This window comes from Bufo bufo, chromosome 3, assembly GCF_905171765.1.
Source record: "Bufo bufo chromosome 3, aBufBuf1.1, whole genome shotgun sequence".
In the NCBI taxonomy this organism is placed as follows: Eukaryota; Metazoa; Chordata; class Amphibia; order Anura; family Bufonidae; genus Bufo; species Bufo bufo.
Window position 1 is genome coordinate 43,434,109 of NC_053391.1, and position 102,333 is coordinate 43,536,441.

General features: G+C 43.1%; 1 protein-coding gene across 1 annotated transcript; it reads left to right on the top strand.

Moving 5' to 3' along the window:
• Positions 1-490: 490 nt before the first annotated feature.
• Positions 491-78,614, top strand: LOC120994514 (NACHT, LRR and PYD domains-containing protein 3-like). Its single transcript, XM_040423148.1, has 13 exons — positions 491-554; positions 6,616-6,668; positions 14,357-14,520; positions 20,170-20,341; positions 23,631-23,696; positions 26,935-28,633; positions 30,607-30,777; positions 32,377-32,547; positions 43,924-44,094; positions 49,370-49,540; positions 68,040-68,210; positions 73,806-73,976; positions 78,332-78,614. Exons 2-13 carry the CDS (start codon positions 6,644-6,646, stop codon positions 78,417-78,419), a joined length of 3,240 nt encoding a protein of 1,079 aa, XP_040279082.1. The 5' UTR covers positions 491-554; positions 6,616-6,643; the 3' UTR covers positions 78,420-78,614.
• Positions 78,615-102,333: the final 23,719 nt, after the last annotated feature.

Below are 102,333 nucleotides of genomic sequence, written 5' to 3' on the forward strand. Positions count from 1 at the left end.
ATACAGGAGATGCCCAGGTTATACCAGCATGGTCCATATCACTATATACAAGAAGATGTATAACTTATACCAGCTGTACATATATAATTATATACAGGAGATGCCCAGGTTATACCAGCATGCTCCATATCACTATATACAAGAAGATGTATAACTTATACCAGTTGTACATATATAATTATATACAGGAGATACCCAGGTTATACCAGCCTGGTCCATATCACTATATACAAGAAGATGTATATCTTATACCAGCTGTACATATATAATTATATACAGAAGATGCCCAGGTTATACCAGCATGGTCCATATCACTATATACAAGAAGATGTATAACTTATACCAGCTGTACATATATAATTATATACAGGAGATACCCAGGTTATACCAGCATAACGGCAGACAATAATCTGTAAAAAAAAAACTAAATATCTCTCATACTTTATAGGGGTAATATGACCAGAACTGAAAGTAAAAGTAACTTTCCTTCCTCTGTACTGCCCTTCCTCTTCTCCGGAGATCTTGTATTTCTACATGCTGCGTACGGCTTTCAGGTAAGAAGTTTATCTCTTATATACTATATATACAGGGTTTCTTGTGTTATGGCGGGAGGTCTTACACTGCTCCGTGATATGAGGGGGTCACAGACTTTCCAGGAATGAATGAAGAAAATCCTGAACAAGCTGCAGTTATATACTGTAACTATACAGCCAGTCATATACCTGACCACATGCCGTCCACACATAGGACACGCTGCAGTTATATATTGTAACTATACAGCCAGTCATATACCTGACCACATACCGTCCACACATAGGACACGCTGCAGTTATATACTGTAACTATACAGCCAGTCATATACCTGACCACATACCGTCCACACATAGGACAAGCTGCAGTTATATACTGTAACTATACAGCCAGTCATATACCTGACCACATACCGTCCACACATAGGACGAGCTGCGGTTATATACTGTAACTATACAGCCAGTCATATACCTGACCACATACCGTCCACACATAGGACACGCTGCAGTTATATACTGTAACTATACAGCCAGTCATATACCTGACCACATACCGTCCACACATAGGATACGCTGCAGTTATATACTGTAACTATACAGCCAGTCATATACCTGACCACATACAGTCCACACATAGGATACGCTGCAGTTATATACTGTAACTATACAGCCAGTCACATTCCTGACCACATACCGTCCACACATAGGACACGCTGCAGTTATATACTGTAACTATACAGCCAGTCACATACCTGACCACATGCCGTCCACACATAGGACACGCTGCAGTTATATATTGTAACTATACAGCCAGTCACATTCCTGACCACATACCGTCCACACATAGGACACGCTGCAGTTATATACTGTAACTATACAGCCAGTCATATACCTGACCACATACCGTCCACACATAGGACACGCTGCGGTTATATACTGTAACTATACAGCCAGTCACATACCTGACCACATACCGTCCACACATATGACACGCTGCAGTTATATACTGTAACTATACAGCCAGTCATATACCTGACCACATACCGTCCACACATAGGACAAGCTGCGGTTATATACTGTAACTATACAGCCAGTCATATACCTGACCACATGCCGTCCACACATAGGACGAGCTGCGGTTATATACTGTAACTATACAGCCAGTCACATACCTGACCACATACCGTCCACACATATGACACGCTGCAGTTATATACTGTAACTATACAGCCAGTCATATACCTGACCACATACCGTCCACACATAGGACACACTGCGGTTATATACTGTAACTATACAGCCAGTCATATACCTGACCACATGCCGTCCACACATAGGACAAGCTGCAGTTATATACTGTAACTATACAGCCAGTCATATACCTGACCACATACCGTCCACACATAGGACACACTGCGGTTATATACTGTAACTATACAGCCAGTCATATACCTGACCACATACCGTCCACACATAGGACACGCTGCAGTTATATACTGTAACTATACAGCCAGTCATATACCTGACCACATACCATCCACACATAGGACACGCTGCAGTTATATACTGTAACTATACAGCCAGTCATATACCTGACCACATACCATCCACACATAGGACACGCTGCAGTTATATACTGTAACTATACAGCCAGTCATATACCTGACCACATACCGTCCACACATAGGACACGCTGCAGTTATATATACTATATATACTGTAACTATACAGCCAGTCATATACCTGACCATATACCGTCCACACATAGGACAAGCTGCGGTTATATACTGTAACTATACAGCCAGTCATATACCTGACCACATACCGTCCACACATAGGATACGCTGCAGTTATATACTGTAACTATACAGCCAGTCATATACCTGACCACATACCGTCCACACATAGGACACACTGCAGTTATATACTGTAACTATACAGCCAGTCATATACCTGACCACATGCCGTCCACACATAGGACACACTGCAGTTATATACTGTAACTATACAGCCAGTCATATACCTGACCACATGCCGTCCACACATAGGACGAGCTGCGGTTATATACTGTAACTATACAGCCAGTCATATACCTGACCACATACCGTCCACACATAGGACACACTGCAGTTATATACTGTAACTATACAGCCAGTCATATACCTGACCACATACCGTCCACACATAGGACACGCTGCAGTTATATACTGTAACTATACAGCCAGTCATATACCTGACCACATACCATCCACACATAGGACACGCTGCAGTTATATACTGTAACTATACAGCCAGTCATATACCTGACCACATACCATCCACACATAGGACACGCTGCAGTTATATACTGTAACTATACAGCCAGTCATATACCTGACCACATGCCGTCCACACATAGGACGAGCTGCGGTTATATACTGTAACTATACAGCCAGTCACATACCTGACCACATACCGTCCACACATATGACACGCTGCAGTTATATACTGTAACTATACAGCCAGTCATATACCTGACCACATACCGTCCACACATAGGACACACTGCGGTTATATACTGTAACTATACAGCCAGTCATATACCTGACCACATGCCGTCCACACATAGGACAAGCTGCAGTTATATACTGTAACTATACAGCCAGTCATATACCTGACCACATACCGTCCACACATAGGACACACTGCGGTTATATACTGTAACTATACAGCCAGTCATATACCTGACCACATACCGTCCACACATAGGACACGCTGCAGTTATATACTGTAACTATACAGCCAGTCATATACCTGACCACATACCATCCACACATAGGACACGCTGCAGTTATATACTGTAACTATACAGCCAGTCATATACCTGACCACATACCATCCACACATAGGACACGCTGCAGTTATATACTGTAACTATACAGCCAGTCATATACCTGACCACATACCGTCCACACATAGGACACGCTGCAGTTATATATACTATATATACTGTAACTATACAGCCAGTCATATACCTGACCATATACCGTCCACACATAGGACAAGCTGCGGTTATATACTGTAACTATACAGCCAGTCATATACCTGACCACATACCGTCCACACATAGGATACGCTGCAGTTATATACTGTAACTATACAGCCAGTCATATACCTGACCACATACCGTCCACACATAGGACACACTGCAGTTATATACTGTAACTATACAGCCAGTCATATACCTGACCACATGCCGTCCACACATAGGACACACTGCAGTTATATACTGTAACTATACAGCCAGTCATATACCTGACCACATGCCGTCCACACATAGGACGAGCTGCGGTTATATACTGTAACTATACAGCCAGTCATATACCTGACCACATACCGTCCACACATAGGACACACTGCAGTTATATACTGTAACTATACAGCCAGTCATATACCTGACCACATACCATCCACACATAGGACACACTGCAGTTATATACTGTAACTATACAGCCAGTCATATACCTGACCACATACCGTCCACACATAGGACACACTGCAGTGATATACTGTAACTATACAGCCAGTCATATTATATACTGTAGTCATATTATATACTGTAACTATACAGCCAGGCTTGTTTTTTGTGGGACAGTTTGTAATTTTTTATTACTCAATTTTTGGGGTACAGAAAACTTGCCGTTTAGGTTTGATTAACTTGTTTTGGGAAGGGGGTGTTAAAAAACAGCAGCACGGACACTGAGTTTTTATATGATAAATTTAGCTGTGTTCATAAATAACATTAGTACCTGACCACATACCGTCCACACATAGGACACGCTGCAGTTATATACTGTAACTATACAGCCAGTCATATACCTGACCACATACCGTCCACACATAGGACTAGCTGCGGTTATATACTGTAACTATACAGACAGTCATATACCTGACCACATACCGTCCACACATAGGGCAATCTGCAGTTATATACTGTAACTATACAGCCAGTCATATACCTGACCACATACCGTCCACACATAGGACAAGCTGCGGTGATATACTGTAACTATACAGCCATATACTTGACCACATACCGTCCACACATAGGACAAGCTGCGGTTATATACTGTAACTATACAGCCAGTCATATACCTGACCACATACCGTCCACACATAGGACACGCTGCAGTTATATACTGTAACTATACAGCCATATACCTGACCACATACCGTCCACACATAGGACAAGCTGCAGTTATATGCTGTAACTATACAGCCAGTCATATACCTGACCACATACCGTCCACACATAAGACACACTGCAGTTATATACTGTAACTATACAGCCAGTCATATACCTGACCATATACCGTCCACACATAGGATACACTGCAGTTATATACTGTAACTATACAGCCAGTCATATACCTGACCACATACCGTCCACACATAGGACAAGCTGCGGTGATATACTGTAACTATACAGCCAGCCATATACCTGACCACATACCGTCCACACATAGGACAAGCTGCGGTGATATACTGTAACTATACAGCCAGCCATATACCTGACCACATACCGTCCACACATAGGACAAGCTGCGGTTATATACTGTAACTATACAGCCAGTCATATACCTCTTTAACCAATACCTCTTTTCTATAACCTGTTTTCCAAAAGCTAGAACTTTTTTAGTTTTCCTTTGGGGCAGCCGTACGGGGGCTTGTTTTTTGTGGGACAGTTTGTAATTTTTTATTACTCAATTTTTGGGGTACAGAAAACTTGCCGTTTAGGTTTGATTAACTTGTTTTGGGAAGGGGGTGTTAAAAAACAGCAGCACGGACACTGAGTTTTTATATGATAAATTTAGCTGTGTTCATAAATAACATTAGAACTTAATGTTTTAGGGCAGGGATCAGCAACCTTCCGCACTCCAGCTGTTGTGAAACTACAATTCCCAGCATGCTCCATTCATTTCTATGAAAATTCTTAGAAGAACAGAGCAAGTATGCATACTGGGAGTTGTAGTTTCACAACAGCGGGAGTGCAGCAGGTTGCCTACCCCTGTTTTAGGGCTTGATTTTTGCTGGTAGCGGCAATTCTAGATTTTTTTATGTTTTTTTCTCCATACAGAATAAATAACATGATTATTGGGGAGTGCAGATTTTTACGGATCTGATTATACCAAATATGTGGTGGGTATTTTAATTTTTCCGTTGAAATGTATTTTTTTTCAATGGAAAAGTTTTCTTTTAACTTATTTATTTTACTTTATAAAAGTATTATTATTATTTTTAACCATTTAATAGTCCCACTCGGGGACTTTAATAGGCAATCTTTTAATTGCTTCTATAATTATCTTTAATGCTTATGCACTACAGAGAATTATACTGTCAGGGCTATGTTGCCAGTCACCAGCATGCCTCCTAGGATACACTGACGGCAAGGCCTGGGGCCTTCATCAGTCATGTGGAGGCATCGGCACCCCGAGGTCTCATTTGCACTGTGCTGATGTCTGAGAAAGGGAGCCCCCTCCCTCTAAACCATTTAGTTACCACAGTCACTACTGACCACAGGATCTAAGGGGTTAAACAGTCCAGATCAGCTCTTCTGCTGGTCTGGGCCATTGGAGCAGGAGCCTGGCTCTTTGCTGCACTGGGGACCTGTAGACCGTAATGTAATACTTGACCAAAATAAGAAATTCTAATAATAACATCAGAAACCATGCCAAAAAAAGGTGTATTTTTCATAAAATACTGTGTGAAGCCGGCCTCACGCTGATAAATATCTCATAACAGGAAAAGAACAAAACGTGATTGACATCCTATAACTACAACCCCCTATGGGGATCGCTGAGTGACAGAAAGTAACAGTAAAAGCAAATAAGAAATTGTCTACTTCCTGCATTTCCACAAAATATATTTTTTAAATTAAAACTGCAAATTATTCTGCTTGACCCTAAACCTCATCAACAGCATCAAGGTGAAGATAAAAACCTTACGTCAGAATGTGAGGAGGAAAATCTGCCAATGCTTAGGGGTTTAAGTAAATTCTGAGATTTTTTTTTGTTCCTAAATATAATAAATGTTTTTTATGTTGCAGGATATTTTGATATTGTCCCAGGTCCAGGATGAGCATTATAACCCCCAGCGATGGTAAGGATTTCTTCTCTTCTCTCTTATTACTGGATGTGGTGACTGATCTACGACATCTGTACGATTCTCACCTTCCAATGTCCTGATGAGGAATAGACTTAATAGGAAATGAGGTCACACAGCAGATATGTACTGTGATATGGCTGCTGCAGGGCCAGACTGCGATTAGAGGGGTTCTCTGAGATTTTGATGGTGATGGCTTATCCTCAGGATAGGTCATCAATATCTGATCAGTCAGGGTTCAAATACCAGCACCCCCACGATCAGTTATTTGAAGAGATTGTGGCGTTCCAGTGAGCCCTGCACCCTCTTTCTAGTTTAGTGATGTCACATTTATTGGTCACGTGGGCTGGGCGTCAGATTTAGCTGAATAAGGCTGAGATGCAATACCAAGCACAGCCAGTATACAATTGATGTCTTTGTGCTTAGTAAGCTGTGACGAGGCCGTGGAGCTCTACTCAGCTATGCTGCCTCCTCAAGTAGCTGATCAGCTGGGGTGATGTGAGTTGAAATACCCAGACAATACCTCTAAAAATCAGCCCTGGTACCCAAACCTCTTCAGTCCACATAAAATACCACCTCCCATATCACAGAAAAGTAGTGTCACGTGATGCATGATTTGGTGAATTTTATTTCACTTAGTCTCCCATCACCACTTCCCTCAAGGTGTCCCATCTCACCGTTTCCTTGGCATGTTGTGACTAAGCGTTGGCCCCAGTCAAGTGGGTAGGAGCGCCACTATTTCTCTTCCTCCTATTGGAATGATTTGGAGCTATGCACACTGTGCAGCAGAACAAGCAGAATCATAGAAACACCTAATCACACATTCATGGATAGACAATAGCAGCACAAAATACCTCCCCAGCAGACAGCAGAACTAAATGAGAATCATGGTGCAGCATAAAATAATGCCCCAGTAGTGCGAAATACCATACTGCAGAACAAAATTCTTCACTAGCATTGCCAAACACCAAAGCTCACCAGCATTGACAATAGCATTTTCTTAAGCCCACCCATCCTACAGTGGCCACAGCATTGTCTCCCTTCCCATCTCTTCCCAATTGGCAGAACCAATGTCCCCCTTAACACCCTTCCTCCTATGTAGCAGCATTACCGACCCCCTTCCCCACTGGCTGCAGCATTGTCCCCTTTCCCACTCCTTTCCCAGTGGCAGCATAATTGTCCCCTCTGCCACCTCTCCCTCATTGGTAGCAGCACAGGTGTTCTATTTCCCTCTCCAAGCAATATTCAGTCCTTGTTAGGCAGGATCACAGCAAGCCATTGGCTGCAGTATTGTCCCCTTTCCCACTCCTTTCCCAGTGGAAGTAGCATTGTCCCCTCTGCCACCTCTCCCTCATTGGTAGCAGTGTTGGTGTTCTATTCCCCTCTCCAAGCAATATTCAGTCCATGTTCGGCAGGATCGCAGCAAGTGGGAGAGAAAATGTTAAAAGAGCTGTCCCATCTCTGGCCTCCTCTGCAGTGCTAGTCTCCCAGGAGGCTGTAAACTCAAGTCATTACTCTAGACTACCGCTGAACCACAGGGTGAGGGACCTGCGCAGTCATTGTCATATCACCATGTTGTCATCACAGGTTATTTGGCCCTTTCTGCCATAGTTGTGCCTCAAATGTATGGGCTTCTAAGTGAGTGTAACCCTGCTCCACATCATCCTCAGAACTCATGTCCAGCATAAACCAACCCTTAACCTGTACCTAATCCTAACCCACACAAGAGATCCCACAAGATACCTAGGGGAAAAGTCCCAGTGCCACCAAAACACAACAGTTTCCTAAGTGTTACTGCTCCCCAATCAATGCTGACCGCAGCTTCTAAGTTGTTAAAAAGAGAATGGGAGTTCCCTCTCTTAGCTCATTGAATTCTCCATTATACGGTTACTGGGTGCTGAGGGGTTGCAAAGGCAGCCAGGGCCTAACAGTCTTCTCTAGGCCTGCCATGTACAGATGACTAGTCATAGGATCGTTGACTGTTCATTGACTATTTAAATAACAACCCTTATCATTTACAATTTACTTCTTATCATCATTATAATATAATCATTTTTTGGATCTGACATAACGGGGGTCTGTGGGGAAACCTATTATTTCCTCCATGTACAAGACTGCAGGTAACACAGTTCACATCCACGCCACACTCCGGTCCATTCCAATAGGGGGACCTTTCCCACATCAATCCATGAAAAGGAAGCAGATGACACCATTAGAAGATTGCAACAAGGGGACATGAAGAACACATGTTAAAAAGATCTAGAAGCATTGTAGCTCCTAAATCACGTTCTGACTTATTAACCGAAAAGTCCAAAGTAATGATTGTGTCAAACGGGTTATAGTACTAGGGTACGGCAAACAAGTCACACAAAATACAAATCTCACTTACTGGGACTTCTAGCGGACAATGATTTATGTGGTGTCCTCGATAACGGATGCCATGTGGTGTACATCCATCCCTGGGACAAATACTGTCCACTAATAATTCTAACAGGAATATATCCAAGACTTCAAGGAATTTCATTGAGATACTTAGTCGTTCAGCTTAATATTTTCAAGTCAGGGGTGTGGAAAAAATTCCAGAACAAGTAATTGGAAGGGGGGGGGGGGGGAAGACGCAACACGCTTCACAACCTTGAGGCATTCCGCAGATTTTATGGTTACGGTCCCTTCGACTTTAATCCAAAACAGGAAGTTCTCTTACACTATTAAAAGAAATGTTAATTTTTCCCCTTTTTTCTTAAATCTCTGGGATATATGATTCTTTTTGGTTACTTTTTCACACAGATGTGCAACAGTGTGCGTTACAGCACCAATTTAATCTATAAGTTATTGGCACTATGGTTTTTAGCTCTCATTTGGTGATTTGTGGGCTAGCATGATCTCTTTAAGTGATGGGTACTTTCTGTGGGGAGGACAATGGTTTATGGACAGCTTGTTCATGTGATTTCTTATGTGCCTCATTCCATCTTTCTCTTGACAATGCTCAAACACGAGGACGTTACCTGGACTGCTTCCGCATACAGTTGGGTGTAGTGAGGTAATTATCCCGCAAGCTATGTACGTGCACTGTCCAGTGTAATACAGTCGTTCTATGGGTATATGGTAGCATATTAGCTTATTCTATTGTACTGTAGTCGTGCTTTCATAAATATATCTATAGTGACCTGCCCTGCAACTCTAATTCTAAGATTCGATTGTCATAAATGCAAACCTTGAGTACTTCACATGAGCATGTGCATGTTTTTTTTCAATTAGAAATGTTTAAGTTATAAGTAACAAATATCCGTTGATTACCCAAGCTAGAAGTGGTTTTAGGATTATCCTTAATATTTGCCATACCTTTAGATTCCCTCTTTTTAGGAGGGATCTGTTTTTTTCCACCATTATTGCTACAGTACAAAGATGAATTAATTCTGGAAGATTTGTGTTTTTGGACACTTCCTGATTTGGTTTGCTAAGTAGTTGTCCTGATCTTTATTAAAATTGAACGCTTTCTTTTTGATGAGATCAATTTCAAACTTCTCAAAATGCAAGTTAGTAGCATTGTTCTTCTCAGTAAAGTAGTTAATACATGAGTTTTCAATACAGGTTTGCATAATAGCTACAGACTAGTTCTCTGTACAATCATAATTGTGAAGGAATAGTTATGTTAGGACTTCCCTAAAGTCTATTTCAGCCATGTTATTCCCTGCTTCAGCTGCACAGCTAATGCATTTCAAGCCGTGGGTGTCTCCCTTCTCTTGAATGTACCAATACTCTTTGCAGTGACCTCACTTCCCTTATTTCCCTTTATGTTTGTTTTCTTCTAGGGAGCTCCGAAAGCTGAAAAAGGGAGGGATAAATTACACTTAGGCTTGTTTCACATTTGTGTTTGACCGATTCGGCAGGCTGTTCAGACGGAGAACAGCCTGCTGGATCCATCACTGCCAGAATGCCCTTTGGCCCCATTAACTGTAATGTCCCATTCCTGTCATTCTACGCTGGAAAAGCCTGCCGGAAGACTGTGCCGACACTGTGAAACTAGCCTTACAGAAAAGCAATCTACAAAAGTAGTCCAACTCGCCACTGTATTGCAGATGTGCTAGCGGCCATCTAGCAACCCATGTCCTCAGCTCTATACCCAAAATCACGGTGATAGGTTCCCTTTAATAAGTTATCTCCCCCAGCGTGTTCTGTCAGTTTTGAGACGGCAGTGTCTAACAGTGGACAATAGCGTACAGCACATGTGACATGAAACTGACCTCATCCTTAGACACAGAGTAATGGTACTATCACATCTTTATTATATAGTGTATAAAACATACAGTACAAGAACAGATACAAGCAGATGTCCACCTACAACACTAGGGTCTAGTGATGAGGAATCACCCGCTATATTAAAGGGTCACATGGGGCCTAAATAGGGATTGAAGTAGCTGGCTTAATAAAGGGCGATTATTACTGTGGTAGGCCTAAGTGGAGTCTGCACAGTAAGTAGTACTAGTAAAATTCACTCCGGCCTGCTGTGCAGACTCTACATATCCAATCCTTATTTAGGCCCCATGCCCCGACAAGCCCCACTAAAAGTCCCACTGGGAATTTTAATTGTGCTACTGCTAGTAGCGCTTGTGGGGGGCATGGAGCTAATGGTCAATGTGGTGTAATATTCAGTCGCCATGAGGTGGTAATACGTCTTCATGGTCAGGGCAGTATTATTTGTCTGCTACAGTTGCAAGAAAAAGTATGTGAACCCTTTGGAATGATATGGATTTTTGCACAAATTGGTCATAAAATGTGATCTGATCTTCATCTAAGTCATAAGAATAGACAATCACAGTCTGCTTAAACTAATAACACACAAATAATTAAATGTTACCATGTTTCTATTGAACGCACCATGTAAACATTCACAATGCAGGTGGAAAAAGTATGTGAACCCTTGGATTTAATAACTGGTTGAACCTCCTTTGGCAGCAATAACTTCAACCAAACGTTTCCTGTAGTTGCAGATCAGACGTGCACAACGGTCAGGAGTAATTCTTGACCATTCCTCTTTACAGAACTTTTTCAGTTCAGCAATATTCTTGGGATGTCTGGTGTGAATCGCTTTCTTGAGGTCATGCCACAGCATCTCAATCGGGTTGAGGTCAGGACTCTGACTTGGCCACTCCAGAAGGTGGATTTTCTTCTGTTTAAGCCATTCTGTTGTTGATTTACTTCTATGCTTTGGGTCGTTGTCCTGTTGCAACACCCATCTTCTGTTGAGCTTCAGCTGGTGGACAGATGGCCTTAAGTTCTCCTGCAAAATGTCTTGATAAACTTGGGAATTCATTTTTCCTTCGATGATAGCAATCCATTCAGGGCCTGACGCAGCAAAGCAGCCCCAAACCATGATGCCCCCACCACCATACTTCACAGTTGGGATGAGGTTTTGATGTTGGTGTGCTGTGCCTCTTTTTCTCCACACATAGTGTTGTGCGTTTCTTCCAAACAACTCAACTTTGGTTTCATCTGTCCACAGAATATTTTGCCAGTACTGCTGTGGAACATCCAGGTGCTCTTGTGCAAACTGTAAACGTGCAGCAATGTTTTTTTTGGACAGCAGTGGCTTCCTCTGTGGTATCCTCCCATGAAATACATTCTTGTTTAGTGTTTTACGTATCGTATATTCGCTAACAGGGATGTTAGCATATGCCAGAGACTTTTGTAAGTCTTTAGCTGACACTCTAGGATTCTTCTTCACCTCATTGAGCAGTCTGCGCTGTGCTCTTGCAGTCATCCTTACAAGACAGCCACTCCTAGGGAGAGTAGCAGCAGTGCTGAACTTTCTCCATTTATAGACTATTTGTCTTACCGTGGACTGATGAACAGCAAGGCTTTTGGAGATACTTTTATAACTCTTTCCAGCTTTATGCAAGTCAACAATTCTTAATCGTAGGTCTTCTGAGAGCTCTTTTGTGCGATGCATCATTCACATCAGGCAATGATTCTTGTGAAAAGCAAACCCAGAACTGGTGTGTGTTTTTTATTATGCAGGGCAGCTGTAACCAACACCTCCAATCTCATCTCATTCATTGGACTCCAGTTGGATGACACCTCACTCCAATTAGTTCTTGGAGATGTCATTAGTCTAGGGGTTCACATACTTTTTCCACCTGCATTGTGAATGTTTACATGGTGTGTTCAATAAAAACATGGTAACATTTAATTCTTTGTGTGTTATTAATTTAGGCAGACTGTGATTGTCTATTGTTGTGACTTAGATGAAGATCAGATCACATTTTATGACCAATTTGTGCAGAAATCCATATCATTCCAAAGGGTTCACATACTTTTTCTTGCAACTGTATATAGTGTTGTTATTGGTAATGTTGGTACTGTGGTGGGTGGTTCTATAAAAAGGGGTGTATTCACAAGTTAGGAGGAGCAATACTGTACTTGCCTCATGCTTCACCACTTAAAGCGCTATAGGCACTTGATCTTAAGGTGCCTATTTCACAGGGGAAATGTAAAAAAAAAAAAATAAATGAATTTTACAAATATTCATATGAAATAAAGTTTATTCAAAGATTTAGGCACATTTTAAGGGCAGCCTATTGTTCTGAATAGGCTGAACTTTCCACTCGCCTCTCTCACCAGTGACTGACATCTGCCATGCATTTATATGTACTGTATGTATGCAATGATCGGGTTTGTGGTGACCCCAACACTACTCTGGATCCTCCAGACACCATCGAGGTGTCACCACGTGTTGCTGCTCTCTAGATGGGGTGGTAAATTGTGCCTACCCCAATGAGAAAAATATCCAGAGTCAGGGTCTGCAGTAAACCAGTGTATTTCTTTACTAAAAGAACTCAAGTGCAAAACAATACAAGCAATGCACTGAGCCGGCTTCTCCAGAAGAAGGTTCCATGTTTAGGAAAGGCCTGTGCAAGCTGGCTGGTTACCGAGGATTTGCAGTTCAGTCATCAGGCAGGATATTCCCGTCTCACAGTTTTCTTGTAACTCATGCAGAGTTTGGCAGAGTCTCTCTTACTAAACATTGGTCCATATCTGCAGACCACTAGGGTCTATGACTCTGACAGTTTGTAACTTATCCAGAACCTTCTAGTGGGAGGGGTGCAGTTGGAGAAGCAAAGCCTAACAGAAAAAATGTTGCAGTTCACAACTGCCATAGAAATTGTATTGAGCAGTTTCCTGATGTAAACAACCATCTTGCGGAGATAAACCAGATGGTCAAAAGTTCACCGTGTCTGTTTTTTCCCTGCAAAAGCTAGCTCTTATGGTAACTGGAAAATTACTAGCTTCTCAGTTCACAGGCTGGAATATCCCAAAGTCTCTCAGTATTAGCTGGCTGTGAATTAACCCTTTCCACAGTGCAGTGCAAAAACTGTGTAAATAAAAAGGATATATTACAATAAACATGTGAGTATAAGCATAAACAGCATAATTCATAAATTTGCTGGCTTTTCTTAGGGGCAAATGTCCACAAACATGGACTCCAGGGCACTACATATAATTACAAATATGTCTCCTGTGAATGTATCCTGCGGTAATTGTGCTGGTGAATTACGGGGGGGTTGTGGATTTCTCATTAGTGGAAACCTTTAAAATGCTCCAGGACAGGAATATTCCACATAAACTGCCATCAGTCTCCTTCATGTTCTAGACGACTTCATTTTTGTGTCTCCTTCATTTCCTAGATGATGAGACCCGGCAGTTTCTCCAGCAGCTTTGTCAGTATGAATATCACGTCCTGAAGATGACATATGAATATTTCCGAGATGACCTGCTCTACATTGTGGAGAATATGAGTCTTCCACTACTTCTGAATGAACTGTGTTCCCGAAATTTCCATGATGTTGAGGTGAGAGGACATGAGCTGCTGGTGTATACAATTCCCCGGTGTGATACCATGTGTTATAGGCACAGGTTACCCCACGTCACCATACTGCTGTCTACAAGAGGATGAATTCCAATTGTGCTTCATATCACAGAGGAAAATGTAGGAGAATTTCCAGTTTAGTAACAGAGAGCAGCTCATATCTAATGGAGAACCCCCCCAGAAGTGTATAATCCAGTATTGTGGAGGATTTATCCCCTCCCCCGCACACGTACATTAGGGATCACTACATCCTGGAAGTAATCTGATTGTTACTTGTGGATTCAGGAAGGATTTTCTCCACGACTGTTCCATAGATTTCTCAGAGAAGTCTGACATGTAATAGCTGTACAGCGTGTAGAAAAGGAATCCGTATTGATAAATAGGGGATTTCTGTATCTCTCTGTATTCCATCCCATTATTCTAGGCTGTTGTCTTTGTTTGCTATACATCCACCCCAGTCCTTCATATACCCCATACTGTGTAGCATACAACCTTCACAATATAGGAAAAAGTGAATATAAATTACAAGAAAAAACAACAACACGTAGAGTAGGGATGAGCAAATCAGGTTCCACTTGGAACCAAATTTTTTTTTACAGTACAAATTAATTTATGAAGTTATTGCGCGAAGTCTCGCGAGACTTCGCGAAGCAATAACTTTGGCTCATCAGAGCCAATACATTCTAATACTGTACGGAACTCCTGCTCCGTACAGTATTAGAACAAAGTTTTATGCGAATCGACTTTGGATGTTTCATCCAAAGTCGATTCGCTCATCCCTAGTAGAGAGGACACTGCCACACACAGCTGTCTCCATTCTTGCCCTTCCTGGATTCCAGGCAAATATGTCCAGTATATATATCCGACCCATCACTACACCATCTACTGGATCCAAACTTGATGACGATGACAACCATTTGAAATGCGCTTTTCACACAGTGTGTGTCTGGGGCTACTCCCTGGGAAGTCAGTGGCTGCCATATAGTCACTCAAGCCCAACACACAAAGCACATGGACTGCAGGAAAGATGCGCCTTGTTATAAATTAGGTGCATCCTCCGGCAGCGCAGAGGATAATAAGGCTGGCGCAGAAAGCTACAGTCTTGATAAATCTCCCCCACAATGTCTACTGTGATATTATACACAGTTAAAGGCTATGTACAACTTTGAAGACATTTTTTATTTTATTTTTTATGATTTCTTTTTGGGCTAAAAATAAATTTTTTCAATTGGTCTTTATTAAAAATATTGAGCTGTTCTGTGACAAAGGGTTAACTGTTTTTCTAGCTGTGTGAATGGTACTTTCACTTTCATTCAGTCCTGGTTATCTAATAACCCTTATCTGTAAACTACTTAAAGGTTATAAACACTTATTTAAGCCCCTCTCATCATTAAAACAAGAACTGAGCTATAATGAGTGTTTATAAGGTCAGAGATAAGGAGCTGTCAGCTCCCTGCCTGATGGTTCAAGTCTGGGAAATTAGGTGAACTGGGTAGTTCTTGGAAGTGATGACCATTCTCTTCCAACCGATGTTTGACATTTTCTGTCCGTGTCAGTATTTTAATGTCCCGTAGTGATGTGGGAGGGAACACCAGACCGACAACAGGAGGGAAGGGAAAAGGAACAAGGCCTCAAAGCTAGAGAAAGAGAAACAATCACCACCTATAGAAACCCCAATTCTAGCCCTGACTCCTATCCGTATGAATGGACCTTGAGGGTAGAAACGTTCATACACTGGAACCTAAGACCCTGGAAACCCTGAATAGCCCTGGAGTAGTGTCTGGGCTTGAGACGGCCTGTTCCTTCCAAGATGAAAGAACCAGCGTCTCCCTGAGGCCTAGTAACAAAAGACAGAGGGGAAACAACCAAATATGAAAGGGAATTGATATTTAACTTCTGAAGTAAATGGACGAGCAGGAACTCAGGAGAGGACCACACACCAGCACATCCAATACAAAATTGAAGTATCAACCGCATAGCATGATGGGTGAAGCCAGACAAAATAGAGGAGTTGTAACGACCACTAAGCTACACCTGAGACAAGAGGTGTGGTCATACCAGCAACAACACTGAAACCCAGTGAAACCAAAGAGACTGTCAGAACACATCACGTGCAGCCAGTCGCTTAAATCTTCTGACACCTGTCACGTTAGAGACCGTGACAGTACCCCTCTTTCTAAGGGTGGCCTCCGGACACCCAGGACCGACTTTATCCGTATGAGCTTTGTGAAATGCTTTCACCAGCTGACTAGCATTAACGTCGGCCACTGGAACCCACATCCTCGCCTCTGGTCCGTAACTATTCCAGTCAACGATGTACTGAAGGGATCTACGGAGAACTCTGGAGTCCACTATCCTGGCGACATATCTCTTCAACAACGACTTATGGAACACATTATGAATCTTCAAAGCCTGAGGAAGTTCAAGACGAAAGGCTACCTGGTTAATAATGGCAGTGATCTTATATGGACCAATAAACTTCCAAGAAGGTACTTTCAACTTAATGTTTCTTGTGAACAGCCACACAGAATAACCCACTCTCAGGTCCGGACCATTCATACATCTCTTGTCAGCCATAAGTTTATACTTGTTGCCCATCTTTTTCAGATTATTTTGAATTTTCCTCCAAATAGATGACAAAGTAGAGGAAAATCGTTCCTCTTCAGGTATACCAGAAGTCTCCGTACCAGAAAATGTGCCAAATTGCGGGTGCAACCCATATGCCCCACAAAACGACGACTTATCAGTGGACTCCTGTCTACGGGTATTTATGGCAAACTCGGCTAAAGACAAAAATGAAGACCACTATTCTCCGTGACAAAACATCTCAAGTAAGTCTCTAGATTCTGATTAGTGCGTTCAGTCTGTCTGTTCGACTGAGGGTGAAAGGCCGAAGAGAAGGACAATTGTACCCCCAGACAAGTACAGAACGCCTTCCAGAATTTGGAAACAAACAGGGTCCCCCTATCAGACACCACATCAGAAGGAATACCAAGTAATTTCACGATGTTATCGACAAACACCAGTTTTAGCATTAGGTAGACCTGGCAATGCTATAAATTGTGCCATTTTACTAAAGCAATCAACAACCACCAGAATCACAATTTTCCCTGAAGAAGTCGGTAACTCTGTGATACAATCCATGGATAAATGAGTCCAAGGTCGGGACCGGATGGGCAACGGATGTAAAGATCCGGAAGGCCGAGTATGTGTCACCTTAGCACGTGCACAAGTACTTCAAGCTGACAGTCCTCAACACACTTATGCAACCCCGGCCACCAGAATCTATGAGAGATGAGATCAACGGTGGATCTGCTCTGAGGATGTCCTGTGAGAACCGTACAGTGATGTTCCTCGAACATCTTGTGACGTAATTCAGGAGGAACAAACAACTTCCCTGGAGGGCAAGAATCCGGGATTTCAGTGTGACAAGCTCTGAAGGGCAGGCAGAAGAGAACCTTAAACATAAGAGAAGCAATCCAGCACCACATTGTAGGGATCACAGCACGGATTCACGGCTTGTTCACGTCCTTGATCATGCAGAACCTGAAAAAGGGGGAGAATCCATTGTGCAGAATAATATTCAATAAACAAATGCAAGCACATATCTTGCTTACATGAGGAAAGCCAGCCCGACTATAAAGTGTAAGCAATCGGCACAAGTGAGGGTTGGGCAACCCCATATACTGCATCAAAAATAGTTACTACATAAAAGTAAAAAAGTTAAATATGACCAAACAGCAGAAAAAGGTAATCCTACTACATCACATACCCAACGTCTCAGGATATAAATTATAACTAGAAAAATTTTATCATGTCTCTACCATAATTTAACCTGCATTCAGTGTTAACATACAGAAAGCCTCACATTCCAGGAGGCGTCACTTCACATCACCACCTTTAGTTGTATATTTAACGTTTTCAATACCAGTGATACGGAATTTAGCTAGCTAACCTGTTTGACATTCCCGGAAATGTTTAGATGTTTCTGAGATATTGCTCTGGCTATTAGTGGTAATGTAATTCATATGTTCAAGCACACATACAGGGGCGGATTGGCCATAGACCCTACAGGGAAATTTCCCAGTTGGCCGATGCCCCAGAGGGCTACCCAGCCCTCCTCTCTGCCACTGACCAGGTACATAATGAGCTCTCAACAGTAATTAACACTGTGAGAATCAGGTACTCATGTACCTGGCCAGCGACCGCACATGCCCTCCTGAATTCAACTGCTGTGGCCCGCACCTCACCTCCTTAGTCCCCTGTTCCATAGACAATTGGAGGAGAAGGACAGAAGATGGCAGCTATTGCTGGCCACCACAGAAGCCCAGCTTTTTGGGACAGTATATTGTGCTACACTGTGTTATTTGGTTGTGCTGGGATGGTATTTTGCACCATGGTATTGTTGCCCCACGGGTTTATTTGGACCTGCATACAAAATGGGGCCACTTTAGGTTCCCATTCTGCCCCTGCACACATACTTTTGCACACACACGTCTGAAATTGGGGACTATACTGTAATACTACCACAGTTGAATCCAATGGTGAAGCAGGGAGCCATCTCCTTTTACTATACAGTCAGCAGGCACAATGTGTGCATCGTGCCCACTGGGGAATGCAGGGTGAGTTTCGATCATCGAAGGAATGGGGCTAACTTTTTTATTTTATTAAAAGTATGGGGGCTCTACTATAAGGGGGGACATAACTGTGAAGGTGGCACATTGTGGGCATACCTACTCTGAAGGGGGCATGTATAAATAGGCATTGGGACAGAGTTAGAGGCCGAGGCGCACTACATGCATCTCTGTTATTGCCCCTCTTTGGGCTTTCCAAAAGTTGAGAGGTGTGTTAAGCCTATCCTGCAACCTATAGGCAATTGTCGGGAGGGAAGCGTTCCTTCCCAGCAATCGCCTGCTCGTGAGCGGAGGAGACTGCTGCTATTACATGCAGCGATCTCCTCCTAAGTATGGCGAGGGAGGAGCGATCGCTAATGCCATTGCTCGTCACTATTTGCTGCCTGCAGATTATGGTTAGACAGCACGATCTGGCTGAAAGATTCCAATTGCCTGATGAACAAGTGTAAGCTCATTCATCGAATAATCGGCGGCAGTATTACACTGCCAGATCATGACTAGCGACTTCTTCCAGCAGTGGTTGCAGAGTGTTTGTTCTCGTCTGACATGCCAACGTTTACCTGTTTTTTCGAAGCTGGAAATGTGACTCATCGGAAAAGGCAACCGTCTGCCGGTCAATCAGTGGAGCAAAAACCCTCAAGCTTCACATGGACTTTATGTTACTAAGTCTCAGCCCCCTCCATGAACTCCACCTTGTGTCCACACAAATACCTTCAGTATTGCCAAGCTGCTTTCCACCTGCTTAACAGTGTGTCCTTACTATACCGAGGATCCTTAAAATGCTAACAATGGACGCAATGACCAAACGGCATCAGGTCATACTAATAACTCAATGGGTGACTATAACTGAATAGCATCTATATATACTACATCCATTTCCCAAGTATATTTTATGCGGTCATAGTGTCTGAAATAGTCTCCTGTAACAGTATGTTAACCCTTTGTATTATTTACCTTTATATAATGACTCTTATGTGTGATATTTCTTGTCTTCTAGAAATACTGGAGTCTAGAAAATGATAAAAAAACATTTGCCCGGACTTTACTACAGGATATATATAACCTAGGAAGAGAAATTGTGATAGGACTGTGGGTCAGTCTATATGTATTACGGAAGGATCATGGTACCCCCGGCCTGGAGGCTGTACTGGAGGAACTCCATCATAGAGGTAACATCGTGTATAATAAGTGTCCGACATGAAATAGAGGTCTTCATGACTTACATTGTGCACAAAAATAAAGATCTACAGCTGGATTTCCAGCAGTGTCTGCACGTAGAGGCTTCTACCAGGATCTGAAGAATGGATTTAGATTGTAGATCTACATAGTAACATAGTAACATAGTACATAAGGCCGAAAAAAGACATTTGTCCATCCAGTTCGGCCTGTTATCCTGCAAGTTGATCCAGAGGAAGGCCAAAAACCCTGTGAGGTAGAAGCCAATTTTCTCCACTTTAGGGGAATAAAAAATTCCTTCCCGACTCCAATCAGGCAATCAGAATAACTCCCTGGATCAACGACCCCTCTCTAGTAGCTATAGCCTGTAATATTATTAAGCTCCAGAAATACGTCCAGGCCCCTCTTGAATTCCTTTATTGTACTCACCATCACCACCTCCTCAGGCAGAGAGTTCCATAGTCTCACTGCTCTTACCGTAAAGAATCCTCTTCTATGTTTGTGTACAAACCTTCTTTCCTCCAGACGCAGAGGATGTCCCCTCGTCACAGTCACAGTCCTGGGGATAAATAGCTGATGGGATAGATCTCTGTACTGACCCCTGATATATTTATACATATTAATTAGATCTCCCCTCAGTCGTCTTTTTTCTAAAGTGAATAACCCTAATTTTGATAATCTTTCAGGGTACTGTAGTTGCCCCATTCCAGTTATTACTTTAGTTGCCCTCCTCTGAACCCTCTCCAGCTCTGCTATGTCTGCCTTGTTTACAGGAGCCCAGAACTGTACACAGTACTCCATGTGTGGTCTGACTAGCGATTTGTAAAGTGGTAGGACTATGTTCCTATCACGGGAATCTATGCCCCTTCTGATGCAACCCATTATCTTGTTGGCCTTGGCAGCAGCTGCCTGACACTGGTTTTTGCTGCTTAGTTTGCTGTTTATTAAAATTCCTAGATCCTTTTCCATGTCAGTGTTACCGAGTGTTTTACCATTTAGTATGTACGGGTGACTTGCATTTTTCCTTCCCATGTGCATAACTTTACATTTATCAGTGTTAAACCTCATCTGCCACGTATCTGCCCAAGCCTCCAATCTATCCAGATCCCTCTGTAGTAGTATACTGTCCTCTTCAGTGTTAATTACTTTACACAGTTTAGTGTCATCTGCGAAAATTGATACTTTACTATGCAAGCCTTCTACAAGATCATTAATAAATATATTGAAGAGAATAGGGCCCAAGACTGACCCCTGAGGTACTCCACTAGTGACAGTGACCCAATCTGAGTGTGTACAGTTAATAACCACCCTCTGTTTTCTATCACTCAGCCAGTTACTTACCCACATACAGATGTTTTCTCCCAGTCCGAGCATTCTCATTTTATATACTAACCTTTTATGTGGTACAGTGTCAAATGCTTTGGAGAAGTCCAGATATACGACATCCATTGATTCGCCGCTGTCAAGTCTAGAACTTACCTCCTCATAGAAACTGATTAAATTAGTCTGACATGACCGATCCCTCACGAAGCCATGCTGATATGGCGTTATTTGCTTATTTCCGTTGAGATGCTCTAATATAGCATCTCTCAGAAAACCTTCAAACAGTTTACCCACAACAGATGTTAAACTTACCGGCCTATAGTTTCCAGGCTCTGTTTTTGGCCCCTTTTTGAATATTGGCACCACATATGCCACGCGCCAATCCTGTGGGACATTCCCTGTCAGTATAGAGTCTGCAAATATCAGAAATAAGGGTCTGGCTATGACATTACTTAATTCCTTTAGGATACGGGGGTGTATGTCATCCGGTCCTGGCGATTTGTCTATTTTAATCTTTTTAAGTCGCTGATGTACTTCTTCCTGGGTCAGACAGGACACTTTTAATGGGGAATTTATTTTTACATTCTGCATTTCATCTGACAGTTTATTTTCCTCAGTGAATACATTGGAGAAAAAAATATTTAACAGCTTTGCTTTCTCCTCGTCGCTCTCTGCGACTCCCCCCTCATTACTCTTTAAAGGGCCAACACCTTCAGATTTATACTTTTTAACATTTATATAATTGAAGAAAATTTTAGGGTTAGTTTTACTCTCTTTGGCAATTAATCTCTCGGTCTCTAGTTTGGCCACTTTTATTTGTTTTTTACATGTTCTATTTTTTTCCTTATAGTTTTTCAGTGCTTCCGTGCTACCCTCCTGTTTTAGTGTTTTATATGCTTTCTTTTTGTCATTTATTGCTTTCTTTACAGTTCTATCTTACATTCTTCTCATCAGAGGTGACCAGATAATTGTCATTTACAGGCTGCAAAGAAACATTTAATAAATCTGATGAAGTTATTGACCAATGCTCCAGTTTCTGCTAGATAAATCCGTTACGTAGCCATAGATGTGGCAGTGGCAGCAGTTGTCATCGGCCCCAAATCCTGGGCAGGTCATAGTCTTTTCTGTTGAATAAAACCCTTTAAGGCCTGGGGTACAAGCTCCTGTGACTGATATTAGGAGCTAGTCTAGAGCCTTGCCAAGAGGGTAAGTAAATACAGGATCAGGTGTATGAGCCAATCTTAGAGCCTCGACTGGGCCTTACACTTGGGGGGGGGGGGGGTACATAGTCTGGGGTTTGATGCCCACTAATTTCAAAACCAGCCACATGTGATTTTAAAAAATAGCCCAAAACTTAATTACTCAGTATGAAAAATCACATATCACTAAAAGGATATGAATTACCAGAACTAAGGACCAAAATTCCTCCAGAACAATGTTGACTGATTGTCATACAGAAGACCATTACTTCAAGTTATTGCTGCTAAAGGTGGTTCTAGAAGCTTAGTGATTCATGGGGTGCACTTAGTTTTTTTTTCATGACTGTTTATAATTTATGGCAACATAAAAAAAAACAGAAAGCTCCATTACCTAGTACAGGTTAGGTTCCATACAATGAAGACCACTTAGTCAAAGCACCCTCATAGTGACCACCTAAATATACCCCTACATAAAATAACCACCACTTACAGTCACAACACCCTCATAGTGACCAGCTAAATGCCCCTACATACAATCACCACCACTTACAGCCAGAACGCCCTCATAGGGACCTCCACAGTGCCAGGACATACAATGACCACCACAATGTGACCGTACACAGTGACTGGTACACTGTGGGTAACATGGGATATTTAGGACTATTAGACCAGCCCCTGTATAATCTGTTATTTCCCGTACATTATATTACTGTATATGCGTACATCCAGCACTGATGACGTCTGTATCATTTCTTATTAGGTGACACTCTGGTGGGTGATATCCTACTGGATGAACATGGACACCTACTTCTCCCACAACTCAAGGGTAAGTGTACATTATATAAACCTTATATAGTAAAACTGCTTATAATTAAAGATAAGTGAATCGATTCTAAACAAATCAAATTCTTTCCAAGGTTCCCGAAAATTCTACTTTCAAATGAAGTCGATGTTGTGGCAATTTAATGTGGTCAAATCACCAAAAATGGTGCCTGCCCTTTTATATATCACATTCAGTAGTGTAGTGAGGGAAGCTAGGCAAAGGAGATGAAGTTGGAAGAACACAGGACACTTGGTGGGGCCCGGTTAACAGCCTTCCCCATTACAACCTGCATTCTGCCTCAAAGCCAATCAAGAAGGACAGTATAGATGTGCATTAGGCACCATCTAAGGTTCCAAGCAGAGACACCATTGTGAGCTTAGACACTGTTGGGATAGGACGTGGCACAGGCACAGAAATGAGACAAAGAAGAAAGCCAGTTTATGGTGTTAGGGATTGGGGAGATATATTTAGAAAGACAGGTTTTATCATTAGGGATGGGATAGGGTGAGTCAGTTTATTTTGTTGTTCACATGTATACATACGGCACATCAGCATTTAAAGAGACAGAACTTTTTTTTTTATGTGCAGGTGTCAGCTAGCAGCCCAAATAATATGATTTTTCAAGCATCAAAGTTGCACAGGACACTTTGCAAATGTTCATTTAAAAAAAAAAAAATCTGTTAACTACGGTCAACAAGTGTACAAATAGGTGTACTTTCCAGCGGCAGGGTATGTTTTGGTCTCAGATGTTGTGCAATTGCGTATTTTTTAACCAAAAAACCTGTGGCAAACTTTCCTCATTTGGGCCTCTGCTCCTCTCTCGTGTGTGTGGATAAGCATCGGCAGGCATCTGCCCCTGATAAGGGGCGAGCAGCTGTCCTTTACTATGTCAGCTTTTTTAATAACAATCTTTCTGATGACAGAAGCCCTCTAAAAATAAAATACTTACTGTATATAGCAGTTTACACATCGATATAAAGCTCCTAAATGGTAGGAAGACTAATGTCAGCTTACAACCTGCTGCAGGGTAATCTCATTACAATAGTAGGTGGAGGATTGGAATGACAGGATGAAAGCTCTAATCTGGTGTTTTCTTGATAGACCTAGGCAGCGTTTTTCTGTCCGGCATAGGAACGCATCTAAACAGAATGGAATACATTCTGGTGCACTCCGTTCCATTCAGTTTTGTGCCCATGGACAATGAATGGGGACAAAACTGAAGCATTTTCCTTCAGTATTGAGATCCTATGACGGATCTTAATACCGGAAAGGAAAAACGCTGATGTGAAAGTAGCATTAGTCATTTCCATTGGCTTGTATTGAGGCTCAATACAAGTCTATGGCAGGCTGAAATTGCAACAATGATTCTATTAGGCTGCATTCACATCTGTGTTACAGATGATCCTTCAGCCTAATCCGTCATAAATGCTGACTGTTGGCCGGACAAAAAACTGTGCATGCCGCAGTAATTGCCCGAAACACAGAATTTTTGCCGGAATGTCCCCGTAGTGATCTGTTGAATGTGGCAATGCCTGATCCCATGCAAGCCAGCAGCTTGTTCTCTGTCAGAACAGCCTGCTGGAAACATTCAATGACTTCTCCACCCCTCACACCAGAAGTTTCAAGTTAGTTAGAAATGGTAAATAAGTGGAGCAGTCAGAGTCCCTGGTTGTCTGCAGATAAGGAGCAGTATTTAGTAGAAGAGACTCTGCCAGACTTCATGAGTAATCAGAAGAAGATGATGAGATGGGGATACTGAGCCGCAGACCCTGGGCCAACAGCCCTGTGGCCAGGGTAACAGCCTTCTGAGAGAGAGATGGACAGCTAGCTCAGACCTTTCCTCAGCATCAAAACCTTCTTCTGTTAGGGAGGAGACTGAGACTGAGTGTTTTGCTCTTGAGTTCCTCCAGTAAAGAATCATGCTGGTCTACTGCATACCATAACTCTCTGGACTTATTTCCTATTGGGGTGCACCACGCCATCCTATTCAGAGAGCAGCAACACGTGGTGGCACCTCGATGGTGTCCAGGGATCCAACGTAGCATTGTGGCTACTCCAGACCCAATCACTGCAAGCACAGAAAGATTTTTCTGTTCAGGAATCCCAGTCACAGTGGATCATGATAAGGGTATACGTTGAGAATTAACCCCTTAAAGACTGGGCCCATTTTTGTTTTTGCATTTTTGATCTTTCCAACACACATTCCAATAGCCATAACCTTATAAATTTTCTGTTCACATAGCCATATGAGGGCTTATTTTTTGCGGGACAACATGCATTTTTAATGGTACCATTTAATTTACCATCTCTTATGCTGGAAAATAGGAAGATCATTCTGTGTGGGGTAAAATTAAAAAAGAAAATTCCACCAAGGATTTGTTTTGTTATTATCACATTCACTGTGCCATAAAAAGGCATGACGTCCTTATTCTACAGGTCAATGCCAAAATCTTCTTGTAAGGGAGGCCTGAATGGCTGTTCCGGAATGACCAAGTGTGGGGCAGGTCCAGTGAGCTCAACAACTGAGGGCAAGTCAGCCGGTGATCGCAAGGTGTAGGTTGACCATTATTTGCACACATGGAGCTGGAAGGGGTATCCCCAGAAATAAAGGAGGTTGCACTCATGAAGAGAATCCAATAAAGGGGGAAGAGCTCTTCTTTTAGCCAGGGTGGTGCTGAGAAAATCTGTGAGAAGCTGCACTTTGAAGCCATTGAACTCAATGTCTCTTGATCAGGTCCTGGTGCATTATCTCTTCCTTGGTCAGATAATAGTGGATGGGACATATCAAACCCTTATGTATTATGTATTTCTAGGTCGGTGCTACGGGGAACCTAATCTTTGTTTTACATATTGTTTCTAGCCGGGGTCACATAGCCCTTCATGTCAGACTTAGTTGGCAGTGAGTCTCTCTGAGCCCATAGTGCAGCGATTTTGGGAGCATGAAAACTGCCTGCATTGGTGAGGAAGGCATTGACTGTGCTGCATGCCATGTAGATGCCAGCTCCTGTTGCTGTGCACCATCAGGAAACCTCTCCAATGATTTAATGATTATTAAACACTATAGTGTTAGACCTTCTGGCCTTAGCTTATACTGTCTAACGTTCAGACAGTATTAGTAAATCTGTCCCAATGTGTTTACAAAGTAGTGTGGCCAAGAGGAGCTGGAAAATGCAGCAATGTACAGATATCTGCCATTTCTTCATATATCTGCTTCTTATCTTTATTTTTCTATTTTCTATAGAATTCCAGATCCGTCACAAGAATAATTTATATGAAAAAACTGAGAAACTTATAGAGAACAAACCTCCAAGATGTGACCAGCAAGAGGAAAGTTTTGCATTCTCCACACGTTATGTCAACCTCATCATTGTCTCCACACAACAATTTAGAGAACGCTCTGAGAATGAGCTCATAAAGACCGGTGTAAAACATGAGGAATACTTAAAGAAAAAACAAAATGAATTACAGCGCATTTCTTCCAACAAACTGTTCCGCTGGTGCCACAGATCCAGACTTGTGCCACGTATGGTAATGGTGAGCGGAGTGCCCGGTGTAGGGAAGACCACACTGATGCAGAAGGTTGTCTATGACTGGGTGAAGAGGGATCTTTATCAAAGATTCTCCTTTGTCTTCTTCTTCAAATTCCGAGAACTCAACAGACTAGATAAGGTTAGTCTGGAGGACATGATCCTTCATCAGTACCCATATCTGGAGGAGCAGCTTGAGAACATCTTACAGGATCCAGAAAAACTTCTCTTTATATTTGATGGTTTAGATGAAAGCATTCATAACATGGATTTCACATCACGCCACTTGTGCTCTAATCCTAAACAGCCCGAACTTTGTGGTAAGATTTTTGTCAGTTTGGTGAGAAAGTCTCTTCTTGATGGTTGTTCTGTACTAATGACCAGTCGCCCAACCAGACTGGCATCAATTGATTGTAGAGTTTTCCAGAGAATAGTAGAAATCATTGGGTTTTTACCAGAAGAACGACGGATGTACTTTGAAAATTTCTTCCCCAACCAAGAACTGGCCGAAAAGGCTTTTAATTATGTGAAGCAGAATGACACCCTGTACACCTTCTGTTATATCCCGTCCTACTGCTGGATCATCTGTACTGTATTATCCAAGAGCTTCCAGCCAACAAGTAGTGATCAGCCGGCGTCATTATTACCCAAAACCGTCACCCAGCTCTTTGCGATATTTGTCGCCAACATCCTGTTCAATCACACCCTGCACAAAAGTGACGCCCAGAAGATCCTGCAGTCCATCGGATGGATGGCAGAACATGGAGTTATGAATCACAGGCTTATCTTTGAGGAACGAGATCTGGACTGTTTCCATGTGGACAATAGGTCAAAACTCTTATCAAGTTTTCTGATGGAATCAGAGGAACCTGTGTCCTATTCCTTCTTACATCTCACTGTTCAGGAATTCTTGTCTGCCTTGGTGCATTATGTGGATTATTCTCCTGAGAAGTTACAGAAATCACTAAATAAAGCCAAATCCTATCCTGATGGACGAGGTGAAATATCCCTCCGTTTCCTGTGTGGTCTATCAGATGGCTCCACCAGGTCAATGCTAACTGGATACCTGGACAGACAAGCAGTTCAGGCCTCCACAGATGTAATCACTTGGCTGAAGGACTTCATTCTAGAAGAACATAGACTGATGGAAAGTGAGGATAACAAGCGAAGTCTTCTAAGTACATTCTTCTATCTGTTTGAAACCCGGAATAAGGCTCTGGTGCTGGAATCATTAAAATCACACGGAAGTCTTGACCTTTCTGGTATTCACATGTCAGCTCTAGACTGCACAGTGTTAACATTTATTCTGGACACCTGCAAAAACATAGAGGAACTCAAACTACATAACTGTTTCTTAAAGACAGAAGGATTAGAAAGACTTGCTCCAGTTTTACATAACCTGCAGAATTTAAGGTAAAATACTAATTACGGTTTTTAGCTGTCTTTGGAATTCAGGGTCTGGCAAATTGACTATATATATAAATATATATATTTATATATTTTTTTTATTTTATTTTATGGCCAGGGTTGTATTTACAATTAGGCACCTGAGAGCGCATGCCTAGGGAGCCACCCAGTGGGCAGCTACAAATTTTTGGCCAGACGGACTCTGTTGAAATTAATGGGGAAAAATTGCATTTCAGGAGTTAAACGAAAAACAATATTCACCTCAAACACTCTCACGCATAGCAACACTCGCTCCTCACTAGATGCGGCAGGATCTATGTTCCTAGCATGATGACATCACACGATCACGTTGGGAGCACAGGTTCTGCTGCCTCTAGTGAAAAGCAGGTGTCCCTGCGTGTGTATGTGCTTGAGGTATTTTTTTTGTCAGCGGTCAAATAAAATGCTGGGTGCCACTATGGGGGACATTATTGGACCCTGGATAATAATGTAAAGTACAACACTGCTGTATGAACAAGGCCTTCAAGGCCAACAGGTCAGAGGTTAAGTTTGATGGATCGAGAAAACAAACTGACAGGACAGGAGAGACAGACTAGTGATGTATTAGGAAGAAAGGGAAGGGTGTTGGGGAACTTTGAGCTTTGTTACCTTTCTCATAATAACTCTGGATTACAAAAAAAAGCGTTCATCTTTGTAAACAGTAAGAGCTTTCAAGTGAGTACATGCTGAGACCAACTCCTGAAGGAGAGAGAACTGGGATTAACAAGCAACCTAGACTGCAGAGATGCAATTTTCACCTTCTGTTCACAAGTACTAAATTCTCGATTTCTTTTAAGATGCGATATAATGACCCCATAAAACAGCTTTATGGGCTTCCCACAATATTGCTGTAAAGAGAACCGATTGGGCAGACAAATATTAGTATCAATTGCATCTTTAGTGTCAGGGGCCTTAAGCAATGCCAATGACAAGTACGGTCGGAAGATGGGGCGGGTGGAGAGAGAGCAAGAATAACAGGACCATGGTCTGACCACGATATGGGCTCTATTGAAGCATTACATAAGATCTGAAGGGTCGGGGTATTACCAAAATAAAATCCTAGCATGGGTATTATGAGGAAGCGAGAAAAAAGTAAACAGTCTATACGTAGAATTATTTACACCCCAAAGGTTATACAAAGTGTACTGCCGAATAAGACTACGAGAGTCCCTGGACAACTGCATCTGAGTAGCCGAGGGAGGAGTAGGGACAATCTGTCCATACCTTCTAAAAAAAATTGTATTAAAATCACCCCCTGACAATCCATTCCGGAGGCTGGAGAGTCTGGAATCTACTGAGTACTCCGTCAAGGAGAGCTAGGAGGTTTTGGGTACATAACCGACAATGGGACATCCATGTAGGTCCCCTTCGAGGATGATATATTGACTGTAATGTAACCGTTATGGGGCATGATCTGGACAATATGATAGCAACACCCGCCTTTCGGTGGTGGTTATGAAAGGTCAAATAAACCTGGGGGAAGTGATGTTGAGAAAAGAGGAAAGTCTCAGCCTGGTCGTAGTGAGTCTCCTTCGAGAAATCTATGTCCATCCGCAGGGCACGAAGTTCACGAACCATCAGGTGCATAACAGCACTGCCTCCACTTGAAATGTCCAGAGGTGCATCCTACATTCCTGGCCTCTAGTATCTATTTCCTACTCCTTATAGATTGTCTAGTACTCCTACCTAATGTACACTTACTATATCTCTACCCCAATTGTCTTCTGCAGTGACTACAATGTGTTACCCCAAAATTGTGCTGGGTACACAGCTGCTGAAGGGGATGTCACCAAAACAGCATAGGGCAGCGCTATACACCACACGTTTGTCCAGGTGATGTCACCGGGCTCACTGCTAGGATCTCCACATCCACAATCTACAGATTTTATACTAACGCTCTGTGGACGCCTCAACCACATCTCCTCTTCTTATTCTTTCAGTTTGGTTAATAATGATCTACCAGACACTTCCTGCATCCAGTTGGCATCTGTAATAAGGAATAACCAGTCCCTGAAGATACTTGTCCTATCTAGTAACCATCTGTATGGTCCTAACTTCAGTGACTTGATGGAGGCTCTGTCCAGTCCAGCCTGCAGGATAGAGCATTTAGAGTGAGTATAAGAGATGAGTACAGGACTGAAACAAGTTATACATGGATTTTATTCTATTTTATGCTCCTCACCATTGTTATGTCTATGAGGTAAACTGCTGACTGCTCCTTGATATGTGCCGGAAAATTCTGTGGAGAAAAATGCACATGGCTGCATGACCTCGGACATAATACAACACCCACTCCTACCTCAGAAGCCTCCACCTAAACAATGAAGGGTTTGGTATCATCTGGCTGAATGAGTACAGGTGCACGAATGAAGCTTCCTTTAAAGTGGTTCTCTCACTTCAGCAAATGGCATGTATCATGTAGATAAAGTTAATACAAAGCACTTTCTATTCTCCATATTGCCTCCTTTGCTGGCTTGATTCAATCTTCCATCGCATTATACACTACTCGTTTCTATGGTTACGACCACCCTGCAATCCAGCAGAGGTGGTTGTGCTTGCACACTGTAGGAAAAAGCACTGCTCTATTCTCACTCCCGTGGTTCCGGCCACCAGAGAGGCCAGAACTTTTTCCTATAGTGTGCAAGCACAACCACCGCTGCTGGATTACAGGGTGGTTGTAACCATAGTTACCTATACTACCTGCATTTTATGGTTTAACTGTATTGGTCCAATTGTGTTATTTTTGACTCTAGTACGTGTCTTGTCATGTGGTGTTATCAGTCTTTACCAAATATGTGTGATTTTTATTTATGATGTATAATAAGGTTGATATTGTTAACCATATAGTGTACGCAGAGTGCATCTTTCGGTTTCGGTGTTCTTCTGTAGGCCGTAGCTTACGCTCCTCTGCCTGACTGTCTTGCCTGCCAATGGGGTGCGCACTTATGGTTCTGAAAGGGCCAGTGTGTTCATACCCTAATTCCTTCCCAGTCTACGACTGACTGTCTTGGGGAATTTAAGGCACCTTCCCTATTGGGAGGGTGTCTGAGCTTTAGGTTGTCTAGCTTGCTAGGTCCTAGTTGAAGGTGTGCTGTTTAGTATATCTGTGCATGTACGAATCTCTGCCTGTTTACTGATTCTGACATTCCACTGCCTGACCTGACCATTGCATGTTAACTGTATTGACCTTTTGCTGCTTGCCCTAACCTTGGATTAGTTTCACAGATTTGATCATACTCTGCTTGCCATGACCCTTGGCCTGTTTCCTGACTACAAGTATTGCCAACCACACAATAATCCATTCCCTCCAAATAATTGTGTCTCTCTAAATCACTGACTGAGAAAGGACTGGGCAGAGCCACATGTAATGTGTAATATTGTGAAGAGTGGAGGAGAATGGAGGCCACAGGGGCGACAGACTGAGAGCCACAATAGATGGTGGAGGAAGGAGAGTTCTCAGCAGCTGGTGACTGCTGACATCCAGCTTTATAAATGTTGTACATTCATGTACAATTCATCACTGATTTATGACATGCCATAAAGTGAGAACATTCCTCAGGGATTCCTCTTGATTTCTAGGACAATGACATATCATATAGCTTCCGCCTTTCCTGACATCCACCACACACAATAGGGGACTTCTAGTGATGACATTTATGGATTTTACTAACAGTCAGGGTCACCCACATCTCATCTTCTTATTTTTACAGTTTGGGTCTTAATGGTCTACCAGACACTTCCTGCATCCAATTGGCATCTGTAATAAGGAACAACCAGTCCCTAAAGAGACTTGACCTGTCTGGTAACTCTCTATCTGGTCCTCACTTCAGTGACTTGATGAAAGCTCTGTCCAGTCCAGGCTGCAGGATAGAGGCATTACAGTGAGTATAAGAGATGTGTACAGGACTGAGACATGTGAGGCACAATTTATACATGGATTTTATTCATTTTATGCTCTACACCATTGTTATGTCTATGAGATAAACTGCTAACTGCACCTTGATATGTGCCGACTCCACTAATGTCTGACTAATGCACCAGGTCCAGTTCAGACGGCCATATTTGTTTTGCGGTCTGCAAATTGCAGATCCACAAAACACTGATACCGGCCAGTATCAGATAGAAATGGCTATTTTTGTCAACAATTGCGGACAAGAATAGGACATACTCTATCTTTTTTTCCGGGGTCCTGGAACAGAAGCATGGATGTGGACAGCACACCACCAGGAACAAGCCCATTACATAAATACAGCATCAGGAACAAGCTCATTACATAAATACAGCATTAGGACCAAGCTCATTACATAAATACAGCATTAGTACCAAGCTCATTATATAAATACAGCACCAGAACCAAGCCCATTACATAAATACAGCACCAGAACCAATCTCATAGTAGCTGGCCAGCTAAGACCTGTCCTAGGTGGCTAGTATAGCTTATATGTGTATACAGCTAGACCTGCCAATAGCCTTAATACAGTTCCTATGTTTTATGTGTTAAAGACAAAAGCAGAGTTATTTACTGTGACATCATGTTTTGGATGTCATATAACTGTTATATTTTGTGTTCACAGAGGCAGAAAAAGATAATATGCCTTTAAGATTCATTTTGTAATGTAAGGTAAGCTCAGTGACACAGCAGAAACAACAGAAAGCATAGTGTTAATCTGTTGTTGCTGGGCAAAAGTCTAGACCAATCACAGCCAGCTTCTCACACAGCAAGAGTTTTAACCAATCACAGCCAGCCTCACACATAGCCTGTCTGGGAATTCCCCCAGCTCCTGCTTCTAGAATCATTATTCACCAGAGACAAGAGCTGAAGTGACATTCACTCCACGGAGAGCTGAGTTTTAAGGGAACAAGAGGCCAATATAGGTATTTAAAACAGTTATATAATGTTCAAGAAAGACGAGACAGAGGGGATATGATAGAAACTTTTAAATACATAAAGGGAATCAACAAGGTAAAAGAGGAGAGAATATTTAAAAGAAGAAAAACTGCTACAAGAGGACATAGTTTTAAATTAGAGGGGCAAAGGTTTAAAAGTAATATCAGGAAGTATTACTTTACTGAGAGAGTAGTGGATGCATGGAATAGCCTTCCTGCAGAAGTGGTAGCTGAAAATACAGTGAAGGAGTTTAAGCGTGCATGGGATAGGCATAAGGCCATCCTTCATATAAGATAGGGCCAGGGACTATTCATAGTATTCAGTATATTGGGCAGACTAGATGGGCCAAATGGTTCTTATCTGCCGACACAGTCTATGTTTCTATATTGTTAGTTTTCTGTTTAGAACTGTATACTGAACTAGATATATATATATATATATATATATATATATTTACTTACAGTTCCACCAATTGCAAATTCAATTGCAAATCCAAATTGCAAGCTACAAATTGCAAGCATTCAGATTCCATATTGCAATCCAAATTGCATACAACCATACCAGATCATACTCAACCAATCTGCAAATAGTCACTGCTAACTGCATACTGCAAGTGAACTATAGTTAGACCTCAGATATTCCTCTCAGAGAGATCATAAAGTGCTTAAATAACTTAAAGTGAGAGTACAGATACTGAAGAGAGCAATATATCCACCATTTTATGTTGAATGACAAGATTGAACAGTTGAACCACCATCTTATGCATACCGCCATTTTGTGATATCTTTTAAACACGTGTTTTGTACATGGACTATCTGCTGCGGAGGCGGCAGTGTGTTATATATGAAGAAAAGTTGAAGTTATTAAAGAAGTTATTTTAAGCATTTGGTGTGCTCTTTAAACCTACTGTTTCCATAGAACGGCACTAGAGGAATTGCAGAGTAATAGAAAGTCTGGTTAGACTTAAAGTCAGAGATATCAAAATTCTTCTAATGCCACAGCGCAAAAGGCACTTCATAGTGCTGCGCCTGCCACACTCATTACATAAATACAGCACCAGGACCAAGCCCACTACATGAATACAGCACCAGAACCAAGCTCATTACATAAATACAGCACTATGACCAAGCACATTACATACGTACAGCACCAGAACCAAGCACATTACATAAATACAGCACCAGAACCAAGGTCATTACATAAATACAGCACCAGAACCAAGCTGATTACATACAGTATATACAGCACCAGAACTAAGCACATTACATAAATACAGCACCAGAACGAAGCACATTACATAAATACAGCACCAGAACCAAGGTCATTACATAAATACAGCACCAGAACCAAGCTCATTACAAAAATACAGCACCAGAGCCAAGCTGATTACATACAGTATATACAGCACCAGAACCAAGCGCATTACATAAAAACAGCGCCAAAACCAAGCACATTACATAAATACAGCACCAGAACTAAGCACATTACATAAATACAGCACCAGAACCAAGCTCCAGGCATAAATACAGCATCAGAATCAAACCCATTACATAAATACAGCACCAGAACCACGTGAAGTACATACAGTTGCAAGAAAAAGTATGTGAACCCTTTGGAATAATATGGATTTTGCACAAATTGGTCATAAAATGTCATCTGATCTTCATCTAAGTCACAACAATAGACAATCACAGTCTGCTTAAACTAATAACACACAAAGAATTAAATGTTACCATGTTTTTATTGAACACACCATGTAAACATTCACAGTGCAGGTGGAAAAAGTATGTGAACCCCTAGACTAATGACATCTCCAAGAGCTAATTGGAATGAGGTTTCAGCCAACTGGAGTCCAATCAATGAGATGAGATTGGAGGTGTTGGTTACAGCTGCCCTGCCCTATAAAAAACACACACCAGTTCTAGGTTTGCTTTTCACAAGAAGCATTGCCTGATGTGAATGATGCCTTGCACAAAAGAGCTCTCAGAAGACCTACGATTAAGAATTGTTGATTTGAATAAAGCTGGAAAGGGTTATAAAAGCATCTGCAAAAGTCTTGCTGTTCATCAGTCCACGGTAAGACAAATTGTCTATAAATGGAGAAAGTTCAGCACTGCTGCTACTCTCCCTAGGAGTGGCCGTCCTGTAAAGATGACTGCAAGAGCACAGCGCAGACTGCTCAATGAGGTGAAGAAGAATCCTAGAGTGTCAGCTAAAGACATACAAAAGTCTCTGGCATATGCTAACATCCCTGTTAGCGAATCTACGATACGTAAAACACTAAACAAGAATGGATTTCATGGGAGGATACCACAGAGGAAGCCACTGCTGTCCAAAAAAACCATTGCTGCACGTTTACAGTTTGCACAAGAGCACCTGGATGTTCCACAGCAGTACTGGCAAAATATTCTGTGGACAGATGAAACCAAAGTTGAGTTGTTTGGAAGAAACGCACAACACTATGTGTGGAGAAAAAGAGGCACAGCACACCAACATCAAAACCTCATCCCAACTGTGAAGTATGGTGGTGGGGGCATCATGGTTTGGGGCTGCTTTGCTGTGTCAGGGCCTGGACGGATTGCTATCATCGAAGCAAAAATGTATTCCCAAATTTATCAAGACATTTTGCAGGAGAACTTAAAGGGCTTCTATCACCCCACTAAACAAATTTTTTTTTTTTTTGTGCGTACTTATAATCCCTATCCTGCGATATATCTATACATTATGTTATTAATCATTTTCGTTCAGTAGATATGTCAAAAAACTTACTTTTATAATATGCAAATTACCTGTCTACCAGCAAGTAGGGCGTCTACTTGCTGGTAGCAGCCGCAAAAAACCGCCCCCTCCTCCTGTTGATTGACAGGGCCAGCCGCGACGTCACCGAAAGAGAAGACGTCATCCGCGCAGGCGCACTGAGGGAGTGCTGAGGAGGCGAGCCTCCTTATCTCAGAGCGCCTGCGCCGAATCAACACAGGCGCACGATTTTTGAAATGCTGACAGGGCCAGTCGGAGGAGGAGATCGCGGCTGGCCCTGTCAATCAACAGGAGGAGGGGGCGGTTTTTTGTGGCTGCTACCAGCAAGTAGACGCCCTACTTGCTGGTAGACAGGTAATTAGCATATTATAAAAGTATGTTTTTTGACATATCTACTGAACGAAAATGATTAATAACATAATGTATAGATATATCGCAGGATAGGGATTATAAGTACACAAAAAAAATATGAGTTTAGTGGGGTGACAGAAGCCCTTTAAGGCCATCTGTCCACCAGCTGAAGCTCAACAGAAGATGGGTGTTGCAACAGGACAACGACCCAAAGCATAGAAGTAAATCAACAACAGAATGGCTTAAACAAAAGAAAATACGCCTTTTGGAGTGGCCCAGTCAGAGTCCTGACCTCAACCCGATTGAGATGCTGTGGCATGACCTCAAGAAAGCGATTCACACCAGACATCCCAAGAATATTGATGAACTGAAACAGTTCTGTAAAGAGGAATGGTCAAGAATTACTCCTGACCGTTGTGCACGTCTGATCTGCAACTACAGGAAATGTTTGGTTGAAGTTATTGCTGCCAAAGGAGGTTCAACCAGTTATTAAATCCAAGGGTTCACATACTTTTTCCACCTGCACTGTGAATGTTTACATGGTGTGTTCAATAAAAACATGGTAACATTTAATTCTTTGTGTTATTAGTTTAAGCAGACTGTGATTGTCTATTGTTGTGACTTAGATGAAGATCAGATCACATTTTATGACCAATTTGTGAAGAAATCCATATCATTCCAAAGGGTTCACATACTTTTTCTTGCAACTGAGTACACATCACCAGATTTTAAAAGTTCAATAAAGATAACATTTGTGCATTTGTGTAGTCAGGTCGGTCCTCGTCATATAAGCCTGTACGGTGTGAAACTACAGCTCCCAGTATAACCTGAACAGTAGGAAAGGTATGCTGGGAGTTGTTTCAAAAAAACAGCATGCTACCACCCATAATCAGCTGTAGATCATCCAGGTATTATACCTCGTACCTCACGTATCAGTACACTACTGTATATACTATATATCTGTACACACTGCAACTATTATACCTTGTACCTAACATATCAGTACACCGCTGTATATACTATATATCTGTACACACTGCATTTATTATACCTTGTACCTCACATATTAGTACAATGCTGTATATACTATATATCTGTACACACTGCATTTATTATACCTTGTACCTAACATATCTGTGCACTGCTGTATATACTATATATCTGTACACACTGCAACTATTATACCTTGTACCTAACATATCAGTACACCGCTGTATATACTATATATCTGTACACACTGCATTTATTATACCTTGTACCTCACATATTAGTACAATGCTGTATATACTATATATCTGTACACACTGCATTTATTATACCTTGTACCTAACATATCTGTGCACTGCTGTATATACTATACATCTGTACATGCTGCATCTATTATACCTCATACCTCACCTATCAGTACACTGCTGTATATACTATATACCTGTACACACTGCATCTATTATACCTCGTACCTCACGTATCAGTACACTGCTGTATATACTATACATCTGTACACACTGCATCTATTATACCTCGTACCTCACGTATCAGTACACTGCTGTGTATACTATACATCTGTACACACTATATCTATTATACCTCATACTTCATATATCAGGACACTGCTAGATAGTCTATATACCTGTACACACCGCATGTATTATACCTCTTACCTCATATATCAGTACACTGCTGTATATACAATATATTTGTACACACTGCATCTATTATACCTCATACCTTACATATCAGTACACTGCTCGATATAATATATATCTGTACACACTGCATCTATTATACCTCATACCTCACATATCAGTACAATGCTGTGTATAATATATATCTGTACACACTGCATATAATATACCTCATACCTCACATATCAGTACACTGCTGTATATACTATATATCTGTACACACTGCATCTATTATACCTCGTACCTCACCTATCAGTACCCTGCTGTATATACTATATACCTGTACACACTGCATCTATTATACCTCGTACCTCACATATCAGTACACTGCTATATATATTACATACCTATACACACTGCCTCTATTATACCGTATAATAGATGCAGTGTGTACAGATATATAGAATATACAGCAGTGTACTGATATGTGAAGTACGAGGTATAATAGATGCAGTGTGTACAGGATTAGGGTCCCTATTAGTATTAGGGTCAGTGTTATCGTTAAAGGTCAGTATTATGGCTAAGGGTCAGTATTAGGGTTGGGGTAAGTATTAGGGTTAGGAGCCAGTATCAGGGTCAGTGTTATGGTTAACCACCTCCCGTCCGCACGTTGCCTATAAACGTCCGGGAGGTGGTTCTCTATCTCTGAATGGACGTTTCTGAACGTCCATTCAGAGATCGCAGCTGCACGCTAATCGTGCAGCTGCAGATCGGGTTGCCCGCTGTCACTGACAGCAGGGCAACCCTTAGAGAAGGCAGGGACAGTTCCCAGGTGTCCCTGCCTTCTAGATCGCTGTGTACACAGTGCTCGCCGAGCTCTTTGTATACAGTGCAGGAAGCGCTATGCGCTTCCTGTTTCGGCCCGGCGGTCATGTGATCGCCGGGACCGGAGAGTGCAGGAGCTGTTGGGTCTTTCACAGACCTCGATCAGCCCTGCACTGAGGCTGTACAGCACAGTATACCGCTGTACAGCCTCTCTGGGGATGTATTTCCCCTGTAACTGGGGCTACTATGGCAGCCCCAGTTACAGGAGAAATCAATAGTGAAAAAAAAAAAAAGTGAAGTTAAATGTCCCCCAGAGGTCTTGTATGACCTTATGGGGGACGAAAAGTCTAAAAATAAATAAATAAAATAAAGTGTTAAAATAGAAAAATTCAAAGAAGTTTCACATGTAAAAAAAAATTTAAATTCCCCAAGTAAGAAATTTTATAAAATAGACATATTTGGGATTGCCGTGTCCGTGACGGCCGGATCTATAAATATATTATATCAGGGGTGTCAAACTCAAATTCATCGGGGGCCGCATCAGCAGTTTGGTCACCCTCAAAGGGCCGGTTGTATCTGTAGGACTATGTGTCCACTCTTTATTATCATAAATTATTGTCACTGCATTCAATTATTACTGTTTTTTGTAATAATGTAAGTAATAACTAGCTCTGAAAGCAGAAACATAGTCAGAATAATGGCAAGTAGATATTCAAATGTACAATTATTGTATAATTTATTGAAAAATGATTTTTGGTAACAGACAGTAATTTTTTTTTTTTTAAACATCTGTGGATGACGGACACTGTTATGGGGGGATCTGTGGATTACGGACACTGTTATGGGGGGATCTGTGGATAACGGACACTGTTATGGGGGGATCTGTGGATAACGGACACTGTTATGGGGGGATCTGTGGATGACGGACACTGTTATGGGGGGGATCTGTGGATGACGGACACTGTTATGGGGGGATCTGTGGATGACGGACACTGTTATGGGGGGATCTGTGGATGACGGACACTGTTATGGGGGGATCTGTGGATGACGGACACTGTTATGGGGGGATCTGTGCATGACGGACACTTATGGGGGGATCTGTGGATGACGGACACTTATGGGGGGATCTGTGGATGACAGACACTGTTACAGGGGGGGGTGGATCTGTGGCTGGCACTGTTACAGGGGGGGGATCTGTGGATGGCAGTGTAATATATGTGCCATCCACAGACCCCCCCACCCCATAACAGTGCCATCCACAGACCCCCCACCCCATAACAGTGCCATCCACAGACCCCCCACCCCATAACAGTGCCATCCACAGACCCCCACCCCTTAACTGTGCCATCCACAGATTCCGTGTAAAAAAAAAACGCCGCCCCCCCCCCAGTATACAAATATAAAATGTATTATTGAATTAAAAGTTATTAAACATGCCCCCCTCACTCCTAATTGTACCATATATCCTAATTGCTTGTGTATAATGCCGGCAGGCAGGACGGGCGGCCGGCGCGTCACTCACTGACGTCACTTGCCTGCGCCGCCTGCTTCATTCATAAAGGAGGCGGTGCAGGCACGTGACATCAGGGAGTTACGCTGCCGCCCGCCCGGCCTGCCTGCATTCTACACAAGCAATTAGGATATACGGTACAATTATTTCCTGTGTAGAACGGCCGGCGCCGCTAGAGGGCAGACGTTCTCTGGCATGTAGGCTGCCGCGCATGCGCTGAAGAGGCGGCTTTCTTGTGTCAAAAAAATAAAAAAGCGAGAATAAAAGGTGAAGGCTGGCGGCGGCTGCGCGGGCCACATGACGAGGTCTGGCGGGCCGGATTCGGCCCGCGGGCCTTGTGTTTGACACCCGTGTATTATATGATCCACCCAGTCCGATAAACACCATAAAAAATAAAAACCGTGTAAAAAAAAGCCATTTGTCACCTAACATCACAAAAAGTGCAACACCAAGTGATCAAAAAGGAGTATGTCCCACAAAATGGTACCAATAAAACCGTCACCTCATTCCGCAAAAAATGAGCCCCTACATAAGAAAATCTCTCAAAAAATTTAAAAACTATAGCTCTCAGAACTGGACACTTTAAAACATAATTTTTTTGTTTCAAAAATGCTATTATTGTGTAAAACTTAAATAAATAAGAAAAAGTATACATATTAGGTATCGCCACGTGCGTAACAATCTGCTCTTTAAAAATGTCACATGACCTAACCCCTCAGGTAAACGCTGTAAAAATAACTAAATAAAGACTGTGCTAAAACAACCAATTTTTTGGACACCTTGCCCCATAAAGTGTTATAATGAATGATCAAAAAATCATATGTGCCCAAAAATAGTTCCAATAAAACTGGCACCTTATCCCCTAGTTTCCAAAATGGGGTCAATTTTTGTGAGTTTCTACTGTAAGGGTGCATCAGGGGGGCTTCAAATGGGACCTGGCATCTAAAAACCAGTTCAGCAAAATCTGACTTCCAAAAACCATGTGGTGCTCCTTTTCTTCTGCGCCCTGCCGTGTGCCCTTACATCAGTTTACGACCACATGTGGGGTGTTTCTGTTAACCGCAGAATCAGGGTAATAAATATTGAGTTTTGTTTGGCTGTTAGCCCTCGATGTGTTAAAGAAAAAATTTGATTAAAATGGAAAATCTGCCAAAAAAGGGAAATTTAAAAATTTGATCTCCATTTTCCTTTAATTCTTGTGGAACGCCTAAAGGGTTAACAAAGTTTGTAAAATCAATTTTAAGTAACTTGAGGGGTGTAGTTTTTACAATGGAGTCATTTATGGGGGTATCCCCTATGAAAGCCCCACAAGCTGACTTCAGACCTGAACTGGTCCTTAAAAAGCGGGTTTTGGCAATTTTCTTAAAAATATTAAGAATTGCTTCTAAAATTCTAAGCCTTCTAACGTCCTAAAAAACTAAAATGACAAAATGATGCCAACATAAAGTAGACATATGGGGAATGTTAAGTAATAAATATTTTATGAGGTATCACTTTCTTTTTTAAAAGCAGAGAAATTTAAATTTTTAAAATTGCTAATTTTTCTAAATTTTTGGTAAATTTGGGATTTTTTCATAAATGAAGGTGAAATATATTGACTCAAATTTATGACTATCATGAAGTACAATGTGTCACGAGAAAACAATCTCTGAATGGCTTGGATAAGTAAAAGTGTTCCAAAGTTATTACCACATAAAGTGAGATATGTCAGATTTTCTAAATTAGGCCTGGCCTTGCTGAGTGACCGTGACGTGGTGCAATGATGGGCTCCGATATTTTCCTGACAGGAATATATTGGCGAAAGTCTCAGCTTTTAATATCTGCATTTATGACTAGCCAGTATAGTCAGTGGCATATCCGTTTGGTGCATTTTTTCTGTGATTTATATGATTGTATTTACATCCGCACAATGCTCCGTTTTGTGTAGGATGCCCTTGTGGTGCATGTGGACCGCGCCGACATCCTCCACCGTATGCATTTTTTGCTGGGGATAGTCGTTCGCTGCGGTCCACATGCGGTGGGGCTGCTCCCCCAATGTAAAACACGCTACAGTGTTAGGGGTTGAGCCGCTCCTCCAGTATTGCCACTATATTTCTGTGTTTTTGTCTTGTTTTATATGTAGTGTATGTGCCGTTACCTGGCATTCAAACATTCTTTTGCACCTGGTGACCTCCATCACAGGGTCTGATATGGGCGTGGCTTGCAGTCTTGGCTTTGTTCACATTGCACTAGTTGTCCTGCTAGGCGTTTGTGTGGAAGCCTGGCTGCGAGCTGGATTACATCACCTTCTGACCGTGTTCACACCATAGGTAGCGTAGTGGTAGGACCCTTTGCCATGCTGAGTGACCATGACGTGGTGCAATGATGGGCTCCGATATTTTCCTGACAGGAATATATTGGCGAAAGTCTCAGCTTTTAATATCTGCATTTATGACTATCCAGTATAGTCAGTGGCATATCCGTTTGGTGCATTTTTTCTGTGATTTATATGATTGTATTTACATCCGCACAATGCTCCGTTTTGTGTAGGATGCCCTTGTGGTGCATGTGGACCGCGCCGACATCCTCCACCGTATGCATTTTTTGCTGGGGATAGTCGTTTGCTGCGGTCCACATGCGGTGGGGCTGCTCCCCCAATGTAAAACACGCTACAGTGTTAGGGGTTGAGCCGCTCCTCCAGTATTGCCACTATATTTCTGTGTTTTTGTCTGGTCAGGAAGGGGGCAAATTGCCCGGATGTGAAGTAAGATAAGATAAGATGCCTTTATTGTCACTGTACAATACAATGAAATGTTGTGGTTAGTGGTTAAGGGTCAGTGTTAGGGGTCAGTATTAAGGGTCAGTGTTAGGGGTCAGTATTACAGGTCAGTATTCGGGTCGGTATAAGGGTTGAGTGCGAGTATTAGGGTTAGGGTCAAGCATAGAATTAGGGGGTCAGTATTACGGTCAGGAGCCAGTATTGGGGTTAGGGCACATGGAGAGAAGGGGAGGGAAGTTTCTACTCACCTGTCCCGGTGCGATCCCACGATGCATACCTGGCTCTTCTGGCGGGTCTGCTCCTGTGGAACATTGCAGGTGCTGAAATGACGTCATGGCACCGGTAATGGCAGGGCAGGGAACCAGTGGTTCCCTTGTTCCACCGGCGCTGTTTCTAGAGAGGTCCAGACCCGTTGGACCGCCCTGTGGGTGAGACCCTGTTACTAACAGCCAGGGACATTTTCTTTTTACATCCACAATCTACAGATTTTATACGAACGCTCTGTGGACTCCTCGCCCACATCTCATCTTTTTATTCTTACAGTTTGGGTGATAATAAACTACCAGACACTTCCTGCATCCCGTTAGCATCTGTAATAAAGAATAACCAGTCCCTGAAGATTCTTACTCTGTCTGGTAACCTTTTGTCTGGTCCTCACTTCAGTGACTTGATGGAAGCTCTGTCTAGTCCAGCCTGCAGGATAGAGGAATTACAGTAAGTATAAGAGAGACAAGTTATACATGGATTTTATTATATTTTATGCTCCGCACCATTGTTATGTCTATGAGGTAAACTGCTGACTGCTCCTTGATATGTGATGTCTCTACTAATGTCTGTCTAATGCACCAGGTCGAGTTCAGCCTGCAGGATAGAGGAATTGCAGTGAGTATAAGAGCTGTGTACAGGGACTGAGACATGTGGGGCAGAAGTTATACATGGATTTTATTCTATTTTATGCTGCACACCATTGTTATGTCTATGAGATAAACTGCTGACTGCTGCTTGATATGTGACGTCTCTACTAATAACATAATAACATAGTTTATAAGGCTGAAAAAAGCCCTCTGTCCATCCAGTTCAGCCTGTTAGCTTGTAAGTTGATCCAGAGGAAGGCAAAAAAAATAAAAATGTGATGTAGAAGCCAATTTTCCTTCCCGACTCCAATCAGGCAATAATAATAACTCCCTGGTTCAACAACCCATCTCTAGTAACTATAGCCTGTAATATTATTACACTCCAGAAATACATCCAGGCCCCTCCTGAACTCTTTTAGTGAGCTCACCATCACCACCTCCTCAGGCAGAGTTCCATAACAAAATCAGAGTCTTGCAGGTTTGATACCTTTTTAATGGCTAAAAAAATAGAAGTAATGATGTTAGATAGCTAGCTTTCGAGACATCACCAGTCCCTTCATCAGGCGTACTACAAGAATATGTGAAGAAACAGCAGTACATATACAATAAAAACAGAGACATGGGGGAATGAATAGACTTTTGAAAAATAACAACATATCAAAGATCTTGAGAACGAGTCCTTAACCTCTTTAGGACACAGGGCATACAGGTACGCCCTGATGTCCTGGTACTTAAGGACACAGGGCGTACCTGTACGCCCTGTGTATTTCCAATCACCGCCGCACGGCGGGCGGTGATCGGAAGCCAGTGCCTGATCAAATCATTGAGCAGGCACCTCGGCTAAATGCGCGGGGGGGTCCTGTGACCCCCCCATGTCGGCGATCGCCGCAAAGCGCAGGTCAATTCAGACCTGCGGTTTGCGGTCTTTTATTGTGCGGGCGGCAGCGGCGGCGGTGCCATCGGGTCCCCATGGAGCTGTAGGGGGGACCCGATGGCATGGAAAGGCAGCGCGATGCCTTCCTGAGGCATCGCCGCTGCCTTCCTGTGACGTGCGTGTGAGATCCAGCCCCCTGGATCTCACAGGCTGGAAGCTGTATGAGTAATACACACAGTATTACTCATACAGCCAATGCATTCCAATACAGAAGTATTGGAATGCATTGTAAAGGATTAGACCCCCAAAAGTTTAAGTCCCAAAGTGGGACAAAAAATAAAGTAAAAAAAGTTGAAAAAATAAAGTTTCCCCCCCAAAAATTAAAAGTTTCAAGTAAAAATAAACAAATTTTATTTTCCCCAAATAAAGTAAAAAAAAATTGGTAAAAAATAGGGGAAAAAAAAATTGACATATTAGGTATTGCCGCGTGCGTATCGACCGGCTCTATAAACATATCACATGACCTAACCCCTCAGATGAACACCGTAAAAAATAAAAACTGTGCTAAATAAACAATTTTTTTGTCACCTTACAACACAATAAGTACAACAGCAAGCAATCAAAAAGGCGTACGCCCACCAAAATAGTACAAATCTAACCGTCACCCCATCCCGCAAAAAATGAGCCCCTACCTGAGACAATCGCCCAAAAAAAAAAAAAAAACTATGGCTCAGAATATGGAGACACTCAAACATAATTTTTTGGGTTTTAAAAAAGCTGTTATTGTGTAAAACTTACATAAATAAAAAAAAAAGTATACATATTAGGTATTGCCGCGTCCGTATCGACCGGCTCTATAAAAATATCACATGACCTAACCCCTCAGATGAACACCGCAAAAAATAAAAACTGTGCTAAATAAACAATTTTTTGTCACCTCACATCACAAAAAGTGTAGTAGCAAGCGATCAAAAAGTCATATGCACCCCAAAATAGTGCCAATCAAACTGTCATCTCATCCCGCAAAAATCATACCCTACCCAAGATAATGGCCCAAAAACTGAAAAAACTATGTCTCTCAGAATATGGAGACACTAAAACATGATTTTTTTTGTTTCGAAAATGATATTATTGTGTAAAACTTACATAAATAAAAAAAAAGTATACCGTATATACTCGAGTATAAGACGAGTTTTTTGGCACATATTTTTGTGCTCAAAAAGCCCCCTCGTCTTATACTCGAGTCTAGGTCTGTATTATGGCAACTTACATTGCCATAATACAGACCATGACATGTTGGGGGCCGGAGAAGCTGTTACTTACCTTTACAGCTGCTCTTGTCAGCTGCCAGCAAGTCCGCGCGGCACCTCTGTTAAGCTCCCAGTGTAAATCTCGCGAGACACGCGGGCCGCGAGATTTACACTGGGAGCAGACCGCGAGATTTACACCGGCAGTAAGTACCGGCCCCTGCACAGCCTCCCCTCCCCCTGGACATCCCCCCCTCCCCCTGGACAGCCCCCCCTCCCAGGCCAAGTATGAAGTAGGGAGGGGGGGAACAAAAAAATAAAAATAAACAACCTGATAAATATAAAAAAAAAAATATATAAAAAAATAAATGCCCAGTTGATGGGAGTCTGACTCCCTGTATTTAATGCAGAGTGTGTGTGTATATAATGCACACACTCTGCATTAAATACAGGGAGTCAGAGTCAGACTCCCATCAATCTGAGTCACCCTCTTGCAGATGTGTGTATATAATGTAGAGTGTGTGCATTATATACACATATACTCTGCATTATAGCTGCATTTCCCACCCTAGTCTTATACTCGAGTCAATAATTTTTCCCATTTTTTGGGGGTAAAATTAGGGGCCTCGGCTTATATTCGGGTCGGCTTATACTCGAGTATATACGGTACATATTAGGTATCACCGCGCCCGTATCGACCGGCTCTATAAAAATATCACATGACCTAACCCCTCAGATGAACACCGTAAAAAATAAAAAATAAAAACTGTGCTAAATAAACCATTTTTTGTCACCTCACATCACAAAAAGTGTAATAGCAAGCGATCAAAAAGTCATATGCACCCCAAAATAGTGCCAATCAAACCGTCATCTCATCCCACAAAAATCATATCCTACCCAAGATAATCGCCCAAAAACTGAAAAAACTATGGATCTCAGACTATGTAAGGTGGAAAACTATGTAAGGTGTAAAATGGAAACTATGGAAACACTAAAACATGATTTTTTTTTTGGTTTAAAAAATGAAATCATTGTGTAAAACTTACATAAATAAAAAAAAGTATACATATTAGGCATCGCTGCGTCCGTAATAAGTTACTCTATAAAAATATCACATGACCTAACCCCTCAGGTAAACACCGTAAAAAAATAAAAATGGTGTAAAAAAAGCCATTGTTTGTCATCTTACATCACAAAAAGTGTAATAGCAAGCGATCAAAAAGTCATATGCACCTTAAAATAGTGCCAATCAAACCGTCATCTCATCCCGCAAAAAATTAGACCCTACCTAAGATAATCGCCCAAAAACTGAAAAAACTATGGCTCTCAGACTATGGAAACACTAAAACATGATTTTTTTTATAAAAAAATGATATCATTGTGTAAAACTTACATAAATAAAAAAAATTGTATACATATTAGGTATCGCCGTGTCCGTGACAACCTTCTCTATAAAAATACCACATGATCTAACCTGTCAGATGAATGTTGTAAATAACAAAAAAAAACTGTGCCAAAACAGCTATTTCTTGTTACCTTGCCTCACAAAAAGTGCAATATAGAGCAACCAAAAATTATATGTACCCTAAACTAGTACCAACAAAACTTCCACCCTATCCCATAGTTTCTAAAATGGTTTCACTTTTTTGGAGTTTCTACTCTAGGGGTACATCAGGGGGGCTTCAAATGGGACATGGTGTCAAAAAACCAGTCCAGCAAAATCTGCTTTCCAAAAACCGTATGGCATTCCTTTCCTTCTGCGCCCTGCCATGTGCCCGTACAGCAGTTTACGATCACATATGGGATGTTTCTGTAAACTACAGAATCAGGGCCATAAATATTGAGTTTTGTTTGGCTGTTAACCCTTGCTTTGTAACTGGAAAAAAATATATAAAAATGTAAAATCTGTCAAAAAAGTGAAATTTTTAAATTGTATCTCTATTTTCCATTAATTCTTATGGAACACCTAAAGGGTTAACGACATTTGTAAAATCAGTTTTGAATACCTTGAGGGGTGTAGTTTCTTAGATGGGGTCACTTTTATGGAGTTTCTACTCTAGGGGTGCATCAGGGGGGCTTCAAATGGGACATGGTGTCAAAAAAACCAGTCCAGCAAAATCTGCCTTCCAAAAACCGTATGGCATTCCTTTCCTTCTGCACCCTGCCGTGTGCCCGTACAGCGGTTTACGACCACATATGGGGTGTTTCTGTAAACTACAGAATCAGGGCCATAAATATTGAGTTTTGTTTGGCTGTTAACCCTTGCTTTGTAACTGGAAAAAATATATTAAAATGAAAAATATGCCAAAAAAGTGAAATTTTTTAATTGTATCTTTATGTCTATTAATTCTTGTGGAACACCTAAAGGGTTAACAACGTTTGTAAAATCAGTTTTGAATACCTTGAGGGGTGTAGTTTATAGAATGGGGTCATTTTTGGGTGGTTTCTATTATGTAAGCCTCATTTACTTCTAAACTTCTAAGCCTTGTAACGTCCCCCAAAAATAAAATGTCATTCCCAAAATTATCCTAACATGAAGTAGACATATGGGGAATGTAAAGTAATAACTATTTTTGTAGGTATTACTATGTATTATAGAAGTAGAGAAATATAAATAGGTTCTCCTTATAAATGTCAGAGAGCGAGACAAACTGTTAACCATATACAAACTAGAACCAATGCAAATGTTACTACCCAACTCATTGTCCTATCACCCTAGAACACACTTTAGGATGGTATCACATGGTGGGCGATGTTCTCCCCTCTGCCCACTGCTTCTTGCAGCTCATCTGCGGTAACTGATCTTGTCTCAGACATTCAGTCCTTAAAGAGATACATTAGGAGCCTTGAGTGTAGTGCTGCTGTGGGTACTTTCTGTCTGAGATAGAGCTTTTTGTGGCCTAGAATCTCTTATGTATTGCAATGGGAGTTATAAGTAGAAGGTGTACATGTACAGATTTTATACTATTGCTTTGTGGACGCCTCACCCACATCTCAACTTCTTATTCTTACAGTTTAGCTGAGAATGATTTACCAGAGATTTCCTGTCTGCAGTTGGCATCTGGAATAAGGGATAACCAGTCCCTGAAGATACTTGACCTGAATGATAACAGTCTATCAGGTCCTCACTTCAGTATCTTGATGGAGGTTCTGTCCAGTCCAGGCTGCAGGATAGAGGAATTACAGTGAGTATAAGAGATGTGTACAGGACTGAGAAATGTGGGTCACAAGTTATACATGGATTTTATATTATTTTATGTTCCACACCATTGTTATGTCTATGAGATAAACTGCTGACTGCTCCTTGATATGTGACGTCTCTACTAGTGTTGATCGAGCACCAAAGTGCTCTGGTGCTCGAGTAGAACACTTTGGGATGCTCGGGTGCTCTACAGAGCACCAGAACACAATGGAAGTCAATAGGAGAACCAGAGCATTAAACCAGGCACCCCCTGCTCTGAAGAGGGGAGGATGTCTGGTTCACAGGAAAAGGTCAGAAATTGATGAAAACACCACTGAAATGGTTTGGGAACAGCATGGGGAGGATGTCTGGATGCATATTGGACTCCCAGGACGCTGCTGGGAACGATGTTGTCTGAGTAGTACGCCACTTTAACAGACTGACAATAATACGCACAAAACCGAAGATAAAACCGATTTTAGAGGAAAAATTGTTAAGAAACATTCTTTCCTGTATATTTACTTGTATATAAAGTGCAAGTGCTGCCAAAAACTACAAAGAAGAGGCACTCCGATACAACCTGTATATCACATAAAGGAGGGCCTCATTCACATTGTGGTACAATTGTTTAGGTAGTGGGACTCCTACACTCATAAAGCCTATGCACTAAGTGAAAGGGCTGCCGAAAATTACAAGGAAGCTGCACTCCAATACACCCTTTATTACACATAAAGGAGGGCATCATACACAACCTTGAAAAATTATGATTGATGGCCTGCTGGGGAGCCTCAAAAACATTAGGAGCAAGGGCCTGCTGGTGACCCTCTAAAATATTAGGGGCGAGGGCCTTCTGCTAATCTGACTATCTAAAACATTGGGGGTGAGGGTCTGCTGCTGAGCTGACCATCTAAAACATTAGGGGCGAGAGCCTGCTGCTGATCTGACCATCTAAACATTAGGGGGGAGGGCCTGCTGCTGATCTGACCATCTAAACATTAGGGGGGAGGGCCTGCTGCTGATTTGACCATCTAAAACATTAGGAGCGAGGGCAGCCTAATAAGCATGTTGATATGATGGAGGAGGAGGACGAGAAAAGGAAGATTGAAACATATATCCTGTTTTGTGGTGGAAGGGGTGTATGGGAATACAGTGTATTCAATACACCATAAAAGCCACATTTAAAGTGCCTTTATGTTCAGCCGCTTTCCTCTGGTGGAGTAGAGAAGTCAGGGGCAATCCAGGCCTTGTTCATTTTGATAAGAGTCAATCTGTCAGCATTTTCCGTTGACAGGCGGATGCGCTTATCAGTTATTATGCCCCCAGCAGCATTAAATACCCGCTTTGACAAAACGCTGGCGGCAGGCCAGCACCTCCAAGACGTAGAGCGCCAGTTCGTGCCATGTGTCCAGCTTGGACACCCAATAGTTGTAAGGCACAGAGGGATCACTGAGGACGCCGACACGGTCTAGTACGTACTCCTTCACCATCTTCCAAAACTTTTCCCTCCTTGTGACACTAGGCTGCGCATCAGGGTGAGGGTGCTGGCGGGGTGTCATGAAACTGTCCCAGGCTTTGAAGAGTGTTACCCTGCCTCTGTAGGAACTGCTGTGTGTTACCCTAGTCTCTCCTTCTCGGTTAGCCAAGGAACTACGTAATCTGCCGCCATCGTTGTCAGCTGGAAATTTTTGGAGCAATGTTTCCACAAGGACCTTCTGGAATTGCACCATTTTGCTACTCCTCTCCACCACAGGAGTGAGAGATGAGAAGTTCTCTTTGTAGCGGGGGTCGAGAAGGGTGTACAACCAGTAATCGGTGTTGGCCAAAATGCGTATAACGCGAGGGGTCACGGGAAAGGCAGCCTAACATAAAGTCAGCCATGTGTGCCAGAGTCCCAACAGACAAGACTTCGCTGTCCTCATCAGGAGGATGACTCTCAATCTCCTCATCCTCTTTAGCCCATCCATGCTGAACAGATGGAATAAACCTGCTGTGGGTACTACCCTCTGTAGCGGAGGCAACCGTCTCCTGCTTCTTCTCCTCCTCATCATCATCCAATTTGCGCTGAGAAGACCCTGTGTCTTCCACCATTTCCACCTCTTCCACATGCAAAGCATCCGCCTTCATTGTGAGCAGCGAGCCTTTCAGTAGACACAGAAGTGGGATGGTTATGCTGATAATAGCGGCATCGCCGCTCACCATCTGTGTTGATTCCTCAAAGTTGCGTAAAACCTCACAGAGGTCAGACATCCATGCCCACTCATCGCTTGTGAAGAGCGGAAGCTGACTAGAAAGGTGACAACCATGTTGCAGCTGGTATTCCACTACTGTCCTCTGCTGCTCACAAAGCCAGGCCAACATGTGGAACGTGGAGTTCCAGCGCGTGCTCACGTCGCACAACAGTCGGTGATCTGGCAATTGCAAGCGCTGCTGCAGCGTTGCCAGACCGGCAGCAGCTGTAGATAACTTTCGGAAATGGGAACACACACGGCGCACCTTCACCAGTAGCTCAGGCAAATTGGGGTAGGTTTGAGAAACCGCTGAACCACTAAGTTAAACACGTGGGTTAGGCATTGTATGTGTGTGAGCTTGCCGAGCTGCAAAGCCGCCAGCAAGTTACGGCCATTATCAGACACAACCATGCCTGGTTGTAGGTTGAGTGGTGAGAGCCACAGCTCAGTCTGGTTCTTATACCCTGCCACAGCTCTGCAGTGGTGTGCTGTTTGTCACCTAAGCAAATTAGTTTAGGATCGGCCTGTTGCCGCTTCCCCACTGCAGTGCTACACTGCTTTAAGATTCTGACTGATGTCTGACTGGTGCTGCAAGATGAGAATTCAGAGGTGGAAGTGGAGGAGGAGGAGGAGAAGGAGAAGGGGGGGGTTGCAGCCACTAATTTAGGTGGTGGCGGAAATCCTGATGGAAGTAGGGCCCGCAACCCTTGGCGTCGGTAGCACCTGTACCATCCCATGGTACGACTCGCTCCCGGCCTCCACAATGTTTAACCAGTGTGCCATCAGGGAAATGTAGCGTCCCTGGCCAAAAGCACTTGTCCATATGTCAGTCGTTAAGTGGACCTTCCCAATAACTGCATTGGTCAGGGCACGGGACACATGCTGTGGTAAGGTTGGGACGGCACACCGGGAAAAAAGTGGCGGCTGGGGACTGAGTAACGAGGGACGGCCGCCGCCATCAGAATGTGGAAAGCCTCAGTGTTTACAAGCCTAAATGGCAACATTTCCAGGGCAAGCAATTTGGAAAGGCGCTCATTTAGTGCCTGTGGGTGGGTGGGTGGCTGAGTATTTGCGCTTTTGTTTAAAGGCCTGGGGTATGGACATCTGTATGCTGCGCTGGGACACAGAAGTGGATGTGCTAGCTGATGGTGCTTGCGAAGGTCCAGGTGCAGGGCGGGAGGCATCCGGGCCTGCGTCTTCGACAGGGGATTGGCCAGCACGTAACACAGGGGAAGAGGAGGCAGTGGTGTGACCCGCAGACACTGATATATAGGTATATAAGGTGTGTGATAGGCTGTCTGCGCACATTTCCCTCGGTGGGTATATAAGATGTTATAGGCTGTCTGCATATCCCTCAGTGGGAATATAAAATGTGTGATAGGCTGTCTGCTCTTAAATCCCTCGGTGGGTATATAAGGTGTAATAGGCTGTCTGCACATATATTCCTCAGTGGGGATATAAGGCGTGTGGTAGGCTGGCTGCTCATATATCTCTCAGTGGGTATATAAGGTGTGATAGGCTGTCTTCACACATATCCCTTGGTAAGTATAGATGGTGTGTGATAGGCTGTCTGCACACATATCCCTCAGTGGGTATATAAGGTGTGTGATAGGCTGTTGAACACATATTCCTTGGTGGATATATAAGGTGTGTGATAGGCTGCCTGCTCACATATCCCTCAGTGGGTGTATATGCTGTGTGCACACATATCTCTCATGGGTATATAAGGTGTGTTATAGGCTGTCTGCTCACTTATCCCTCTGTGAGTATATTAGGTGTGTGATAAGCTGTCTACACACATATCTCTCGGTGGGTATATAAGGGGTATGATGCGCTGTCTTCACACACATCCCTCGGTGGGTATATAAGGTGTGTAATAGGCTGTCTGCGTGCATCCCTCTTTGGGTATATAAGGTGTGTGATAGGCTGTCTGCAGACATATCCCTCAGTAGGTATATAAGGTGTGTGATAGGCTTTCGAACACATATCCTTTGGTGGATATATAAGGTGTGTGATAGGCTGTCTGCTTACATATCCCTCAGTGGATATATATGCTGTGCGATAGGCTGTCTGCACACATATCTCTCGTGGGTATATAAGGTGTGTTAAGCTGTCTGCACACATATTCCTCGGTGGTATAAAAGATGTGTGATAGGATGTTTGCACAAATATCCCTCGGTGGGTATATAAGGGGTGTGATAGGCTGTCTGCACCCATATTCCTCAGTGAGTATATAAGGTGTGTTATAGGCTGCCTGCACACATATCCTTCTGTGGTTAAGAGGTGTGATAGCCTATCTGTACACATATCCCTTGGTAGATATATATGGTGGGTGATAGATAGGCTAACTGAAGCGACATTCATCATCCAACACACTCAGGGGGTTCTTTATCTATCAAATAAATACACAGAATCTTATATTTGTGATAAAAAGGGGGGGAGGCCTGTAATATGCCTCCAAATGTAAAATATTAATGTATGAAAAATATATTAATCTGATTTGGTAATCCTCTCCAAATCTAGTGTATGCTTATTTGGAGTAAAGAACACTTGGAGGACTCATCACCAGGATTCAACAAGTTATATAAAAAATGAATAATGCGATTTATTTTCAGTCTTCATAAGAGTTGATTACTTACAGAAATAGTTTAGAAAAAGTCTTAATCTATTGTCCATGACTGAATTTTGATAGTCCTTGAAGTATCATTGTTAAAGGTCAGGAATCCTTTTCTCAAGACTCCATGTGTCTTCCCTTCATTTTCTCCAGCAACCAACAACAGACTTGAGAGTGAGTGTAAGAAGACCACCCTCTTGTCTGTCCCTGTCAGTCATTTATACCATAGATACAGGCGTGTCTTTACTAATGTATGGGCTTATACATTGTCATATATGGTAGACTTCAAATATAGGTCTTGACATTCCCATACAGACCTCCCATTGCCAAGTGTATTACTATAAATGGTGTGTAATGTAATACACACTTTATATTTAATTTTAATTAATATTATATCACATATTATTTAACAAGGCCACAGCTTTATTACAAAGACAAGGGGACCTTGTCTACACTTAACTCCCAAGCCGCTGTACTTTCTTCGTAACCTCGCATGCCTGGTCACTGTGGCCACGGTGAGCATGTCTTTGTGGAAACTTTAGGTGACTGCTACTTCTCCATCTTCTTCTTAGACAATGTCCTCCCTCCGCCACTGGAGCCGGGTGTAAGCCTACACCGAGCTCCGACCCCCCCCCCAACAGAATGGAGAGGGCTTTGTCACTGGCATCCTGCAACCCCGATAGAAAGATGTCCAGACCTATGTTATTAAGGTGTACCCCATCACATAGCATTAAATTACGGTTGTCACCGTCTAACTGACTATGGCGAACCACTACTCTACCTTTCGACCTAACGTGTCTAGACTCCCGTATGTTCAGGAAGCGGCGTGCCCTCTCGATGCCGCTGTTGTTCCTCGCTCCACTCCACAATACACGGGGAACTATCTCAGACCAAACAACAACTAAATTATTAAAGAAAGCTGGGAAACGATCAAAGTCCGACCACTTAACGGAAATCAGCTCTAAAATCTTGACTGCACATAAATCGTTGCCGCCGGCATGGATAACCAGCACTGTGGAACCACGGGATTCCAGGCTAATGGTCACCACTTCTGGTAGCACCTGCAGCCATTTAATACCCCGAACACCTCTCCAGGACACGTCTGCTTGCATGAAACCCAATTGCAAGCCTCCCGGGCGGTATGATGCCCTTTGCGCGGCCCAGTAAATATAGGAATGACCAATCAACCACACCGCCGGCCTCTTAAAACCTAGAAGGATAAACAAACAAATTTTAACCAGTTATTAAATCAGGCCTTATGTATCTGCGAAAACAATCAGATTTCCATCTCCCAAGTCTCTTAACTTGCGCCTCCGTCATACCCGCCGCATCCGCGACCGTAGCTGCCCCGATGCGAAACAAATGTGTATCGAATTCGGACGGGGACAAACCTGACTTAGCAATACAGTGTTTAATAATCCTTGTGAATTGATATTTGGTAAGAAGAGAACCATCAGCGTGAACTAAGAAACTAGGAGCCCTGGGATGTATGTTGGAAAATTAACCAACAACCCGTACTGGGCAAAACACGCTATCAATACAGGATATAGACTGCCAAACGCCTTGGCCATAAATGTCCGTCTTAGAACATCGAATGCGGAACTTTACTGCATCTGGAAAAAAGCACACGTCATCCTTCAGTAAAGGAGCCGCAGTGGTACGTGAAGGGGCAACTAATTCTCCGAGACGCATTGCACAGAAGAAACATAGCACGAAAGCACATGAAAACAGTCGCGATTTGAATTGAGAAGAACAAACTAAAGGGAGGACGTCGCAAAGTCTGCGCAGCAAGGCAAATGACACAGGTCACCGTTTGTCAACTGGACGAGATTCCTTCCTCCACCCTTTTATGATCAAAGAAATAGCAAATTCTTTAGTGACGTCGTGGATACCCAATAGACGAAATGCAAAGGAAACGCTCGATAGCAGTATGTATATTGTTTGGTTGGGCACTCCTAATACCCGAACCCAATTATGGATACACTATGATAGTACATATAATATATTTATTAATAAAAAAAAATATGAAAATTGATAAAAACTGCATACAGTATAAAAATTTAATCCACAGTATATATAATTGAATGACTCCGAAGATGTTTGGGATAGAACAGAAAAATCTTCTGGTAAGAACGAGTCAATATGGTGACTGTCTAATATACAACGTTGCGATACATTCCTAAAATACTGTGATAGCAGTATAACTTATAATATGCAGTTAATAATACCAGTGATAATAACACCAGCTAATGTCAAGCATAGATACACAATTGTGGTTAATGGCAAAAGAGTTCCATATGCTGCCGGTAAAGTTGTCAATGGTCACAGCAATAGCATTAGGACTTTTCACAACAGTGGCGTTAGGCGTTAAAACATATTTCTTGATTTTCAGGTTGTTAAGAAAACAATATTCTCCAATGTGGTTCTCAATTTTTAACAGTGGCACAGTCTATAAGTGGGTTACTCACTGTTTGTAGGTCTGAAGCGGGGTCTCGCAGCTGCCGTGGCTTCCCACGTGTATTTGCGCTCCAAATGCGATCTTACCGGCCTCTTCATATTTCAGTGAGCCTTGTACTTGTACAATGCCTGACGAACGGCCCGTATCACAAAGATGACACAAATATAACTGTGTGACCCTACAGCAATAGTCCGATGTAAGAAACGCATCCGCCTCAGCAAAGGACAACCATTCAACCCATGCCTTACCATGACTGGACCAGGTGGAAGGAGCCACTGCATTCTGATTTAGAGGCATTAATCTGTCAGCGGAAGGTTCCATAGAAAAGGAGGGCATGGGAAGCCCACCAGGTCCTCAGTTGACTGCAGCATCCTGAAACGATGAAACTGTAAATGAGAAAGAGCATCAGCCCCTACATTACACTTACCCGACACGTGACATGCCCTGAAAACCACGTTATGCAATAAACACTTTAGAACAAGATGACGCAACAGCACCAGTACAGGCAGAGAATGAGAGGTTAGACTATTAATCCCTATAACTGCCCCTTCATTGTCTGACCAAAACTGAATACGCTTGTTCCTCATCTGAAGACCCCATAATTCCATAGCCACAACTATTGGGAAAAGTTCCAAAAAGATAATATTTTTAGTCAAACCGCGATCAGACCAGTCCGAAGGCCAAAGCGATGCCGAACAGCGTTCTCCGAATATCGCAGCGTAACCCAAAGTAAAAAGGTGCAGCGAGTCACTGTCAGTTTCTGGTTCTGGGAAACAGGAAACGCAGTCTTATCCTCGACTAATGGAATTCCGAACGGTGCTGCGAAAAAACGAAAAGTCGCCAGCGTTGTCGCGCAGACCTCAGACCCGCTCGGACCTATAAAAAGGAAATCGTCCAGATAATGCGCAACCAAACTGTTACCAGTCTCAACTTTAACTACCCACTCTAGAAAACAACTAAACATCTCAAAGTACTTACAAGAAATGGAGCAACCCATGGGAAGGCACATGTCGAAGTAGAAGAAACCATTCAACTGACAACCAAGCAGATGGAAGCAATCCGGGTGAACCGGCAGAAGCCAGAAGGCTGATTCAATGTCTGATTTGACCAAGAGGGCCCCCGAGCCTGTTTTCACAATTAGGCATAAAGCCACATCAAAAGAGGTATAGGAAATAGCCATCTCTTCCTTTGGGATCGCATCATTGACGGAATCCTCTTCCGGAAATGATGAATGGTGGATTAATCTAAATTTAACCAGCTCCTTCTTGGGGACTACACCAAGAGGAGATACCCGTAAATTATAAAACTGAGGCTCCTCAAAAGGACCAGCCATACGACTCAGGGCAACCTCCTTGTCCACTTTCGCCTGTGCCTCCCCAGGGTGCTCCAAGACTGACTTCAGATTACCTGTGAACACAACCGATTGATAAGGTAGATGAATCCAGAAACCAGCCTCAACCTTCAAGAAGCCTGACGGCCTTCTGTCGCCTGGGACACTGTTCGAGCCACTGGTGCATCCTTTGCACGTGAAACGGGGTCCTCCACTCTGGTAGGAATGACAAGAGTAATAGTCTTGTCAGAAGACTATAAAACCAATAGATGGCGCTGTTCATGAGTCATGAACAGCGCCATCTATTGGTTTCATAGTCTTATGACAAGATTATTAGTGTAGCCTTTTGCATGGAAAATTTGCGATAAAAATTCACAATTAGAATATTTGCGATCTACACTACTCATGAACAGCGCCATCTATTGGAGTCATAGTCTTGTCATAAGATTATGAAACCAATAGATGGCGCTTTCATGAGTCATTACAAGCAGGGCAATAGTTCTCAGATACACCCTAGCAAGCTTATATTACCGCAGATAAAGTGCTAGATGTGTGAATGATAGCAGCAATCCGATATACACCTCAGTGTTAGCGCAGGCTATTATATGCTGAGTGCTACACGGTGTGTGGACTCTGTTGAGCAGTGTGCCCCACTTACTAGCACCCCAACAACATCTGGCCCGTAATAGAACAGTACTATCCTTGTCCGTTATGCGGACAATAATAGGACATGTTCTATGTTTGAACGGAAGGGAAATACGGAAATGGAAGGTATACGGAGTACCTTTTTTTTTTTTTTGCGGATCCATTAAAATGAATGGTTCCGTATACAGTCCTTATATGGAACGCAAAAAACGGAACGGAAACGGGGAAAAAAGGGTTTACAATAATCAGACATTTACTCTAACTTCAGTCGCACGCCTGTGTGAGGGGAGTCTCCCTTCTTCCTTACATGTAGTCTCTCAGGGTTTACAATAATCAGACATTTACTCTAACTTCAGCCCCTCGCCTGTGTGAGGGGAGTCTCCATGCAGCGTCCCACTACGTGTGTGTGGGCACTGCTTAAAAAGCACTTTTTATATTATTACAAGCATTTGGTTGTTATGTATAACTTTGCATTTGTGTAACTGCAAAATCCCTGTTAATTCCCTTGCAGGCCTATTAGGTGTAATTTATACATCCCACCACTAGATCGGGATAAAGTGCAGGTCATATATATACCTAGGTCAGGCCTAGTTAGTCAGTTGAGACCAGGAAGTTGGAGAGAGTAGTCAAGACAGATAAGATTAACTAGGATGTAGTCAGCAGAGAGCAGATCTGAGGTAGTCAGATCAACTTAGTGGGAGGAAAGACAGAGTGAAAACTTCGCAACACAGATTAGTGAGTGGAGCCAACTTTGCTAGAAGGTGTTTACTCAGATGTTTAGGCGCAGAAGAGCGTTTTCCTTCTGTAGCTAGACTATAGACTTGCATCCCTGACCAGTAGGAGAAGAGTTTGCCTCCCTGGAAAAGAAACAAGCATTCCTAGGAATTCATCGGTGATAAGAGCCATTATTGAGGGCCACAGACACCTTTGCATGGTGGAGGTTTATAGCTTCAGGCAGCCACACCAACCTTCTGAGGGACAGTTGAGTTTTCCTGTCTACAAATATTTAGATTGTAGGGAGAGTCAAGGAATAGGATCCAAGGCATCTAAAGAAACCAGGTACACCTAACCCACTGCTCCAAAACCAACCAACAACCTGACAAGCCTGAAACAGTGGATTTGCAGTATCGTCTCTGTAACATCTAAAGACTGCACAATTGTACCACAGCAACTGAAAAGTCACCAAAGTAAAAGTTGTGAGTTGCATCTTACCACTGTCTACCTCATTATTACTACCTATGGTTGTACCACCATTAACGGTACTGGCGTCACGACAAAATACATCAAAGGACTCAGCCACAACAAGCACCCTTAAGTTCAAGGGCACCTCAACCACCATCTTGGCTGATGCTTCCTACCACAGAGCGTGCCCCAGAGGATTTCGTGCTGTCCACCTCCACACTGTGCTGCCAGCCCAGGGAGGCTTTCTGCTAACCGTGAGTAAACTGATGAACTGTGTGTTATACCATTTGACCCCTCATCGGTCTACCGTGAACCTCACGTGTATCCCCTGCGACTGGCTGGCTGCATCCCTCTCTCTCAAAACGTAGTCTCTCAGGGTTTTCAATAACTAGGCATTTACCCTGTCTTCAGCCACACGTCTGTGTGAGGGGAGTCTCCTTCTCCCTTACAGGTGATCTCTAAGGGTTTTCATTAAACAGACATTTACTCTGTCTTCAGCCACACGCCTGTGTGAAGGGAGTCCCTCACACGTCATCTCTCAGGGTATAGCAATAAACAATATCATTTTAACAACAGCTAAGGCACTGGGAGATGATTATAAAATGACTATGTCGAACAAACTTAAACAACATATATTCTCTGTCCTGGGGAATGCTATGCTCACCACTGCTGCCTGCACGTGCGTCTCACGATGGCGGACCTCTCAAGGTCCTCTCAGGACTTCCTAGTAATCTGCGGTGTGCACTGCATGGTTCACCCGCCGGCCTCTACCCTTGTCGGTAAACCAGTCTCTGAATCTCCTATTCCGACTTTCAGCCAAGTCTGTGGCCTGCTTTGTGGCTAACCGAGCCACAGCCCTTGGAACCTGCTCATTCAGCAGCTCAGCTCCCACTGCCTCACACAGCAGACATCTACCTTTCACTATATATTTCTGAGCAGCACCCCATTTGTGCATCCTCCTATATCCCTAACATACTAAGGGGCCAATACAGAGATTGCTGTTTCCAGTAGTGCAGACCAAGGTTTTCTTTTTTGTTTAGAAGTGTGCCTTGCTTTTTACAGAGGAATGAGTCTTTTTTTTTTTTGGAACCATTATGGTATATATATACAGTACAGACCAAAAGTTTGGACACACCTTCTCATTCAAAGAGTTTTCTTTATTTTCATTACTATGAAAATTGTAGATTCACACTGAAGGCATCAAAACTATGAATTAACACATGTGGAATTATATACATAACAAACAAGTGTGAAACAACTGAAAATATGTCATATTCTAGGTTCTTCAAAGTAGCCACCTTTTGCTTTGATTACTGCTTTGCACACTCTTGGCATTCTCTTGATGAGCTTCAAGAGGTAGTCCCCTGAAATGGTTTTCACTTCACAGGTGTGCCCTGTCAGGTTTAATAAGTGGGATTTCTTGCCTTATAAATGGGGTTGGGACCATCAGTTGCATTGAGGAGAAGTCAGGTGGATACACAGCTGATAGTCCTACTGAACAGACTGTTAGAATTTGTATTATGGCAAGAAAAAAGCAGCTAAGTAAAGAAAAACGAGTGGCCATCATTACTTTAAGAAATGAAGGTCAGTCAGTCAGTCGAAAAATTGGGAAAACTTTGAAAGTAAGGGCTATTTGACTATGAAGGAGAGTGATGGGGTGCTGCGCCAGATGACCTGGCCTCCACAGTCACCGTACCTGAACCCAATCGAGATGGTTTGGGGTGAGCTGGACCGCAGAGTGAAGGCAAAAGGGCCAACAAGTGCTAAGCATCTCTGGGAACTCCTTCAAGACTGTTGGAAGACCATTTCAGGGGACTACCTCTTGAAGCTCATCAAGAGAATGCCAAGAGTGTGCAAAGCAGTAATCAAAGCAAAAGGTGGCTACTTTAAAGAACCTAGAATATGACATATTTTCAGTTGTTTCACACTTGTTTGTTATGTATATAATTCCACATGTGTTAATTCATAGTTTTGATGCCTTCATAGTCATGAAAATAAAGAAAACTCCAAACTTTTGGTCTGTACTGTGTGTATATATATATATATATATATATATATATATATATATATGTCATGAAAATAAAGAAAACGGGACTTCCGGTTCCGGCGCTGGGATGCGAGCAGCGGAGTGAAGGAGCTCCGACTCTCGCCCGCCTGCATATAGCTGATATTTCCCCAACAGTGACCGGTGGGGTTAGATATTGAGAGACCGGATCCCCAGACCTACCGTGACAGAAACTACATGGATCGCTATCTCCTGCGTAGCAGTAGCCAGAGCCTTACTTCCACCATCAGTACAGGAGAAGCGCAGGGCAAGATGGCGGATGCGCGCCTTCTCTCACCAGAGCCAGTGCTGGAGACGCAGGAAAGGGGTGAGTCATCGGTGCTGTCTTCGGTGCCTCCCGCTCCCCCTAGCATTGATTATAAAGCTCTGGCCATTGAAGTGGCCATACAGCTGGCTCCAGACATCAGAGAGACCCTGGCTAAAACGCTGACGGCCTCATTACAACAAATACAGGAGGCCATTGTGCAACATGATGCAAAATTAGAGGAGTTGGAGCAGAGAACTCTATCTCTGGAAGCAGATAATGCCAAGTGTGCCCATAAAGTGAATAAACTGGCCAAACAAAATGACATATTGTGGGACCGGGTGGAAGATTTGGAAAACCGGTCGAGGCGAAATAATTTGCGCCTCTTGGGCCTCCCTGAATCTGTTAAACCGCAGGCATTGAAAGGAATATGTGAATTAGACCTCCCACGGGCATTGGGGCTGGAAGGGTGCCATAAGGTGGAGCGTGCACACAGGATTGGACCTGTGCCTGAAAATCGAGATACGCATCGGCCACGCCAGGTGATAATGAAATTCCTGGACTATGGGGATAAAGAGGCAATCCTTAGAGCATTCAGAACCAGGAAGGGGCCACTAAAGATACTAGGATATGCCGTTTTACTATTTGCTGATTATTCTTCGGCGGTGGCGAAGAGGAGGAGAGAGTTCAGCCATGTCTGCTCTATACTACATAAGAGACAGATAAAATTTCAGCTTTTATATCCTGCCAAACTTCGTGTCACTCATACAGATGGCTCTACAATTATATTCCATGAACCGTCGGCAGCGGAGGAAATGATAGACTCACTGCAGAACCGGATTCGCACAGGACAGTTGGAGCAGACAAGGAGAGCCGATTCACCTGGTCAGGATGAGCATAAAGAGGAAAGTCGCAGACTTGCGTCCAGTCAAGATAAGTCACGTGGACCTGGGACTGGACGTAAAAGGTCTCCCATGAGAGGTGACTCCTCGGGCCCGAGGAGATGATTGATTAATGCATAGCAGAAGTCAGTGTGAGACATGATTAATCTTTCTTCACCAAAAGAAGAACTCAAATGTTATTTTCATGATAGAGGGTTCTATCCTGCTGTCCTGAATGATGGAGGGTCTAATGCTACTATCAGATGATTTGTTAGGGGTTTCTGCGGTTCAGTATTTATAGTTATTTTATATCTTTTTGTGGGGGTTATGGGTATCTCAGCTCTATAGATACAACCTAGAAAGGTGGGCGAGGGTCGTAACCCAGAAAAAAGGAAGTTACATACCAGAAATTGAAGTTAGTTGCTGCTCTAACTTCAGGGAAAATTATTTAGGGCGGGTAAGGGGGGAAGGATTATTATAGTAGTAATAAATTATTTTACCATTGTTTTTTACCTCTCTGATTGTACTGAGATTATAAATCTACTAGTGGGTGTGTTATAAGAATCGCAAGATGAAGATTGTATCTTGGAATGTCAAGGGTCTGAGATCACCCCATAAAAGAGGGATGGTCCTCAGGCATCTCAAAAAGCTCAAACCTGATGTTGCTCTCCTGCAGGAAACCCACCTGGGGGAGAGCGATTTTGCTAGAATGAAGAAGATGTGGGTGGGCTCAGTAATTGGATCTCCGGCGAACAACAGGAAGGCGGGAGTTCTGATTTTGATAGATAGGCAATTGAATTGTAATATTGTCCAGCAATCTATGGATACACAGGGCAGATGGGTACAGGTACTTCTGCAGATCCAAGATATACAGTACAGCATTTATAACATATACGGTCCTAACTCTAACAATGGATTGTTTTTCAGGGACCTGGAGAAGTCTTTACTAGGTGACACGTGTGTAAACAAGATTATTGGAGGTGACTTCAACTCTGTGGTTAAAGGGATGGAGGACCGGAGACGAGTAGGTGACAGGGTGGGGGGGGGGGGGGACCTCAGGACAATGTTCTGTTACCACTGATGAAAAACACGGGCTTGATAGATCCTTGGAGACAACTCCACCCTGATGATCGTAGTTTCACGTTTTATTCAACCCCGCAATCCTCATGGTCTAGAATAGACTATATATTTCTGCCTCACTTCCTGATGCACAAGGTGGAATTGGCGGAAATTGGAGACATCGTCATTTCTGACCATGCACCGGTTTCTCTGACTTTACAGGATAGATATCCTAGGGGGCCAGACTATATTTGGCGATTCCCCTCCAACTTGTGCTCAAGGGAGGAGTTTGTAGAAAAGCTTAATATATGGTGGAAGGAATATAGGATTGATAATGAAGCCCATATTAGTACACCAGCCCTGTTCTGGAACACATCCAAGGCGGTAATGCGGGGGAAAATAATGGATTATGTGAATGGCATCAGGAAGAAAGCTCAGGTCTCCTTCAATCAAGCAAGTCTCAAAGTTAGAGAGGCGTATGTGGTCTATACTGAGAACCCGTCTGTGATTAACAAAAAGAGATGGGTTGAAGAGCGTCACTTATTTGAGAGCTGTTTGAAGGACAGGGAGGCTCTGCGGCTTACTGAAATGGAAACCAAATTGTTCAAATACGGAAATAAGTCAGGGAAGCTTCTGGCTAATTTAGCGAAAGGGATGAGACCTTCCCAACATATAGCGAGTTTGAGGGATCCTAGGGGTGGTATAACCTATGACACGGCAAAAATTAACTCTATGTTGGGATGGTACTACGAAACATTATATCAAGACGAGACCCATTGTGATATGTCGGGATCTCTCCTTACCAAAGCTAAACTTCCTAGACTCACGGACGAACAACTCCAGAAATTAAACTCCTTACAGGAATTGCAGGGGGCTATTAAACAGTTAGGTAACTCTAAAGTACCAGGGCCAGACTGATTTACCGGGGAGTATTATAAGGCACTAATCACTCAGATTTCTCCAGTTGTTAGGGAACTGTTTAATGGAGTATTTCAAGGGAAAATGGCACTGGATAGCGAAAATATGTCATATATTAAATTATTGTCCAAGCCGGGAAAGGAGCCCTTACTTCCAGGGTCTTATAGACCCATATCCCTGATTAATGTTGATGCCAAGCTTCTAGCTAAGATTGTAGCGGATCGCCTAGCCACTTTAATGCCCCAACTGATAGGGAAGGAACAAGTGGGATTTGTACAGGGTAGGTCCGCAGTAACTAATATTAGGACAGTGTTAACAGTTCTGGATAGGATTCATAACTTGCTTATGAGGGGGGAACTCCCGGCCATGCTCACCCTGGACGCCGAGAAAGCGTTTGATAACGTCCGTTGGGCATGGCTGGGAGCGGTTCTGGACAAGATGGGGTTCTCTGGGGCCTTCAGGGCGTACCTATCCCAGATATACCAAAATCCGAAGGCAAGAGTGTACACCCAAGGTTTTTTATCTACTCCCTTTAATCTCCATAAGGGGATGAGACAGGGCTGCCCCTTATCACCTCTTCTGTTTAATTTAGCACTAGAACCGCTAGCTAGGGAACTGTGTAACTCTAATGTTTTTGAGGGAATTAGAGTTGGGGAGACTCAGGTGAAAGCGGCGTTATTTGCAGATGATGTGATTTTATTTTTTTCTAACCCAAAAGAGCATCTGAGAAAAATGATGGACCTGTTGAAGGATTTCGGAAACTACTCTGGGTATAAGATCAATATTTCCAAATGTGAATTGCTGCCTCTAACTCAGGGTGATGACGGAGGCTATGTAGGATCCCTGAGATTGGGCATTGCCAAGGCCTCATCGCAAATTACATATCTTGGGATCAAAATTGGACGATCTCCTCACTCTATTTATCAGCTAAATTATCCTCCACTGATAAGGAAGATAAAAGGTGATTTGGAGAGGTGGCGAAACTTGCCCCTTTCCCTGATGGGGCGTTGCCATTTGATCAAAATGATGGGGGCGGCGAAGCTAATGTACCCTCTCCAAACTATCCCGTTGCTTTTGCGGCACGCTGATGTGACGGAATTGGAAAAAAAAATTGTCAGTTTTCTTTGGGGGGGGGGGGGGGCTAGAATCGCTTTAAAGAAAACTAAAGTTACATAAGGGGCAAGGCGGACTTAATTTCCCAGATCTACGAGGTTACAACCCAGCATGCCTCAGTAGACACATAATGGATTGGGCTAATGCTAAATCTTACTACTCCAATTTAGATATAGAAAGGCAGCTCGCAGCTCCATGGGACTTGATGGCCCTCTTGCATACGGGGATATCGAAACTCCCCGGTATAGCAAGGAGATCGTTAATTCTGCGTGACACAATTATCGCCTGGAAAAACATTAGGAAATTGTACGGTCTCTCCCACCAGTTCTCTAAACACCTGCCTTTGCAGGGCAATCCCAACTTTTCCCCTGGGAATGGGGATAAACACTTTAAGTCATGGGCGATTAAAGGTATTGAGAAGATAGGAGATTTGTTTCATGAGCGGGAAGCTCGGTGGATGACACTGAGCGAACTGGAGGAGAGATGGAATCTCCAGGGATCAAATTTGTTCCCTTATATGCAGGTGAGGAGTTATGGTAAGAGTCTAGTAAAGGATTTATCTAGAGAATGGCAGCGGAATAAATTCGATGCCTTAATAAATAGGAAGGGTAAAATCTCCATATCTTGGTTATACGACTCACTCAGGAGCGCTTGGGAGGATCAAATATCTGCAAGTTTATTTAAAAAGTGGGGAGATCAACTGGGAGTGTTGTAGATCGGGCCAGTAGCCTGTTCCGGCCTTCAAGGTGTATATAGGGCAGTCTCAAACGAAAAAATGAGGGAAACCCAATTTAAGATTCTGCATCATGCAATTTATGGATTTAATCTATCAACTTCGACAGCTAGGCCAGACAGAATCACAGCATGTCCCAAATATAGCACCCCAAAGACGGACCTGTTTCATGGTCTTTGGCAATGGCCCAAACTTGGAGACTTTTGGCACAAGGTCTCTGAACTTCTGAAACGAATTAGTGACAGAAATTCGGCGCTAACTCAGACGCTAGTGGTGCTTCAGGCTGACAGGGTCGAGGATTCTGATGTTAGGGGAGGTAGAGATGAAAAGAAACTGACCATGATAGAGCATAACATGATAGAACAAAAGAATGAAAATGTTTGCCATATTTCAATTGATACTATTAACAAAGGAATGGTATGTCATTGTATTTGATGTAATCTTTTGTTTCGGATTTCTGTTCATGTAGGATTAATGTCTGTGGTATAACAACAATAAACAATATTTGAAAAAAAAAGAAAATAAAGAAAACTCTTTGAATGAGAAGGTGTGTCCAAACTTTTGGTCTGTACTGTATATGAAGTGCAAATAAACCCTGCAATTTCACCACTGTCTTTGTTAACTATTTTACCAAATAACCGTGTCTCTCTAATCAAGGACTGAGCCATGACCTGTAATAATGTCAGGAGGAGAATGGGGGCTACAGACTGAGGGCCACAATAGATGGAGGAAGGAGAAGTCTCAGCAGCTGATGACGCTGACACAAGTACCTCCATTCAGCTTTATGACTATTGTACATTCACGTGCTGCCATCATCACTGATTTATGACATGCCATAAAGTGAGGATATTCCTCAGGGATTCTGGATTTCTAGGACATGGACATATCATATAGCTGCCGCCATTCCTGACATCCACCACACACAAGAGGCGGCTTCTAGTGAAGACTTTTATAGATTTTACTAACAATCTACAGATTTTATACTAACGCTCTGTGGATGCCTCAACCACATCTTATCTTCTTATTCTTACAGTTTGGCTAATAATGATCTACCAGACACTTCCTGCATCCAATTGGCATCTGTAATAAGGAATAACCAGTCCCTGAAGATACTTGTCCTGTCTGGTAACTGTCTGTCTGGTCCTCACTTCAGTGACTTGATGGAGGCTCTGTCCAGTCCGGCCTGCAGGATAGAGGAATTAGAGTGAGTATCCTCCGCACTATTGTTATGTCTATGAGATAAAATGCTGACTGCTTCTTGATATGAAACGTCTCTATTAATATCTCGACTAATTAACCAGGTCCAGTTGTGACAGCCTCCACTGCCCACTTAAAGCTGCAGCCCTGGACTTGGCACTATCGGCACTGTCTTTTGTGCCATCAATTGTGCCAAATATGTTTACACTTTAAATCTGTGCTGCAGGGTGGACCACAGAGTAACCAGGTTCCTTTGAGAATTATTCCGATTTCTTTCTACTTTAGATTTTAGAGGGAGTGAAGTTCACAATGTTGATAGAGTAAGATATGTTTGGCCAGTCTCTTCCACGTAGTTTGATTTTCGAGGGCTCCATCCAATAGCTTCTGGGAAATTGTGTTCAGCTTTGGAGGAGGTGCAGTTTATCGTCTTTGAGAGTAACACATCAACTACAGACCTCATAGTTTTTGGCCAGATCTAAAGTCTTTCAACCCCCAGTCATATTGATATGCAGCTGTGAGTGCACCATGTTAGGAACGGCAGCTAAAACTTTAAGTTAGTAAGGAGATAAGGAGTTCCTGCCCAAGGAGTCACAACTCAACATACATCTCAAAGGATCTTGCACCCATGTTTCAGCCAGAAAGCTGCCAGAATTGTTTTTGTTGAGATCTTGTACCTCCATTATGCACAGAACTGAACTGCTCCATTCAGTTCGGATAATTCTGAATTTCACAAATATTATACTTGAATATGAGTCCAAAGCTTTGGCGATTCATTTTGAAAGAATCGTGCAAAATGGCACCCACCATTTAACATTTAGTACGCTATTGAGGAAAACGGGGCAGGGAAGATGAAGACGAAGACTCACATTACACTGGGTGGATCCCTGGTCAGTGGGCTTGCCCAAAATGCTTTGTAGTCAGCCTGACAGCCAATCAGGCAGGATATTGGCTGGTGTATCAGACATTCTGTGAACTCCCACGCAAAGCTCAGCCACTGATGTGCCTGTCCTATCTGCATCTAGACAAACAAGAAACCAGCCATTTTAGAGACTTGCAGGGACAGTGTGGAGATATATTTAGTTATGTAGATTAAATTACTATGTAGGAAGTCAGGTTTTATTATTGGGTACTGGATAGGGGTAGTTAGTGTATTGCGTGTCTGTTACAAGTGTGGAGTTTTTAACTTTTTAGGTGTTACACTGCAAAAGTCAACCCGTGAGCTTTTAAAGAGACAGTACTCTCTTTATGTGCAGGAGGTAGCTTTTGTTTTTTTGCAAAAAACAGTTGCAAAGCTTCTACAGTTAATACATGCACATACTAAGCCAATGGCGAATTATTATAATATGGGCTTTGGGTGGTTGCCTGGTGCCCGAGCCTACTAGAGGGGCTCATAGTCGCCCAAATTTCTGCTGCATTCATGATACATTAGAGAGAGGAGAGTCTGGTGAGGAACAGACCAATTAGTAATGAGTTACAATAATCAAGACTAGAATGGATCATAGCAACAATGAGAGTTTTTGTTGTTTCCAAAGTAAAAAAGGGGCAGATTCTAGAGATGTTTTTGAGGTGCAGGCAGCATGGGCAGGCAAGAGATTGAATATGGAGGTGAAGGAAAGATCTGTGTCATACGTAATACTGAGACAGCGGACATGCTGTCTAGGAATTATGGTAGTGCCACAAACAGAAGGAGATACCAGGTTTAGGTAGGTTAGTAGATGGTGAAAACACCAGCTGTTCAGTGTTTGAAAGATTCCATTTCAGATAGAGAGAGGACATGACGTTAGAGACAGCAGACAGCCAGTGGTTTTCTGTAGTACAGCAGGGGTGATGTCACGGGATGAAGTGTATAGTTGTGTGTCATCAGCATAGAGTTGATACTGGAAACCAATTCTGCTGATAGTCTGTCCGATAGGGGCTGTGTAGAGAGAAAAGAGGAGATGACCTAGGCCTGAACCCTAAGGAACAGAAGAGGAAGAAGCGGGGTAGTAGACCAGAAAGATAAGAAGAAAACCAAGAGAAAATGGGTGTCCTTAAGGCCAATAGATTGGAGCATGGTGAGGAGGAGATGATGGTTTCAATGTAAATGCTGCAGAAAGATCGAAGAGAATTAGTAATGAGTAGTCACCGTTGCATTTTGCTGTCAGGAGGTCATTTGTCACTTTGGTGAGGACAGTTTCTGTAAAATGTAGGGTGCGAAAAACAAATTGTAATGAATAAAGGAGAGAGTTATCTGAGATATAGTGGATTAGGTGAGAGTAGACCAGATGCTCCAGGAGTTTCAGAGATGAAAGGGAAATTAGAGACAGGTCTGTAGTTAGTTACGCAGGACGGGTCAAGAGAAGATTTTTTTTTTCAAATAATGAGGTTATGACAGAATGTTTGAAAGAAGAGGGGAAGATACCAGAAGAGAGAGACAGGTTGAAGATTTTAGTTAGGTGAGTAGTGACAGCCGGAGAGAGAGACTAGAGGAGGTGTGAGGGAATAGGGTCAGTAGTGCCTGGAGACTTTTTCTGTTACTGGGTCGAATGTGGAGAGTGCGCCAAAGGAGATGCGGGAGGAAGGGATCAATGATCAGGGTCGGATTAAAGAGGACCTTTCATGAGTCTGAACATTGTAAGATAACTATCTGGACATGTAGAGCGGCGCCCAGGGATCTCACTGCACTTACTATTATTATCCCTGGGCGCCGCTCCGTTCGCCCGCTGTGGCCCCGTTACCTTCTCCTGCTCTGTATGGTAATTACTACTCTCGGCAAACCAGAGAGTAGTCTGCCCTGTTTCTCCCTGGGCGTTCCTTCTCCCTTGCTGTAGCGCTGTCCAATCGCAGCGCAGAGCTCACAGTCAGGGAGAAAAAAAGGGGTTTCTTTTTACTAATGACCTATTTTCTGGCGAGGTCAGCAGTATTTGATCGGTGGGGGGGGTCCAACACCGCACAGTAGCGCTGCAGCCTCATCGGTCACATGGCCTAGGTGCAGCTCAGCCCAATGCAATGAATGGCGCTGAACTGTCACACCAAGTAGAGCAGCTATGCAATGTACTATATGGTGTTTAGTGAGCAGAGATAATATACTACAGGGGATTACAGAAGTACTGCTCATGCAGTAGTACTGTGCATACTGTTACACCAGACTCTTGTATAGATCATACACGATCCAGCCTAAGGTGTGACATAATGCAAAGGACTACTTTGCATAGATAAGGGAATCACTGGCCTGTGTATGAAGTAGCACTGTGCACACTCTAGCTATTGGGCTTATTTGCCTATAGCAACCAATCAGATTCCACCTTTCATTTTCCAGAGCTCCTTTGGGAAATGAAAGGTGGAATCTGATTTGTTGCTAGGGTCAACTAAGCCAGTTCTACTTTACACCAGTTTTGATAAATCCCCCATTGTCTCTTATCAGCTGATGCTCATCCCAGATACCAACAAGTGAATAAGCCTCCCCTGCCTCCTGTGGGGTTACTGGAAGGACACAGTCTGGAATCCTGAGTAATGGCTTCAGTGTCTGCACCCCCTCCTCCCCCGACCACAACAGTTGCAGGCCATGCAGAATATTGCACCTCACACTAAGCCCACGTCCTGCAGACCAGCCGGCTGTTACACTGCCTGTTCTGGTTATTACACAGGCTTGCTGGTGCCGACCTAGTGTAAATCTAGTGAGTAATCCCCAGTGTCTGGATGGCGCACTCACCAGTTCATTGTGGGATGTAGCTGCTCGGCTGCAGGCCTCAGCAGGAGACAGATCACAAGAACTTCTGCCGGCAGGTGAAGACAGGGGGCGGAGCCAGTGCTCTGTGAGCAGCAGACAGTGTGGCGGACACAGGGGGCGGAGCCAGTGCTCTGTGGGCAGCAGACAGTGTGGCGGACTCCTTAGTGTACTTTCACACTTGCGGCAGAGGATTTCAGGCAGGATCTGGCAATCCGGACGCAAAGAGATGCATTTGTGAGATGGATCCGGATATGCGTTGCAATACCGGATCCATCTTTCAGGTTGTCATCCGGAAAAACGGATCCGGTATTTATTTTTTTCTCATTTTTAACTGCAAAACCGGATCCGTTTTGCAGGAACACTTGGGGCCGTATGCAGCATTAATGCATTTCAATGGAAATGAATGCCGGATCCGACATTCCGGCAAGTGTTCAGGATTATTGGCTGGAGAGAAAACTGCAGCATGCCGCGGTATTTTCTCCGGCCAAAAAACGCAATAGGGACTGAACTGATGCATCCTGAACGGATTGCTCTCCATTCAGTATGCATTAGGATAAAACTGATCAGTTTTTTTCCGGTATTGAGCCCCTGTGACGGAACTCAATACCGTAAAACAAAAACGCTAGTGTGAAAGTACCCCTATGACCAGTTCAGGCCTGGTATGGGGTAACTGGGAGAAGGGGGGATAATGGCAAGAATGTAGGGAGGGGGAGCCTAGACCTGACACCAGCTGGAAGAGAACACACAAGGGAAGTTGAGGCTCTGAGGAGCGCTGCATCATTCAGGAGCAGCCAGGTCAGGTGATCTCCAATGTCGGGCCTGCTCTTCTATTCCTGTCTGAAACAGACAGGAATAGAAGACCTCCGAGTCCTCTCACAGGGTTCGCCCTATGGTTACAACGTCACTCTCCCCGGTCACTCTCCTCTCCCTCGCTCATTCCGGCCTGCAGTTGTTAGTGACATGTAAATATGAATAAGTAATGAAACCTGGAAGTTTGGGGAGGCTATGGGCCCCTTACTGACTTTGGGCCCGGAGCTGCCGACCCAAACCCCCCTATTATGATTGCACTTAGAAACTGGACTCTGATTTCCTGCCTCTTTTAAATAGGTGGCCAGATCTTCAGCACAGAGGTCTGTACTTGGTGTCTGCACTTTTGGACTGATGAGGGACTGAAAAGTGTCAAAGATTTTTTGGGGGATTATTGGACAGTGAGGATATCAGGGTCTTAAAGTAGGTCTGTAATAATCAATACCAGCAGACTCCAGAGAAACCCTGAATGTGGTGCAATGTCTACTAATAATCCATTCCCCAAATAACTGACTAAGCGAGGGCAGAGCCACATGTGTCCTGTAAAAATGTGAGGAGGATGGTGGAGGAAGGAGAATGGAGGTCACGGGAGCCACAGACTGAGGGCCACAATAGATGGTAGAGAAAGGAGAATGGAGGCCACAACGTGTGGACCACAATTGATGGTGGAGGAAGGAGAATGGAGGCCACTGACTGAGGGCAACAAAAGATGGTGGAGGAGGGAGAATGGGGGCCACAGACTGAGGGCAACAATAGATGGAGGAAGGAAAGCACTGATGACGCTGCCACAAGTTCCTCCATCAGCTTTCTGACTATTCTACATTCATGTGCTGCCATCATCACTAATTTATGACATGCCATAAAGTGAGGACACTCCTCAGGGGTTCTGGATTTCTAGGACATGGACATATCATATAGCTGCCGCCATTCCTGACATCCACCACACACAAGAGGCGGCTTCTAGTGATGACATTTATGAATTTTACTAACAGCCGGGGACATTTTCTCTCCACATCCACAATCTACAGATTTTATACTAACGCTCTGTGGACGCCTCACCCAAATCTCATCTTCTTATTCTTACAGTTTGGCTAATAATGATATATCGGACACTTCCTGCATCCTTTTAGCATCTGTATTAATGAATAACCAGTCCCTGAAGATACTTGACCTGTCTGGAAATCCTCTGACTGGTCCTTATGGCACCGACCTGATGAAGGCTCTTTCCAGTCCAGCCTGCAGAATAGAGGAATTACGGTGAGTATAAGACATGTGTACAGGACTAAGACATGTGGGGCACAAGTTATACATAGATTTTATTCTATTTTATGCTCCGCACCATTGTTATGTATATGAGATAAACTGCTGACTGCTCCTTGATATGTGACGTCTCTTCTAATGTCTGATTAATGCACCAGGTGCACCCGCCATGGGAGCTGGGGAACAGTGTGGAGGGAGAAGCTCACTTGCAGGAGCTCAGCTTAAACACGGCCATTTTAAGACACCGCCTCCCAGAAGTCCCATGCACTTAACTTTTATTGTTTTATGACAGTGAAATATAGTGGGCACACCCCCACCTGAGCTCCAAACTGTATTATACAGTTAATAAACTGTTATAAACTGTATTATAAATATTAATTGAATAAAGAAAATTAATCAAATATAATACAACAACAGGGTAGTATTTTAGGGTACATATAAATTAGGAGGACCCTTGCTATAAAAATAATTCATTAATCTGGTCAAATATAAAATATATTAAAAATATCCATGCACTGCGCTAATGCATGTTTATAAAAGTCATCATATAAATTAGGAGGAAACAATACATATTATTTTACCATTTAGTTGCCAATACAAAATAATTGGAAGAATTATACGAAAATATTGGCATCATAATATATCAGTACACTTCTGTATATACTATATATCTGTAGACACTGCATCTATTAGCCCTTATACCTTACATATCAGTACACTGTGTGTATACTATGTGACAGGTATAACAGATGCAGTATGTACAAATATATAGTAATGTATATACAGAAGTGTACTGATATATCTGTACTCACTACATATTTTATACCTTGTACCTGACATATCAGTACATTGTGTGTATGCTATATATCTGTACACACTGCATGTATTATACCTCATACCTCACATATCAGTACACTGCTGTATATACTATATACCTGTACACTCTGCATATATTATACCTTGTACCTGACTTATCAGTGCACTGTGCATATGCTATATACCATATCTGTACACACTGCATCTATTATACCTTGTACCTCACATATTAGTACAATGCTGTGTATACTATATATCTGTACACACTGCATCTATTATACCTTGTACCTGACGTATCAGTACATAGTGTGTATGCTATGTGTCAGGTACAAGGTATAACAGATGCAGTGTGTACAGATATATGTGGACAGTCATATGGTCACTGTGTGAGGTATTGGGAGTTGTAGTTAAGGTTAGGGTCAGTATCAGGGTAAGTATTAGGGTTGGATCAGTGTTAAGGTTGGTATTAGAATTAGGGTCAATATTGGTGTTAGCGACAGTACTAGGGTTTAGGTTAGTATAATGGTCAGTATTAGTGTTATGGTTAGAGGTCAGTATTCGGGTAAGAAATCAGTATTAGAGTTAGGGGACAGTATTAGGGTTAGTATTAGAGTTAGGTGTAGTATTAGAGTTAAGGGCCTGTGTTAGGGCTAGGTGTCAGTATTAGTGTTAGGGTTAATATTAGGGTTAGGGCACATGGAGAGAAAAGGGGAGGGCACTCTCTATCTGTCTGCGGCATGGTCCCACGATGTAGCAATGCAGATCCAAACTCTTATGGTGGGTCTGCTCCTATAGAACATTGCAGGTGGCTGGATTATGTAATCTCCCTGCCTACGTCACATAGAAGCGTTGGGAATAGCGTGGCAGGGAACCAATGATTGCCTTATTCTGCCAATGGTGCCGCATGCTCATTTGCATCTGCATCCAGGGGTCGCAGAAACTGGAAGCCCTAAATATCTGAGACCGGTCCGGAGGCCATATGCCACCCCACCCCCTGACTCAGCCCACCCCTGGCTTCAAGCAGGCTTGGATCTGTCATGTTTTAGAAGGGAGAATAAGGAGAGGCAGAGACCTGATGGTACAGACTCTAAGAGTCTTGTGCAACATGCCCCCCCCCCCCCCCCAGAGCCGATCATGTCCTAATTTCTTAGGAATGCTAAGTGGTGTGGTGCAGCCTTAAAAGTCTCTGTGTGTGTCACGGTGCTCCTACCTGGATACCGTTGATCCCCAGGGTTAGGCTCCAAAGCAATAAAGGTTAGAGTTGTAGGAGGAGGTGGAGAATAAGTCGAGTCAAGACGTTATAAAGTTCAACTGCTTTACTTGAATCAACTTTCATCCGTACAAGTGATCTTTCTCTTGGCTCCAGCAGGTTTTAGCATAAACTGGCAGGCAAACTGGGATATTCTGCTTTATCGTTCTCTGCTGTGCTAAACTCAGCTTTAGTCTGGTAGCTGGACTTGCTGACTGTTCTGGCACATATGGAGTGGGGAGCCTTTGGCTTTTGACCCCTCACAATACTCTGTCTCTTAGTCTGTAAGGAGTCATGGTGCTCTAGGAGCTGCTTCCCTCTCGAGAGACTCCTGCTGCAGGAGGAGGACCTTCTCCTCGCTGTTACATCTTGACTCATCTGCTTCCAACACTAAGACTCACTGACTAAGCACTTCCTGCCGCCCCTCCCTTGGTAGGAAACAGGACTAGCCCACTTCTGCCCAAAAGGGGGAGAATGGAATGGTAAGTTCCATTCTGTCTAAAGATCTCTCTGCCATATCCACTGCCACCTGCTGGTGAACCAGACACATTACATGAACAGCTTCAAAGCAAAACTTTTAATGCAAAGTGTAGGAGGACCTGGAATCAATACACAGATGACATTAGTGATAGGTTATCAAAGACAGTAGTAGCAGGGTGTAGGAATGGTAATACCACTCTGGGGTATTACACTTGCACTAGAATGTAAACACAGGGCAAGCGTCGCAGATCACAACTATGCTGGAGGAGTCAAAATGCACTCAGAACTTCATTATTTGACATTTACTGTAATGCTATAAGGTTGAAAGCTGGTGTTATTTATCTTTTGTGTAACTTGAAAATCCCTTAAAGGGGTTAATGTCTACTAGGATATCATAAAAGCTCCTGTAGGTGTAATTCAAGGGTTTTCCAATAATTTTATCTGTATAGTGTGTATATGTCAAAGAGCATTAAAGGGGTTAAATATCAATTCTTACTGGCTGGTACAGTAAAATTCTTTATTACGTTATTACTGTAGTGCCGACCATGCACATGAGATTACTATCATCCAAATGCAAAGAGCTACCTCTCCCATACAAGCAAAAGAATCTGCAGCTGAAATCCAATGTTCTTGATCCTTATCTAAAACTGAGGGAGAGTCAAGAGACCCCATACACATTGAATGGTCTGCCAAACTTCTTGAAATCTACGGGTCTGGATAACATAGATCTAAATGTATGTGACCAGAAGTCCAAAACAGTGGAATATATTGTGGGCTACTGATCAATGCTTGGTTGTGCCCATCTTTACTCATCACCAGGTTCTGCTCATCATTACTCATCACCAGGCTGTGCCCGTCGTTACTCATCACCAGGTTGTGCCCCTCATTACTCATCACCAGGTTGTGCCCCTCATTACTCATCACCAGGTTGTGCCCCTCATTACTCATCACCAGGTTGTGCCCCTCATTACTCATCACCAGGTTGTGCCCCTCATTACTCATCACCAGGTTGTGCCCGTCATCACTCATCACCAGGTTGTGTCTGTCATTACTCATCACTAGGTTTTGCCCATCATTATTCATCACCAGGTTTTGCCCGTCATTACTCATCACCAGGTTCTGCTCATCATTACTCGTCACCAGGCTGTGCCCATCGTTACTCATCATCAGGTTGTGCCCCTCATTACTCATCACCTGGTTGTGCCCATCATTACTCATTACCAGGTTGTGCCTGTCATCACTCATTACCAGGTTGTGTCCGTCATTACTAATCACCGGGTTATGCCCATCATTACTCATCACCAGGTTATGCCCATCATTACTCAACACCAGGCTGCGCCCGTCATTACTCATCACCAGGTTGTGCCCATTATTACCTATTACCAGGTTGTGTCCGCCATTACTCATTACCAAGTTGTCACCATCATTACTCATCAACAGGCTGTGCCCGTCATTACTCATCACCAGGCTGTGCCCGTCGTTACTCATAACTAGGTTGTGCCAATTATTACTTATTACCAGGTTGTGCCCGCCATTACTCATTACCAAGTTGTCCCCATCATTACTCATCACCAGGTTGTGCCCCTCAATACTTATTACCAGGTAATGACACAGGCGGTGACTGCCAGGCGGCGTCATTTCCCCTTCAGGAAACTGGTGTGACAGTAGTAATAATTCTCCCAGTGTCACCACTGTAAAACACACACAAGATTGTACAGATCCCATCCTCAGTTGATCAATTCACTGGTCATAAGGAAACCTCACAATACAACCTCACTAATGCTGGGGGTTCTGGTCTTTGTTCTAGGATATGGGGCAATGAATGGTCTGAAGAGGAGGAGGAAGCCATAAGAAACATGGAAAGTCTGAAACCAAATATGAAGATATCTTACTGAACAGACAAGAAGCCGGACTCCTATCTTTGAATAGAGGATAACAGGACTTTTGATGGTGAAGACTTGTTCAGAGGCCTGGTAAAAAGGGAAAGTATCATCCGAAAATTAGCTGTTTAACCACTCCCTGACATGGCGACTTTCTGTTTTTGCATTTTCATTTGTTATTTCCTGCCTTCCTGAAGCTATAATCACAGCCATATGCCAGTTGTACTTTCTAATGGCAGTATTGTTTTTTTTTTTTTTTTATTTGGGGGAAAGGGGGTGATTTGAATTTTTTTTAAAATATTTTTTCCTTGCAGAGCATTCCTAAGGCGAGATAGTACCCCCCAAATCCTGACTTAGCCTCTTACCCAGTTAAGCCAGTTAACGGACATGAAAAACGGACGCAAAACAGATGCAAAACGGACATTAAAAACTAACACATGGCCAGAAAATTGGTGCAAAATGGCCATGAAAAACTGACAGTGTGTCCGTGTCGTGTGCATGAGGCCTTACATGAAGGTGGACATAATTGTCAACAGTCTGTCAAGCCAACTGCAATCATCAGGTTGTCGGCTTTCAGGAAATATAAAGAATTTTGGAGGTTCACTTACTTTTCAACGACTGTAATCCCTGTATTTTTTAACTTTTTTTTTTTAATTTCTAGTTCTGGTGATTTTATAAAGACTTGTGCATGTAAATTTATGTCTATGTGTTATGTATTAACTTTGCACCTGTTGAAAGTTTAGTTTTGGTTCACATAACTTTATGCTTCGGTTACACTTTTACCCAATAGTATAAACTTTTATGCAATTTTTCTGAAAAATGTGCTGAGTTTCTATTTACTGAAAACTACATGAGGATGGTGGGTAAGGGTACTTTCACATTAGCGTTTTTCTTTTCCGGCATAGAGTTCTGTCACAGGGGCTCTATACCGGAAAATAACTGATCAGGCATATCCCCATGCATTCTGAATGGAGAGTAATCCGCTCAGGATGCATCAGGATGTCTTCAGTTCAGTCATTTTAACTGATCAGGCAAAAGAGAAAACCGTAGCATGCTACGGTCTTATCTCCGGCGAAAAAGACTGAAGACTTGCCTGAATGCCATCATTCAAAATACCGCAGACCTTTAAAAATGAGAAAAAAATAAATACCGGATCCGTTTTGCCTGATGCCTGATTTTTATTTGGTAAGGTTTTATTTGTCAAAACTACCAAAATTGTACTGGCTACCAGAGGTAGCAAAATAATTAAATCATGTTTTTATATTAAACATATTTTTAATTAACTTTTGGTGATGATATTTTTAATTTTCTATGTCAATATCTATCATAAAAAAACATAACATTCTGAAGTTTTAGCACTGGCCATTAAGCCTAAAAATAGATGCTACTTCTTGGTCTGTACAGATCACCTTCCTTTACAGGTGAAACTCGAAAAAATAGAATATCGTGCAAAAGTCCATTTATTTCAGTAATGCAAATTAATAGGAATTGCATTAATGCAGCTTAAAAGTACCGTAGAATTTTGTGAAAAGGTTCAATATTCTAGGCTCAAAGTGTCACACTCTAGTCAGCTAATAATCCATACCCCCTGAGCAAAGGGTACCTCAAAATTAAGACTTTGGGGTTTTATAAGCTGTAAGCCATAATCATCCAAATTATAACAAATAAAGGCTTGAAATCTCTCGCTTTGCATGTAATGAGCAGGGGCGTAGCTACAGGGGGTGCAGAGGTAGCAGTCGCTACCGGGCCCAGGAGACTGAGGGGGCCCAAAGACTCTTGTGTCGCATAAGAAGACCTGTATTATAGAAAGTGCATGTCAATTTTTTCCTTAGGCAGCACGAAGGTTATGTGCTTCCCTGCCCCTGGCCAGAAAGCACTGATGAAAGGGGGGCCCAAGCTGAACTCTTGCACCAGGGCCCGTGAGCCTTTAACTACGCTTCTGTTAATGAGTCTATCTGTAACATCCCAGAGTATGTCACTAAACTCTGTCTCCCTGCTACATCACGTCCGGTGTATATGTGTATTGTCATCTTGTGTAATCTAACAATGCATTCATTATTATATGTAATTTCCAGGCCTGTGTTATATATTATGCTGTAATTTCGATGTACACCAGCAGGTGGCAGCAGTATGTAGCAGACCATAGCCAGTTAGTATTTCTAGCCTGGAATAGTCCATTCCAGGCTAGCTCCGCCCTCTTTGAGGAGGAGTGGAATGTTTCCACATCCTACCTCATGGGGAGGAGAGGAAGTTGGTGGTAGTGTGTACCAGCCCCCTCCTTGGGGAAGGCTGTGTTAGTAGGAGCTCCCAGAAAACAGAGACCCCCAACCTAGGATCCAGCCTCGGCTTAGGTCAAGATCACCTTTCCCAGCCTGGGTCATCTAACCCAGCTGGTTGACAAGAAAAGCAGCCATCTACAGAACTATAGATCTCCAGGAAGAAGTCACCATACCCTGCGAGCAGTCCTGTGAGTACAGATCCAAAGACAAGGAGAAACTAAATACCTCCTCAGCTAGTCAGGCCCAAACTAAGCAGACTACAGACAGAGCAGAAGATAGATACCTGCCAGATTACTAGGCATATGACCAGAAGCAGAATACATATAGATTTCTTGCCACATATTGCCAATACCTGCTGGGACCCAAGACTATTGCTGTAACTTGTACGGATCAAAGCTGCCACTCATTAAGTAAGGACAAGTTGGATTATATTTCCTGTCCGGACCTCCATTATTCATCAATTACTCCTGCTAACCACACTCAATTTTATTGCAAGTGAGCCAGGATCCAGGAGTCCATCCGTACCAAGGTAGGAGACACCGTTGACACTACCATATTTGCTATACAGAGACATTATCCCCCTCTGGCATTCCTCACCTGGTACGTGAGCTATTACATCTTAAAGGGCCCTGCTATAGTACCTGCGCAAGCTGCAATTGGCGTCACAAACTACTACACATATATCCTGACCCACTGCATAGCATCCCCACTGACCCAGTGTCCTGCTCATTGCATATCTTATACGTATATTAGTTTCATCTTTTAAGTTGCATTACTGAAATAAATGAACTTTGCACGATATTCAAATTTTTCGAGTTTCACCTGTATATAGAGAACAATAGTTGACAACACAACTTATATACTCCTTCCTGACTTCTGCACAGGTCACAGAACATGCTCAGGAAACTCCCATAGAAGTAAATGAGTCCTGTCCATTGTTTCTATGGCCCATGTGTACTGTAAAGCACATCTCTAAATGCTGTTACGAACAGCTCAGGCAAGATGGCCGCCCCCATATTCATGTTCTGGAAACAGTAAAAAAAAAATCTGAAAATAAAGAAAAATTAGAAAAAGGATCTGTGTTCTCCACTTTTAACGGGTAGAAAAAATTTCAGTGACACATTCCCTTTAAGAGTGTTTTTTGGTGCATTATGGGCAATATCGCTGATCTACAGAAAAGGAGGAATCGTCTTATAATAAAGGTGGCTTCCATCATATCAGATCACAACGAGCGCAGTGTAAAATGAGAGAGAAAGCAGAACCGGTATAAATCTGGATCCACCTTCTCAGGAGGTGCCGGGCTGTCTCTGACACATGAACTGCGGCACTATGATTGGGGACACCAGGACCAGCTTGGCTGGCAGATTTTAGCTTTGAGGGCAAGCACACAGTACTGGCACATGTGTAGCGGCCCATCCTTAAAGGGGTTGCCTCACCAAGCCAGTCTTTCTCAGTCAGTATAGTGTGCATTTTCAGGCTTGATGTGGGTGTTTTCATCACAATGTATTTCACTCAATGAAGAGCCGGCCCTCTGTATGTGCATGCCCCCAACAAGAAATCATTGTCAGACTGTATACTGAGGGAGTCTTAGAGTGCCCCTGACACAGATTGTGACAAGCCATGGAAGTGGTTTGCCACAATCTGTTTGTTCTCTCCACTCATCATCACCCTCACAAATATAAAAAAACTGTAACGACACCTGCAGCGCTAGACACGGATAGCCCTGCTGCAGGTGTCGTTACAGCATCGACTGCCAGCGCTGCATCCCAGCTGAAGAACCATAGAATGATGATGGCGAGGGAGCACTGGCAATTTATAGAATGAATGGGGAGTGCTGACGGAAATAGCCGCTCAGCTATTTTCCGCACTGATATGAATTGAGGGTGGCCGTGCATGCGTGGCTCGCCCTCCTTCATTTCATTTGCTCTACGGCCGGGAGCATGTGCAGGTAGCAATGTGCGCACGCTCCCAACAGCTCCGCCAAAGGTATAAGCAGCAAGAAAAGGGGGCACCGCGCCTGCTCGGCCACTGCAGTTAGTGCGAGTGGTGGCCGGATCCCCTGGCAACGAGATAAGGGGGTCAGGATTTTCAAAATAACTAGATAGAGAAACAAAGTCTACAAAACAAGGTATTTGTGATGTTGATGATTTATTGATTTACCATTGATTTTTGTGATGAGACAATCCCTTTAACCTGTCACTCCACCGACACATAAAGGCGGTATAGGTAAAGCTGGTTGTGTTTACCTGTTGGGATCGTACACGTGCAATGTCAGATACAGTACATGATTGAGTTCGTAGCAACAGCTTGATCATTAGAGGGACCAGAAACCCCCAAAAATATTGGTTCCTCCTCCTGTGGTTGCAGCCATAACAAATCAAAGCAATCACTGCACTATTATTTTTCAGTTGTTTGTGACTCTGGCAGTTAAAGGGGATTTTGGTCCTGTCCCGTCCCTATCTCCAGTCCAGCTCGTCACTTATGGGATCCTGTAGGACTCCAGCGCTCTTTCCCTTCCGGAGGAGAAGACATGCAGCATCTCTGCTGTATCACTCTGGACAAGTTCTGTGAGTAGTGTAAAGTTTACTTGTCAGAGCCTGGAGGCATGGCAATGGCATGGACATGGAGCAATCTGAGAGGGGGGCGCTGCAGCCCACTGGTCAGTCTCTTAAATTATTCACCCGCTAGCCACCGTGGCTCCTGATCATCAACGCATTGTCTCCTCCTGCCCTGCTCCTCTCTGCCACCTACAGGAGTTTTTTCTTCAAAGGGTTATCCAGTAAAGAATAATGATGACCTTTCCTCAGGATAGGTCGTTATCAGATCGGTGGGGTCTGAGTCCCGGAACCCCCGCTGATTAGCTGTTTTAGGGAGACGCGCTCACCCCTGAGTTCTGGGGAGCACAGCCGGCTCCCAGCAGATTTTCAAGGACAGCGCTGTACTCTACATAGTATAATGGCTGTGCTGGGTATTGCAACTCGGCTTCTTTCACGTCTAGGGGGCTGAGCTGCAACTAGGCCACATGACTGATGTACAGTGACGTCCCTTGGCCTAGGAAGAGGCCTGGCACTTATTGAGCGCCCAACCTCTTCTAACAGCTGTTCGGTGGGGGTTACAGATGTCAAACCCTGCTGATCTGATACTGATGACCTATCCTGAGGATAGATCATCAATTTCTATTACTGGATAACCCCTGTAAAGATGTAGCGCTGCAGCGCCAGCATCACCAAAACATGGTGGCAGGGGCATTGAAAGGGTCTCAAAAGATCCAGAGCCCAAGCCCCAATGCATATATGCCAAATTCTTGAAGTAGGCACCTCACACACGCATGCCTTAGCACAAAATACATATTTTACTTGCTGGATAGGCACTATCAAATATACACGACTATCCATCACCACATACCTCTCACATTTAGTGCCTCCCAGGTGATGTCTCCTCAGATGTAGATATTCTTTTTCCTCTTCTCCATTCAGCCCATGATGACTTCTTTCAGCCATGTCTCTTCTTTGCATAGTTTATTACACAGATATCTTAAGTTCCTCACTTTTCTATCATCCTTCTCACCCTAGTGCCCCAACAGTGTTATCCTGTTGCTACCCCCAATACTGTGCCCACTGTGTTGCCCGCTGTGCCCCCAAATACTTTACTGCAGAAATTACCATGCCATACAGGTAGTCCCCACATAGTAATATAAATTATTGTAATAATATTGTCCCAGAGTGCCCTCTGTTGTGCCCTGGAGCACGGGTACTTTAAAGTCTGGACATTTGCCCCTGTGCAAAGTCATAAACTCATTACTTTTTTAACGTGCATTGACTTATACTGTTTAATACTGTGTAACTGCATTCTATATGTATGTTGTGATATAGTGTATAGCCTGTTCATTTGCACTGTATTTGAGAGGCTCTGTGGAAAGGGTTAGTGAACACAGAGACTTTTGAAACTTTCTAGCTAATAATGAGAAGCTAGTAATTTTCCGCAACTACCATAAGGTTTAACCCCTTAAGGACTTAGGGCGTACCGGTACGCCCTGTTTCCCGAGTCCTTAAGGACTCAGGGCGTACCGGTACATCCTAAGTTTAAATCGCGATTGTGGCGCGGCGGGGGTTATTCGCAACAGGATGTCCGCTGAAATCATTCAGAGGGCATCCTGTCACAACGCCGGGGGGGGGGGGGGGGGGGGGGTGTCGGCGATCGCCGCAAACCACAGGTCAATTTAGACCTGCGGTTTGCGGCTTTTACCTTATCCGGCGGTTGCGGTCGGTGGTGCCATCGGGTCCGATGTCTAAGGAAGGCATCGCGCTGCCTTCCTGTGAAGAGCCTGTGAGATCCAGCCCCCTGGATCTCACAGGCCGGAAGCTGTATGAGTAATACACACAGTATTACTCATACAGCCAATGCATTCCAATACAGAAGTATTGGAATGCATTGTAAAGGATTAGACCTCCAAAAGTTGAAGTCCCAAAGTGGGACAAAAAATAAAGTAAAAAAAATGTTGAAAAAATAAAGTTTTCCCCCAAAAATTAAAAGTTTCAAGTAAAAATAAACAAAAACGTAATTTTCCCCCAAAAAAGTTAAAAAAAAATTGGTAAAAAAAAGTATACATATTAGGTATCGCCGCGTCCGTATCGACCGGCTCTATAAACATATCACATGACCTAACCCCTCAGATGAACACCGTAAAAAATAAAAAATAAAAACTGTGCTAAATAAACCATTTTTTTGTCACCTTACATCACAAAAAGTATAACAGCAAGCGATTAAAAAGGCGTTTGCCCACCAAAATAGTACCAATCTAACCGTCACCTCATCCCGCAAAAAAATGAGCCCCTACCTGAGACAATCGCCCAAAAAATAAAAAAAACAATGGCTCAGAATATGGAGACACTAAAACATCATTTTTTTTCTTTCAAAAATGATATTATTGTGTAAAACTTACATACCGGTAAATAAAAAAAAGTATACATATTGGGTATCGCCGTGTCCGTATCGACCGGCTCTATAAAAATATCACATGACCTAACCCCTCAGATAAACACCGTAAAAAATAAAAAAATAAAAACTGTGCTAAATAAACCATTTCTTGTCACCTTACATCACAAAAAGTTTAATTGCAAGCGATCAAAAAGTCATATGCACCCCAAAATAGTGCCAATAAAACCGTCATCTCATCCCGCAAAAATCATACCCTACCCAAAGTAATCGCCCAAAAACTGAAAAAATTATGGCTCTCAGACTATGGAAACACTAAAACATGATTTTTTTTGCTTCAAAAATGAAATCATTGTGTAAAACTTGCATAAATAAAAAAAAAAGTATACATATTAGGTATCGCAGCGTCCGTAATAACTTGCTCTATAAAAATATCACATGACCTAACCCTTCAGGTGAATACTGTAAAAAAAAAAATTTTTAAACGGTGTAAAAAAAAACATTTTTTGTCACCTTACACCACAAAAAGTGTAATAGCAAGCGATCAAAAAGCCACATGCACCGCAAAATAGTGCCAATAAAACCGTCATCTCATCCCGCAAAAATCATAACCTACCCAAGGTAATCGCCCAAAAACTGAAAAAATTGTCTCTCACGCTAAAACATTATTTTTTTTGTTTCAAAAAAGAAATCATTGTTTAAAACTTACATAAATTAAAAAAAAGTATACATATTAGGTATCGCCGCATCCATGACAACCTGGTCTATAAAAATATCACATGATCTAACCTGTCAGATAAATGTTGTAAATAACAAAAAATAAAAACGGTGCCAAAACAGCTATTTCTTGTTAACTTGCCTCACAAAAAGTGTAATATAGAGCAACCAAAAATCATATGTACCCTAAACTAGTACCAACAAAACTGCCACCCTATCCCGTAGTTTGGGGTCACTTTTTTGGAGTTTCTACTCTAGGTGTGCATCAGGGGGGCTTCAAATGGGACATGGTGTCAAAAAAACCAGTCCAGCAAAATCTGCCTTCCAAAAACCATATGGCATTCCTTTCCTTCTGCGCCCTGCCGTGTGCCTGTACAGCGGTTTACGACCACATATGGGGTGTTTCTGTAAACTACAGAATCAGGAGCATAAATATTGAGTTTTGTTTGGCTGTTAACCCTTGCTTTGTTACTGGGAAAAATGGATTAAAATGGAAAATTTTGGATGGTGACGCGATGACGTAGACGCAGCACGTCGCGCTATCCTCTCTCCCCGTGGCTCGGCTATCCCGCTCCTCCTGGCGTCTCCGTGGCCGTTTTCTGCCTCTATGGTCCTAGGGTGTATGCTGTCCCCTTAGCCCCTGACTCCGCTCGTTCCTCAGCGGGGTTTGCATCTTCGGCTCCCCCCGATCCTCCTGCCTCTCTCACCTCACCTGGGACGTACCTCGCTGGGACCGCCTGGAAAGAAGGTTCCTGGATTCTTTTCTTCTTCCCCTTGGCTCATTCTTGGCGTTCCGGCTCCAGTTGCCTCCTGGCTGTTGGGGTGAAGCGCAGCCAGCTGGTTCCTACTGCACTCGGGATCCTGGATTCTCTGATTGCTGGTGCGCTTCCTGACTCTCCGGTCTCCTGCCGATGATAATAGCTCTCCTCCTCTGGACGAGCCTGCTTTGAGCTCCATGCTCCGACTCCGGTAGCAGGGGTTGTTTGTGGTGGCCTTAGGAGCGTGGTCGGGCGGCCTCTACCTTCTCCTGCTCTGCATCCCCCCCAAGTGATTCCTGGGATCGAGGGGCCATCGTCTGGACGTCCAGGTGGGATCTCCGTGGACACTTGGATGCTCAAGCTGGTGAGATTGTTCCTGTTTGTTCCTTTTGGTTCCCCCATCTCCTTCTTCCTTCCCATACTAACTAACTAACTAACTAACTAACTTACTATTAACAAAACTAACTGAAAAGATTGGTAGTCTACTAGAGTATACCTAATGGAAACTTTACTAGAGCATATTCACCCCATATTGTGTATGTTTTGTTTGTAAGAGAGAACAAGGAGGTGAATACAAATATAAAATATATCACAAATACAAATAAAAAAGGAACCAAAAAAAAAAAAAGGCGGAGAGGAATATAAAGTAAAGGCGAGAAAAAGAAAGGGAAAAAAAAGAGTGAAAAAAAAGGAGAAAAAAGGAAAGAAAAGAAAAGAGGGAGAAAAGGAGGTAAAAAGGGGGGGAGAAGAAAAAAAAAAAAAGAACAATAAGGAGGAAAAAAAGAAGACATAAAGTAGCAGTTTGAAAAAGGAGGGGGAAGAGAAAGAAGAAAAGGGGAAAAAAAAGATAAAAAGGAATGGCTCCAAAAAATAGTAGGTGCTCGGCGGATCTCTCCGGCCAGAAACCGAATAGTAAAACCTTTTGAATCGACAAAAATAGATCAATTCTTGAGGTCTCCAAGAGTGAATACGAGGGGGGGACAAAAGGACATTGGTTCCAAAAAAAATAATAATTTTGGGGTGACGGAAACAGAACCACAAAAAGTCTCTGGACACTCTCCGGAGGAAGAGGGAATGGAGGGAGAAGATACGCCTAGTGTCAATTCCTCTTCGCTAAAAGAAATATTGTTGGCGGTAAAACAAAACGGGGATTTAATACAGGGCATTACAACTCAGCTTGGGTCCATCCAAGTTGATGTGGGATTGATTAGAGATGATATGTCAAAAATTCGAGTCAGAGTCAAGAATGTGGAGAGTGCCATGGCTCTTATACAGAATGAATCCCAAAAAACAAACTCTGAAATCTCCACTCTGAAGATAGAATTTAATCTTTTGAAGAAAAAGGTGGTGGATCTTGAAGATAGATCGCGAAGATATAACGTGAGAATTCTGCGGGTCCCAGAGGGTGCCGAAGATAAGAATTCAATTCAATTTATACAGACGTTAATCCTTGAGAACTTTGGGAGGGATCTGTTTTCTCCACTATTCATGATAGAAAGAGCTCATCGGGTCCCAGGTGGTAAACCAATCCCTGGGAGACAACCTCGGACATTTCTTGTTAAATTATTGACTACTAGGGACAGAGATATGCTACTGAGAAGGGCGAGGGAATGCTCACCAGTTGTATATAACGGAAATAGATTGGCCTTTTTTCCTGATTTTTCAAAAGACATCCAAGAAAAGAGACGCTCATTTATGATGGTAAAAAAGAAGCTAATAGAAAGGGATATTAAATTAATTATTTTTAAGGACACAATCCTATTCTTTGATACTCCGGACAAAGCCGCGGATTGGCTTGAACGCAATGATATGTGACTCAGCTGTTCTAGGACTTGCGGGGAACAATAACTACTAGAGGGTTTTTTATACCCGCAATATATTTTTTCTCCATTATTTAGTCAGGAGGTGCCGAGCAGGGGGGAGTGTGGGAGGGATGGTCACAGGAGAGAAATCTTATACAATATGTGGTGGATTATTTGTATGGGGGGTGGGATTTGGGCTGTGATGCGTCCTTTTTTTTTTTTTTTTTTCTTCCCTTCTTTCTTCTTCCTCTACCCCACCTAACCGCTTTTTATAATGTCTATTAGAATTCTCGCTTGGAATGTACGTGGTTTGGGGGATAGAGGAAAGAGACAAGCGGTCTTTGATCTGACACGGATTCATCTCCCAGCAATAGTATGTTTGTTGGAAACGCATCTCACTGGGGAGACCTCCAGGGTGGTCGGCAGGGGATGGGCTGCGCACACGTATCATTCTACTTTTTCCAGCTACTCTAGAGGTGTTCCTGTTTTTATACATAGAATGATTGATTTCGTGTGCGAGGCATCCTCCGTCGACCAGCAAGGGAGATTTATCTTCCTATACTGCAGGTTGATGGGGAAGACATGTATCCTGGCTTTTGTCTATATTCCACCGCCATTCTCCTTTTCAGTCCTCAATTCTTTGCTATCATTTATGGATAAATGGCCAGAGTGCCCAACATTGATTATTGGTGATTTTAACTGTGTCATTAATCCTGTATTGGATAGGGTCTCTACGAGTGTCAAGGGAGATAACCCTGTTCAGGGGTCACCCTTGGCACAGTTTTGCTCTGAGGCTGGGTTCGAAGATGTTTGGGGATACCTAGGACAGGGGAAAAGCAGGTAAATCTATCTCCAGAATAGACCTTGCTCTGATAAATAGAAAACATGTGAGACTGGTAAAGCGAATTAAGTATGAAACAAGTTCATTCTCGGACCACTTGCTGCTACTCCTTGAACTCTGTTTGACTCAGGAAAGATACATACAGAGACCCCCATTTAGATTAAACCCTTAATGGTTATCAGTAATAAAGAGACATGAAATAATTCAGAATGAAATTAACCGATTTTGGGATAACAACTATGGCTCAGCAAAAATCCAGGTGGTATGGGACACTTTTAAGGCCTATATGAGGGGAATGATGGTCAGTAATATCGCGAACCTCAGAAAGGAGTACGGGGAAAAACAGAAAAACCTAGAAGAACTTGCATCACTGGCGACACAATCCTTCTATACAAATAAGACGGAGGAGAATAGGGAAAGTATGCAAAGGACCACACAAGCATACTCTAATTTCTTGCTGGATAAGGCCCAACAAAGTTTATTTTTTAAAGGGCAAAAATATTTTAGAGTCAGGGCGACCTGGTAAACTTCTGTCCAGAGTGATCTCAAGTCAAGAATCCAAAAAATATATAGATAATGTCCGACTGGCCAATGGCAGGACGGTTAGTGGACAGGGTCCTGTAGAGAAAGCCTTTGTGGACTACTTCTTAGATCTTTATAAAGCTGAATCCAAGATTACAGATGAAATGATGGATTCTTATCTTGATGGCATTGTTTTTCCAACTATTACTGGGGCTCAAAAGAAAGCACTTGAGGTAGAGTTTTCAATTCAGGAACCTGAGGGGGCAATTAAATTATGTTCGGCCAATTCCACCCCCGGTTCAGATGGACTCCCATATGAATTCTATAGTAAATACAAGGAGTTTGTTCTCCCTAGACTGTTGGGGTCTTTGCTGAATCGGTGGAGGATGGGAAACTGCCAGATTCAATGATGGAAGCCGTAATAACATTAATTCCAAAAAAAGGCAAGGATCCTGCAGATCTGGAATCGTATAGACCAATCTCACTGCTTAATGCAGATGTAAAGCTTCTTGCAAGGATTTTGGCCACAAGGCTTTCTAGGGTTATTTCCTCCATTGTCCATCCAGATCAGAATGGTTTTATTCAAAACAAGGGTACGCATCACAATCTGCATCGGCTCTTTGCCAACATACAGGCCCCTGGGGGGACCACCCGCTCCTTCCTGTCACTGGAGGCCTCTAAGGCCTTTGACAGGGTGGAGTGGCGCTTCCTCTGGAGGGTTCTGACAAGGATGGGCTTTGGGGAAAGATTTATAAGTATCCTTAAATTAATGTATAGATCTCCCACGGCAAAATTGAGTCTTAATGGGATCCTGACCACTAGTTTTGATTTAAATAGAGGTACGCGGCAGGGCTGCCCACTATCCCCATTGTTATTCGATATTTACATTGAACCCCTAGCTTTGGCCATCGGGCAGGATGATCAGGTTAAAGGATTTGGAACACTAGGAGCGCAAGACCGTATCTCTTTATATGCGGATGATGTTCTTTTTTTTTTAGACCACACGGAAACAACTCTTCCTAGAACTATTCAAATGGTTAAATCATTTGGTGAGGTGTCTGGTCTGCTTATAAACTGGTCTAAGACCAGTTTAATGCCAATAAACCCGTTACCACAGAAAGAGGCTCTTGTGATTCAGTTGGACATTGTTGACACTTTTCAATACTTGGGCTTGATTATATCGCCCAGGGTTGAAAATTTTGTACAACTTAATCTGATCCCCCTAATAACGAAAACTAGAGCTAAAATAGGGATCTGGCTGAGACTTCCCCTATCCAGAGCGGACCGAGTTTCATTGGTTAAAATGGTGATACTACCACAATTCCTTTATGTGCTCAGGAATACACCTACCTGGATAGAAGATAAATATTTTAAACTCATGGAAAGAATAATTAATGATTTAGTGTGGGGAAGAAAACGAGTTAGAATAAAACTGGAATATCTATATAAACCACTGGAGTCTGGGGGTCTAAACCTCCCCTATTTTAAAGGGTATATTATTGCTGCCGAACTATTGATGTGCTATGAATCAAAAAATAGTCCACTTCTAGGGAGGCTAGTAGGGAGTTATGCTCATAATAATACATTTACCCTGCTGGAATCCGGGCTACTGAGGAGCCAAGAGCGGGGTTACAGAGAGACTATAAAACTACTTTTGAAAGTGTGGGCTACTACTAGAACATGGCTGAAGGTAAAGGGTTCACTCACATTCACGCCTCTTTGGCATAATGTACACTTACAGATGTTAGATGGTATTGCATCGGACACATTTTGGCAAAAGAATAGAATTTTTGTATATTTCACAAGTAGTTAAGGATAGAGAGATTAAGTCATTTACAGAGTTATCACATAATGTAGAAAACCTTTCATGGTTTAGGTACTTTAAACTGCGTTCAGCATTATTTAGCCTGGACGATAAACTGGTGTTGGATATAGATAGTTCATCTTTTTTGAATGATTGGATAGGGAGGACACCCTTTAGAATGAAGATTTCAAATATATATAAATTATTACTTAATGCACGGTTTAGTGATACACAGTCACCAGGGCAAAGAGCGTGGGAATTGGATTGTCCGAATATACAATTGGAAGGATGGGGTAATATCTTTGCGAATTTAGGTTCACTATCCCAGAATTTTAATCATGTTCTAGTACATTTTAATATCTGCCACAGACTATATGCCACCCCTACATGGTTGAATAGATGTGGGCTAAGAGATACATCTAAGTGCCCTAGATGTGACACATCAGGTGCGGACTATCTCCATATGATCTGGACCTGCCCAGAACTTATAAAATACTGGAATAGCATTAATAACTTTATCACTTATAAACTTAAAATGCGAATACCCTTTGAACCACAAGTGTTCTTGCTTAATGAGTTTTCCAAAATAAATAGCCACAAGTATCAAAAGATCCTCTAAGCCAGGATACTGCTCCTAGCTAGAATTTTGGTTAGTCGGACCTGGTTTGCTCGACATACTCCAGAACTAAATACATGGATAAACCTAGTTAACAAGGTAAAAAACTACGAGCAAATCTTGTATAGGCAGAGATATGCGGATGAGAAGTGGATTAAGATATGGGGCTGTTGGAAGATTTGACTGGTTGTGATAATTTATAAAAAAAACGTTATTTATGAATTTATTATTCATTATTATTATTATTTTTTTATTTCTCTCCCCCCCCCCCTGTCTCTCCCCCCTCTTTTTTTCTATTGGGGGGGGCCAGGGGGGGAGAGGAGGGCGGACGCATCACAGGCTCGGGGCGGGGGGGAGGGGGGTTGGTACAGGGAATTGGGATAAGGGGAAAATATATATTGAAGATGGGGAGTATTTACTTAATCCTTTTGTTTATTGTAATTTCTTTTGATATATTAATAAAGATAATAAAAATAAAAAATAAATGGAAAATTTGGCAAAAAATTTAAATTCTGAAATTTCATCTCCATTTTCCATTAATTCTTGTGGAACACCTAAAGGGTTAACGATGTTTGTAAAATCAGTTTTGAATACCTTGAGGGGTGTAGTTTCTTAGATGGGGTCACTTTTATGGAGTTTCTACTCTAGGGGTGCATCAGGGGGGCTTCAAATGGGACATGGTGTCAAAAAAAACTGTCCAGCAAAACCTGCCTTCCAAAAACTGTATGGCATTCCTTTCCTTCTACGCCCTGCCATGTGCCCGTACAGCGGTTTACGACCACATATGGGGTGTTTCTGTAAACTACAGAATCAGGGCCATAAATATTGAGTTTGGTTTGGCTGTTAACCCTTGCTTTGTAACTGGAAAAAAATTATTAAAATGGAAAATCTGCCAAAAAAGTGAAATTTTGAAATTGTATCTCTATTTTCCATTAATTCTTGTGGAACACCTAAAGGGTTAACGATGTTTGTAAAATCAGTTTTGAATACCTTGAGGGGTGTAGTTTCTTAGATGGGGTCACTTTTTTGGAGTTTCTACTCTAGGGGTGCATCAGGGGGGCTTCAAATGGGACATGGTGTCAAAAAAACCAGTCCAGCAAAACCTGCCTTACAAAAACCGTATGGCATTCCTTTCCTTCTGCGCCCTGCCATGTGCCCGTACAGCGGTTTACGACCACAAATGGGGTGTTTCTGTAAACTACAGAATCAGGGCCATAAATATTGAGTTTGGTTTGGCTGTTAACCCTTGCTTTGTAACTGGAAAAAAATTATTAAAATGGAAAATCTGCCAAAAAAGTGAAATTTTGAAATTGTATCTCTATTTTCCATTAATTCTTGTGGAACACCTAAAGGGTTAACAACGTTTGTAAAATCAGTTTTGAATACCTTGAGGGGTGTAGTTTCTAGAATGGGGTCGTTTTTGGGTGGTTTCTATTATGTAAGCCTTGCAAAGTGACTTCAGACCTGAACTGGTCCCTATAAATTTGGTTTTTGAAAATTTCTGAAAAATTTCAAGATTTGCTTCTAAACTTCTAAGCCTTGTAACATCCCCAAAAAATAAAATATCATTCCCAAAATGATCCAAACATGAAGTAGACATATGGAGAATGTAAAGTAATAACTATTTTTGGAGGTATTACTATGTATTATAAAAGTAGAGAAATTGAAACTTGGAAATTTGCAATTTTTTACAAATTTTTGGTAAATTTGGTATTTTTTTATAAATAAAAATGAATTTCTTTGACTTTATTTTACCAGTGTCATGAAGTACAATATGTGACGAAAAAACAATCTCAGAATGGCCTAGATAAGTCAAAGCGTTTTAAAGTTATCAGCACTTAAAGTGACACTGGTCAGATTTGAAAAAAAAATGGCCAAGTCCTTAAGGTGAAATAGGGCTGAGTCCTTAAGGGGTTAAGAGCATGCTTTGGACCGAAAAGGGCAGACTTGTTTACCAGCAAAACCAGACAGACTGACCTTGTCTGAAAACCTGTTTTTGTCTGGAAAAACTGCTGTGTCATTGCCATTGAGTATCATTGAAACTCTAAGATAAGTCTATGAGAGACAGGAGTTGTAACATTGTATTTGTTTGTGCTGAGTTTCTCCACTCCACCCCTCCCACTAGGGTTATAGTTCAGCCAAAAACTGTATATAAAGACAGCAGTCAGAGCCCCTAGTGTTCTGCAGTTATGGAACAGTGTATAAGTATATAGTTGTGCCTGCGCTGTCGCTCAATAATTAACTTTATATGCACTAGGCAGATAGAGCCGCTGCTAGGTACCTAGATGGATGTCGGCTGCTCGGATCCAACAAAACAAGCAAAGACTGTAAAATTAATATTTGGTACCAGCGCTGGAATAAAAAGTAGATGGTTTATATAAGATTCCATTATGCTAATTGACAGTTACCTTGTTTCAGTAAGACGATGACTGGGTGTCAGGTAAATTGTACGGCGGGTATTCAATCCAGCGATGTGATGGAGTAACTCGCAGTGCTTCTTGCTTAACCTCAAAGTGCGTGCGTCGCCCCGGCCGGTGGCTGGCATGCGAGCGAAGGAGCTGTGTTGGTATGAGGTTCCGGAGCGTGTAGTGTGACGTCACAACAGTCCTACGGAGAGATCCAGAGACCAAAAAGCGAACCTACGCGTTTCGAAGCCTACGGGCTTCTTCGTCAGGGAGCACGCGCTTTGAGGTTGAGCAAGAAGCACTGCGAGTTACTCCATCACATCGCTGGATTGAATACCCGCCGTACAATTTACCTGACACCCAGTCATCGTCTTACTGAAACAAGGTAACTGTCAATTAGCATAACGGAATCTTATATAAACCATCCACTTTTTATTCCAGCGCTGGTACCAAATATTAATTTTACAAAGTTATGGAACAGTGCTTAGAAGAGGAAACTCTGCCAGACTATTTGAGTGACCAGAAGAAGACGCTGAGATGGGGGTACTCTGCCACAGATCCTGGATCACCAGTCTTTAGCCAGGGTACCAGCCTTCTCAGAGAGAGAGGGACAGCTAGCTCAGGCCTTTCCTCAGCATCAAACCCTTCTTCTGCCAGGGAGGAGGCTTGAGAGGTCAGCCCTATGCCTCACCTGTATTCTTTTGAACCTGAATTCCTCTAGTAAAGAAGCACACTGGTTTACTGCAGACCCTGACTCTCTGGACTTATTTCTCATTGGGGTGCACCACGTCTTACCATCCCTTCCGGAGAGCAGCAGAACGTGGTGACACTTCGACGTTGTCCGGGGCACCCAGCGTAGCGTTGGCACCACCCCAAACCCAGCCACTGCACCTCTACAATGCCCACAACAATGATAATGTTCCGTGAAAGTGCCTTTTAGTAGTAGTGCCCTCCATAGTTAGATTGCCCCCATAGTACCCCAGTAGTTAAAATGTCTCCTATAGTGCCCCTGTAGTGATAATGCTCCCAGTAGTGCCCCTGCCCCAGTAGTGAACTAGCAGCTATAATGCCCCTGCCTCCGGTAGGGCCCCAGCAGCTATGATGTTCCTGCCTCTAGTGCTCCCGCAGTTATGAAGCCCCTTCCTCCAGTAGGGCCCCCGAAATTGATGTCCCTGCCCCCAGTAGTGCCCCAAGAGTTATAATGCCCCTGTCCCCAGTAGTGCCCCATCAGTTATAATGCTCCTGCCCGCAGTAGTCCCCTAGCAGTTATAATGCCTCTGCCCCCATAGTGCCCCAGAAGTTCTAATGCCCCTGCCTTAAGTAGTGCCCCACCAGTTATCATGCCCTGCCCACAGTAGTGCCCCAGTAGTTTTAATGCCCCTGACCCCAACAGATCTCCCAAAGTGACATAAAACACAAAAAATCAAATACTCACCTCAGTTCCACTCTCTGCTGGTGCCCACAGTGCAGAACATGGACCTCTTCCAGCCTGCATCCTTGCACAGGTCATCACGCAGCCTGTAAGGCCTCTTGCACACGAGCATCACGGATCAGGTCAGGATGCGTTCAGGGTGCATTCATTGATAATCGCGCGATTTTGCTTGCATCTGGTGTCCGTTTTGTATGCGATTGCGTTGCGTTATTGCGTTTTTCCCACGTGGATAACTTGCGGATTGCATGCGTTTTTTAACGCGCTTGAAAAAAACCTGATCCATTCTCTAGATTCACCTGTTATTGCAAACATATAAATACCCCCAGCATGCATTGTTTTTTTGGACAGCTCCATTTGTTTGGGGAGTTTTAGTCATTTGGCTGGTGTGTGTGTTTCGTTATTGGATTTCCCTTTGCAGGATGTCCACTTACACTGTATCATCCACTGACCATGTGTTTTTGCACTGGCTGGTCTTCCGCTGTTTTGGAGAGCAGCCAGAAATGATAGAGGAGGAACTGCGGAGGAAGTGGATGTGGGTGCATCCTATCATTTGGCAGCGGGCCAGCAAAGGGCAATTTGTTGGTTTGTACTCTAACCTCCGTGCGCACCCTGTGAAGTTCTCTAATTATTGCCGCATGTCGGTGGCTACATTTGATCAGCTTTTGGGGGAGTTGAGGCCTGCTTTGACTTTCCAGGACACCAACATGCGGCGGAGTGTGTCACCTGAAGAACGTCTCATTATAACTTTAAGATAAGACTATATTATCAGACTCATACTGTTTGCCAGTACCACTCTCTGCTGGTGCCCACAGTGCAGAACATGGACCTCTTCCAGCCTGCATCCTTGCACAGGTCATCACGCAGCCTGTAAGGCCTCTTGCACACGAGCATCACGGATCAGGTCAGGATGCGTTCAGGGTGCATTCATTGATAATCGCGCGATTTTGCTTGCATCTGGTGTCCGTTTTGTATGCGATTGCGTTGCGTTATTGCGTTTTTCCCACGTGGATAACTTGCGGATTGCATGCGTTTTTTAACGCGCTTGAAAAAAACCTGATCCATTCTCTAGATTCACCTGTTATTGCAAACATATAAATACCCCCAGCATGCATTGTTTTTTTGGACAGCTCCATTTGTTTGGGGAGTTTTAGTCATTTGGCTGGTGTGTGTGTTTCGTTATTGGATTTCCCTTTGCAGGATGTCCACTTACACTGTATCATCCACTGACCATGTGTTTTTGCACTGGCTGGTCTTCCGCTGTTTTGGAGAGCAGCCAGAAATGATAGAGGAGGAACTGCGGAGGAAGTGGATGTGGGTGCATCCTATCATTTGGCAGCGGGCCAGCAAAGGGCAATTTGTTGGTTTGTACTCTAACCTCCGTGCGCACCCTGTGAAGTTCTCTAATTATTGCCGCATGTCGGTGGCTACATTTGATCAGCTTTTGGGGGAGTTGAGGCCTGCTTTGACTTTCCAGGACACCAACATGCGGCGGAGTGTGTCACCTGAAGAACGTCTCATTATAACCTTAAGATAAGACTATATTATCAGACTCATACTGTTTGCCAGTACATACAGTACCTGTTTTTGCTATCGATTCCGCTCCACTTTCTCAAAGATCGTTAAAGGGCATAGTTCACAATATCCGTTTGACTGTGGCTGACGCTCATGTTGAGAATATGTTGTGTTTCGTCCTAAGCGGATTACCTACTCCTCTAGTGTTGGGGCTACCCTGGCTCACTAAACATAACCCCACCATTGATTGGCAAGCAAGGCAAATAAATGGTTAAAGTGAGTTTTGCAGAGAGAATTGCCTCACGGCGTCTCTTTCAGAGGTTTCTACCAAGACTGTACCATCTTTTCTCTCTGAATTTTCGAATGTGTTTTCCAAGAGTGGCGTCCAGGAGTTGCCCCCTCACCGGGAGTACGACTGCCCTATTAATCTCAGCCCAGGCGCCAAGCTGGTAAAAATCACGTTTATACAATCTCTCCCAACTTGAAAGAGTCGCTATGCGTACTTATATCTCTGAGAGCCTGAGAAAGGGACACATCCGACCCTCGAAGTCACCTGTTGCCGCTGGGTTTTTTTTTGTTAAGAAAAAAGATGGTTCTTTAAGACCTTGTCTGCATTTCAGGGAGCTGAACCGTATCACAATTCGTGACCCATATCCGCTTCCTCTAAACCCGGATCTGTTTAACCAGATTGTTGGGGCGAAAGTTTTTTCTAAGTTGGATTTAAGAGGGGCATACAACCTAGTCAGGGTCAGGGAAGGGGACGAATGGAAGACGGCCTTCAATACCCCTGAGGGTCATTTCGAGAATTTGGTTATGCCCTTTGGTTTGATGAATGCTCCGGCCGTCTTCCAACATTTTGTGAACAGCATTTTTTATCATTTAATGGGGAACTTTGTACTGGTGTATCTAGATGACATTTAGATTTTTTCTCCTGATTTCAAAACTCATCGGGACCACCTACGTCAGGTCTTGCTGATTCTGCGGGAGAATAAATTGTACGGTAAACTGGAAAAATGTGTGTTTGCGGTTCCGGAGATTCAATTTCTTGGTTTTCTTCTCTCCGCTTCTGGTTTTCGCATGGACCCTGAGAAGGTCCGCACTGTGCTTGATTGGGAGCTTCCTGAGAATCCGAAGGCACTGATACAGTTTTTGAGTTTTGCCAATTATTACAGAAAGTTCATTTGGAATTATTCCTCTGTTGTTAAGCCACTCACTGATATGACTAAAAAGGGGGTAGATTTTTCCTCGTGGTCAGTAGATGCGCTTAAAGCCTTTTCTAGTATCAAAGAGAGTTTTGCTTCCGCTCCCATTTTGGTACAACCTGATGTCTCTCTATCTTTTATTGTTGAGGTGGATGCTTCTGAGGTGGGTGTGGGTGCGGTCTTATCTCAGGATCGCTCTCCTGCCGAATGGCGACCGTGTGCCTTTTTCTCAAGGAAACTCTCCCCTGCAGAGAGAAATTACGATGTGGGAGATAGGGAGTTGTTGGCCATCAAATTAGACCTTTTGAGGAATGGCGTCATTGGTTAGAGGGAGCCAGACACCCTATTACCGTGTTTACCGACCATAAGAATCTGGCCTATTTGGAATCAGCCAAGCGTCTGAACCCGAGACAGGCCAGATGGTCTTTGTTCTTTTCTAGGTTTAATTTTGTTGTCTTGTTCCGCCCTGGGGTTAAAAATGTGAAGGCGGATGCCCTGTCACATTGTTTTCCGGGAGGGGGGAACTTTAAAGACCTGGGTCCCATTTTGGCTGAAGGGGTGGTCGTCTCTGCTCTTTATCCTGATTTGGAGGCAGAGGTTCAGGCAGCCCAGGCAGAGGCTCCTGATCTTTGTCCTCCTGGGAGGTTGTTTGTGCCTCCCGCTTTACGACACAAGGTTTTTAAGGAGCACCACGATACTGTCCTTGCTGGGCACCCGGGGAGTAGAGCCACAGTGGATCTCATTGCTCGGAGATTCTGGTGGCCGGCTCTTCGTAAGATGGTTGAGGGTTTTGTGGCAGCTTGCGAGACCTGCGCTCCTGCCAAGGTCCCTCATTCACGGCCATCGGGTTCTCTCCTCCCGTTACCAATTCCTTCCCGTCCTTGGACGCATCTGTCCATGGATTTCATTACGGACCCGCCTCGTTCCTCGGGGAAGACTGTGATTCTGGTGGTAGTGGACCGTTTTAGCAAAATGGCGCATTTCATTCCCTTTCCTGGGTTACCCAATGCTAAGACGTTGGCGCAAGCGTTTGTTGATCACATTGTTAAATTGCATGGCATTCCTTCAGACATCGTTTCTGATAGGGGCACGCAATTTGTTTCCAGATTCTGGAAGGCCTTCTGTTCTCGCTTGGGGATTCGGTTGTCGTTCTCTTCTGCTTTTCACCCGCAGTCGAATGGTCAGACCGAACACGTCAATCAGAATCTGGAGACATATCTGCGCTGTTTTGTGGCGGAGAATCAGGAGGATTGGTATTCTTTTTTGTCCCTTGCTGAGTTTGCTTTAAATAACCGTCGCCAGGAGTCCTCTGATAAGTCACCATTTTTTGGTGCATATGGGTTACATCCGCAGTTTGGGACATTCTCTGGAGAGGGGTCTTCTGGTTTACCTGATGAGGAGAGATTTTCCTCGTCTTTGTCATTTATTTGGCAAAAGATTCAGGGTAATCTGAAGAGGATGAGTGAGAGATATAAGCGTGTGGCGGATAAGAGACGTGTGCCTGGTCCGGACCTAAATGTGGGTGATCTGGTGTGGTTGTCTACAAAGAATATGAAACTGAAGGTATCCTCCTGGAAGTTGGGTCCTAGGTTTATTGGGCCTTACAAGATCTTGTCCGTCATCAATCCCGTTGCCTTCCGTCTTGATCTTCCTCAGACTTGGAAGATCCATAATGTTTTTCACAGGTCCCTATTAAAACCTTATGTCCAACCCACTGTACCCTCCTCTTTGCCTCCTCCTCCGATTTTTGTTGATGGCAATCTTGAATTTCAGGTCTCTAGGATTGTGGATTCTCGCATTTTCCGCGATTCTCTCCAGTACCTCGTTAATTGGGAGGGTTATGGTCCTGAGGAGAGGATGTAGATCCCAGTGGCGGACATTAAGGCCACTCGTCTCATCAGGGCTTTCCATAGGTCTCATCCTGAGAACGTGGGCTCTGAGTGTCCGGAGTCCACCCGTAGAGGGAGGGGTACTGTCACCGCCAGTTCTGTGAGAAGGTCTGGCAGACGTTCTTCTCTACCTCTTGCATGACGTTCTTTGTTTTAGTTTCACTTTGTCATCTCCTTTCCTTCTCCCAGGTGTCACCTATTTAGACTAATTGTCTTCCTTTATATTCCCTCCCATACTGCCTCACTTTGCAGTTTATACTACTTCCTGGATGAGGTGTTCATTGCTGGAGGCTGCTGCTGCTGTTTGCTAAGATAAGTCTTTTTCTTTATTTGTGTTTCCTTGCTGGCTTGACTCTAGGTGACCCTGACTCCGTCCGTATTAAGTGCAGGGAGCCGATGCTCGTGTCCCCTCACTATTATAGGGTCTTCAGGTGTCACACAGTCTTAGGTACGTGGGCATGCAATCGTCTACCATTCAGACCCTTGCATGGGCATAGCAGTCAGGGAGAGCTCTTAGGGTTTTATAGGGCTCACCTCTATGCTCCTTAGTTTGGGATCAAGCCAGTCGGATGTTTATTTATAAGTTCCAGCTATCTGCAACATCATCCGTGACATAGTGTCATGGCATGGGCATATATGGGTGCCAACGGAACTGGTTCTCTTGTATTTATTGATGATGTGACTGCTGACAAAAGCAGCAGGATGAATTCTGAAGTGTTTCGGGCAATATTATCTGCTCATATTCAGCCAAATGCTTCAGAACTCATCGGACGGGGCTTTACAGTGCAGATGGACAATGACCCAAAGCATACTGCAAAAGCATCCAAAGAGTTTTTTAAGGGAAAGAAGTGGAATGTTATGCAATGGCCAAGTCAATCACCTGACCTGAATCCGATTAAGCATGCATTTCCCTTGCTGAAATCAAAACTGAAGGGAAAATGCCCCAAGAACAAGCAGGAACTGAAGACAGTTGCAGTAGAGGCCTGGCAGAGCATCACCAGGGATGAAACCCAGCGTCTGGTGATGTCTATGCATTCCAAACTTCAGGCTGTAATTGACTGCAAAGGATTTGCAACCAAGTATTAAAAAGTGAACGTTTGATTTATGATTATTATTCTGCCCCATTACTTTTGGTCCCTTAACAAGTGGGAGGCACATATGCAAACTGTTGTAATTCCTACACTGTTCACCTGATTTGGATGTAAATACCCTTGC

What these genes read in the sequence shown, in the direction of transcription:
- LOC120994514 (XM_040423148.1), top strand. Translation starts at nt 6,644, where the DNA reads ATGAGCATTATAACCCCCAGCGATG. An exon ending in CATAACCTGCAGAATTTAAG is followed by an intron (nt 28,634 to 30,606) that starts GTAAAATACTAA and finishes TTATTCTTTCAG; the next exon opens with TTTGGTTAATAATGATCTAC. An exon ending in TGCAGGATAGAGCATTTAGA is followed by an intron (nt 30,778 to 32,376) that starts GTGAGTATAAGA and finishes TTATTTTTACAG; the next exon opens with TTTGGGTCTTAATGGTCTAC.